General features: G+C 43.3%; 3 protein-coding genes across 6 annotated transcripts in view; 1 reads left to right on the top strand and 2 right to left on the bottom strand.

Annotated features, from left to right (window-relative positions):
* Positions 1-312: 312 nt before the first annotated feature.
* Positions 313-61,228, top strand: LOC129342423 (N-acetyllactosaminide alpha-1,3-galactosyltransferase-like). Of its 4 annotated transcripts, none has more exons than XM_054998184.1 (7): positions 313-383; positions 42,469-42,555; positions 46,339-46,374; positions 49,098-49,169; positions 49,710-49,769; positions 56,043-56,180; positions 57,262-61,228. In XM_054998184.1, the coding sequence occupies exons 2-7, from the start codon at positions 42,470-42,472 to the stop codon at positions 57,950-57,952; spliced, it is 1,083 nt and encodes a 360-aa protein (XP_054854159.1). In that variant the 5' UTR covers positions 313-383; position 42,469; the 3' UTR covers positions 57,953-61,228. The 4 variants fall into 4 exon arrangements, with proteins under 4 accessions (XP_054854159.1, XP_054854161.1, XP_054854158.1 ...); XM_054998186.1 differs by having other exon boundaries at positions 46,342-46,374; XM_054998183.1 differs by lacking the exon at positions 313-383 and adding an exon at positions 32,178-32,479.
* A 3,687-nt stretch (positions 61,229-64,915) lies between these two features.
* Positions 64,916-78,420, bottom strand: LOC129342303 (ficolin-2-like). The gene is made up of 9 exons (XM_054998000.1): positions 78,336-78,420; positions 76,323-76,436; positions 72,853-72,906; positions 71,767-71,802; positions 70,505-70,540; positions 69,922-70,049; positions 66,405-66,534; positions 65,963-66,097; positions 64,916-65,169 (listed from the first exon to the last, which is right to left on the bottom strand). The coding sequence occupies exons 1-9, from the start codon at positions 78,418-78,420 to the stop codon at positions 64,916-64,918; spliced, it is 972 nt and encodes a 323-aa protein (XP_054853975.1).
* A 13,119-nt stretch (positions 78,421-91,539) lies between these two features.
* Positions 91,540-105,170, bottom strand: part of LOC129342185 (ficolin-2-like) — a 16,953-nt gene continuing 3,322 nt past the window's right edge. Inside the window, exons 3-10 of the mRNA XM_054997816.1 lie at positions 103,329-103,382; positions 101,805-101,840; positions 100,948-100,983; positions 99,624-99,659; positions 99,143-99,270; positions 94,398-94,527; positions 93,632-93,766; positions 91,540-92,118 (exon numbers count right to left, since the gene is read on the bottom strand). Coding sequence (XP_054853791.1) covers positions 91,868-92,118; positions 93,632-93,766; positions 94,398-94,527; positions 99,143-99,270; positions 99,624-99,659; positions 100,948-100,983; positions 101,805-101,840; positions 103,329-103,382 — 806 coding nt within the window. The 3' untranslated portion in view covers positions 91,540-91,867. The remainder of the gene's footprint in view (positions 92,119-93,631; positions 93,767-94,397; positions 94,528-99,142; positions 99,271-99,623; positions 99,660-100,947; positions 100,984-101,804; positions 101,841-103,328; positions 103,383-105,170) is intronic.

Here is a 105,170-nt window from a genome sequence, read left to right on the forward strand (position 1 = left end):
TTATAGTACCTTCAAGTGCTTTGGGAGCTTCATGAGGGCTGCTCCTTATGATTATTTATTTACTCTGTTAACAAGTATAAGGACTGCCCCACCCCAAGTATTACGGTGTTCCCTTCCTCCCTCATCCCTGGTGCTCAAAGCCTACCTTCTCTGGACTGGCCGTTGTTGTGTGCCCCCCCCCCGCCCCCACCCATAATTGTTTTGCTTCTGAAAACAACATGTGTTTTGCACAGGAACGACACTTCCCTCAGCTATTGTGATTGCAGCTGCATCAGGAAGTGCACCTCCTCCTTCCTTTTTGCTCACAGTTTTCTTGCCTCTCTCAGATGCAGAAGTTAAATACTGAAGCTGGTCGAAGATCAGAAGGCACAAACCTCCAAAGGGTAGGTGGCTTTATATGTGCCTGTGCGGCATATCCATGAATGTAAGCATAGGTATTCGCGTTAATCAGATGTATTCTTATCTAGTTCAGGAAAGTATGGGACTACCTTTAAACTGGACAGTTCATTAGTGTAGTGGGGGGGGGGAGAGATTTATTCCGCAAGAACAAATGCAAACGTTAGCCTTATAAGTTTACTTTCAGAAATGGATGAGTGTTAATAAAGATGTATTGCTGTTGCTTATCTTTATAATCACTTTGGGGACCAATCATTTTATTTAAAGGCCAAACAGGGGTTAAAAGTTAGAAAGACTTATTTTGAATTCTCCCAGATGTTAGTCCTACACTCTAACTACTACACCACTCCGGCTCTCTATAGAAAGGAACTTTATTCCATGTTTCCGGAGGAGTTAGCCGTGTTAATCTGTAGTTGCAAAATAATAGAGTCCAGTAGCACCTTTAAGACAATTTTCAATTCAATTCAAATACCTTTAATGGCATACAACACCTTTAAGACTAACCAACTTTATTGTAGCATAAGCTTTCGAGAACCACAGCTCTCTTCAGAGCTGTGGCTCTCGAAAGCTTATGCTGTAATAAAGGTCTTAAAGGTACTACTGGACTCTTTACTATAGTCCATGTCTAGCTGTCTTTGGGTCTGCATGGGAGAAGAGACAACAGCCAGGCAACCTTGAAGGGCAGGGTTAGTTATTTGGCATCCCCCAACCAGCCCTGGTCTCTCCTGTAACTGGAATTTCAGCTTTACTTGTATAGCTATGCCCTCAGGGCCCACAGCAGCCTGCAAGAGACTGGAGGCTAGAAAAGACAGCACCATAGCAAGGTTAGTACATTTTTGTCCTCTGGCCATGATCCAAAGAGCTTCTTTAGCACAGTCAAAGTGTTAGGTATGTTTTGGGGAATGTTAGACTGCCCCCCCCCCACTTCAACCAGCAGGCTGTGATGACATTTCACAAATCTCTTTCAATTAGGGTTGGGCATTTTACCAGTCAAATATTTTCACATAAAGGCCAAGGATTTTTTCCCCCTCCCTGAAAGTATTAATGTTCATTTAGGGTGATGAAAGAGCCACATTTAACCCTCAAGAGGTTTGATTTTCATGCTAACAAAGGAGTCCATTGTTCATATGAAAGAACAAAAAAATCAACAAGCGCCCTTCTCTGAGTAGATGGGGCTGTTTTGAGAGGCAGTTGTGTTCTCTAGGCAGCAGAAAGGTTCTTCCTCCTGCTGCAGAGGTCTTCTCGGAGGCCAGTGGAAGATGCTTTTCCCCACTGCTGGTCTCCTCCCCCCCACTATTCCAGGGCTGGGGCGCAAGAAGTCCTCCCTCCTGGACTTGCTCTCCCAAAGGATGCCAGAGTAAATTTAAGAGTGGAAGCTGACACAGCGGCACTCAAATGAGAGTTGATCGATTGACCATATTTAACTGCCATTGACCCACAGTGCTTGCTTCATAACTGAGATTCCCTGCTGCTTCCAAAGAGATGGGTCACATTTGCAGAGCAGGTGCCATTTAAGAAATAGCAGCCCAAAGCCATCCTTGGGAATGGCAAACTTGTTTGGCTTTTTTTTTTTGGATCCTAGGCAGCCTCCATGTTTCCTGTAATGTGTTTTGCTGGGGTTGGGAGCGGTGATGGGGAAATGGCCCTAGCGAAATCAGCAGAGTCCATTTCCTGTCTTTCTAGAAGTTTGATGGAACAGGAGGCTGCAGAAGCACAAGGCCTTAGCTTAAGAAGTGCTTTGAGCAAAGGAAGTTTTCGTTGCTTAACGAGACCCACAGGGCAAGCTGGAAGCGCCCCGAGAAGACTAGCAAAGAAGCAAGGAAAGGGAGGTGGCTCAAAAGAGGGTCCATCAGCGAGGAAGTTTCAGGTTTAATCACAGTAGCCTTAAGGAGGGCAGCCTCAGCCTCAATCTCTCCATTGGCAATAGGTAAAAGGTAAAGGTAGTCCCCTCCCTGTGCAAGCAAGTGACCCGTGGGGAGACATCACATCATGACGTTTTCTTGGCAGACTTTTTACGGGGTGGTTTGCCATTGCCTACCCCAGTCATCTGGGCAATATGGCATGATAAGACTGCACTATCTTTCAGGGGTTGTAACAGAGTTATAATGGTTATGCAGCCTCCAAAATAAGCAACAGTTCTGGAGCTAAACCATGCCTGGATGACCGGGGGTTGGGGGAATGCACTCCATGAGGGAAAGTAAGGCAGGAGCTACACATTTAATCTATCAATCAGCATTATGGGTTGACAAAAACTAATAGCCATTAGTCTGATGAAGACAGAAATACGTGGGGGGAAATCTAGGTATGTCTGAACAGGAAAATGCCTGTGAAGTTAAAACTTTCCTCAATTCCAATTTAATTTAGGATGAAAATGCACATGGATCCCATGGTCTAAAGTTAAAAAGAATTTCTACCCTTAAATGACTATGCAAAATCAGGCATTTTGAAAATGTGCATCTAAAGAAGTAATTAAATGCTACTTTTTGAAATGCAAAGATTTGGGTCCTGCCTAGATGTTCTGTCATGGACATTTTAAATATGTTTTTCCTATTTTGCTCTGAGTGTGGGTATGTGCATAAGAAAACCCTTGCATGTTTGGAACAATATTTCACCCCTAGAGTTTCATTTTTAAACTGGCACGGTAGATTTTTCTGCTCTTAAAAAACACAACATATGCTGGGAGAAAGTTTCGTTGGTGGTGGATGGTGCAGTCGGGCATTTGTTAATGCTCGCAAACTGGCAAGCCACCCTCAATCTGAGACCATAGCCATTTCTTTGGAGAGATTCTGCTCTCCCAGAGTGCTTCAAACAAACAACAGTTCCGGGAATCTGCAATTAATAACAGTTCATTTTCCTTTATGGTGCAAAAGTGCAAATGTGCAAAGTGCAAAGATAATATACAATAAATATAGTAAATACAATAAGATCTTTTGTTTCTTATGTCCAAGTGGTCATAGAATAATAACAATGTCCAAAGGGGAATAGCATGAAAACCCAGAATAGCATAAATCCAGATTGCTGTTATTCCTTCCACTTCTCCTAACTGAGTAATAATAGCCCAACTTTGGGGTATATATAGTTAGTTTACATAGATATACGGAATGGCATAGTATGTCTATCTGCCCTTGGGTATTGTAAGTTTTATGTAAGTTTCACTATCTGATGGATGCATGATCTATGTAAGTTTTGCTGTCCTCTAGGATGTTATTTGATGGATGTAATTATGCTAATCAATCAATTTGTAACTATGTATTTAAGAGATCCCTTTTCATGTATGTTTCATGTCCACGTCATTATTTTTGTCCGTGATGTATTGAGGTTGGGAAGAATATTATGAGTAGTCACATTGGTGTATCTATTTAAATGGTGACCAGTAAGTATGTTGTTGGATTGTAAATATTTTAAAGATTTTTAAGAAATTTTGAATTTTTTTTAAAAAAAGAGTATATTCTTAAAAGATTATATTTTTGTTACAGTCCAGAATTAACTGTGCCCAGGAAGAAGTATGACCTATATGAAACGGGAATTGTATAAGATGCTCGCATAATCCCGTCGGCACATTTGGATTTTACTTCAATTTGGACTGGGGTCACCGCCCATCCAGTACTGTGACTCTCTGTTTAGTCCCCATTGTGGGTTTTCATGCTATTCCCCTTTGGACATTGTTATTATTCTATGACCACTTGGACATAAGAAACAAAAGATCTTATTGTATTTACTATATTTATTGTATATTATCTTTGCACTTTGCACATTTGCACTTTTGCACCATAAAGGAAAATGAACTGTTATTAATTGCAGATTCCCGGAACTGTTGTTTGTTTGTAGTCTTTACTATCCAGGCATTTCCCTTGTTCTGCTCATCACTCCCAGAGTGCTTAGCAATGCAGGAGGGGAAAGGACCAATTGTGCATGGGAAGGGAAGGGCAATGGGGCCTGCGTAAACTGACATGGGTCTGCCATTTGAATATCTCACTCTCCTTTGCCTCTGAGTCTCTCCACACAAGACGTCTGACACATGAAGAACACGTGTCGGGAGCTGCAATGTTAGCCAGGAAAGGTAGTTTAAAAAGACAGAACCAACAGCAGGGCAGAGACTTTGCTATACACTGCAGCTGTGTGAAGGGGCTGTGAAATGCCAGAAGGTAAACTTCAGCCTAATATAACCTCTCCTGGTCCAAGCCCAGCTCTGGAAGGCAGCTCCTGCCCATTTCCATTCTTCGTAGCCCACTGGTTGCAATCCCACACAGTTTGGGACTGGAGAGGTGAAATTGACAGAGCCTCAGGGGAGGCGAAGATGAAATTAACAAACCCTCTGAGGAGCAATCTCCACCAGCTCGGTCTTTTAAAACTACCCTTCCCAGCTAACATTGCATCTCCCTACACTTGATGAACACGCGCTGAGGCATCTCATATAGAGAGACTCACTTATGATCCCCAGAATCCTAGCACTGGCCAATCAAATGTTTTCCCTTGCAAAGGAATGAGAGCCATTCATGATTCAGGATGTGACCACTTGGATTTGCCAATATTGCAAGTGCAGTTGAATCAACTGCGGCAATGGAGTGGAAGTTTGCATCACCAAGTTAAACTTTGAAAAGTAGGCTGCAATCCCATGAGCAGTTCTGAGAGAATGAAGTCCAGTGGTATTTATTTAGCCTTCCTTTCGAGTAAATATATTTTGGATTATTCTGCATGTTTCTGAAAGCAACACTTCTTTACTAGGTTAAGGTGGTGGGGCTGAAGCTATCTTAGAAGCTAGGCCCCTCACCTGAGCTGTGTTTGGGGAGGTGGGATGAAAGAAATGAAAAGGGAACACTGTGCATGCTCAGAAGCTCCCTCTTCTTTTTAATTCCTTGAACCCTGCCATTTGAAACAGTTTCCAAGGTTGAGTTCAACATCAGATGACAAGAGTGAGTCAAACATCTGATCTGGCACCATAGTGGAGAACAGCACTAGAACAAAACTTAGTTTAAGCTGCTGGGAGCAGAAAGAGTGAGCACAAGGGAGAATTCTCAGCTCAGGCAGAAGAGAATGGAGAAAAGCCACCACTCCTGGCCAAAACAGGTCTCTAGAAGTAAAAATGCTTTTTGCCAGGATTCTCTTCACAATTCTTTGTTTTCCTTTGAAAAGAAGAGAGGTTTTCAACTGGGGTCAGTAAGATTATGTTTAAACATGTTCCAAGTTTTCTGGTTTCAGAAGATTCTCTTAAATCATAGGAGGAAAGTAAGGCCAGGCAAATTGGAATAAGTTTTTACCAGTTGTGATTGGATGGCAGACTTTGTTCTGGTTGTGTCTAGCCCAGTTGCAAAGCCAGCTCAAAGTATCACTTGCAGCAGTGTGAGTTCAAAAACTATAAAATCCTTTGTGGTGTTGTGAAGGTGCTAGAATGGAATTCCAGTTATGCCATTCAGTGAGAGCGCTGAGATAGTTTTGACCCCTTGCAATTCCTGATGTGTAATTCTGTCCTCTGTTTGAATCACAGTCTGATTAGAAATTGCTAGCAGCACTCTTGAACACTAAAAAAAAGTTCACTTTTGGTCAAACCCTCAAAGTTGAACTATATTACAAAGGTTTTGTGCATTTGAATGTATGTGAGCAATGCAAACAATTATATATATATAATCATTTGAAAAAAGGTGCTTTTCTTAGTGGTCTCAATTCTGCTGGGGTCTGTGTATGATTGACAGCAGCCATGGCGTTGGGGTGGAACTACATGGTTTCTCTCCCTAGTATTCCAGTCTTGTTCATTCTGCTTGTCTGATGACCCAAACAGAACACATTAATGTTAACCACACGGTCAAAGCTGGGTCACAAATACCTTTTATATTCTTGCATTGCCACCTGAGAACTGTAGTTCAGACCAGTTGTGTACCAACTTGATGAATACCACTAATTGTCAAAGAGCAAAAGCAATAGACACCCTCAAAATGTAGCTGATTTTAAGTTATGCTGCCTGTCCATGGGGCATACATCATCCAAGCAAACCAGTAAATTCTGAATATGCCCCAACGGTGGCTGCCTAACCAGCCTTTATGCTGAATGCTGCCAACTGCACAGATGTACAACACTTCAAAAACTGTTTGTTTTAAATTGAGAACAAATCACCAGTGCAACCAAGTAAGTCTCAGTCTTTCTCTGTAACCATCAAGATGTAGTTAGTTAGCTATTCTTTATTTTCTTACCAAATGTACCCTTTTCCCTGATACGCAGTAAAAAGTATTTTTCTAGAGCTAAAACCACAGAAGACTGTCTACTTATTTCTAATGTGCTAATATTAAACTCTGCAACTTCTTTCTTTTTAATTTCACACCAACACACTGGAGTGGTAGAATGTTGATAATGTAGAACTGGAATAGGTGCAACCAAAATGATTAAATGGTTGAAGCACCACCCTTATAAGGAAATGCTGCAGAGTTTGGGGTTTTTTAGTTTAAGATGACTTAGGAGGGACATGATGGAGATTTATAAAATTGTGGATGATGCAGAGAAAGTGGATGGAGAGAACTTTTTCTGCCTCTCCCAAAATATGTGGACTCAGGGCCATGCGTTGAAATTGACAGGCATGAGATTCAAGACAGAGGAAAAGGAAGACTTTGTCACTCAACGAATAATTAACTTGTAGAACTCACAGCCACAGGATGTCATGACAGCTGCTAACTTAGGTGGCTTTAAAAGGGAATTTGACAAATTCATGGAGGAAGGGCCTATCGACACATACTAGTAAAGATGACTAAAAGGAACCTCAATGATCAGAGGCAGTGTACCTCTGAATGTTAGTTGTTGGGTGGACAACAGCAGGGCAGGGCCCTTTACTCCTGCTTGTGGGTTACCCAGAGCATCTAGGTGGCCAATGTGTGAAACAGGAAGCTGGAGTAGAGGGACACATCTTTGATTGATCCAGTAGAGTCTTATGAGAAAGCCAGTACCTTTTCCTGCTTGCAGTATTAGAACTAGGCTTCCTAGCTCCAGGTAGGGAAATATCTGGAATTTGTGGGGGCGGGAAGCCTAGGGAGGGCAGGGTTTGGTGAGGAGCTAGAGCTCAATAGGTTATAATCCCATAGAATCCACTGCCTAAAGCAGCCCTTTTTTCTGGGGGAACTGATCATTTGTTGCCTGGAGATCAGTTGTAATTCCAGGAGCTTTCCTGCCACCACTTGCAGGTTCGCAACCCTAGAAGTTCTTGATAGAACAATTTAATGAAATAGGTTCAGACTTGACCAAGAAAGTATGTATTCACACAGTGCACAACTTAATTCATGGACCAAGACTACTAAAAATACTTTAAAAATTATCACATTTCAAGAACGTCAGCCATGGCATTTAAAGAACATCCATTATCCATTCCAAAGGTGACATATATATCTGAGCAACAGCAGGGGTTCAGACAGAGTTCAGCCAGTCCCTGCCTCCGGTTGCCAAGGGAATTGATTGCAGGTTCCAGATTGTCTGGCTTGACAAACAGCAACGAACAGCAATGAATGAGGCTTGCAACAACCACCTGTTTGTTTAGAATGGGGCCTCATGAACAGGTTGTTCGCGAACAGCTGATTGGGCTGTTGGTGACTTTTTTAAGTTCGTATTGCTGTTCGTGCCCATCTCTACTCAGAAGTCTACTGTCTCTGAATATGGAGGTTTAATTTAACTACCATTACTAATAGCCTTTGGTATCTTTACACAAGACAACTTACACAGATAGGATCAAGTGAAAGTTCTTACCCATGTTCTCTCATTGTGGATACACGTGCACTGCTAGGGAGACAGTACACCTGAATATAAGACCACACAGGAAGTAAGTCACTTGAGTGTATTGTGTAAGACGTCTTGTGTAGAGAACCTATGTCTAAACTTTTTCCAGTTTAGATGACCAGCTCTTCCATGCCAGCCTAGTGGAGTGGCTAGAGTATCCGAGCAGGATCAGGAAGGCTCAGGTTTGAATCCCCACTGTGTCATGAAAGCTCATTGGTTGACCTCAGCCACTCACACCTTCTTGGCCTAACCTACCTGTTGTGGGCTTAAAATGAAGGAGGGGAGGGAACAATGTTGCCAGCTACTTTAGATCCCCAGGGGAGAGAAACTAGGGGAGTAACTAACTAAAAATGAAATAAAGAAGTCCTCCACATGAGCAGCAAAGGAATCTGGCAGTTTTGGCATTATTTTCACTTTTACAAGGAGGAAGTAAAAGATTCAAGCAGGACCCCACACGCTGTGGCTTGGCCGCAACTCTGGCTTGCTGGCTTCTTGGAAACTGCGTATCTGAGCTCAAACTCATGTTCTAAATTGACTGGACATTTTTAGACTGACAGATCTGGAGTCAAAATCACAACTTAGGCAGATTTGGTTTTTTGGTTCTTCTGTGAGAGAAGCCTTTCAGACGTGGGGTCATTATGAGACAGAAAGGATTACTGAGAAGCTTCTCTCCTCCACTGGTTTTCTTTCTTGTAGGTTCCAATTCACTTCCAACCCACTGTGAAAAACAAACCCCTATCTCATACTTTGCAGCATTTCAGAACTGAAAATATGAGTGCCCTTGTGCACACCTCTTGTTTTCATAGCAAGGCTCACTGCAGAAAACCCCCTGTATGGGGTGGTGATGGCTCTTCTCTGCCTGTATTCTCTTTTCCGCCTTTTGTGGATTTTGAAGTAAGGGGATACCCGTCAATTGTCCACCACTGTTTCTGTCTTTTACAGCGGAGGGATATTTAATTTCAGAATAGATCTGCTTTTGCTTATTGCAGAACAGCTGTGATTCAGCACATCCAGAAGTGTTTCCTACCTGAGGAGTCATGGTCACAGGGTGGTGAATGCAGGAAAGCCAGAGGGCACTGAAGCCCAAACCATGCAACAAAAACAATTTCCAAGAAGGCAGGTCCAAAATCTTCTCTGAAGAGGGACAAAAAAGGGCAATGAGTACATTTATTAAAATATTTTTATCTCCTCTTCCTCAAGAAAGGGTCAGAACAGACATGAAGATCTGAACAGACCTACATCTCTAGGTGATATTAAAATCGCAAATTTGCAAATATGATCTGGAGATGGCAGTAATCTTTTCACCTGCACTCTGCTCACAGAATCACCCCATCCCATGGAGGCAATTTATATTTTAAAAAACAGCATAAGGCAGTTTTGGATTCCTTGCTACCTCTAGTCTGACCATGATTTTTCAGGAATCAGAAGCATCCCCCAATAAGGATAAGTGCTGTGGGTGATTGCTAGTCCAGTTTGTGGATTCACTTCCTGCTGGAAATGCAGGAAGGAAGGAAGCAAGATAACTCCTTGGGCTGTTACTCCCTCTAGGTTCCCCCCTCCTAGAGCAATGGTTCTCAGGCTGTGGGCCGGGACTGAAACAATGGGCTGCAGTTCTTTTGCAGGCAAGTCAGCAACTTTGTGTCTGCCTCTGCAGCTTGAGGGAAATGGAAATGTAATAGAGTCTGTTGCTCAGTAATACTGTATGCAGTATGCAGTAATGCAGGAAGCTCCCCAAAGAGCTCAATACAGCAAAATCCCTTTGTGGAAGTAACCAAAGTTGGTGCTATTTTAGCATCTATTAAACTTTTCTAGATTCCTGGAGGTTACTGGCTGCCAGCTTTACCCCAAAAGAAATAATGATTTAGCTGAGCTATATAACTCAAGCCTGAATCCCAAATAGGTTTTGTTGATCTCTTTTCACTTGGGGAAGGCAAATCATGACCAAATCATCTCCCGAGCTTGTGGGATTGTGAAGAGGTTCTAACCTACCAATCCCTTTTCCCTGGGTGTGTGCAACCACAGCCCCATGGTTATGCAGGGATTATTTTGAATTTCTCCTCCCTGCTGTTTCAACCTCTCAGTTCTGTTTCACTTCTCCCTTGTACAAAACAAAGCCATGATTCTATACATTCATGTGGTTTCCTCACACTGAATTTTCTGTGTAAACTACAAATGTTGCAATGTTATTCGCCTAGAAAAACAGCGCTATTACACAATGTACACCTGTTGCTCTTATTAACGTTGACTGACTTATTAAAATGTTTACATTTCACCTTTCAATAGAGATAGAAGCATACAAAGTGCCATTGTACATAATAAATTCCATCTAAATTGCATATAAAACCCAGACAACCTGCATACCATACCAATGAATCTATAAAATTAACAGCGAAAAATCAATATGAATTGAAACATGGTTAAAAAGACAAAGAAATAATGGGCCACAGTCACTCATTCCTTGTGTTCACGGTAATTAGAGGCAAGCTCTTCTAAGCATGTGCAGAATGCTTCTCCCCTCACAGCTTATAAAATGAGGAGAGAAGGGTTCTAGAGAAAAGAGTGTGGGTTCTGGCACTCCTCTCGTTCCAAATCAGGATACAGCAACGAGAGGGGTCAGTAGTGTATAAAAAGTGGTGGTGAGGCTCTTTGTTAAAAACGCATTTGCACTGACTGTTATTTGGATCATCGCTCTGCAATTTAAACAGGTAAAAAGCAGAGTGGAATCAGAGCTTTTTGCAGCTTTAAAATCTACATTTTAAAGGGTTTTTCTAAAATGCATTTGCTGCAAAATATTGCAGACTAAAAAAGTCGGCTGTGCTGAAACGGCCACTGTGCTGCTTTGTCCCATTCCTGCATAATGTACATGAGGTGCATGAAAAGCAAGTCTGAACTGGGTCTTCTGAACAAGAAAGAGAGAAAGACAGGTGAGGGAAAACAAACTTAAGATTTGGGCACCTCCACTCGGAAGCCCTTTAGATATGAAAAATTCAGGGCTTTGTTGAGTCATCAGATTAGGGTGAATGGACAAAACCTCTTTTGATTGAGGAAGAACAGGTTATTATTTCACCTATTCCTAACCGAATTACTAATAAAAATGCCCTTGGTTGGAATATTAAAGGTAGGGGCTCCCTTAGCCAACGGAGCTCCTGCTGTTGCTTCCACCTGCCCTATCTTGAGCTTGGGTAACTGGCTTCCTGTGGTGGCAGTGGTTCCTGCCCAAATAGCATGGGGTAAAGGTAGGAGGGGCACTGACTGTAAGGTAGGATTGCCAGGTCCCCTTACCTTTCCAGCAGGAGTGGGGGACCTGGCACTCAGTCATGGAATGCCCTCGTGCACTCGCACTCCTGGCACAGCACAACGATGTCACTTCCAGGACTGACATAACCGTGCAGGCTGCAGGAGAGCTCCCATGCTTCACACCAGGCCAGTTCTTAAAGAACTGGCTGCTTGGGGCCCAAATCAGCCTGGCACAAAGCGTAGGAGCACTCCCACGGCCTGTGTGATGAGATCCCTCCTGGGAGTGACCTTGTCATGCCGTGCTGGGAGCATGCCCCAGAAGGCCTGTTCCTGCCCCCCCTCCCCGTCGACCAGATGAGTGGGGAGCAGAGGCTGGGAGCAGGGGGTTCCCTGCCCCCACGGGGGACCGGCAACCTTGTTGTGAGGCCCCATCTGAACTTTTGCCAAGAGCCACAGAGTCACTAAGATTGCCCCTGATTGAAGGCCCAGTCTACGCATGAAGCACAGCGAGGTGATAAAGTGATGGTAAATGCAGATTTAACAGATGGATTATTTGACATCCTTTGTGGTTCTGGATTTTGCTACAGATCGACATGGCTTTTGGGAGGGGAGAGATACTAGTTGAGATCCTATAACCAGAGATGCTGCAGGTTTAATCTGGGAATATTTTAATATGATATCCAGGGAGGTTGCACCAGAATAAATTTATGATACTGCTTGCGGATAGAAATAAACGGGTAATGATACAAACGGTAAAGTTTATATCACCTCGGTTTTAAAGATTAAGTCAAAATCCTCAGTTATTAATTTGGCTGATGGATAGTCTGTTAGCTTATACTGGGTCTGATATGTTACTGTAGGAATAGCAAGTTATTGTTAATTTTGTACTTTTTGCTACTAAAGCTCCTGATTTTAAATATCTGTTATGTATTTTGTTTTAATGGATATTTTAAGGGTTCAGTTTGTTGAGTGATTATGTGGACTGTTTTCTTTTAATGTTGTTTGGTAAGGCTGTGAGCCAGCCAATGCAATAAAGTTTATGATGATATTGAAGATAATCTGGGCCTTCCGCTTTCAAAGCCTGCGCACGGCGGTGTCATGGTCCCTGTCCAAAGGCTGAGTGTGCATTTGTGTGCTCTTCTTAAATTCTTCTTAAATTCCTACAATCCATCTCCGGAATTCTGAATTGTGTAGCAGGGGTAGCCCGCCAAGCCAAATTTGGACAATTATCTCTTGAAGTTTGGATGAAAGCTTTCCCCCTAAAAGTTAAAATCATACAACTCCAACATCAAGGAGGACTACCTTGGCTTGATTAGAGAGGACTCTTTTATTTCCCAATGGGATAAACTTGTAGAGCAATGACTTCAGCTCCTTAATCTTTCCTTGAACTCCTTCCATTCAGTCATCACCAGATAGGAAGCTATGAGCATGATTGAAAAAATGAAAATGAAATCCTGCCCTCAAGTTATAGCTGACTTATGGCAACCCCTAGTGGGGTTTTCATGGCATGAAACTGAGGTAGTTTGCCATTGTCTGGCTCTGCAACTCTAGTGTTTGTTGGAGGTCTCCCATCCAATTACTAACCAAGGCCAACCCAGCTTAGTTTCTGAAATCTGACAAGATCAGGCTCTTCTGGGTGATCCAGGTCATAGCAAAGAACAGTTTATTTAGGTATGATTATAACAGTATGATTTGTAGAACATGATGTGTTTGTTCTATTCAGTTTCTTGGTATTCTGTTCCTGACTATTGCTCATATTTGACTGTTTCTTGATGTAAACACACCTAAATGCCTTATCATCTATAGTTCTGCAAGCTAGGTATTGTAGGGTACCATCTTCTGAGAGAGAATGCAACTGTAGTGTAGTGTGGACACTCTGTATCACCTGACTTTTGAATGCAGCTATTTTTCTGAGGTGAGGATCTTTTAATTTTACCTTTGCTCCAAAATATAGATCATATGGAGACATTACCTCTTTTATTAGAAGATAAAGTAGACCCATCACTTTCTCAGTTGTGAAATTTTATGCGCTTGTGATTGATTTTTGCAACCATTTGAATGTAGTCTAGTTTTTATATTTTAGTAGTCTGCTTAAAACTAGTAAGTTAAGAAGCCGTATGAGGTGGAGATAGAGACAGAGGACAATAGCTGGTGAGCTAACCTATTATTCTCCAGCCTAGATTCCTGTACCTTTCCAGTTCTGCTCTCTTTTAAAACTGTTGTATCCTAAGCATGGGATTAAAGACATATTGCTTTGGAGAAACCACCACTGAACTTTGTTGGACATACTTCTGAACAAACATAAGGTGTTGATCACTCACATGAGTTTTGGGACTCACCAAAATTACACAACACATTGCTCAAGTGTTTGAGTTCTCCAGACCACTTAATCAGGTAGGATGCTAAACACACACACACACACACACACACACACACACACACACACCACATGCCCTACTTTTAACATCCTGCCTCTTGAAGAGTTCTGGAGAAGAGCGTGCGCAATGCTTTCAGTTATTTTGGTTGGTCCAGACAAAAAAGTATTATGTAACATACAGTTTAGGGTTTCAGGAAGCAAAAGCTGAGAAAGATCTTCCTCTGCCTTAGAACTTGGAGAAGCACGGCCAATCACAGGGCTGACCTAGACAGGCCAAAGCTCTGACTTTACGGAAGGCAGTTTCGTGCATTCATGCAAGCACACTGACTTGCAAAAAACCCACATCGATTCTGGTGGATTCATTCATTCCCCTTCAAATACATTTAAGATTACTAAGAAACCAAAAGCAGTCAAAGCATCATCAAACAGGCTGGTAGAAAACTTGCAAAAAACCTGATCTTGCATGCTATAGAGTTCATCAGAAGACCTATGAAGCCATGGTGATATCAGCAAAGAAACATCATTTCTCAGCAACCATTGCATCAGCTAATTCACAACCATTAAAGTATCTTGACATCTTCTGACTTCTAAATCTGAACCTTTGCTGTCACAGGAACAGGCAATTAGCTGTGACACCTTTGTAGTTTTTAGTTGGTAAAATAGCACAAGTACTCTCTGATCTGGATGCTTGGTGTTAATATAGGTGAAACAGAATAAGTGCTTAATACATCACCCAGTCCACTTGTGGACCATTTTGACCCAGTTGCAGTGATGATGAATGAGCCCTTGATTTCTATTATCAATCGGTCCCTGACTCAAGGTCAAGGCACCTTCCCTCAGCTACTCAAAGAGGTGGTTTCCCCCCCGCTAATTAAAAAAACATCCCTGTACAAAATGATGTGGCCAATTATCCCCAAGTCAGCCCTTTTAGGGCAAAGTGATGAGACAGCAATAGCTGACCAACTCCAGGTCTTCTTGCATAACTCCAGACCTTTTTCAGTCTGCTTTCAGACTAGTCTATGGGGTGGAAACAGCTCTGGTGGCTTTAGCTGATTACCTCCATCTGAATGTAGATGAAGCTAATGTTTCTTTGTTCTCCTTCTGGCTCTATCTGCAGCCTTTGATATAGTAGATGATGCTATCCTGTTGAGGTATTTGTAGACAGAAGTAGGAATCAGGGAAATGTGCCTTGGACTAGTTTAAATTGTTTTTCATGGAACAGATGCAAATGGTGACTGTTGGAGACAAGCTATCTTCAATGTGAGAATTATCTTGTGGAGTTCCACAGACCGCAATTGTATCCTCCATGCTATTCAACCTCTATGTAACGCCTTTAGGAGAAATCATTCGTAGCTTTGGCCATCAGATTAAATTTTTGTTAAGCGTTATTTCTTTAGTACATTTTTACCCTGCCGCTCCTCTGAGAAGCTCAGGCCAGCATATATTAGTTTCCCCATCTCCATTCTTACCCTTACAACTCTGTAAAGTAGGTTACCACAAAGTTAGAACGACTGACCCAAAGTCACCCAGTAGGCTTCTCTCAAATTCATGGCAAGTCTAACAATACCAGCTAGATCAAGCTAGGTAGCCACGTTAGTCTGTCTATAGCAGGAGAAAAGAGCAAGAGTCCAGTAGCACCTATAAGACTAACAAAATTTGTGCTAGGGCATGAGCTTTCGTGAGCCATGGCTCACTTCTTCAGATATATACCTGCTAGCCATGACAGTCCAATGGATTCTCCCTGTTTTGAGGTTGAACACTTATAAACACTAGATAGGCAATCAAGACCTTGCTACAGTGTCCAGGGCCATTTGGCTGGCTAACTGAATAATGGACTTTAGTCCAATCCTGCCAAGCAAGTTGTATTTTTTTAAAGCTGCATACGGGAATGGGGATCTAGTGTTTGCTTGTGAAACATTTCTAGAGGCTGCCCGTCTCTTATCACCTTCCTTAGCTTAGCTCTCCTTTTTATCTATCCAACCCCGAAGCTCAGTTGCTTCACAGCTCCCCGCCCTCTTGCCACTGCCCCAGGAGAGTGGATTACTCTACACATTTATTTTGCAGCAAGAGACCAAGGCCAGGAGGTACCAGGCCCAACATTGAGAAGGGCACTTAACAAAAGTAAGGTTGGTGTGCTTGTGGGACAGGGCTTTCTCAGAGTCTCTCTACACAAGAAGACATCTTATACAGGGATGCTTAAGTGGAAGATCTTACACTTTTTCTCCCATTGTGGACACGCATGCACTGCTAAGGAGACAGAGTACACTTGAATATAAGACCACACAGAAAGTAAGTCACTTGAGCATCCCCGTGTGAGATGTCTTGTGTAGAGAGACTCTCAGTTGTTGCTGCCAGGTGGTGGAACTTCCAACCAGAGGAGGTTCTCCATGCCCTCTAGCACCTGAATTTTAAGTCTTTTGAGGGCGTTTTGTACTTTCTTTTATCCTGGCAATGTTTTAATCTAAACTATTGGCCTATTTTATAGCCACTTGGGGCTTCTACTGATTTTAAGACCCTGTCATTAAACAGTTATTTTCTGAATCTGCATTTTATTGCTGCTTTAAAGGTGCTGTTAGTTGCTGTTGCTGTTGTTTTAGATTGGCTGTCTATGCATTTTTGATGTGCCTGCCATTTTAAACTGTCAATCTTCTGCTCTAACATGGCCACTTTGTGTGCTTGTTCACAGGGGTAGAAAAATAGGATTTTAACATCCTAAACTAAATAAATAAAAGATACAGAGAATGAATGTGGAGGGTGGGGGGGCTGCTGGGCTGTCCTTTGTTTTTATGGGGTTTGTGCAGGAAGACTTCTAAGCACCCCAAACTTCAGGGCAGTGGGGTGGTGGCAACTGGACTCCTCTTTCCTAGGCACCAAAACTCTTGCATTTCCCAGAGTCCTCAGGGATTCAGGGTATAGAAGTGGACAAAAATGATGCAGCTGATGCTTTTTGTTCTTGCATGAGTTTTCAGCCTCACCTGTTACTTGCAACTGCCCCATGCTTTTGGAGCCATGGAGCTCATTTGCCACATGTGTTAAAACTTATATTGATAGTCAGTTCAGGATTTATTGCGTTGGGCCAAAGGCCATTGCAAACAATACAACAGTAGCAAAAATATACAAATAAAATATACAATACAAGCTGAATAAAACACTATAAAAGTTACACGATTGTGCTTGCAGCCTATTGACAGCCCTGTGCAGTCACACGACCTTCTCTCGAATTTTCCCTGCTGCAAGGGCAAAAAGAGCGACCTTGTACGAGGTCTCTGGGTCCACATCTGCTAATACTGCAATAATGTTTTCATTATCTTGTCTGGGTCCCAAACTGGCTAAGATTGGGCTTAGAAATTTCTTTCTAGCGGATGTGTAGAGTGGGCAGTGTAGCAGATAGTGACACAAGTCTTCTGGCTCGGAGCCTCCGCACAAGCAGAGGCGCTGAGCAACCGGGATCTTGGAATAATGAAACTTATATTGATATTACTTGGAACCTTAATTTGCAAAAACTGCTTATGAACAGACATGGGCCAGGATGCTTTTTCTCATCCCTGGATTTTTTTAACCCCATATATTAAAAATTCAGGATAAACTAACAGGTTAGGGTGAAAATTTGCTTTAAATTTTTTGTTTCAGGCAACTTTTCTATGTGAATGGCTGCTGTTTCACTTCTGGATATATCTTGAGGAAATTTTCATTATCTGCATTCTGGTTCCACTTCTGGACTTCAATGCTGTTCTTGTTTTATAGAACATTCTTGTGGCCACTTTATTTTTTAGTACACTTTAACTTGTCCTTCCTCCAAGAAAGTCCCATACATCGTCGTCGTCGTCGTCCCCCCCGCCCCCCGGTAACTTTAGCCTCTTAATAACCATGTGTTAAGATGAAGGAGACTAGCTGGCCCAGCAAGCTTCATTCATGGCAGAGTGGAGATTTGAACCATAACCTGACACTAACCACTGCACTACACCTTCAAGACTAATGAGCTCACTGCAGCAGAGGATTTTGCAAGCCAGCCCCTCCTTGGTCCAATCCGGGATTAGAAATAGACAGTTGTGGCTGGAGGTGGGAAGATGTTCTTACAAAGTAAGGCCAGAAGCCCCAGCTGCCCAAGAGATGGGTATGCTATATTATATTAAGGACCTATAAAGAGTGTCACACTTTGGGTTCAATGCACCTTAGGGGCAAGAAGACCTGTCATACCACATTCCCCTCTTTGCCCGTCCTCATAATTAGCTATTTTTTAAATTCCCTTTCATATACCACTAAAGGGTGCTGTCTCTTTAATTAGAGTCTGTAGTACCTTCCATAGGTTGGAAGCCTGCTTGTTGGCCCCACCTCACCTACAGAGCAGCTCTGCCTGGTGTTGCTCATGCTGCCTGGTCCTCTCTGTCTCCAGCCCCTTTCTTGAGAGCTGTCTCTTCCCTTGCCCTGCCTTTGACAGCCTTCTTTCTTTGCGGTCTGTCCTCCTCTCCCAGATGGGACTACCTTTTCATCAGGTTCCAGCCTAGGGAAGAGGAGGCTGCCCCACCTGCTGCAACCCTGCCTTGCCCTTGTCTGCTGTGAAACTCACCTGGGCTGCCAGCGGTCCAGAGCTTATGTGTGGTTCTCCTCACTCGCACAGAACCTTGCTGGATCAGAGCGGTGGTCCATCTAGTCCTTCATTCTGTCTCATGCTCAGCACCAACCAGTTATTCTTGAGGGCCAAAAACAGACCATAGAGGCTGAGGCACTTCCCCCAGTGTTGCTTCCTAGCCCTGGTAGTCAGAGGTTTACTGCCTTTGATTGTGGAAGCTCCTTTTAGTCACCATGGATGGTAGGCACTCATGTATCTGTCTTCCATGAATGTATCTAATCTCTATGCTTGTGGCCAACACTACATCTTCTAGCAGTGAGTTCCACATTTTAATCCCTTGTTGGATAAAAGAGGACCTCATTTTGTCTGTCCTGAATCTATTGTCCATCCACTTCACTGGATGAATGAGTATTTTAGGGGCAGGGGAGTCTCTCTAGCCACTCTTTCTACCTCACGCATAATTCTGTAAACCTTTACCATGTCTTCCCTCAGTCATCTTCTTCTTAAACTGAAAAGGCTAAAGTCTCTTAAGCCTTCACAGTGCATGGATAGGAAGATCCACTCAGAGTCAACCATTTCATCAGCATGGGAACAGACTCTGAGGAATCAGCAAAGTCAGATTTGTGGGAATGAGCTAGTCACTCCCAGCTTCTAACCAGCTGTAATTAGGGAGAGTCCATTTTGTATATCAATTTCAATTCAGCAGTTTCATGTTGATGAAGTAAATAGTGGCAATCTTCCTGCTGTCTGGAAGTTGCTGTGCATACCTCATACTGAGATGCAGAAAAGCAGCTAAAGAATAGGATACAAAGATAGCAGCAATCTGGCTTCTTCTCTGCCCCACTTCCCAACAGAAGGCTTTATCAAGGATTGGAAGGAAAGAGATGGTGGGGGCGGGGAATGAAAAACTTTTATTTATAGGCAAGCATCGTTAAATTCCTGTGGGTGAGCCTTAGGGTTCTGTAGCCAAAACAGGGTCCCAGAGGAGTGTGAATGGGGGGCATTTACCACATAAAGCACAGAGCCACCCTTATGTTGGAACTAGTGTTGTGGTTGAAAAGCAGGCGTAAGCTGCACTTTGGGGGTCAGGAAGTGCTCAGATCTAGGAAGTTCTTAGTTCAAATTTCACCTCTGCCAAAACTCCCCAGCTAGCTGTGGGGAAATCACCTCAAGCTTTGTAACTTGGGGACAATTTCTTGCTAAAATCAGAGAGGCCCTTGAAGTGGGTGGCAGCTAGGCTTGCCAGGTCCTCCAATGGGGAGGGAGATTCCCCACTCCCAGCCTTTGCCCCCTGCTGCCAGTCACTTGGCCGGTGGGGGAAAAATGTTCCAGGGAACAGGCCCAGGAGGCAAAAAAACTCCCAGGCCAGCACACAACAGAAATGCTCCCGCCGGCCATGTCATCACTTTTTTAAGTGCCACCACTGCACCTGGATAGCAGGTATGCTCCCATGCATCACAGGGACCCAAATTTCCCATGTGAAAAAAACTTCCAGGTAAGTGTCAAGTTCATCCCCCCTCCCATTGGGTGGGTAAGAGGGCCTGGCAACCCTAGTGGCAACTAGGTAAAAGGCCTTCTCTGTGGGGGCACCAAGGTTGCCAGCCTCCCAGTGGGAATACAAAACAAGCAAGAGAGTATCGCAATATCAGGAACTACAATACCAAAAACAATTCGCGAAATCTTACTAAATATAAGTCATAAACAAGAGTCAAAAAGGTAATTATTCATGTATATTCACAAAGCTTTTGGATGAACAAGCAAGTTGCTCTTTCACCAAATTAACAAGGCACTGCTCTTTTAAAGTGGCATGTGCAAATGAACCATCATTATTCAAATCTCAAATATACAATAAACTATTCTTACTAAAGTGCATGTGCTTTAGTCTTCATTAAACATGAAAGACTTCAAAAAGAGTTCATATTGCACCACCATAATAAAGTGCTGAGTTAATTCATCGTAAGTCCATAGAACTTGGTTTCATTATCCATGCACACTCAGTCCTTGTTGAATAAATTCAATTGCTTAGTTCAGAGGATGTCAGTAGGTCCTTCAGATACAGGGTGAGCCATGAATATAAACGAATAATTTCCCATTTGACTCTTGAGAAAATAATTATGTGAATTATATTTATTACTTGGTTATGGCTCATATTTAATAAGATTTTGTGAAGTGTTTTTCATCTTCCATTTCCCACCAGTGCTCTGAGAGATGATGGAAGAATTTTTTTAATTACTAGAGTGAACTGATATCACTTCCGTGTTTTGCCCAGAAATGATGTCATGCTATCCCCAATGGTCTCCCTCCATGTCCCTGACCCCCTGATTTCCTGCTGGTTGCACGGTCATAGCAAGACAATTCAGAGAGTCACGGCTGTATAGACAAAACAAAAAAAATAATGCTGTGACTTACTTACTAAAGCAAATCTTAAAGATACCATAAATCTAGATTAGACCAATTTCTACTGTTCTTTATACAATGTAATCATGAACAAAAGAAGGCATACAGGTCTATATCAACCGGCAATAACCATAACACATTTAAACCCAACATTCAAAGTGCAGTAGTGCTTGTAAACCCTTTTCTATACAAAGTGCATGTGCCAGCATTAAAGTGACCATGCCTTCTATATAATAGTAAAGTAACACACAAATGAATACAATTATATCGCACAATCCAGGGTTAGAATCCAAAGAACACTAAATAATCATTAGTATCTTCATAATTCATAATACATTTCATTTATAACTACATTCGTAGTAACCGCAATGGGACAGCTGGCGAGAAAATCTCCCATTACAGTCTCCCTTCCTCATGGCAGTTATATAGCTAAAATAAATATTAAATAATCACTAATAATCATTATCATGAATGGTGCCCATAACCAATGCTTCATCTATTGTAGCCTTAATAATAAAGGAAATAGGCCTGGTAGGATCATTTGATATAACTTTGTAATTATTTTCATCTGACAACTGGCGCTCAACCTCATGTACATAATCAGTTTTATTTAGGATCACAATCGCTCCCCCCTTATTGGCTTCTTTAATAACTATTGATGTATCAGTCGTGAGGGCTGAGAGAGACCTATGCTCGTCCCTCTTTAGATTGTGCCATCTAAGTGGATAATTATTTTTTAGAGCCTCCGTTTCCTTCAACAACAAAGATTAAAACATTAAGAACTTATGGTTAACTAGGTGGAACATAAGTAGAATGAGGAAGTAATACTAGTCAGTACATTTTGCACGGGAGGAGCTTCTCCAAAAAATTCTCTCAATTCTCCAAAAAATTCTTTAGAAGCTGTATCAGTTTAAAAATATCCACCCAGGTTTGAAACAAATTATATACTATGGTAGGCACAAAACCTAAACCCCAATCCAATACCCGACATTCCTGGGAAGACAGATTAACAACTAGGTTTTCCCCCTCATCCCTGGGAACATCCCTATAAAAAATTACTCTTCCCTCTGCTTTTTGTAAAACAGCCACTCCTATTGTAGGAGTGAGTTCCTTCCTCTACAGAAGTACGTTTCTTCACCCTCCATTGTTTCTAACTTGGAACTGACTTGTATTGGGTTGGACCAAGAGACTTTTTTCGTCCCATATTGGAATCTCCCCACCTGGAGTAAATGTTCCCTGTAGTGTAATCTCTGGCATCACGATGAATTTTTTTTTATCTTTTTCCTTCATTTTTTGTTCAAAGAGAGAGAGTCACAGTAGTATAGCCCAAACAAAAAAGATAACGCTGTGACTTGCTTACTAAAGCAAATCTTAAAGATACAATAAATCTGGATTAGACCAATTTCAACTGTTCTTTATATAATGTAATCATCAGGGCCGGCCCGCCCATTGAGGCCAGCCCAGCAGGCGCTTCGGGCACTAAGGCACTGGAGGGGGTGCTGGTCCAGGGGCGGGGGCATGCACCATGGAGCTCAGTTGCTCTGTGCAGCTGCCGCCACTGGCACACAGCCGTGGGCCAGGCGTGGCAGGTGGCCAGGGTGGCGCATGGAGCATCTGAGCCGGAGGGCTGGGAGGATGCATGCCACCACGCACTGCCCCAGACACCTGCCACACCTGGCCCGCAGCTGCTGCGCCTGGCCAGGAGCGTGTGCTGGCGGCAGCAGCATGAGGCAGCTGAGCAGGCAGCCTCCCGTTCAGTTGCTCTGTGGGCCAGGCACAGCCGGTGGCCAGGGCGGCCAGCTGTGCCTGGCCTGCAGAGCAACTGAACAGGAGGGCTGGAAGGCCCCCCATGCATGTGGCAACCCTGCGTGATGCGCCTTAAGCTGCCTCAGGCACCAGCGACACCGGAGCCGGCCCTGGTAATCATGAACAAAAGAAGGCGGCTAGCGAGACAGCTAGCGAGAAAATCTTCTGTTTCAGTCTCCCTTCTTGATGGCAGTTACATAGCTAAAATAAATATTAAATAATCTGTCACAATCTTCAATAAATATTTTAAATACAATCGTAACACTGGATACATACTTACATCAATGAATCATATACATATTTTACCCTTTTTTCCACTTTAAACCCTATTTTCTTCAATAGCTCGTCCTGTTCCTCTATATTCATATTTTTGTTAACATCTTTGTTTTTTGTTCATTAACTTTGAAACCTGCCAAATCACCGAATTCTTTCAGTTTTTGCATCAGTGTCTCAATTTATTTTAAGGGATCTTCCAGAGTTATGACTAACTCATCTGCAAAGGCTCTCAGTTTATATGTCTCTTTCTTAATTTATACCCCTGAAATCCTTTCATCATGTCTGCTGTCTCTATTCAAAATCTCCAACACCAAAATGAATAAAAGTGGCACTAGTGGACACCCCTGATGCATTCCTTTTTGAATCTCACAAGATTGAGTTAGTTGACCATTGACCATAATTCTAGCTGTTCACCCATTTCACGAATTTTTCTACAAAATGCATCTCTTCCAAAACTCTGAAGAAGAAAGTCCAGTTTAAATTGTCAAAGTACTATATGTTAGTAAATACAAAGAAGAAGAATTCATTAGAAGGGATTTGCTTAGAAAGGAAGTCTAAAGTGTGTAAGCTCCAATGGGCTTAATATTAACAATGATTTGTAATCTTTTTAATGAGGGCAATCTTCTTGGGATTGCTGGCCCTTTAATTTGTATTCGGCTCATATAGCCTATTTATAATTGATTCATGACGCATGCTATGCAGCTTATGCACCTGGAACCGAGCGCCATTGTGCCTTGTGATTTACATGTGATTCATTGATGAGAGTATGTATCCAGTGTTTAATATTTTATTTAAAATATTTATTGAAGATTGTGACAAATTATTTAGTATTTATTTTAGCTATGTAACTGCCATAAAGAAGGAAGACTGAAACGGGAGATTTTCTTGCTAGCTGTCCCGTCACAGTTACTACGAATGCAGTTATAAATGAAATGTATTATGAATTATAAAGATACTATTGATTAGTTAATGTTCTTTGGATTCTAACCCTGGATTGTATGATATAATTGTATTCATTTGTGTATTATTTTACTACTATTATAAAGAAGGCATGGTCACTTTAATGCTGGCACATGCACTTTGTATAGAAAAAGGTTTACAAGCACTACTGCACTTTGAATGTTGGGTTTAAATGTGTTATGGTTATTGCCGGCTGATATAGACCTGTATGCCTTCTTTTGTTCATGATTACATTGTATAAAGAGCAGTAGAAATTGGTATAATCTAGATTTATTGTATCTTTAAGATTTGCTTTAGTGAGTAAGTCACGGCATTATCGTTTTTGGTTGCCAGGTCATGCCTGGCAATCCTAGGTAACAGCACCACATTTATAAACCAGTCTTCCCCAAGAGATTAACTTGGTGCCATTTTTGCTGACATCTTGCCTCCAGGCAAAAACATTTTTATTTCCATCCTTGATCTTGGTTGATCCCAATTGCATTTTTGGATTATTTAAAAAAAGATTGTTTATACAAAAATACACAAAAACAAAAAGCATCTCTTTCATAGGAGTTGTAAATCTGCCAATATTTGTTAATTAAAATAAGGAAAGACAGTTATACACATATTACTTCATGTGACCAGTTTATTATAATGCATTTCTTTGTAACAAGTTCATTGTCCCATAAAATGCTTGTCACACACAACACCAGAGATTGCAAAACTCATGTTCTGTCTTAAACAAGAGATGCAGAGTTTCTAATCAAAGAGACAGTGTGGTTAGATAAAACCAGGAAGAGTGAACTTGCAGTTTTGATCTAAGCTCAAGAGATTAAGTAACCATGTAATTTATCACTGCCTTTATATCAGAATTCTTTTTCCTATAAAGGTATCTAATGTGTGTCAAAAAGGTATATATGGCACTAACACAACCCATCAGGTTCTTAGGCTGATGGAGTTGTTAGTTCACAGCTGAGAAACTTTGTGTATATGCGTATCTCTATGTCTCTCTTTGTCTATCTCTGCCTCTTTGATGTTTTTTGTTTATTCTCAGTGTGCTCCTGTTCTCAAAAGACTTTCATAGATCACTGTTTTCAGGTTCATGTGTTAAAACTGCAACTGCCAAATCAAAAAGTTTCTAATCATTTAGGAAAACTGGCATTTGCTGCCTGCCATTTCTCAGACAACCTCACTTCACTCTCGTAACTGCTAGGGTTGTCAACTCAGGGTTGGGAAATTCTTGGAGGTTTTAGGGGTGGAGGCTGGGGAGAGCTATTTTGGGGAGGGACCTTAGCTGGGTATAAATAATGCCACTCAGTCTACTCTCCGAAGCATCCATTTCCTGCAGGGGAACTGATCTCTGTAGTCTGGAGATCAGTTGTAATTCCAGGTGTTCCATAGGCACTGCCTGGAATCTAGCAACCGTAGCTACTTCTCAGATTTTATTTATCCATTTTTTAATGTTCAGGATTCCAACATTTCCCTCAGTTTTTGGCAATCAACATTTTGCTGCAGTATAGAGATCTGAAATCATTTTTTAAAAAAATTTCTTTATAAGACAATCTTGAAAAAGGACTAGATAAAATGATTTTAGGATTTCAGAATTTTAAGACCAGTTATTCAAATTATCTTGAAGGCAGCTTTACCCTTAGATTTTGTACAATCTCCACATGTGCACAAAGTATGTGGACACGTTCCACATCTCCAGCACATACAAGGCCCAAACATAATTTGAGGGGGGGCCAGTTTGAACATGTAAAACATCCCAGCTGCCACTAAGGTTGCCAGATCCTCCAGGCTTGAAACCGGGCAATGGTGGTTTGGGGGGGGGGCACCAGGAAGACGTAGCTAATGTGAGTGTATGCTCAGAAGTGTCTGGAAGTGACGTGGAAGTGACAGATCACGTGTGGGGCCGATTTGATAAAAATTGGCCCCCATTGGGCCTGTGCATGGGGCATTTCACTGGGAATGACATCGTCCACAACATGACAAGGAAGTGCTCCAGAGCACGCTGTAAGGCTCCCAGGCCTGTTCCTGTGCCTTTCCCCCCTGCTAGCCAGGTGAGAGATGGTAGGAGGGGTGAAGGCTGGGAGCGGGGGATCCCCTTTCCACGTTGATGGAAAGGGCTCCCTAGCCTCCACATCCTAATCTCTCATCCCATATACAATGTCATGAGCCATGACAAAAGTTTTAGTTACAAAATTACTGTTACATATTCAACGTTTCTGAAAAACATCAGCTTTTGCTACTTTTGTTTAATAATAACACCCAGCCTGAGAGTCCTACAAGTTTGGTAACTATTTTGTAACTTTTTGTTCACTAAAAAGGAATTATCCTGTCAACATCTTTTTAAAATAGTTCTAATGGACCAACATGGCAGAAAAGATGCAAACCAGTAAAGCTTTATTTTTCTGGCCTTTTCCATTGCAAAATCATGAACTAGTGCCCCCTCCAAGTCAATTTCTCTTGCAAGTTCACATTTAATAGGATGGCTAGATATAACCATTCTTGCCCCATTGTAGAATACTTGCAGTTTTTGATAAGTGCTAGCTTACAAAAACTTCATTCAGATTCTTCCAGTCACTGACAGTGTGCAAAGAACCTTTAGGACTATGCACACTTCATTGAAAATTAGTTGCCACAGAATCCATTTCTATATTGAAATCATTTTCATCTTGATTTTGTTCAACTGCTTCCCTAGCTACTGTTTTGTTGCCTGACTGCAGAAAGGCTTTGTCTGATTTGAAAAACTAGAGGATAGATTGGTGTCTTTAAGCTTCTTTTTGTTCCCTTTTTTTTTTTTACCAGTTTATATTTCTGGCTGCTCTTGTAGTTTTGGGGCAGATTTTTTAAAAAAATGGCCCTGGTGGCCTGATGCTTCCAGGTTGTGTCAGAAATGATGTAACAGCCAGAGGACACAAGCACATGCAGGGGACACAGGTGTGTGCATGCACATTTCAACCGCCTGCCTGCCTCCCCCTTTTCCTGACACCTCCCCACCCACCAGCAGTGGCAAAGGGCAGCAGCTGGGGTTGGGGATCACCCAGTGGGGGCCTGGCAACCCTGCCTCTAACTCATGAACATTTTAAGCTGCCATATACTAACCTATTCAGACAAACATATAAATCAGAGAGCCAGCATGGTATAGTGCTTAGACTGTCAGACTAGGATTTAGGATAATCGGTTCTGAATCTGCCATGGAAGCTCGCTGGGTGATCCTGGGTCAGTCGCACACTATCAGCCTAACCTGCCTCACCAAGTTGCTGTGAGAATAAAATGGAGGAGAGAAGAATGATGCAAGTCACTTTCGGTCCCTGAAGAGAAAGAGGGGGTGTAAATGAAGTAAATAAATAACTATGTTATCTTGATTTATTTATATGTGCTTCAAGCAGAGTTCCCAGGTGCCCGCCGGTGGCGAACAAACTCCAAGGGGTTTTTCGCCTTGCCTACAGACCCACCAGTGGTCAGCAGGAAATGGCAAGCTCCTGGAGGTTGGCGAGTTGTGCCCCTGGGGGCGCGGCACACTCCTGCACACCGCAGAGGCCAAATTCATGCCCAAATCAGGCCCAAATCAGACCACTGTGGAGTACAGTAGAGCTCCCACACTCTGCAGTGGCCCGATCCAGGCCAAATCGGCCTGAATTGGGGCCGAAACAGCCAGGATTAGGCCCAAATCAGGCCCAAATAGGCCCAAATAGGGCCACTGCAGAGTACAGCAGCACTCCTGCACTCTGCAGCGGCCCAATATGGGCTGAATTGGCCCGAACCAGGACTGAATCAGAGCCATATTGGCCCGAATAAGGCCTCTGCAGAGCACAGCAACACTCCCGTGCTCTGCAGCATCCTGAATCAGGGCTGAAACAGCCCAAATTGGGGCCAAATCATCCTGGATTGAGCCTGAATCAGGCTGCTGCAAGGTGGCCCAATCCATGGCAGAGTGGCCCAATCTGGGACAAATCAGCCCAATCTGGACTCAGATTGGGTCCAATTTGGCCTGGATTGGGCCCAGATCAGCCCACTGTGGAGTGTGCGAGTGCTCCCAGGGTGGAATATATCGTGCACAATGACATCACTTCCTGGAAGTGACATCATTATGCAGGCTGGGAGCATGTGAACTTTGCATGCACAAGGAGACCACAATGGTAAGTGCCAGGCCTCCCACCTCCCGCTTAGAGGGTAGGGGGACCTGGCAAACCTAGCATTAAGTGTGTTCAACATACTTCTCAATGCATGATTTAAACCCCACACATTTATCCAGGTACTGGGCCCTGGTTTCATTTGTAAAGTGAATTCGCATTGGCTCTTTCTTAAAACAGAGGTACACATGTACAAGCAGGATGTATGTGCATTCAATGAGTCAGTCCAGAGGCCTACCAAGGTGAGTCTTGTGCGCTCTGACTGTCAGTGGCTCTCCAGGGTCTCAGGTGGAGGCCTTTCACATCACCTGATCTTCCTAACCAGAGACTGATCCCATGACCCTCTGCATGCAAAGCAGAAGCGTTACCATTGAGCCATGCCCCCTCCAAACCGAAGGCATTTCTGTCTATTGAAAATCTAAAGCAGGAGGAGGGAAATTGGCAAAATTGCCCACACCTTTCTATTAGTGGAAAGTTACCACTGCACCCAGGCCATTATCAGCCCAAACAGATAAAGGGACTGAGATTTTTAATTCAAAATTATAAATAAATGATGATAATGGGGAAATAAATGGACTCAAATGTTGTCTGATTTTTTCCCACAGTTCCATTACAGCGCCAATTAAGGGATTAGAATATACTAGTTAGTCCTTGCACAGTAATGTATAATTTGTAGACTATCACGGAAGACATGGCAACGAGACCTTAATATTGTCCTGTTTCAAACAGAACTGCTATGCAACTATTTTGAGAATAGTTTCATTATTGTTCCCTGAAAGTATTTTGTAACATTTCTTGTCCAGAAATTCTGTAACAGCAATGTTCAAACAATAATGAACTAAGTTGCACTAATTTATTAAGAAAAAAATTGGGGGTGGGGGAGGAAAAAACAAAATAAGGGAGAGGGGATCATGTAGTGTACAAATATTCAGTATGAATAAATATTTTGATTTGGGGGTGTGATATTATATTTGAAGTTTTTTATACTTTTAAAACCTCCTTTGCTTTTTAAATTTTATTATTTTGATTACTGTAGAGAGCTGGCTAAAAATGTAGAGGAAATGGGCTGCAAATTATACACACGCACGCAGACACACACAAATAGATGGTAGTGACCTACCTTATGGGTCTGTTGTAAGAGTTCCTGATACAATGCAAACAAACTGCATGCTTTGAACTCTCTGCAGTGCTATGTAAATGCTTCAGTTTTATTTGAAAGAATCCATGGCATAGTCAGAGGTCCAAGAAAGAGAGATGGCTTTTATGCGGTCATGATTTCATTAAAAGCAAAGTCTTGCCAACAGAACTTTACATATATGAGTTAAGATTAGCTGAGCTTGAATACATTCAGGGCTCACTCACTGTAATATAAAGGAACGCATCTTCTTTGTTTGCTTCTTATTAACAGTAAGATCCTCCTTTACTTAAACCAAAAGATAGAACAAGAGATTAACATAAAAGGAAGCTAAACAACGATGTGGTCTCATGTGCTGCTGATGCTGTGTATTTTCTCAGTTCAGTGTTAGAGAAAAAAATGCTGTAACTGGGGAAAGCATGTTCCTCCCCTACCCACTGCTCATCTCCGAATGCGGGGGCGGGGGGGAGTTGCTAAAGAAGTTTCCTTATGAACCTCCTCCAGCCACCCCCGCTGATGCTGTTTTTGGTGGGGGGGGGGGAATTATGACATCTCAAGTTAAGAGCCTTTGTGTATGTGTAAATAATAATAATAACAACAACAATAATAATTTAAAAAGATCAGCCACACTAACTGGAAAATGCCACATACTAAGGCGATACTTCACTGACCCTAGATTCTTGGATAAAATCCAAGTTGGCAAAGGACCAAAAAACTCAGCCCAAACATTTGGTAGACTGTGATAACATCACATAATAATAGAACAGGCATTAAGACAGATGAAATGCATGACCCTCTCGTTGTCACTGGCTGCAGTAAGATCACACAAACTGACTTGGGGATTTCAAAATCCAAATGGATAAGAGGCTAGAACATAATACTCCAGATGTTACTGTGGTTGAAAGTAAGAAGGTCAAACTGATTGATACAGCAATCAGATTGAGGGGAAAGAGACTGAAAAGTTAACAAAATATCAAGATCTAACATTTGAAGTTCAGTGTCTCTGGGAGAAACAGACAGTGGTTATTCCAGTAGTGATAGGAGAGCTAGGTGAAATTCCAAAAGGACGACTAAACATCTAGGTGATATTGGCATAGACAGCATAACAGCTGGCCAGCTACAAACAGCCACACTACTTAAAATGTGCCACATACGATAAAATTTGAATCCGCGAAGGACCCAAAAATTCCAGCCCAAACATCTAGTGGGCTCTGATAACATAACAACCACAGTAATATTGCTTATGCATATGAATTAGCTTCACAGACATTTTCTTGTTGCAATCCTTACGAACCAGTAAAGTAGGCCAATGTTGCAGATATAGAGGGGATGAGAGTCACTTACTAAACGCCACCAAGTGAATTTATGGCTGAGGGAAAATTTCATCCTAGGGTCTCTCAGTTCACAGATCACAAATATATTAACCAGCACTTTCCATTTGCACTATATGCCATAGAGCATGCCTGTGCATGGTGCTTGATATTCATCTCCTTCAAAACTGGAGAGCTTTATAGACATGTTTTACAGTGGCCTATCTTTTGCACTCATCCTTTGAGGAAGGGTCTGTTATTGGGGTTGGAGTAGTGTGCACCATGGTCTGACCGTAGGGACTCCATTCCCTGGTAGAGCGGGGGATCCCCTGCTCCCAGCTTCTGCCCCCCCTCCACCTCTCATCTTGCCAGCAGGGGAAAAGGTACAGGAATGGGTCAAGAACCCCTGGATGCCAGAATACTACCACGTCACACCAGGAATGACAATATTCCTGGCATGACATGGAAGTGTGGGGTTGTGCCAGGTGCCGGTTGGGTAAAAATTGGCCCCAAATGCTAGATTGTGTGTAATCCCGTTGTGCCCCCTCACTACCACCCCCTAGTCCCCGAGGGACTGGGCAACCTATCTGACCACTATCTACTCAAGGCAAGGGTGAATATGGCTCCCACAATCCACAGGATGGGTGGGGAGGAAGGTTAAAATGGTTCACCCGTGTCGATTCACAGATCCGTTTAGATGTCAGAATGCTGCAGACAATTTTACAATTCCAAACAAATGCTCTGTTGAGCCTATGGAAGGAACCTGGAATGGGAACCCAAAACTGCTTACAACCTTCTCTTCTCCTCCATTTAGGACTGCCAACTCTGGGGTTGGGACATTCCTGGAGATCTGGGGAAGAAGTTTAGGGAACGGGGGAAGCTCAGCAGGAATGTGATGCCATACAGCCTACACTCTGAAGCGGCCATTTTCTCTAGAGGAAGTGATCTCTGCAGGATGGAGATCATTAATTCTGGAAGAATTCCAGGTCCCACCTATAGGTGGCCAATCCTACTTCCATTTTATCCTCACAACAACCCTGTGAGGTAGGTAAGGCTGAAAACGTGAGACTGGCCCAAAGTCACCCAGCAAGGGGGTAGGGATTCAAACCTGGGTCTCTCATATCTTAGCCCAACACTCTAACCACTACACCACACTTATTAGATGTCTCATTCTATTGACTGCATTCTTACACCATGCAATCTGCCTTGTCTCAGTGAGAAACAGACAATAAAGGGGCTATAGGTTTGCTTTGTGTGTTTTGTCCCATTTGAATTTATACATTTTTAGGTTGCGCTCTGGTTTAACTACTAAAAGGGAAAAAACCCTCAATATTTTACTAGACCCAACCTCTGATTCTATTTAAAACTGAGTTTTCTTTTTTAAAGAGTAGCAGGTTCTCCTGTGCAATTCTTGTCAGAAAGTTTTGGATCTCAAGGCTTTGATCCCAACCATGTTTAGATTATTAAACAGAGCAGAGTTGCTTAATTTTTTTTCTTACGAATGGCTTGTCAATATTTCCTAAATGTTTCCCGTTCGCGCTGCCGGTTGGAGTCCTGCCTCTCCTTAAACCTGCTCAGGAATCTGCAGGAAAAAAACATTTTAAAAAGCAAACATTTTAGAAACAGTGAACAATTTAGGAGAAGGGGGAAAAAACGACTCACCCCACCATTTCTCCTCCAAACATGTGCACATGACTCTTTTTCAGTCACCAAAACCTCACCAGTCAAAACAGTACTTTTGGGCAGCTCCACCTTCTTACTATTTTTCCCTTGCACTACAAGCCACTGTATCAACACCAGCATGATTTGCCAGATTTCCTCCAGCAAAACAAGGAAACGTGGCAAGCAGAACAGAAAAATAAAGAGGCGTTCTAGCCGGGGAGATGGCTTTTTGCTGCATCCTGCCTTGCACACTGTCCGTTTTAAAAACTCTCCTTTCTCCCTGCTTCAATAGGCTTCTGTGGGAATAGTTCAACATGCTGGGTCCAAAGGAATCCCCCTCAGAAACAAGAGAAAAGGGCTTAATTTTGACAGAAAGCACTGGAACGGTTTGCTTTCATTACTGTCCTGCCTAGTTCAGCAGAACACCAAGCTCCGCAGGTTAACACATTTTCTGTTTTTCTGCTCAGAGAAGTCGAGTCTGGCCACACGGTATGTATCAACTCCAGCTCCTGAATTCTTTTGCCTTGTCGGAAAAGTATTTCTCTCTCCTTTTTCTAAAGCAAGCTGTTTGATTTGGAAGCAGCTTTACTTTTACTTTCCTCCCGCTTATTTTCCTTTCTTAATTCTTCTCTGCTTCACGTAAATTTCAAGGTCTCGATCTCGATTATTAGCAGCCCAATTGGGCTCTTTAAAAACAAATTGGACTCTGATTGTTGTCACAGTTCAGTTTTTCTTAATTCATTTTCCCCTTTGGGTTGAAAGACTTTGCTTGTTTTATCTGTTGACTTGCAAGGAGAACCGTTACTTTGTTTGGATAAAATAGTCTGTGGCAGCCAAGATAAACCACTGCCAAAACCCTAGAGAAAATGAACAAGAATGAATATGTTTACCTTCTCAGGGACATTGAGAGATGCAGTCTGGCTGAGGTAGTAGTTTTGGAGGGGGCAAGTCAGTATATTACAAGAGGTGCAAGCTTCTGCATTCACAGAACTGTTGGTCAGAAAAAAAATTAGGATGTCGACTCAGGACATACATATTTGTTTCAGTTTTTAAATTTGATCAAATTAAACTCTTGCTTGATGCTGTGGAAGTGAAACATGACCCCAAATTGAAAGGATGGCACATATGGTAGCCCCAGACTCAATCTGACCCACAGCAGCTTTCCTGATTTAAGTCAAAGTATGGTAACTATATTGCACACAGCCTTGCTAGTGCTGAAAAGAAAAATATTCCTTTTTTAAGAGAGGCAGGACATGTATTCCACACAATGCAGAATATATTTCCTCCAATTAAGAAAAATATCACTTTTTTGGATTTTGTATGTGATAGGTTTAATACATAAATGCTTGTTTATTTGATGTTGGGGTGGGAGAGTGGTTAAAGTATTGGACTGAGGAGACTGTAGTTCAAATCTCTGTTCTGCCATGAAGATCACTGAGTGACCCTGGCCTGGTCATTCTCTCAGCTTAACCTAACTGCTACAGGGCTGTTGAGATCATAAAATGAAGGAAGCTCATGTACACCACCCTGAGCTCCTTGGAAATAAGGAGGTGGGGTAAAAATTAACAGACTATACTTGAGCCTGAGCAGGACTTTAACCAGAAGGGTCTTACAGCTACAGGGCTGAAACTTTATATTGGCTCTGAACCCCACCCATCCTGGATTCTGTTTTCAAGGCAAAATGCATTTCCTGCCGCTACTACTGCCTCAAGAAAGAGAAGTTGCCTATCTAAACTATCATACCAGTTTGGTGTAAAGAGTGTGGGACTCTAATCTGGAGAACTGGGTTTGATTCCCTACTCCTCCTCTTGAAGCCAGCTGGGTAACTTTGGCTGGGTGACTTTGGGTCAGTCACGGCTTCTAGGAGCTCTCTCAGCCCCACCCACCTCATAGGGTGTTTGCTGTTGTGGGGATAATAATGACATATGTTGTAAACCACTCTGAGTGGATGCTAAGTCATCCTGAAGGGCGGTATATAAATCAAATGTTGTTGTTGTTATACTGATTACCACTTTTCTTCATTTAGCCTCATAACAACCTTGTGAGGTAGGACAGCTAGACCAATACAGTGGTTTATTGTGACAGACCAGGACTGGCGAGGTCCTGGCTTAAATCCTTACTCAGATCTGGACATGTTTTTGGATCCTCCCTGGGCCCTGTCAAACCAAGGAATCCTCTATTTGCTGAGCTACCTTGGGCTAATCACTCTCTCTGAGCCTGAACCACCCCATGGAGTTGTTCCAAGTATAAAATAAAGGAGAACAATGTGTACCATCCTTAGAGGAAAGGCAAGATAAAAATGTAATAGCTAGACCTGCTGTCAGCTCCCCCAACTGAGGTTCATAGCCAAATAAGGAACAAACCATGTTTCCTGCCATGTTATCGACTCCAAGCAGTTAGCTTTGCATTTAAAGAACGTGGGTGGATGGCTCTCAGCAGCACTTGGTGTATCTCATGGGAAGACAAGCGGCCTGAGGCGGCATGTATCTCAAAGAGTCAACCTGGGGCAGGCTAAACAGTTGCCTCCCTGCCTGCAGGACTTCAAGTGAACTGGGTGCTTTGCTAACTTCTCTTCCTGCTACCAGATACCATTGGTCTTCCTTCTACTGAAGGCCGAATCCAAAAATGATTTTTTTTGGTACTTCTTGCAAACAGCTATGCTGTTTTAACTGGCCTGTCACGTCTCACTTTCCAAATGGCAAATGCCAGCCATGTAACACACCAGCACTCAGTCAGTAACTCTGTACAGTGTACAAAGCAATTGGTATACACTGTCCTACTAATCCTTCTAATATCCCTGCCAGGTAGGCTAGTATGTTGGTTGCAGATGAGGAGCTGAGAGAAAGTGGCTTCACTGGGATACCTATGATGAAAAAGCATCACCATTATAGATAAAATAACAGATAACTTATCTGTTAACTCCTCTACATCTAACTATTACAAAAAATGGTGGTCTTTCTTAGATTTTATCGATAAAACCGAAACACTTCCTCCTAATCATCTTTATCAGGATATATTGAAAGTCTAGCACTACGAACTGAACTATCTATACCTACATATTGTAAATTTTTCTCTGTGTCATCCAAATATGCTACAGTAAACAAATGTTTTAAATGTTTCTCATTATACTTGAAATCTGGTACAACTATTACATCACCTCATGTATGTGCTATTTAATGTTTATTGTTATTGTTACTTTTATATAACTAATAAAATCTTGTTATTAAAAAAAAGCATCACCATCATAAAACCTTACAAGATATGGGACCAATGTATGTGATGCTCCAGCTCTGGGTGTCTCCACCTTTGATGAGGGGAGGGGAGGCCACCTGGGAAAGTGCCTTCACAGTAGAGGCACCCTGTTCTCGGAAGCCCCACCCCATCTCCATTTGATTGACTACTTTAGGCATCAAAACCCAACCTATTTACACAGCCAGCTTGGGGCGGGGCCATAACTCAGTGGAAGAGTACTTGCTTTGCATGCAGAAGGTTCTGGGTTCACTCTTTGGCATCTCCATCTACAAGGGCAGCAGAAACCTGAAGAAGTTGTCTGAAACCCTGGAGAGCTGCTGCTTGTCAAAGTGGACAATATGAGTTGGGAGGAACAAGGGTCTGACTCAGTGGAAGGCAACATTTGCTGAGGCTCAAATGGCACTGGAGTTACCAGCCATTTTATCTGTCTCTCCCCCTGTGTCGTAAGCATGCAGAGATTCAGGAAGCAAAGGAACACACACCCATCACCACCAGCAGCTTGGTTCAGCAGCAGGGCCCAATGGAGCCGCTCTTTTTCAAACGGCTCTATTTCAAACAGATCGCTCTTTTTGGCCATGTCTGTGATTCTAGATTAAATTATTGAAATAAATGCAATACAACAACAATGAAATACTAGTAACAGCATACTTTCCATATTCTTTGAGCCAGTGTGGTGTAGTGGTTAAAGACTCAAACTAGGATCTAGGAGACCAGGTTTGAATTCCCGCTCTGCCTTGGATGACTTTAGGCCGTTCACACACACCTCAGCCTACCCTAGCTCACAGGGCTGTTGTGAAGATAAAATGGAGAAGAGGAGAAAGTTAGCCACTTTGGATCCCCATTGAGGAGAAATATAAATGAGCTAAATAAATTTCTAGGGCCTAATTCTGGCTCCCTGTGTGTATCCATAGGCTTGGTACCTTGTTCACAAAGAGAGGTACCATGCAGTTAACAGCTGTGTATGAGGCAGAAATTCAAGAGCCCAGAAAGGTAGGGAATAGCTGTTCCTTCCAAGTTTCTGTCTGGCATGTAACTGCTGCCATCCATTAAAAAGGCTCCAAGGAGCTGCAGCCTCCCTGAACTTTCTCCCAGAGGTCACCTGCCAAGCCCTTCTGCTCCTCTGCTCCTGGGGGTGGGGGGGAATGCAGCTCTTCATGCTACAGCTGTTCTCTTCTCCCCCTCCCCAAATCTCCCTCTGCCTAGACACTTCCAGAGAGCACGACAAACAGCATGACAACTCAAGGTTCCTTTTGGAAACCGCAAATAGCCTTTGCCCAGTTAGGGAACAGATTTTAATTAAACAGTCGTGAGAAATGCCTCCCCCAGCTGCAGCTCTCAAATTCCCAAATTGCCCCATCTATGAGCAAAAAAGGCGGCCCGTATTTATTTATTGGCTCTACTCCTGTGCCTTAAACTACCTAAAATGGAGCCAAGAATGTTCCACTTGGCATGGGAAACAGTTAAGAAAATGGAGAGTCAGTATGGAACGTCAGATTGGGAGACTGGGCTCAGGGAACCCAGATATCTCTTGCTTGCCCAAAGTTCTCTCCTGCCTGTTCCAATACAAGTGGTTTTATGCCACTGTGATCCAGGAAACACATTCAGGGCCAAGCTACAAGTGACAAATGACACTTGAACGGCAAGTGAACAGACTCACGTCACGTGTATTCCTCCCTGTTCACTTGCGCGCCACTTGATCACATGACTTGTAGCTTGGCTCTCAGTGTTTCCTCTGTTGTTCTGATCAGGGTTTCGGGGAACCACCAGCAGGCTGTGGGCTATGTGTTAGATGCCAAAGGTGATGTAAACCAATGGTACAATAGGCCACCATAAGGTCAGCAGAACAGGGCCTGGCTGTATTCTGAGGGCCAAGCTACACATGACGAATGACACTTGAACGGCAAGTGGATTGAGTGGAGGGCAAGTGAACAGGGAGAAATACACTTGCCGTTCAAGTGTCATTCGTCATGTGAAGCTTGGCCCACAGTCGAACAGGAAACAGGCCTCTGGTGGGAAAACTCTCCACAGGCAATAGTTTCTTTTTACCCAGACTATTAGCTGAGGGGCTTGATTTTTTTAAAATAGTTTTTACTGTTTGTGTTTCTACCCTTCTTTATGAAGATCATTTCATGCTGTTTTTATAAGTTGGTGGAATTTTAAATAATTTGTTAATTTAACCATTCTTACACAGTTTTATGATGTTATCATGTTTCCTTTGTTCACAACCTCGAGCAGCCTCTCTGAAGACACAGCATACAAATCTTCTAAATAAATCAATAAGGGGGCAGCCCTAACTATTATTTCCACCAGCACACAACTGAACTGTTTATCCTGAGGGTGCGGACTGCTTGCTGGCCTAGAGATTGCTTCCCAGTGTGAAATCTCTCTTGTAAACAAGGAAAACAGTTCAAAAGGGCTGCAGGCATTGATGCCCATCCCTCAGTCCCCACCCAGCTGCTACTTTAGCTATAAAAACAGAGGCACAGCCAGCCAGTGTTGCTGGTTGCCTGCAAAAAGTGCTCATACCAGTATCTTAGCCAGCAAGGGAGATCTTCCTAAAACCCTCTCCTGATATCACTAATTCACATGTGCTCATGGCTCTCCATTTGTCAGGTTGACAGGTGTGGTCTGGGAGTTTCCTGCTTAGAAGTTAAATTTGGATCAGGACCACAAGGAAAGAGAAGCAAGCCCCTCCAAGTTCAATGGGATTTATGGCCTAGGAAGAGGGGTTGCATATTGCAGCTCAGAGGATGTGGGGAGGGATTCCAGAAGGGACAAGCACAGAGGGATGGATGGCAGCCGTTGAAAGATGCTGGTGTCCAATGCAAAACATACCAGCACTGCTATCACAGAAAGACTAGTCAAAGTAATGTAATATCTGGTTTGCTCCAGTGCAAAGGGAAAGATGGCAGGGGAGTGGGCTCCCAGGGGCAGCATGTGGCCTGTGCAATGATGTCACTTCCCAGAAGTGATGTCATTGCACAGGCACAGGCTGGGAGTGTGACCACTCAGGTAAATGCCAGGTCTCCAACCTCCCGCCCAGAGGGAAAGGGGACCTGGCAACCCTAGGACAGGTGGCCAGAGGTAATTTGCAAGAGGGGGAAATTCGGGCAACCTCTCTGACTTCACAGGCAGACAAGCCTTAAGTGCAATGAGCAGCATGTCAGACTAAGACAAATTTCAGCTCATGAGCTAATTACACACTCTCCACCCAACCTGTCTTCACAGGGTGAGGACAAGGGCATAGGTGAAATTCACATGCTCTGCTCTAAGCCTTTTGGTGGAAGGACCGGGTAGCTGAAAGTCCTGTCTCGCTAACAGACCTTTAGGTACCAGCTGCTTCAGGCCTTTTGTCTCCTCCTTCCAACTGCACAGGAAGTGGGACAGTTTGTTTGGCTACCAGGTGACTCAATCTTCTCATTGTGAAGACTGATAGGCTAGGATGGTGAACTCATGTCCTGGATTTAGACCTTCTCTCCTTGTTTTTTTAAGAGGAGGGAATCAAGGCATCCTTGTTTGAGCATACCAGTCAAATGACTAATATTGGTCTCTCCAATGACAAGATCAATATACCAAACAGAGACATGTGCTTACTGGTAACAAATAGCATTTTGTGAAGGCTACCACTTGCAAACTAGATTGTTGACCATCACGGCTAGAGATATAAAATTTCTGGAAATTGAGGCTACGGGGGGATAAAAGTCCTGCTTAAAAAACGTACCAGACATTTGGCAGGAAATAAGAATATATGCCTCAGATAGGACTGCAGATCCCCTGTCACAGCGGGCGATCCCCCCTCCCAGCCTTCACCAAGCTCTGCCCTCTGCCGCCACTCGCCTGGCCAGTGGGGAGAAAGAGGCACCTGGAAAGACCTGAGGGTGGCCTGAGGCATGCATGCAAAGCACGCATGCCCACCTATTGCTCTGGAAAATGTCATTTCTGGCACAAGCAGAAATGATGGATCATGCGATTCTTTAAGAATTAGCACCAAACACTTAGGTTTGGGGCAATTTTTAGAGAATCAGCACCCAGCATGACCTGTTGTTTCCATGTCACACTGGAAGTGATGCCATTTTCCAGCATACACATTGGGAATAAATATCTGCTGCCCCATCTTCCCCACATCCCCTAGTTTGGCCTCAAAGACCAACAAAATTTGCCACAGTATAAACGTTTGTGAGTCAAAGCTCACTTCATCAGAGACACAGAATATAAGAATATACGCAATACAAAAATGGTTTTCCCCAGCAGTTTTCCTGGGCCTTCACATCCCTAATCATGACTGATTAAATCTTGCCAGAAGTTGAGGAAACCTCTATCTAAGATAATAAACCCCTCTTTACTAGTAGATAGCTTCCTTCACACATTTGAAGAGGCAAAGGTTGGTCTAATCTTAAAGAAAAATTCTCAGATAAAAATGACCTGGCTAATCATTGATCTTATCTGCAGTCCTTCATTTTGGGGGATGGTGATTGAATGTGTAGTGGCAAAGCTACTCCTGACACTACTGAATATTTCTTCCCTGGCCCTTTTAAAATCTGAAATAGAAATTATGCTAGTTGCACTAGTGGATGACCTGTATCTATGGACTGGCAAGGGTAGTTCCTCCCTGTTAATTCTATATGGTCAGTGATGCTATCTTACAGGACCATTTGGCAAGCATTTTCATAGATGGCTCTCAAAGATCTTGATTTTTCTTGTTCAACTCGGCACACAGTTTCCATCGGCAATGCCAAATCACCTCCCTTTGGATTTATTATGTTAGATTTATTATGTAGGGTGCCACAAGGTACTCTTGGCAGTCCTATTGAACATCTAGGCAAGTCCACCAAATGAGATCATTGGGAGCTTTGGATTTTGGCATCATCAGTACACTGATGACACCAAACTATTTCATCAAAGTACGCACCTGGACTAGCCATTTGCGCCGATTAGTATCTGGATGTGGTGGCAAGGCTGATAAGGGAGAACAATTAGAAATGAATCCTGACTAAAGGAGGTGGTGCTGATAGGAAATGTCTAGGTTCTGAAAGGATTAGGTCTAGATGATCCTCTCTGACCACATAAAGAGCCTTGGGACCCAGCCTTGCTCTTAGAGAAGCAGACAGTCAACAGTGCCAGAAGCATCTTTTTCTTCCTTCCAGGTGCTGACTGGACCACGCTTCTGAAACTTCCAGTTTAGATATCATTGCTGGGAAGAATTGTGGTGATAAAAATGAGTGTTCTACCAAGAGTTCTATTCTTGTTCCAAAGCATACCAGTAGGGGTACCCCAAGCTTTTTTCAAGGAACTTAACCAGGCTGTACAGTCTTTTATTTGGCAAAATAAAAGACCACGAATTAAACTGAAAGTGTTACAAGACACAAAGGAAAAAGCAGGTTTTGCTCTACCAGATTGGGGGTTATACTATAAGGCCTGTGCATTGACTTGGTTGAGAGAATGGATTACCCTGGAAAACGAAAGACTTTTAAATCTGGAAGGACATGACTTATTTATGGGCTGGCATGCATTTCTCTGGTATAAAAAATGGGAATACCATAAATACTTTAAAAATCATTGGATAAGGAAGGCATTAGTGATGGTTTGGGAAAGAATAAGACTTGTCTTTTATGAGAAAATCCCTTTGTGGGTCTCCCCAATCGAAGCATTTACACAACCTAACTTGAAAAAAGAGGGGAAAGCCCCTACATACAAGGTACTGTTGAAACCAGGTGGTCTATTAAAAAACCCAAAAGAAATGACAGATCTAGATATTGAGTTGGGATGGTGGGGCCAGGCACAATTGGAATCTAGATATAAAAAAGACAAGGTAATGGGCTTCTATGAAAAGGATGAGAATATTGATATGATAATGTGTGGTGCCAATGTTAAAACAATAAAGAAACTATATAGTATGTTTTTAAATGCAAAATTACAGGGGGAGGAAGTTAAAGATACCATGATAAAATGGGCAGAGAACGTGGGACATACAATTGACTTAAAGCAATGTTCGCAAATGTGGAAGGGCAATTTAAGGATGAAAAAAGCAGCCTCTTTGAAAGAAAATATTTACAAAATGTTTTATAGATGGCATCTAACTCCTATTAGGATAGCCAAAATGTCTTTAAATATGTGAAATAAATGTTGGAAATGTGAAAGTAACCCGGGCTCATATTATCATATGTGGTGGACATGTAAAAAAGCAGCAGAGTTCTGGAAGATGGTCCACAAAACGACTCAACAGATACTTAAGCTTTCATTGCCTTTGAAACCAGAACTCTTTTTATTAAATCACATGGTGGTTCCAGTTAATAAAAACCAAAAACATTTGATTTTGAATATAATCACAACAGCCAGGATATTATATGCGAAAGTTTGAAAACGACAGCCGTCCCAACGCAAGAAAATCTGATTGAAAGGATTCTTGAGACAGCCGAAATGGATAAACTGTCGAGTTTATTGAATCACATGGACACTACAATATATAATGACATTTGGGATTCATTTTATAGCTGGATACAGAGGAAGTCTGAAGAAACCTAGCTCTCAGTTAGGATGAAGACTTTTATGGACATTATTTAAAATGAATGGAAAAACTTGCAAATAAGTGGCTGAGCTGCAGAACAGATTGATGTGACAAGAAATAGATTGTGCAGTGCAATGTATTAGAGCGATATAACATGGACTTCTTTTCCCCATCCCTCTTTACTCTGTATTCCCCTTTTCTAAAAAAACCTATTCATAAAAAAAATGAAACTTCCAGTTTAGACTAATGTAATATGTTGTCCATGGCACTGCCCTTGAAGGCCACTTGGAAACTTCAGCAGGTCAATAATGCACCCACCTAATTTTTGCACTGCAAGGCTATTTTAAAACCATTATGCTGGCTTCCAGTTTGCTTCTACGTTTAACTCAGGGTGCCAGTTCTCTTACCCTGAAAGCCCTTCACATCAGCCTGGCAGCCACATACCTCACTGTTATTCTTCTACAAGGCTGTAGGACCATTTCATTTCACAGGGTTTAGGATTAACTGTTGGCTTTTAGGGTCCAGTGGGGCATTCTGTATGGTGCTTTAATCAGTTATGGTTCTTCATCTGTTTTTGTTTGGTTTTACCTTACAAACAATTTTTTATAGCATGTTATTTTAATCCATTGTGTACCACCTTAAATTACAGAAAGGCAGGATATACTTAAAAAAAAACCTCTTGTTTTTAAAATTATTCTTCTGCTTATTTCCTTCTGTTAAGGATGATGCACTCCAGAGGAAAGACTGTACTGTTATGGATCTTCTGTCTCGCTCTCTTCTCAGTAATAGTCGTTGTTTACTTGGACTGGTAAGAAATCAAGACCAATGCATTCAAGATACCTTCTAATGAAACAGTTTCCCTTTGCGAGGATTCAGCCATATCTCTTATTTGCAAGCCTTTTTAGATAAAACCCTTTTCTTTTCTCCACTTTGGCTTTCAAGGCCCCTTCAGTGATCACAACTTCCCTGGGAATATCTATGCAAACTCTTCTCATAATGCAATAGAATAAATAAAAGCCTGAGCAGTGAGCCAGGAAGCACGCAAAGTTCAAACCTTCCTTCAGCTAAGGAGTCCGCTGTTTCAACTCCAAAATTACTAATTTAATTTTGCTTTTCATCTTGTGCAAGCTGAATCCAGGGTTCTGTTGAGTGTCATTTCTGATTGCTTGCACCAACCCCCCTCCCCCCAAGTATGCATTTCTCAGTTTTGTAAACCAGCACTGATCATCATTTATACATATAACACATATTTGTATGTATAAATACCATATAAAACCATATAACATATATCCACAATACAAATGAATCCAAGAATCTAAAAGCAAAAAGGTAAAAAGCAAAAATACAGGTAAGTATAAACACAGAAAACAGGGAATTTGTCACTATGCACCAAGTAGCCTTTGGCCAGCTGCTTTCTCAGCCTCATTGCCCTCCATCTGCAACAGGGAGGGGGGAATAATAGACCATCCCTGTTGATCGCGAGATACGCCACAAGGTAATGTGGAGCGGCATTTTGAACTCTCAAAATGTGCTACAGAAATTCTTATTGCCACTGCTTAGGAACTTCCAGGACTCCCGGTACAAACTATAGTGAGGTTTAAATCATTCCTCTTGGAACATTCTCAAAGGGTTACTATTGGAGACCAGCTTTCTTTAGTGTGGGAATTAACTTGCAGGGTTTCATAAGGTGCAATCTAATCCCCCATGTTATCCAACCTCTACATGAAGCCTGCAGGAGGAGTCATTCATAGCTGTGGAATTGGATGCCATCAATAGGTAGAAGATACTCAGTTCTATATCTCACTATCCAAATCCCCTGATGATGCAGTAGATTACTGAGTCACTGCTTGCCAGCTGATGTCAAATAGCTGAAAAGCAAACAAATTCAAATTGAACCCAGACAAAACAGAAGTGGTGCTGGTTGGAAAAGCAGAGATCTTGAAAGATGTTGTGCTTCCAACCTTGTATGAAGTTCAGTTGACCAGGGCTGAATCTACGGTTGCCAGCGCCCAGGACTTCCATGATGTCATCACGCAGGGCAGCGCATGCCTCCCTGCAACAAGCTGGCTGTCCCAGCGTGCCGCGGAACTGGCAGCGGCAGTGTGAGTGGCTGGGAGGCCACCTGCACTGCCTTTCGCCTGCCCCTGTCCTGCTGCCCGTGCGCTTCTGGGGCTGGCAGCTGTGCCCAGCACCCCCTCTTTGGCGGCGTCAGGGGCAGACTACCCCCCCTGCCCCCCCATCAATCCGGCCCTGCAGTTGACCCCTGAAGACTCGATTAAGAGTCTAGGAGTTATACCTTATCCAGCATGGCTGCTAGAGAAGCAAGTAAATACAGCCACAAAAAAGGCCTTCTCCCAACTCAGACCAGCCTGGAAAATGTTCTCCTACTTTGATATGAGTGATTTGGCCACCTGGATTCATGCCATGGTTACATTAAGACTAGAGTACTGTAATGTACTCAATTCGGGGTCATGACTATCATATTCAAAGCCCTTCAATGGCCTTGGACCTTCATATCTGTGCAACCACCTCTCTCCTATGTTCCATCACAGCAGATTCTCTCATCTGAACAGGGCCTTTTGCAGATACCACCCTGCAACTGGGCAAAATAAACAGCTACCTGTACACATGCTTTCTCTGCCCATACAAATGCTTTCTCTGTGGTAGCCCACATCTTATGGAATGGCCTGCTTGAGAAGGTCAGGAAAACTCCCACTCTCCTAGCTTTCTGCAAACTATGCAAAACTGAATAATTCAGGATGGCTTTCTACTCAGATTATAGGGCTGTGTCATAAGAAATAGTTCAAACAGATACTTTGATAAGGACAGGGACTGTAAACTATGCTCTTAGGTACTGTCTGCTAAAGTAGATATGCTCCTACTGGGTAGTTTCCATGTTCCTAAAGAGGACATGTTAACTAGTTACACTTGGTTCAGCTTTATGCTTGTTCTCATATTTTTTGCTACCATGGCCTATTGTATCTGTTCATTGAATATCCTAACTGTTGTTCATCATTATACTTTGCTCAGTGAATGCCCTAGCTGTTGATTATATTGTATTTTCACTTGCACTTGTGCAATCCACCTTGCATCTGAGTGAGAAAGGTAAACAATCAATCAGATAAACAAACAAACAAATACAGGCCCTGAACAGCACTGCAAACAAGTGGGATTATGCATGGCACAAAAATTAATTCTCCCCTCCCCCTCCATTCACAATTAGAGCCAAAATGAATTCCCCCACACTTTGAATTAGCAATCTGAATTTTAATTGTTATTCCTAAAGATCTAACTCAGGATTCAAGGATTTTCTTGGCACCTCCATTTTGATTTTGGCAAGAACCTAAGGTGAAGCTTCATAAAACATTTAATACCATTGTAGATTATCTACCAAATGCTTTAATTCATAATGTAACCAGGCATCAAAAATAAATAGACCTGGGTGTAAATACCACTGCATGCATACTGGCTGTGGGTTATAAAATTGCATTACATGTTGATGATCAAATATTGTTAACTGCCAATACTCAGAAGTTTATTTGTATTATTTATAGTCCACCTTTCTCACTGAGACTCAAAGCGGATTACACAGTATGCGTTAGTAAGTCAACATCAAGGGCATTTCAATAAACAATGTAACAGGGGCTATCAATGCCATTTTGCAAGGATTTAAAACCAGCAGAAACCTAATACAGAGATGCAGAAATGCAGAGGCATCATTCACAAGTGAACAACTGATACCACATATTCTAGCACTCAGAGAATATTTGATGTCTAAATGTACAAGAAAGAATTTGCAGAATATCTAGGAGAACCCAAATTCATTTCAGCTCTAATTAGGATATGACTCGCCAGTCTGTAGAGAAACACAGATGATCCACTCTGGTTCACCTTACGGTGGGTCTACTTGTCTTCTGTATCTACATGAGATGTTGGTGATCTCTGATCAGATCCTCAGATGAGTACTCTAGCTGTAAAAAGCAGCTGTAGCACTGGTAAAGGGGAGGGTATATTTGTTGTGATGTGCCTGTCTTTTTTCCTTCCTGAGCCACTTACAGGAGGTTAGTTTCTGATTGGAGAAATAGTCAGGGGAGGAGGAAAGAATTACAACTCCCTTTCCATTCCCCATGGCCCCAATCCATAATTGGGGCCCTTGCGGCTGATTTTTTTACAACTGTTTTGCACATCTGGGGATCCAGTCACAGGACCATCCAGACCAGGGCTTTTTTTTCTGGGAAAAGAGGTGGTGGAACTCAGTGGGTTGCCCTCGGTGAAAATGGTCACATGGCTGGTGGCCCTGCCCCCTGATCTCCAGACAGAGGGGAGTTTAGACTGCCGGCGCGGAGGGCAATCTAAACTCCCCTCTGTCTGGAGATCAGGGGGTGGGGCCACCACCCATGTGACCATTTTCAAGAGGTTCCGGAACTCCGTTCCCCCACATTCCCCCTGAAAAAAAGCCCTGATCCAGACACTCCACTGAGGATGGGGAGGGTGTTGTACTCTCAAGAGGGCTGCTGTTGTTTCTGTTTAGTGTGGATGCAACATGAAAAGTGCAAGCACTGTGTGTAACATTGAATTGTTTCTGTTTCAGCAGGGATGGAACATTGGTGTGGATGTACAACAACAAGTAAGTGACCGATAGAGTTGATGGGGAAAGCTTTCATTGTGATGGATAGGGGAGGGCTTGGGCTGCTCAATCAAGCTGGAGTTTATTCTGTTTGGTGCTGGATCTCCAAAGTCTCCCTGGCAGGGGCCTTTCCCAATCTGTTGCCAGAGATCCTTTAACTGGAGACATGTGTGGGGGGAGTTCACCTGAGACTGTCATGTACCTTATCACTGAGCTGTGGCCCTTCAACTCAGAAGTGATGGGGTCAACAGCAGCACATATGGAACAAAGGAGGGGTACATTATTTTTATGCATGAAGTCAGTCCTGGATTCTCTGCATGGAAGGTTGTTTTTCACTTGGTATCAGGCAGTGAATTTTCACCCACTTTTGACTCACTCCATTTTCTCTATCATCAACTCATGTCCACAGCATGAGGATCTGGTTGAATATAATTTTTTCATGTTGTTTCAATAAACCTCGAGGATAGCATAACTAACTGGGTGTAATGAGACTGAAGGTTCCAGCAAGCTGGGCCCCTATGAATCATTCAGAAAAAATTGGCTGTTGCAGCTGCTCCGTTTCAGAGCAGGACAAAAATTCAGCTAATGTTACAAATGATTAACTGATGATTTTGCACTATTTTACGTTGAATGAGCTGGTGGTGTTCTGGGCCATGTTTCTGTTGTATGGAAGAGGCACAAGGCACAATCAAATGTGACAGATCGCTGCCTCTCGTTCTCCCAACAGCTTCCTTTTAAAATAAAAAAACTGCCTTGGAAGGCTGTGATCAGAAATAGAAGAACAGCAGACGAGAGTTGCTTCAAGTGCAGTCTCAAATAGTAGAACCCTTCTCAATCTACTGAAGTCAATGGGTTTAAAAATCTATAAATTGGTCTACAATTTTACTTTTAATCCCTTTCCCCTCCTGCCATTTGTCCTCCAAAAATCCACCTTACCTACCAGTGGGGGCAAAGATGCAGCATCCTTTCCTCTGCAGAAAGAAAAGCACCGTATAGGTGGTATGTGTGTTTATTTTTAAGAGGTCAATGGCAGGTTTAAACAGCCGCCTCCTTCCAAGTCTGCTTTTCATTGAAAAAAATGGGGGGTTGACATGGAATTGTGCAGGGCTTTTTTCTGGGAAAAGAGGTGGTGGAACTCAGTGGGTTGCCCTTGAAGAAAATGGTCACATGGGTGGTGGCCCTGCCCCCTGATCTCCAGACAGAGGGGAGTTGAGATTGCCCTCCGCGCTGCTCAGCGGTGTGGAGGGCAATCTCAACTCCCCTCTGTCTGGAGATCAGGGGGCGGGGCCACCACCCATGTGACCATTTTCAAGAGGTTCCGGAACTCCGTTCCCCGCGTTCCCCCTGAAAAAAAGCCCTGGAATTGTGTATCCTATCTCAGCAGAAAGAAATGCCCAGTGAGGTTGGACTACTTGCGCACACATACCACAGAGATTAAAGTAGCAACAAAAATGAAGTCCTGATTCTCTGCCAAGATATAAATATGCTCAGCTGGGAACTATAATTTGCCTCTTTCAGTTCCTCCACAGAGTGTGCCAGATGCCTTCTATAAACATTCTCTTCTGATAAACAATGCACCTTCCAACCTATCTGGAATTTATGCTTGTCTATCATCAAAAAATATATGTCTCATTTTAAAGCACAGGGAAAGGGAAATGAGATGTCAGCCTTCTCACACAGCCAATCACTTCAGAAATCTGATATTTGCCCATTTCGAATGGCCTTTATCGTCTCACAGCAAGAGAGTGTCTAAAAAGTGATTGAAATAGCACCTGTCAAATCGGCTTGTGTATGTGTCTGCTTCCATACTAGGACACTTTTGTGTTACTGAGTCATTCTTTCCCTGTAATTATGTGCAGGTGCAATTGAAAGGGAGGGGGGAGCAAATAGCATTTAATATGGGATAATATTTCTCATGCACACTGATCTTATCACAAATTTACTTAGAATTAAGATCCATGCTTGCTTAGAATTAAGATCCATTCTCCTTCTTTATTATTTTCTCTTTGTAGCTGCAGCATTCATGAACCATTTGTTAAATATCAGTTTTTATTCCATCATCATATTCATTCTACGGTCAATAGGCCTCTCAGTAAACCAAATTATAGTACCTGTACACAAGTCTGCTTAACAGAGCTCTTTCAGCATCCACGATCTAGTCTCAGTGGCTACATTTTTTAAAAGCCACTTTTTCAGCAATATGTACCCGTTCTTGTGCAGCTGAAGTCACTGCTCACTGGTTTTGTTTTTTATGGTAGTAGCAGTGCAATTAGGAAACTAGGAATGAAGATAGACTGACAGACAGGTATAAAATCAGCATTGGCTTTGGATGCAAATTGAAAAGCAGTACTTGATTCCTTTGTACAATAACTGATTATTAACAACTGGTTCATGAAGAGCACACAAAGAGCACGCCTTGAGTCAGGAGTTTCTGTCGTTGCACACTTTAGAACGAAGCAATATCAATATATGAAAGTGTTCTATCCTGCGTCAGGCCATTGCCCCTCCCCTTTTGCTGCCCAATTGGTGGCAGCTCACCAAGTCTCAGGACTTTCCCAGCCCAACTACCCAAGATCCTTTTAATTAGAGAATGTGCTGATCTGAACCTGGATTCAGTTTCTGCACGCTAAAGCACATATGCTACCACCAAACTAGTTCCAGCAAGAATAATGTATCATTTCCAAGTTCTTTGAATATATGCTCTTTTTCTCTCATATATACAGAAGCCTAAAAATCATCCAGCTGAAAAATGAAACCGAGCACTGGCTGACCATGCCGGACTGGTTCAAACCCAGGTAAGAACATGATGTAAACCAGAACTGAAATACACAGGCCTGAAATGTGCATCTGTGGCTCTGCAGTAGGGCACGTGCTTTGTAAATAGGTTAAATCCCAGCATCTCTAGTTCCCCAGGCTGAGACCCTGGACCGCCACTGCCAAGCAGGGTAGACTATCCTGAGCAAGATACATCAGTGCTCTGATTCAGTTTAAGCCAGCCTCAAGGAACAAAGAGCAGTGGAGCCATCTAATACAATACAGTAGAGTTTATCGACTGGACTAGAGCACATATTATTGGCTGTATCATTCTGTTAAGCCACTCTGCACATGCTCAGAGGACCTATTTTTCTTCCTGCTTCACAGATCCCAGCACTCAACCCCAATACTGAAAATAGATTATAGAGAGGAGCACAAATTATGTTTGTAGTGCTAATAAGGATGCTGCGGGGTGGGGTGGGGATGTAAAGACCCCTCACAGGGGGGAGATCCCTTCTTCACTGACCATGGGAAGGGCAGCTTCACATAGAGTCCTTTCTAACTTGTCTGTTTGCTTGCAGGAACGGATATATCAGTCAAGAACCAAAGGGAATATCCTTGCCCAAGTGGTTCAATCCAAGGTAAGAAATACAAATTTAGAACCAAGGTATTGGCCAGGGGGAATGGGGTGCAGTAAGGAAAGAATTACACAGTTAAAGTCTTGACTCAGCACCTGAGGGAAGCGCATAACCCTCAAAGAGGAAGTGCCACAGTCGCAGCACCACAACAGATATGCTTATATTTACCTCAGTGGGGCAAGTAGCTATCAAGGGCCATTTCAGGTCAGGAAATTAGTGTGAGTTGAAGATTTAAGCCCCTTCTTCAAAGTGGAACTAGGACCCCCCCACCACTCAACTGATAATTGCACTTTTAAAAAATAAGCTGGAAATTCAGACTGTGAAACATCTTTGGCACCAGGAAGCCATGTCAGCAGGGCTTTTTTTCTGGGAAAAGAATTGGTGGAACTCAGTGGGTTGCCCTCGGAGAAAATGGTCACATGGCTGGTGGCCCCACCCCATGATCTCCAGACACAGGGGAGTTTAGATTGCCTTCTGCGCCATGCAATCTAAACTCCCCTCTGTCTGGAGATCAGGGGGCGGGGCCACCAGACATGTGACCATTTTCGAGAGGTGCCGGAACTCCGTTCCACCATGTTCCAGCTGAAAAAAAGCCCTGCATGTCAGTAACATAATTATAGCAACAGAGCTTCTTGTGGCCATTTCAGGACTAAAAAATGGTGCAGGCATGGGGAATGCTGATGCCCCCCAATGTCACAGTCAGATGTGGGCCTATCTACAGCAGGGAGGCACTAAATTCCCATGGCATAGCTGTCATTGTCTCAATGCCAGGGGTACCATGATTGCACACCCTCCCAACATGTCAGAAATGAAAACAGGGAAATGCTTGTAATACTCAACCCTCAGGACCACTGCCAAGCCCCTTCCCCACTGGCTGAGCACTAAAGGCCTCTTCAGTCCACTGTATGTCTGACAATCTGTTATCTGTCCATCAGCACATACCTCAGCTGCTACAGAGGTAAAAGGGCAGGCTGTGTAAATAGCATAAGCCTTAGTGTCCATGTGCATGAGTTTATACACATGTAAGCTGGAGAGGAAATGCATCCATTTTCCACTCAGAGACAGAACTTGCAAAAGACACTTATCAAGGAGCTGAATCCCGAAGGAAGAGAATTCCAGCAATTCTTGCAAACAAAATTGAAAACAGCTTTCCCTGCAGGCAAAAACAAGGAGAAAAACAGGGCAGTGATTTAGCAGGACTAGAAAAACAGGGGCAGGCAGAGTTTATGACCGTATCAACATGTCTCTGTTGACATCGTCACTCTAGTGTTCAGGGACCAGGAAATAAATGAACAGTTTCATATGCTTGGTTGCATCTAAGCTTGCTTACCAGGAAGAGCACACCTGGCACATCCATTTAATTTGACAAAGTGTGCATCAATGCTACTCAGGACTCTCAGAGCTCAGTTTTCATCACCCCACCCCAAATATATATCTCCAAAGAAAGAGCTCTCTGGCTTTAGTGTATGTTGAGTTACAGTTCCATTTCAGCTCCACCCATTGCTACGTTAGGACAAAATAAAGACCCTCCACCACCTCTCACTCACTGGCCTGCACAAGCAGCACTACAGAGATAAGGCATGCGTTCCTGGAACCTAGCAACTCAGGAATACAATTTCCCCTGGAGAGGGCAACAGATTGAAATGTCAAAACTTGCCTCAAGCCGCATTGCATGAGACTAACTTCCCCAGAAATGGTGCAGGGGGATTTCAGATTGCATCATGTGTCCAAGAGGAAGTACTGATCTTACGAAAGACCAGTCTTTCCAATAATGTAATTTTCATGCATCAGCTTATTAAGCACATAAGAGCAACTCTGTTGGCCCATCATCCCCTTTCAGGAGAGAGTTCAGGAAGTTTATGCTGTAACAACTGGAATGGTACTGATAAATGTAGGGTTCACTGAGCACATGAAACTACCTGCCAGCCTTTACTGAATCAGACCACTGGTCCATCAAGGTTAGTATTGTCTACTTTGACTGGCAGCTCCCCTCCAGAGGCTCAAGCAGAGGTCTTCTATATCACCTACTATGCAATCTTTTTAACTAGATACACCAGAAGTTCGGGACTTCTGTGTGCAAATCAGATGCCCTAGTGACTCACAGCCCCGTGGCTTCACTGCCATGTTTTTCTCCACCAAACCCTGGTGAAGGAAAACACATAGAGAGCAGAATTTTATTCTAATAGACATAATCATATGAGAAAAAGCAGTCCTTTAAATACTTTGGCCCCAGACTATTGATGCCCAGCACTTTGAACTAGAAGCAAATTGGCAGGTAATAAAGATATTTAAAAAATTGTGAGATACGCTACATACATATTTATACCAGCAAAGAACATTGATGCTGCAGTTTGCACCAACTGGAGTATCCAAACAGTCTTCAAAGACGCCTCCATGTTGGGCACATTGCAATAATGGGATAAAACCGTGGGCTGCTGTGGCCAGATGACATATAAAACATTTGCTCTAGTTCTGAGCATGGAGAGGAGGGTAGGGATAACAGCCAGAATGAGAGTGCAAAACTCTTTTCCTTACAAAGAAATGCAACTTTGTAGGAAGGTTAGTACTTGCCTTTGGAGGAACTAACTTTAATACCAATAAACAATTAAATGAGATAGGATGAGATACAGACTGCACAGCTAGAGCTGTGTTTTTTGAGGTACACATTATGTGCATGATTCTACCAGTGTTGTACTACCCTAGGAGTATGTGTTCCAAAATGAACTCTCGTGGTCTTACAGGCTGTGCTCAGAAAAGCTGGCGGGGAGCCCAACTTTAAAGCATTTTTGTTTAGGGATTGTCAAGGGTGTTTCTGCTTTGACTGAAAAACAAGCTGCCTGAAAATAGGCTGCTAAATTAAATACAGACAAGAGTAGCGGGGAAATGGTGTTGTTTAAAAAAGAAATTAAAACGGAGATGCTTTCAGAACATCTGGGCAGTCTTAGTGTTCTGTAAGGCAAAGCAGTTCATCTTCACATGTCCCACTGTCGTCTGGCAAATGTTTCACATGATTTTGGACATCTGTGCCAAAGGCTTCAATTCAGCAAAGAATTTTTATATTTGCCTATGGAAAGCTCATGAAGCTGCCTTATACCGAGTTGGACCACCTGTCCTTCAAGGTCAGCATTGTCTACTCTGATTACTGGCAGTGGGTCTCCAGGGTGAGGGTCTTTCACATCGTCTACTCCCTGATGCTTTTGAACTGGAGATGCCCAGGACTAAACCTGAAATCTTTTGCATGCAAAGCAGATGGATCATGCAGAATGCTTTCCAGACCAAACTCCTGCCTTCTCAAGCTTTCCCTGATCCAGACAATGGTCCAAAAGCCTTTCTGAAGAGTTGTAAACTGCCACTAGCAATTCCTTTTTCCGCAACCCAAGCACCTTATTGTAATCTTCCTACATAAAGAACAAAAGAAATCCTAGCGTTCACAGGGCAACACCCTGGAATTGAATAGCCAGACTAGAGAAAATATGTAAGCAGAATGTAATAGGCATGGAATTTTTTAGAACAGAAAACAGTTATTTAATATAAAAGTCACCACATTATATAGGATAGATACTTAGAAATCAGATTGGCAAAAGGTCACAAAATAGAACAAAAATGCAAATATTCACACAAAGCCTAGTACCAGATTTATTTTCTCACAACAGATTCAGCCATTTGGGAATCTTTCCATGGAAGAAGCAATAGCAAATTCCACCATGGCCGTTTCTACACGTCTTACCTGCCTGCGGAACATCGGGTGAAAGACCCGGAAGACAGCGTCTTCTCGCACGAAATCATGCCAGGAAGACGCTGTTTTCCGGAAGTTTTGCACGAAATTGTACAAAACTCCCGGATAACAGCGTCTTCCTGGCGCGATTTCACGCTTTCGCCCAATGTTCCACAGGCAAGTAAGACGTGTGGAAACAGCCCATGGCGACTGGATGCATTAAAAATTCAAAGAACAGTTCCAGGTTCTTTTTAATAACTACTTTTAAGTTCCTGCTCAAAAGTGCACCCTCTTCAACTTTGGGTGGGAATGAAAGGATCTTTACTCAGTAAGAAAACTAACCAAATAATCAAGCTGATGTAGAATATGCAAACAAAAGGCTGACATCTGATGTCCAAGAGGAGTAATTTGTGGGTTAAGCTGCTGAAAACAGTTCAGTCAGTATTTTAATACAGACAGGCTACTTCACACACTCCTCTGGGCCGGAAAGGGAGAGACTTCCTCCAGACCTTTCTAACAATTATCAAACGTCACTGTGCTTCACAGTAAACAGGCTCGTGCTGGTGAAAGCGGCAAAACCAGGCCACCCACAGATGATGCAGATATGCAGAAAAAAAGGACTTTCCATATGAACAAAAAGCAAAACAACAAAGCCCCCCAGATGGCCCCGTGTCCTAGGGAACATAGAATACTGGCAGTGATCGGGTCTACTAAAAGAAAAAAAGTAGGAAGAAGTAGTCCTACTTATACCCTTCAGAATTTCGAAAATCTCAAGGAGGGATACTAGGAATGGGGATTTCCAAACTGTCCCCCCCTCCACACACTTTAAGAATCTTTTCAGGGGGCCTATAAGAGAGAAATGTTCCACCAGGGATATGGTTGAGGCCAGTCTTAAACTATTGGAAGCCTCTCTACTGGTCTCCTACCAGGGGGACTATGAAACCATCTGCCCCCTTACATGCAAAGTCACTGAAATGATATCAGTGGTAGCCTCCACCCCTTTGTGCTTATGCTATGATTGGGGAAAATGGAGGGGGCAACCATCTGAGATGTGATTGTGTGTGTGTGCTTTGTGCTATCCTTGGTTCTAAATGTACTTAAATGTTTTATTTTGTTTCAATCATATTATTGTACCCCGCCCTGAGCGTGCTTGTGGGGAGGGCAGGTTAAAAATCAAATAAATAAATAGGCTTCCCTGACTTCTAGGTAGGGTTGCCAACCTCCAGGTGGGGTCTGGAGATCTCCTGGAATTACAATTGATCACCAGACTACAGAGATCAGCTCCCTAGGAGCAAATGATAGCTTTGGCATTATAACCTGCTGAGGTCCCTCCCTCCCCAAACTCTGCCCCCCAGACTCCGTCCCCAAATCTTCAGGAATTTCCTGAACCCAGGCTTGGCAATACTACTTCTAGGAGCTCAGAATGGCATATGTAGTTCTAATTTCTCTAGGGTTTGAACACACAGGAAACCCCTCATTCATCTCCTAATAAACAGATTGATAAGTTAAGAAAAAGTAGGTGGGGGTGGCCTTGGCATGGATCCAAAATGTGGCTATCAAAACCCTGACATTTAAAATGGCAGCCAAAAGAGGACAAGAGAATTCTTCCATTACAACTCCTACTTAGAGGCCAAGATAAACCCCATTCCCTCAATAGGGGAAAACAAAGACCTATGTTTGTAGGGGTCAGTTTCTAAACATGCATTTGGCTCACCAAGACAGGCTCTTCACCTGAAAAATTCTAATGGATCTGTTGCTACTTTTACAATCGCAGACAGCCCTGAGGGCACAAAGTAAGGCCTCAAACAGATTGACCTTGGCCAGGAGTTATCAAGAAACCAGTTCAAAATGAAGTCAAACTGTTACCCCAACACTCCCCAAAGCCCAACATAAATATCCAACCAGGAGTTGTTGATTTATGGCCAAACTGCTGGGAATTTAAAGGGGCCACACGCAAGCTCTGCACTTCTGGTGCCTCTGAGGGATTGCTAATTGGATGAGTCCCCTGTGCTGCTGGCTAGGAAAATGAAAATGTTTGTTATACACACAACAACTCATGTGGGAATGCGGTGTCAAAAGTGACAAAAAATGTTCTGAGTTGTATGTATATTAATGTTGCCTTGAATTGCAAGTTGTGGAGATGTTAGGAACCCTTTAAGGAGCTTTGTACCAGATCTGAGCAGTTACTGCTATATTTGGAACTTGGCAATGCCAACTCCATCTATACCTTCCTCCAGGCCTTGTGTGATCTCCCCCTAACCATGCAGACTAGCATACCGAGGGCTGTAAGACTTTCTGCATGGATTATTCTGGTCATTACTGGGGGGATCAGTATTAACAGGTCTGACTCATAATACCCTTAAGCTGCCTGAGAAATGGATTTCAGGATTAAGCCCCAGGAGGTGGCTGGACTGTGGAATCCACCTGCATCAGCTGCTGGGGTGGGTGGGTGGGTGGGTTATGCATGCTTGGGGAAGTTGTGTCTCTGATACAGCTGCTAAAAGTGACCAAAGGTATCTGTTGGGTCTTAGTAATCTTCCCCTTCCCCTTTTATTTGCCAGCGCTCGCGAAGATGTGCATACACTGACCACTTGGTCAGCCCCCATCATCTGGGAGGGAACATTTGAGAGATCAGTCTTGGAGGATTATTACAAGGAGCAGAAAGTCACCGTTGGTTTGACAGTTTTTGCCATTGGGAAGTAAGTGCTGCTTAATCACTAACTAATGTTGTTATTTATAGTAAATATTTATTTCTAGAGCAAAACATTAAAACAGAGTTTCGTATAATTTTTATCATAGGTGTTTCCAAACTGTGTGTGTTGGGAGATCTGCTCATGTGTCATGTAAAGTAATTATATAAATTAAGGCACAAGATGTGACTTCACACAGAACATCCGTTGCGTCTCTGTGACTTTTCATTCTGATCTAACCTCCAGCCAATCAGCCTCTTCTGAAGGAAACACAAATAATTCTGCTGCATCTCAGCATCAAGAGTGATTGGATGAGTCAGTCACTCCTGGTGCTGATATGGCAGCAGAGGAAGAGGCTGCCGGCTGTTCTCTGCCTGAATACTGCTCTAGGCTTACTCTTTTCATACCAGCAAGCATGTTCAGAACAATTATTCATGAAGGCAAGAGGTGGGATCTTCCAAGGTTTGGCTTATTCTCTCACTCAAAAAGTAAATGGGGGTGCATAAAAGTGAAAACAAGTGTTGAGGGGGTGCTCAGTTCATTTATTTTTACCAATATGAACATATAATATGAAAACATAAAATGCAATCTTATATTGTCTTCTGTTGCAATGCACAGTCATAAAAACTAATTTCCTTGCTGCAAACTTTGTTGCTGCAAACTTTGAAAATTCTGTGGTTAATTATGCAAGCTATATGCAACTGAAATTGTGTAAGAGAGGGAAGCAATGCTTAGCCACAGGATGTGTGCCTATAGACCCAAATGTCAATGATAGGGAAGCAGCATGGTCAGGTTAGAAGGGAGTATACGCATTCAATGCATGTATTGCAGACTGAAGTTTTCATGGGGAAGAGATAAACCTTAGATATATTTTAGTGGTTAGAATATGGGGGAAACATTTGCTTTATTGCAAAAACAGCCAAGTGGCGTCTTAAAGACAATCTTGTCTTCATCTGTCCAAACAGTCACTCCCTTATGGGGTAAAATCAAACCCAGGAGCCTGCCTGAAGCAGACCTTCAGATCTAAGTTCTAGACTGGGCCTTAATTTTGGAAAAAGCTTGTGACTTTTCTTCTGGTCTAACTCCCCAGGTACCTAGACAAATATTTGAAGACCTTTTTGACCTCAGCGAACACCTTCTTCATGCCTGGTCACAATGTTATCTTCTATATTGTGGTGGACAACCTCTCAAGAGTCCCTTTAATCGAGCTGGGTCCCTTACGGACGCTGAAGTTCTTTCAGGTGGAAAAGGAGAGCCGGTGGCAAGACATCAGTATGATGCGAATGAAAACCATTGGAAATCTCATTGAGAGCCACATCCGCCATGAAGTGGATTTCCTCTTCTGTATGGATGTCGACCAGGTCTTTGAGAGCACCTACGGGGTGGAAACTCTTGATGAGTCAGTGGCCCAACTCCAAGCTTGGTTTTATAAGGCAAACAGGGAATCATTCACTTATGAGAGGAACCCAGAGTCAGCTGCATACATCCCTTATGCAGAGGGGGACTTCTATTACCATGCAGCAGTGTTTGGTGGCACCCCACAGCGTGTCTACAACCTCACCAGGGAATGCTATGAAGGTATCAGACATGACAAAGAACATAACTTGGAAGCCATTTGGCATGACGAAAGCCACTTAAACAAGTACTACCTCCAGAACAAGCCCAGCAAGGTGTTATCTCCAGAATACTGCTGGGATTATAAAATTGGATGGTCCTTTGACATTAAGAATATAAAGTTATCCTGGATGCCCAAAGCATATGAAGAAGTCAGAAATAACTAACTTGTCAGCATTCCTGAAAGCAAAGCGTGTCGAATGGTCACCCTGGTCACAGAATATGTTTCTTTGGCAGTTTGAAGAAAAGAGAAAAACATTAGCCGAAGTATTTTAATTCAATAAACTGGGAAGTTCTCCATCCTTCTTCCAACAATTATAATATTTGCTCTCAAAAACTGGCAGACACAGAAACAAGAGTTATGAATCAAATAACATACTGAAAGATTCTACGAGTTCTTCAAATATGGTCTTGGACTTTGTGAGATATTTTGGGCATCCAAAAATATTAGCGACCGCTTACTATTATAATTATGACATTCAGGTGATCAGTTCAGGACACAGCGATGAACTTTTCTGCTCAGTGTGAAGATAGCAGAAAAGACAGCAAAACCATAGGCTGTGGACAGCCGTGAGTGAGCCAGGGTGAACATGGTGAAATTTTGTAGCTGATGATACAGGGACTTTCAATGCACTCAAACTATCCAGATATTCACTAGAAATAAAAACTGAGCGCAACATCCAGAAAACCTGAAAGTATCCAGAAAACCTGAAAACCTGAAAGAGAAGATTTGGATTATGGGCCAGGGCCAGAAGCAAATCTGGACCAATTGTCTAAGCTAGGATGCCCAAGGTCTACTACTGCAACTGAAGGCTGCAGCTCAGAGGACTGTAGACAAAAAAAAACTCTACCACTAGCAGTCTGCCAAGAGCAGATGGATAAGGCAGATGGATGGATAGCAGGCTACTTTGCATTTATATCAGGCCAGACCAGTCCAAAGATGCCCTACTGCCTGCCATTTACTGGACTAAGGCTGTATGCACCCTATTTCCTTCCATGCCAAAAGAGGTCTGAGCAACAATCGCAAATTCTAAAAGCCAACTGTGTAACGTTGCCAGCCTCCAGGTGGGAATTCAAGTTCCCCTGGAATTACATCTGATTTCCAGAATACGGAGATCAGGGCCCCTGGAGAAAATGGCAGCTTTGTAGGGTGAACTCTGTGGCATCCGATCTCTGCTGAGCTCCCTCCTCTTCCCAAACTCCACTCTCCTCAGGTTCCATCCCCAAATCCTCAGGATTTTCCCAGCCCAGAGTGGCAACCCAACAACTGTGTCAGTCCACCATGGCGAAAACGAAAAGAGTCTTGTGGAGCCTTAAAGACTAACAGATTTACTGTGGCAGAAAAACCGGACCTCATTTTGTCAGAGATACAAAGTAGTATCCTCAGATGGCAGATACATATTCACACATGGATGCAAACAGAAGAGAGTGGGAGTCAGAAAGTCCAGAATTCCAAGAGATGGGTGTGTCACACTACATTACCAAGCACCGATGAAAACAGGAGTTGAAGATCCAAACAGAGTGGGAGTGGATCATTTCCAGGGACAGTTACTTTCTGTAGTGAGCCAGGATCCAAACTTGCATATGAACTTTTCCCTCTTTTGAGTGTGAAGAGGACTCTCTAAATGACCTACTGCAAGGGGGAGGGGGACTAGCTGTCATCTCTTTATGGCCTCAGAGAAGAAGGAAAACAGACTCCGGTGACCTCAAGGGAGAAACCGCTTCGGCTCTGATGTTCTGTTTGAGACTGAGGGAGGAAAAGGCCTTTTGATGCTTTAAAACAGACCTGGAGGCAGGAGAGAAGGAACCAGGGCTGTTCCAAACCCACCAAGCCTGCAGCCATTCACTATCTGCTTACAGTAAATGTTTGGCTGTTTCCTGGGTGTTCCAACTGCAGGCATTTCCTTGGGGGTTTATGTATTTCAGAATCCTACGACACACACGCAAAGTCTGCTACTGGATGCTGATTTCAACATGCTGTCCTGTTTTCTAAAGCAAATTTCTAGCTCTGAAGGGCATTTATTGCATGGCTTTGTGAGCACCTGGTGGAATCTCAGAAGCCAGAGGGGTATTGAGCAAAGTAGAAGCTGAAATATGCACAGGCCAGAGCAGTCAACCCACCCCCACCCCCCTTGCTTCAGAATTGGGTTCCTTGCGAAGCTGCCTTATACTGATTCAGTGCTGTCTACCTTGGTCAACATTGGTTTTTTGCAGCCTTCTAGGCAAATTCCTTTAATTGGAAATGCCAAGAAATTGGACCTGGGACCTTCTGTATGCAAAAGGCATGCCTTGTCATGGAACTACGGTCCCTCTCCCTGTGGGACACTTTTTCTTGTAAAGAAAAATCCCTGAATTATTAAACATTGTAGAGGGACAGCTAAATAGAACACCCATGTTCGGAGGCAGCCTGAATTGCAACTGCTAGGTACAGCTAATAGGGCACGACCATTTCCATTGTAGCTTACCCATGAAGTCCTAACATCATCCCACCAGTAGCTGCTGGGAGCTAAATTCTGGACTAGGTGACTTGTAGGGGATACGGCAAGTACTGCTTTTATATTCTCAGAGCACAGGGGTTTTGAATTCATGTTTTGTATGTGGAATACTAGAGGTAAGGCAGTCCCAGTGGTTCCCCTAGTCATGCTGATTTGGGACCAGCCAATATTAGATGGTTTTACATCCTCTACTGTGATCTGCCTCCCACATATATGGTTCCTACTCAATACACTTGAAGGTAGCGGTCTGCACAGTATTGGTGCTGTGAAGATTTAGAGGCCACGGAGCAACCTGTGTCTTGATCTCCCCCCTGCAATCTGGTTAATGTTGCTGTTCTGCATCGCACCCAGCTCCTGGACAACTTGACCACTGCCATTTCCCTTGTGGTAGAATTCTACAACTCCCCATGGTGTTGGTCAAAACTTCCAGTTCCTCCACCTAGACATCCTGTCCATTGCCTCTTTATACGTTTGAAAACAGCATACTCCATGGACTGCTGAACAATCCAGTAGTAACCTTTCTCTGCACTTTTTCCCTTTTTGGACTTACATTCCACAACTCAGGCCAGCCCATTGTATGATTTGCTGAACCAAAGAAAGCCCACCAGTCCATTTTTGGTGGGATGCATTCAGGTTGGTGGGCCCCAACGTACTGGACTACCCTCTTGGAGGTTCTGCTCCAGCAGCAAGTTATTCCTCGTCTCCCTTGTGCAAAATCCTCTTGATGCCGGGCAGTTCCTGACACAAGGATACCTCCTCCCCAAGGATGCCAGCAAATGCAATCTGTCCTTGTCTTGACAGGAAGACAGATTTGTAAAAAATAAAGTGAAATGAGACTTTGAAAGTTCTAAAATGGACACACAATTCCTCTTGGAAGAGATAATTTTTGTTAATTTATTATTTTTTGTAAATATCAATAAGATAATAAACCAATCCTTATTTTGGCAAGATTTTTTTGCATTTTGTTTGGATAGCATTCTAGAACTGTATTTCTGTATTAACTCTTGCATGAGAGTGCTGGTTGGTTTGGGGTTCTGCATAGCTCAAGGCATTTTGATGCCCAAGCAGAAAATCCAAAAGGCACATCCTCCTCTCACTGGGATCAGCACGGGTGTCTTGCTGCTGGAGAGCACAAAGTAATCTGCTTCTGGGCAGGGAAGGCATAGACCGCTAATCCAGCCAGATTTCTCGAAGCACCTGCAGCCCAAGGTGGTGGTTCCGTGCCAGGACTAATGGCATAGCAGGTTTGGCACTTATTTGGTACCGTACCTCTTTGGAGTGGGTGCTTAATCCTGCTAGCTCTCTGCCCTTCTTTTTGAGTTTGTTTTAGAAGCACTGCTGATCTTGCTGAAGACCAAGTGTTACACCAGGGCCAGCATCAGCAAATGGCAAAGTGGGGCAACTGTCAGGGCCCACGGTAATAGTAGCTGTTTTGCTCCAGCCTTCATACTAGGCTTGCCAAGTGCCCACCAAGCAGACCAGGCAAACATCCATGTGCACCCTCCCACACCCTGCATGATGACATTGCTTCAGTTGTAACCACATGCATTTCATACCAGGGTGCAAAGTTGCCACAGGGTGAATGCCTTCACTCCTCCACCTGCCTGACCTCCCTGCCAGGGTAGACCTGGCAACCCTACTCGCACGCCTGCACTCACGTCCTTCCACATGCTTTGTCACCTCTGCTCCCAGCTGTGTATGCTGCCTAGTGCTGCTGGAGAAGGGCATGTGAGTGGTGCACTAAGTATCAGCATTCCTGGTGGCCATAGGAGTGGCAGTCCTTGCTGCACCCCTTGGGGAAAGGGCATGCAGGCAGTGGAGGCAGCTGTGACTGCGGGTGGTGGGGAAGCCTGTGAGTGGGTGAAGGAAGGGTGCACAGGCATGTAGGAGGACAATAAGGGGAGCCAGGTAGTGGGCATAGGGGGCCCTGAGCACTCTCTCCACCTTCCCCCCCCAAAAAACTTTGAACTGGCCCAGGGTTGCACAGCTGGTTCCACCCACGGGAGGAGAGTCCATTCATCCCCCACCTTGGACTGGCAAATTTTCCATCACCAAGCCCCCCCTTCTCTGTTGTACTAATTGTGCCAATAGGAAGCGAACATACAATCTCATTCTTGTAGCAATTTCTGTTTCCCATAGGACAAGTGAGTTTTAGCACCATCACAACAGCTTTGACCATTGCAGCAGCTGTAGAGAGGATCAGCCCAAAGCAAAGGACTTCACTTATCTGTGATGCCCATTTTAGCTCCACTTATGGTTATTATGAGATTTACCTTCTGCATTTTTTTTGGTCTTTATTGCTATACTAAGTTTAGGCCTGTGGTGAGTTTGCCTCATATAGGAAAAGACATTTGCAGGGTTTATGTCTATAGCTAAAAGAACATAGTTGGTCAGGTGTCCCAGCCAAACCTGTCTAGAGTAAAATCTGTTTTGAACAGAAAACCTGTTGATTGCAGAAGTCTCTTAATATTTATTCTAGGGGGCAGAACAGGTTAGCAGGCCTTGGGTATGCAGACTGATAGAATACCACACAGACACTTGCATATTGGATGCAGAAAAGGATTCTGTTCTAACTGGCATTTTATCTACGCTTGGCCATAGTGGGAAAATATTGAGAATCTGAACATCTTTGGCTGAATAATCTGAAAAATAAAGTGGTGATCTCAGCAGGCACATCTGTATCAAAGAGCATAAGGTAAAATTAAGCTCAAGTCTTCTTTGTTACTTAGCGGTGCTGTTTTCTGCATATGGTTCTGATGGAAAGAAAGATCACGCACAAGCTGCAAAACTCAGGACTGCATCCAACGTTTAACTTGATCCTGGAAACACTTCTATTTTAAAGATTTTCAATGGCAAAATGTGCCCTCCAGAGTTCTGTCTTGCAGACATTAGTCGACGTAGTGCCTCTGTTAATTTTTGGATACAGAACAAGATGTAATTCTGAGAATTGTTTTAGGCACTCCCAAACACTGTTCCTTTGGGAGCTAAAAATAGCTTCTGGCCTATCCGAATGAGAATATGGCTTTTTTTCATTATTGGTTTAAAGTTCAAGGCATCAAGAAAGAGACACTCTTAAAATGTTGTTCGTAGGATCAAACATTTTTCACCTTGCAGAAAGGGAAAGTTGGTTGAAGAAGACAACTTTCTTGGTAAGTATTTTTAGCTTCTCCCTGAGGTACCTTCCGAATCTAAAACCAGCAAAGCTAGCTTCCTTTTTTTGTACTTTCTTTCAAACTTGGGGGCGGGGAGAGAAATTGCTGCCTGGTTCGGCTGCCAAAATGCTCGTGTGAAGGGGTTCAAAGGATACATACTTATTTGGTCTATTGACCAAATGTTGAAACAATAAATAACCATTCCAAGTATTGAAACAATAATAACTATTCCAAGCACTGAAACAGTATTAACCATTGTATTGTCGAAGGCTTTCACGGCCGGAGAACGATGGTTGTTGGGGGTTTTCCGGGCTGGATTGCCGTGGTCTTGGCTTTGTAGTTCCTGACGTTTCGCCAGCAGCTGTGGCTGGCATCTTCAGAGGTGTAGCACCAAAAGACAGAGATCTCTCAGTGTCACAGTGTGGAAAAGATGTAGGTCATTTGTATCTACTCAGGAGGGGTGGGGTTGAGCTGAGTCATTCTGTAAGAGTTTCCCAGGGTGTGGAATGCTAATGGCGGGAGGCTTCACTGTGTCCTGAGGCGGTTCTTTTGCATATGGATTGGTGCTTGATGTGCTAATCTTCTCTGCAGGGCTATTGTCGGGTGTGGAGTGTTTTGTTGGCCTGGTGTTTTTCAGAACTGGAGCCCATGCTCTGTTCATTCTTAAGGTTTCTTCTTTCCTGTTGAAGTTTTGCTTATGCTTGTGAATTTCAATGGCTTCCCTGTGCAGTCTGACAAAGTAGTTGGAAGTGTTGTCCAGTATGTATGAACATAGCCTAACTCAAACAGGGCACAGTATCTTATTCCAGGACACCAAAATACTGGACAACACTTCCAACTACTTTGTCAGACTGCACAGGGAAGCCATTGAAATTCACAAGCATAAGCAAAACTTCAACAGGAAAGAAGAAACCTTAAGAATGAACAGAGCATGGGCTCCAGTTCTGAAAAACACCAGGCCAACAAAACACTCCACACCCGACAATAGCCCTGCAGAGAAGATTAGCACATCAAGCACCAATCCATATGCAAAAGAACCGCCTCAGGACACAGTGAAGCCTCCCGCCATTAGCATTCCACACCCTGGGAAACTCTTACAGAATGACTCAGCTCAACCCCACCCCTCCTGAGTAGATACAAATGACCTACATCTTTTCCACACTGTGACACTGAGAGATCTCTGTCTTTTGGTGCTACACCTCTGAAGATGCCAGCCACAGCTGCTGGCGAAACGTCAGGAACTACAATGCCAAGACCACGGCAATACAGCCCGGAAAACCCCCAACAACCAAGTATTAACCATTCTTCTGCTATTACTAGCGTGATCTACCAGCAAATTCTTCTCCTTAAAGGGATTCTGCATTCCCTTATCTTGGCAGCCAAGCTGGAAACCATCCTTTACTGAAGTGTTAGCAATGAGCAATACATGCTCCATTGAGCCTCCAGCAAGAGATGGCTTCTGTATCCCTCCCTCTCTTTTCAACTAAGTCCGGGGCCTGAATTTCATTTCTGATCGCTTATAGGAATAGTAATATCCTTTGCCAGATCTCCAATTCACACCGTCAGCAAAGGAGCTATGTGTTCCAAGCCAGTACAGCCCATTGAGGTTGGAAGAGTGGCAGGGGGCACCATACCACCAGGCTCCCTTGTATTTGCTTGTGCATTTGTTATTGCCAGGATCCTGCTGCTTGTCTTTGGTGGAGAAAGGCATGCTGTTGTGGCCAGAGAATGAATCACCTGTGAAGAAGATATTCAGTTTTAAATTAAGGCAGACTACAGGCTGGGCCACAGACAGGACCATCACTTGACCACTGCAGAATCAAGCAAAGACGTGCATGCGTTTGTGAGCCTTTATGTGAGGCAGCACTAGGGTTGGATCCAACCAGCTTTTCTGCTGGCAAAAAAGGAAGGAAGGAAAGAGTTTTTCCCCTCTCCTGCCTTTGACCATCCGAGAAGCCTATGCTGGAGATCACGGGATGTGCATGGACAAAGAGCATGTAGATTGTGGGCTGTAGTATGGAGGGGATTTGGGTAAAATTCAGTGACAAAATAGGTTGGATCCAACACAGAGTACTCCCATACTGCTTCAGATGTAATGTTTTGCAATGCAGTCTGTTCATACATTGGGTTATGGAAGGTTGGTTTAGGTATACATGCTCTTCAATCAATGAATGCAACACCGAAGCATATACAGTGATATGTATAAAATCTGCTTATTCTAAATGGGAAATCTATTGCATCTATGGTGGTGGAATCAGGTCCAGCCCTAGACAAAGAGGTCTTGTCCAGGGCCCTTTAGAGATCATGTCTGTAAAACAAGACATACATTAAGAGAGGGAAACCAAGTTGTGCTGGAAGGTGGAATTGTTCATTATGGTATAAAGTGTGACAAGAGGGGATTAAAATGGCCTTTAACATACTTTATGGACAGCCCTACCCCTGCTCCTATTCTCCCAACATACCAATGCATTTTGTGTTTTTCTTCACTGGTCTCTGAAAAAGCCAAGACTACTACCTCCTGGCCACATACCTGCAGTGCCTCCAATGAACCTTCCAAGTGTAAGCCTGTACTGATCCAACTCTCCTGATACTTGGAAAGACTGGTATTTGGCGAAGGTGTGGTTGTTATCAAAATCAGCAAGATCAATGCGCAATTCATTTTCTCCTGTCCAAAACAGGGGGGAAATCTACTTTATGAGGCTGCAATATTAATCCGGTCAATTCTAGAGGCAGGCTGAGAATGGAATATGCTACCAGATACAATTCACCAGGAATAGACATGCATGGGATTTCAAAGAAGCACAGTTTGAGTATGTGCAGCTGTCTGTACTTTTTAACAGAGCTTGCTCAAGAGAGATTTCCAGTGAATTTTGCATGCAAGTTGTTGGGGGGGGGAAGACCCTTGGAGACTGTGGTGAAAAAGAAAACTGGTACCAGGATGGGAAGGAAATGGGGGAAGGTGTGCATTTTACCTAATGAGGTCAACAGGTGAATGTTGTCATTCCCTAGCCAGAATTCAGTGAGTTGGCTCCCAAATCCCTTCTTGTAAGAGTTCCAGTCCCGGAAAAAATCCACAGATCCATCAGTCCGTCTCTGGAAGACCTGCAAGGAAAAGGCAGCCCAGCTTCTCTGTTGGTTCTTTCCCTAGCCACAACATGAAATAATGTTTGCCTACAGAAAGAGTTTTGAGAATCCATCAGAACGTTCTCCTGCTAAAGTATGAACAGTAAATTCCATGGACACAATCCAGGAAAAACTGAAGCATTCCTAATCACTAAAGCATTCACTAATGAACAGAAGAGACAAGGGATGTACTTAACTCTCCCCATGAAATCAACAGGGCTCAAATCCTTTGCCAAAATCATGCCCAGTATGTTTATATGTTTTTTCCTCTTGAAATCTCTGATTCCAACATCATCCATAATTGTGGCTGGTTAGAAAGATCTCTAAAAGTTCACATTTTATAAGCAAAAGAAAGATTACTGAGGAGAAAAGATGGTCAAATAGCAGTGCGTATGTTTTGTGAGCAAAGCCCCCCTACATTCAAACCCTGCCAGCACTTAAAAAGAAGTTGGGAAGCAGGCAGCAGTTGCAAAAGACTTTTCTCTGCCTGAGGGACAAGCTAGAAATGACGAGTTACACTTGAATGGCAAGTGAACAGACTCACGTGTATTCCTCCCTGTTCACTTGCACTCCACTTGCACTCCACACAGGGAGGAATACATGTGAGTCTGTTCACTTGCCATTCAAGCGTAACTCGTCACTTCTAACTTGGCCCAGAGATCCAGGAGAGCTGCTCCCCTTAAAAGCAGATAACACTGAACAAGAGGAGGCAGTGGGCTGGCTCTGTATAAGGCAGCTGTTCAATGTTTTAAATTTTTTTATGGGAAGTATTTCCTTCATTGTAGTTTTGAAACTGTTGTTAAGAGTGACAGATACAAGGCAAATGGTAGAATCCAATGGAGTAAAGGAAAGCCCTTTTATATTCATTAATTCAAATATTATCCATTCAGCCTCATAAAAGTCCTCAGAGACTTTTCACAGAGTGATTAACTCCCAATAGTATCTCCAGCATATAAATGAAAGGATATAAATATATAGTGTTATATAGTTTTAAAGCAATTCACATGCATTATCTCAGCAAGCCTTTTAAGGTAGGCCAGTATTATTTTAACTAATCTATATATATAAAGACAAGTGTCCTGGCTGACTCATCAACGCCCATCCCAAACTCCTGGACCTAGAAACATGAAATTTAGGGAGAACATTCCTTTCATGATGTAAACACCCACTAAGAAGGGATTTTAAGAAATTCTCCCCCTAAGGGGGTGAAAAGAGGGAAAATGTGTTTTCCCAAAGGGATACGGCTTCCCTGCATGGCTGGCAAGCTACTGCCTGCTTCTGCCCCCGCCCACTACCAGTCTGGCCACTCTTCTCTGATTGGGCCAGCCTTTCAAGGTTATTTGCATATGCGGCTTGATTGATCCTCAACCCCCCCCCCCACATTCTGAATAGTATGCAGTTGCTGTTGGGAGTCATTGAATGTGTCCTCCTGAGGTAAAATACACCTCCCAGTCTAATCCTAAAAGTTCACTAGGGTTGCCAATCTCCCTGTGGATCCTGACTTTCCTGTGTGGCTGGCAGGCTCCTGCCTGTTTGCACCCTTCTCTCTCTGATTAGTCGGCTGTGGAACTCTGTGTTCTGAGATAAAAATAAGGTCAAGGAAACTGCAGAAAGTTGAAGAAAGGCAGTAACTGGATTTAAAGTAGTTAAATACCATAGCGAAGCATGGGTATCAAGCTAGTGCAGGTATAAGGGCTGAAAAACAGCAGCTTTCATAAGGTGCCATTCAGGGTAAATGAAATTTGAATGAGTAACTTTCAGCTCAAGGTTCACACTCTCAACCTCTATGATACATCATAATGTTACACGATAGAAACAACTGTAGGCAGTGCCTTCGGTTTCTCCCTAAGCCTCTTGCTTTTTTAATTTTTAAGTTAATTAAAAAAATAAAATACTGAAATACCTGGAGGCACTGTAGTGGGAAACGTAAACCATATTTGCATTAATTTCTTGTTAAATATATTTTACAGAAGCCTATTCCTGCTTACAGTTTGAGGTGTGTGAGGCTTTAATTTTATTTACTTTACTGGTGTCCCCAACCTTTCGAAGCCTGCAGACACCTTTGGAATTTTGAGAAGGGGTGGTAAGCTTCACCCCCAAAATGGCTTCCACAGGAAGTAGAGCCAATGGAATATCTTTCTTCTCGCACTTCCTGAGAAGAAGAAAAGACTGAATGGAACCACATACTGACTAAGGCAGAAGTCCCCAACTTTTTTGAGTGTGCAGGCACATTTGGAATTCTGACACTGTGGTGGGCACAGTCACAAAATGGCTGCCACAAAATAGCTCCTGTAGGAGGCGGAGCCAGGTACATAATTGCTGCTACATAATAAATGCCCAGTTCCCCAGGCTTGAAACTGGGGGATTGGGTAGTTGGGGAATGTGCACCGAGAGAACTCATCTTACACATCTGCACAGTGTACATGCACTCCTTATCACGCCAGGAATGACGTAATTCCCAGCACAATTCAAAAGCGACAGGTCCTGCATCGGACCAATTTTTTCAAAACTGGCCCCAGGTGCTAGACTGGGAGCTAATTTTTATCAAATTTGACCCATGCAGGACCTATCACTTCCACATCATGTTGAAGAAGTGCTCTGAAGTGGGAGAGAGCATGCTAAGGGGTTCCTGGGCCCGTTCCTATAATTCCCCCCACACACACACACACTAGCAGAGTGAGAAGTGGCAGAGGTCAACAGCTGGGAGCGGGGGATCCCAAGGTCCCAGGAGAGGAATAAGATCCTGAGCTATAGCTTATCTTGGGTTATGCAGTGAAGGTTCTTGTGCTGTGGAAACAGCTTCTGCCAAAGCAATGTTTTTAAAAATCTTCCCAGCCAATCAAAACTCCAACGGCCAATCAGAAGCCATGTTTGGCAAAAGCCCCAGCTGACCCTCATTCACTTTCTAAAAACACTTGGAGGTCGCCAGAAAAGGTGTCAGCGGGTACAATGGTGCCCACGGGCACCACGTTGGGGACCCCTAGACTAGGGAAAGCCCAGGTGCTTAACAGTCCTCCTGATCCTCCAGTGGAAAATCCTTCCATTTGAATGAGAATAGGTTGCCCACCTTCTGAAAAGCTTGGTGAGCACCAAGGGAAGTATTGGTGAGTTCCATGGCACTCTGATTTATACCCTGCCTTTCTCCTTAGTGGGGACCTAAATTGGCTTGCATTGTTCTACCCTCCTCCATCATATCCTCACAACAATCCTGTGAGGTAGGTTAGGCTGAGAATATGTGAATAGCCCAAGATCACTGAGCGAGTTTCCATGGCTAAGTGGGGATTTGAACCTCAGTCTCTCAATTTCAACACTCTAACTACTAAAAACTGAGGATATCTTTATTCCCCACTATCCAAGTAGACTTACAATCCAGCCACCTCCCTCCGTGTCCATGTCACACAGCACAGTCAGCGGCACACAGTCCCGGGGGTAGATGGTGTACCAGCCACTCAGGATCATCCCCTTGGCCAAGAGCTCTTTGCAGTTCTTTGCCCCTAGAGGGAAGACAAAGGCGATGTCTCAACAGTGATATCTTTGTATCTTGCAATCATATTGCATGTTACAGAATTTTACGCTATGGAACAGCCAGCAGAGTATAGGAACTACAGAAGCCCAGTTTTAGGAGCAGACATTTCACACACCATCTACTACTAATGAGCTTAGGGTCACATCAGATGTAACAGCTATGCCTTGTTCCCTGGGGAATCCCAGAAACTTTAATTCGATTAAATAGTTTAGGGATGTCTCAGGACCCTCATCAAACCACAATCTCCATGGTTCTTTGGGAGAAGCAATGCTACGAGCAAAGTTTATTTATGTTTGCGATGCAGATGTTTTTAAGAATATCAGTAAAACCTTATGGGAGTTCTGGAATCACCATACAATCCGCTTTCGTCACTGTACAAGATGTGGCTTCCTGAGTACAAGGATGGTCTGGAAAAACGCTTACCCTGTTTACAATGGAGGTCATTCAGCTCTTTCTCTCCTGCATGAAAGACACAACAGGAACAGGAGAGCAAGTCAGATTAGCAGTAAATAACTCATCTCCATGACAGTTTCCCAGCCTCTGATTCTCAGCCATTTGGCCCATTTAAGTCATAAAAGCACCTTGTGCACTTCAGAGCTTATGCAGGAGAATTTCCCAGCAGACTGAGCCCAATTGATTTTACTATACAGGCTGATGACCCACGCTTTTCCTTTCGACTAGAGCTGGTGTCTCGCCAAGTGGAACGCATTGTGATAGGCAACTCAGCATACCTTGGGCATTGGCTGGGGGTAGTGCTGCCTGTCTCAGTGTGTATTACTCTCTTGATAGTAAGTTGCTTCTCTATGGTGGGAACACCTGCTGATGACTCCGCCTCTTTGTTTTGTTTGGGAGATTCTTCTCTCGCCTCAGTGTATTTTTCAGGGCTCCAACCATGAAGGTCTCATCCACACATCCACTTGCAGCCTCAATGCTGTATTAGTCAGCTGTAGTTTAGAGCTAGTAATGCTTTAGACTAGGACTCTTTCTTTCTTCTGCAAGGGACTGCTTTGATCGGAATCTACCTCAATAAACTGTATCTCGTCTACAATTTGATTGTCTGAAGGATTAATTACTGCACGTTGGGAAAACACTTCTGACTGGGTAACTCTGCTACCAAATGAAATATAACTATTTCTAATAGAGAGAAGGCCACTCGGAATTTATGGCAGCCCAACAGGGACTCAACAAACTTCTACAGGTAACTACCAAAAGAGAAGGTATCACAGGTGGGTTTGTGGGCATTGATCTCCTGGCAAACCAAAAATACAAAGCTGATGGCTGTGCTCAGCTCATGGGTCACATGCTGTGCACGTCAGCCTCAGGTTAGTTAGCAAATTTATATCATAAAACAAAAAATAGTTGGGATCCATATTTTTAATATTCTACATGGCATTTTTATTTTTCTAAGTTCCTTTGTGAACTTTTAGACAAGAGCTTTGGAAAGAGTAGCCTTAAATGCATACATAATGTTGAATTTTAAACAGTGCCATCAACTCTTCCCTTAGAAATTTGATTAAAACCTACCAATAACATTCTTAGAACTTTTCCCCCCTGCATTTGCTGATACTTTCGAAAAAGATGTTTGCTAATATTACTGGTATTTGAAAGTTTCTGGGTTAAGTCACTTAATGTGTGTTTCAACTGGAAACCCTCATGAAAACAAAGAGGATCTATTTGCTACTTACCAATTTTTCCTGGTGGTCCTGCATCTCCTTTATTTCCTTAAAAAATGAAAGCAGGAACTCAGAACTGCAAACCTCTAGCAATCCAGATTCTTCCAACAGATGGAGCTCTCCTGCTAGGAAAGCTTCCATAGCTCCATTTCTCTAACATAACGGGAACCATGGTCTTACCTTTCATTCCACCACTGCCACGTGGACCTGTGTCACCCTTTTCTCCTGGTTAAAGGGAAGGAAAAAGAGGAAAAAAATAGCAATACTCTCCCAGGAGAATCAGATCAAGGGGCTCTGAGAAGGGCAACTATCCGAGGAGGGAAATGGGCTACTGAGTGATTTGTAGAAATCCATTCTGAGATACAAAGCCCTTTTTAAGAGTATATTATGAGTGGAATTAGCGTGCAATTTTGGATGCGTGGAACAGATTTTGGAACGAATTCTACAGATGCATAAAAGTGAACATTTTTTCAGAACATTAGAGGCTCACGAAAAGCACAAAAAATTGAGATTTCAAATGTATTTCAGGTGCCACTTGAATAATGAATTTACTAAAAAGGAATCTACTAAAAAGAAAAAAAATCAAGACTCTCCATCTCCTTCTCTCTGAAAGAGTTTTTCTTTGATGGCACTTTTCTCCTAGCCATCTACATGGCTCTTCTTTCAAATCCCTCCAAAGAATCCACTTTTCCCAAGATGCCTTTGGACCAACATTTTATCCACGTACCTAAATTATAATTGAGTCTAAGCCTGTGTAATCTAACTTGTTCACTTTTGCTGAGCAAGTTCATTCAATTTACTCTAGTTGGTTAACTCCTTGGGGAAGGGATCTATATTTTATTTATTTTGCTTATGATTCTCCTTACATACATTGATGGCACTGTACAATTTTGTTTTTTTGTTTTTTTCAAAGAAAACTCTGCTAATTGAATCATGGCTACATTCAAATAAACAGCTAAAACTTTAACTTGCATTTGTAGCATTTCTATTTCCACTATTTTCCTATGCATAGGAGAAGTAGAAGTATGCACCATCTCCTACCCTGTTTCCTCTTTATCTGTCCCTGTTTCCTCTTTATCCATATTGTTAGCATGTTACCTTTTGACCCAGCTGGTCCCATTTTTCCTGGGATTCCCCGAAGTCCCGTATTGCCTATAAAGAAGCAACATTTAAACATTACAGAGAGAAGGCAACGGAGGTAGAAATGGAAGCAGTGAAAGTCTTTAATGTAGAATTTAGGGGGTTGCCATACGACCAATTTAGGACAATTCTGATTCCCTTCTGCTTCTCTCAATCTCCAAATTTCCACATGAGGAAAGGAGGTGTAAGATGCAGAATCAACCTTTCCTGGCTTTTCCCTGATGTTTTCCCATGCGTACATAAGGAGACTTTTTTTTTGAAGCTGCTGTTGAGTCACTGCTGATGCGTTCTATGTGTGTGCAGAATTCTTAGTCCCTAACAGCATTCCCCTCGCCCTCTTCCTTTCCTTGGATGCTGATTGGTTGGCCACTGGTGGAAACCACTCTCTCTCTCTTTCCAGCACTGCACACACTCCCTATTTATTTTTTTTCTTAAGTGAGGGAAGGATTCTAATGCTGCGACATCCCTCAAAGGGTTGTGGAAACTACTCCCTCCCCAGCTCTGCACACACATCTTAATTTTTCCCCTCTCTTTGGTGTTAGGAGAAGCCTGAATCAAGCCCCAAGCAACTGAACATCCATTCCTCTCCTTTTTAATTAAGGGAGAGTATTGCAGTGCTGTGACATTCGTGCATTCTACCCGTTTAAGCACAACATCCATCCCATTCCCTGATGGCAATCCACATTCACCATTGATCAGTTTGTGGTCACCTCTCTGTCAGATCAAAATGTTCAAATGCTGCTGCCCAAAAAGCAGCATTCTCACTGGCCTCCTCACTTCACATGACTGTGTTCTGGGATGGGGAAAGCAGATTCTTGAGATGAGTCACTTCAGTTTCCAAAGCCTCTCCAGAATTTAAAAAAAAAAATGGTGGATACAAGATTGCCCAGGGATAGGGAGAAGGAGGGGAATGGTGGACATGTTGCAACATTGCGACGTGTGTGCTGAAATTAAAAAAAAATGACATTGGCTCCAGCCCCCACAAAAGGCAGCTTCAAACAGACACATCTCACCTCATCAGGAATAAGGAAGCAGACGCTAAATCGCCTCAAGGTTGTGCAGTACAGAATGACATGAGCCCAAGCTGATTCAGCGTCAATCGACATGAGTAGTCAGAAGAAGTGCCAGCTTAAAGTGAGCCATGCGGAAAATGCTTAGATACCTTGAAGAATTCAGAACTGATCTACGCAAATCTCACTTTTCAACTCCTCAAATTTTGACCAGTTTACCAAACTCTAGAGGAATAATGGCAACCAGGAGTTCTAACTTCTAACCAATTGTCTGGGCCTCTTCTTGCCCTGGGCCAAAGCTCACCTTCCTTGCTATTTCCAGGGGCTGTCCTGTTTCCAGGTGGAAATTTAAAAACCTGAACGTAAAATAAGCAATTCCCTCAAACCATTAGATCTTTTCTCCAAGCAGAAGTGTCTGCATATATTTTAGTACCTATGCTTTGTTAGTGTTAAACATCAGAACCAACAAGCAATGTCACCACAGCATTGTGTACCAATTGCAATCTTGGAACTACCTTCAAAAGCAAGCAGCCCCATGAAGAGAGCATTGCAGAAATATAATTTGCATGAGATGAGTGCATGAATAACCAGGGTCAAATCCTCTCTCTCCAAGAAGGGACACAAGTGGCAACATCAGTTAAAGGCAGGGCTTTTTTTCAGCTTGAACGTGGTGGAACAGAGTTCTGGAACCTCTTGAAAATGGTCACATGGCTGGTGGCCCCACCCCCTGATCTCCAGACAGAGGAAAGTTTAGATTGCCCTCCGCGCCACAGCGCAGAGGGCAATCTAAACTCCCCTCTGTCTGGAGATCAGGAGGCGGAGCACCAGCCATGTGACCATTTTCTCCAAGGGCAACCCACTGAGTTCCACTACCTCTTTTCCCAGAAAAAAGGCCTCGTTAAAGGTACTGCTCACAAGAGTAATCTCCCTCCACCCCTTCAGCACCCCTTCAGCTCAGTCACAGTAGTTAAATTGGGGGGCTTAAGTACGGTAAGGCCAGCCAAAAGCTTGAAAAATCCACCAATCGGAATCTTAGAAGGACAGAGCTGGGTGGGTCATATGGGTGAAGCTTGGAGAGCTACCATTTTGTGGGACAGCATCTTGCACTGTTTTGGGGTTTTATTGGTTTTTTTAATTAGATATTTTCCTAAGCTCTCATGCTTTAGTGGAAGCTTTTGTAGCACACAATTGAAACAGCTGTTTCCTGGGAAATTCTTAAGTGGGGCAAGCAACTGCCTCAAATGGGGCAGTGCATACATACTCTGGCAATAGCTCTGGGTAGGGTTCCCAACTCAAGGGAGACTTGGGGGGCAGTGCCTGAGGAAGGTAAAGTTTAGCGAAGATGTGACGTCACTTCCAAGTGATGCTCTAGGGTTGCCAGGTCCCCTTACCCTCCAGACAGGAGGTGGGGGGACCAGCACTTACCGTCTCTATCTTCCCACGCGTATGTGATGATGTCACTTGCAGGAATGACATCATCATTCAGGCCCCGGAAGGTCTCCTGCAATTGCCAGGGAGTGACTTCATCACACTGGGAGCTCAATGAGGAGGCCTGTTCCCCCACCTTTCCCCTCCTCTGGCCAGGTGAGTGGTGGCAGGAGGTGGAAGCTGAGAGCGAGGGATTCCCCGCCCCCACCAGGGACTGGCAACCCTATATCTAGGCTGCCTCCCCTAGTCTTAGGCCATAGAGCCTAAGGGAAATTGCTAGAGTGTCACTATGTGGAGGCCACTTTTTCTCCTGTTTCTCAGTTTCTGGGGGACAGAAAATTGGGGCTGCGACTGCGAGGCTGGTAATTTCCCACCCCAGCTGCGTAAAGTCACATCACCTTTGCTCTGGCTGCATGAAAGTGAAGGCAAGTGTTCTTTCATACTGCACCAGTGCTTGAAAGAGGGAGAGGCCTTGTAGACAATATTTTTTAAAAGTACATTTCAGCTTATGTATAATGCAGAAAAATCTTTTCTCCACTACATTGTTTGCTTCGCACACAATTTGCTGGTGATAAAATACCATTCACAAAACAAAACTTGTATTTCCAGTGAAGAGCAAATGTCTCCCTTCCTGCCCACCCCACAATTTCAGACATATAGTTATGTTATACAAAGCATGAATTCAGCAAGGATTATTTCCTTTGAGAAAGTGAAACTCCCTGTATAATGAAATAAAGTATTGGTTGTGAAGCCTATTAAATACACTCACATGCACAATATAGCTCACTGGTGATTTTCTCAAGTTTCTAGCTCTTGTGACACCATTGAAAATCCAGGTGTACTCATAATTTCCAAGTTGGTTTTGATCACTATGTTTCTAAACACAGCACCTGCATTCCATAGGAGCTGGCAATGATAGCATGGCTTTGGGATCAGAATCAGTCCTGGAACTGTACTTCTTTCAAATTTGGCATCTATGTAATTACATACCTCTTGCACCATCAGTGCCTGGGTCTCCTTTGGGCCCTGTTGCACCAGGAATCCCTGGACATCCTCGGAGGATGGCCAGCTTCTCATTACCATTCAGGCCCACAATATTCACATCTGCAGATAAATGGTGATATTAATGATATTGACTTTGTATGGTCCCAATATGGCTTGGGACTATGGTTGCCAGGTCCCTATACCCTCCCACCAGGGGGGCCTGGCACTTGTGCTGGTGGCAAGGTCTTCTTTGCACACACGCAAAGTGTGCGCGCAGTCTGGTGCTTGTGTGATGACATCACTTCCGGAAATGACATCATCGCATTGTGAGTGCTCTGCATGGGGCCAACCTGGCCTGTTTGGGGCCCAAACTGGCCCCAAACAAAGCGTAGTAACATTCTCACGGCTGGCACAATGACATCACTTCCAGAAGTAATGTCACTGCGCCTGTTGGGAGCACATGCTCCTGAGGTACCTGCCGGTGGCGGGCAACCTCCAGGAGCTTGCTACCTCCCGCTGACCACTGGCAGGTTGATGGGCAAGGTGGCAAACCCCCGGGAGTTTTCCGCCACTAGTGAGCACTTAGGAACCCTACTTGGGACCAGCATACCTTAAAGACCACGTTTTCCCATGTGAACCTATCCATTCACTCCGGTCATCATCGGAGGCCCTGCTTCAGCTGCTCCTGCCATCTCAGGCTGGACAGGTGGCAGTCCGAGAAAGGGCCTTCTCAATCATGGCAACAAAACTTTGCAACTCCCTCCCAGAGAGAATTGTCTGCCTCCCTGTATGACTGTCTCTCTATACAAGATACACATGCACTGCTATGAAGACAGAGAACACTTGAATGTCACACAGAAAGTAAGAGCCAAGCTACAAGTGGCGCCTAACACAGGTTGGACACTTGTCAGCTTCCCTCAAGTTTTGATGGGAAATGTAGGCATCCTGGTCTTACAGCTTGGCTCTCCATTTAATTGAAGTTTACAGAAACCCACACACACACACCCAGTGGAGGGGAAGGGGGGCGCCCGGCGAGAGCCTGACGCCTGCAGTCCCCTTCCTACTGCATGTTCTCCCTCCCATAGACTGCCGCTCTATAAAGTTCAATTAAATGGAGAGCCAAACTGCAAGACTAGGATGCCTACATTTCCCATCAAAACTTGAGGGAAGCTGACAAGTGTCCAACCTGTCAGGTGTCACTTGTAGCTTCGCTCTCAGTCACTTGAGCTTCTGCATGTAAGATGTCTTGTGTAGAGAGACTTACACTGTCTTCCACCATTGAGTGAAAACTTTTTTTGTTTTGTCTGGCATCCTCTCAATAACTGTTATTGTCCTCCTTCCTGTTTTTTGTGTCTTTTGTGCTGTCTGTGTGTGTTTATTTAATTGTTTTTATACTATTATACTATTTTGAATGTAAATTGTTTTAAATTGTCGGTTTAAATTGGTTTTAATGTTTTTTTGCTTGTTGCCTTGGGGATTCTATTTTGGGTAGAAACGTTTGCCATGAAAAACAACCGCCTGACAAGCAGCATATTCAAGAGCAAAACATGGATTTCTCACCAGGTCGAGATGTCATAAAGCAAGACTATTGAATGGGATTTTCGTTCCTTACATAACACAAGGTTCCGCTCTTATAGGAAAAATAAGTTGAACAACCTTCCTTGTATATGTAAAAACAAAAGTTATTCAAGAAGTGCCTAGAAGGCTATAATAAAGCTGGTGGCATGGTGAACTACCAAGGGAGGGGCACGTAGCCCCCTCTATCATTCCTTGGAGGCGTAGACTCTGGGTTTACAGCTGGCATTCTTGCAGCTTAATTTTGCATGCAAAACTGTCAGTTGATATTCTTTTTCACACAAACTTTCTTAAAACTGTCCAGATGTGGATTCAAAGATGTTGTACATCTGATCCTCTTTTGAACAGGTGCCAAATTTCCTTTTGGTCTCAGCCAAACATCAGATCACATCTCCAAAGCTGCAGAGGCAGACATGGCCTCACATGACCCTGTTTGCCACTCACCTGGGCAGGTGTCAGCTACTGTTCCAGAAGAGATCGTCACCAGACACAGTAGAGAAATTAGGATTTGTTCAGCATCCTTCTGCATCGCTGCAGCTCAAATGACTCAACGGTTTCTTCTTTTCTTGAGTTTTTAAAATGCTGAGAACAAGAATTACAACACCTTGGATGTCTGCTTCTCCTTATATACATACACACCTCTTTTGGTCAAACAACATGTGACAGATAGTTGTGTAATTTTTCTCCTGATTTTTTTAAACAAAAAATATTTTGGGTGGAGGGGTGAGATTAGGGAACTCCTGTAAATTTCCCCCCACTGGGCAAAAAGAAAAGAGAGGGGGGATTTAGTATAGACAAATGACAGAAAAGAAAAGAATTGAGCAGTTCTATGCACGCCCCACCAACTCCCGTTTCTGCTTTTCATTTAAAGTTCATTTATTTTTAAAATTCTACATCTACAGCATTCTCCTGATCTAATAATACACAGCATACAACAGCTGGAGTCCACTTTGCCAGACAATACCTCGAACAAAACTTTAAATGCTTATTTCAATTTCAGAATTATAGTAGGGGTTCTCTCTTCTCTTCATCGTTTCCTCCAAAGAGTGCTCAGAAGTCAGAACTGTATTATGGCCAAGCCTAGCCCTGTTCCTAAAACTACACTTCCCAGGATTCCCTGGAGATAGGCATAAATATTAAAACTGCTTTTGTCTTTAATGTAGAATATATGTTCATAGTCCAGTTGCTGGCATTTCCACATCACACTCATGTAATATAATTAGAGTGGATGGATGTGTTTCTAGCAGATAACTTTGAGGAACAAAATCATATGGAGCATGTGGAGCAGAAAAAATAGGAGAAAAACCTTCCTCCTGTGCTATTTTGACATGGGGAAATGGCTTGAGGGGGGAGGGAGATGCCCTCCCCCATGAGGCATTCTGAGGCCATTGGAGTCCAGTAGCACCTTTAAGACTAACCAATTTTATTTTATTGTAGCATAAGCTTTCGAGAATCAAGTTCTCTTCATCAGATGCCTGATCCGAACTGGTCAAATACAGAAGAGGAGGGGAGGGGAAAGAAGGGGACATATATCACAAGAGGACAGGATGCAATTAGTGTGAAGGCAATCAAAACATTCCTTTGCTTGTAAATGTAAACATCTCCTTTTGGTGTGGAGTCAGTTTGCCGTGTTAGTTAGCCGCAGTGAAGGTATCCAATTCCTATGCAGTATAAGCTTATGCTACAATAAAATAAAATTGGATAGTCTTAAAGGTGCTACTGGACTCTTTTTGATTTTGCTACTACAGACTAACACGGCTAACTCCTCTGGATCTGAGGCCATTGGGTTCTCCTTTATTTTTTTAACAGCCATTCCCCAAAGCTGTTATGTGGCTGCAGAGAACCTGAGCTGGGGCTGGGAAACCCAGACCCAACTCTTTAAAAACCTGCATGTCTAGCTTGACCCTCACTCAGGCTTCAGAGGGTGACAAAACAAACAGAGAGACAGAGAGGTCAAGGACCTGTTTACCCTTTGCTCTCAACCAACCTGGCACTATCCTTTGATGAGCAGAATGCTATTATCAGGGACTTCTGCTTTGTGCCACTTCATTTTCCTCTTGTTGTCACACTCTCCATATTTCCTCTCCATCATGCAGCAGGGATATAGGACCTTCCATCACACCATCCATTGGCATTTAGACCAGATAGCTTGATAGGGATCTCTCTGTCACCTTTCTTATCATGTATGGAGTTCACACAATAAAGAACTCTTCAGCCTTTTCTAAAACTTAACCAAGGTTTGTTTCTCCCTCCCATGCACACTCTGCAACGCAAACTCCTCCACCCCACGTTTCTCTTCTTGCTATTCACTCTGCTAACATTCACCTCCTTCCTTTGTCTGTTCTAAATGGTGGTGTGTTCATCACCTGCTGGCAGCTATAATGACTTTTCATTTGAAGAATAATAAATTGTTGGCTAAACTAGCTCTTACAACCACCCTTCCCTCTTTAAAAACAACTCAATATTCAGCCAGTGCCACAAAATGTTCTACTTCTGTTGCCGTCCAAAAAATGAAGCAAAATCTAACCACAACTTCTTTATTCTTTCCCCCAACTTATTTCGACATGTGCTGAATCCCAGTCCCCCACCTCTTTGATTAAGCAATGACCACTGCAAATCCCCAGAGCTCAGTCTATAGAACACAGAGACCACAATGGCTCTGATAGCCTTGAGAGTTAAATACACTTCAATATCTTCTGAAATATCACTCCTAAAGCTAAAAACAAAACAAAAAACCCTTTCTAACTTTGTTGTAACCCTGCCCCCACCAGGCCAGACTTGGGAGCAGATTCCTCAAAAGATGACTGGGATGGGCTGGAGGTCATTCTGGGGGAAGGCCAGAAAGCTCAGGGGGGCACCCAGCACTACAGGGTCCCTCCAGACACAGAGACTCTTTGAGACCCAGAGCCACTGGATTTATTTATTTCATTTATATTCCACCTTTCTCATTGAGACTCAAGGCAGATTACATAGTGTGGGATTAGTACAATCAGTGGCAAGGACAAGGGCAGGCATTTCCTTACAGTGGTCGAGAGACTTGCTCCTGACGGCTTAGCTGCAGGCAGTGCTGCCAACATGCCAGAACCCAGGGCTGCCAGTCCCCTGACCTGTAGGGCCAGTCCTGGTACTGTCAGTCCTCCAACTTCTGCCCTGCCCAGCAGGAGCAACAGAGAAGGCAGTCCCATGAGGAGGCAACTTATTGATGATGTGCCAGGCTGGTAGTCTGCATTCCAGGTACTGAGCCAGATCACTGCCTAAGTGCATATAGTGCTTTGCAGATCAGGGCTCAATCAAGCCCTGGCCAGGTAAAACCCAGGAACGGGAAGGGCCGCTTGCTCTCTAGGATATTTAAGCCCTGAGCTAACCAGAAAGCCTTGCTGGTTCAAACCAGTTCATATGGCTAGTTTGTTTCTATGCTGCCTGCAAGCCTGGAGCAAGTTACCCAAGTCCACATCCCTGACTTCAGTGTGCTTTAGAAGACTGCACGTGGTCTCCACCTACTGGGTGATCCCCTTGTTCCTGAGGAATCTTTTGACGGCATCAGATCCTTACTATTGGAGCCAGAGCAGCCTTTTACTCACAAGCCCCTACTTGCTAGCAGTTAGCTGCTGTTTTGCACATGAACGTTAATAAATATTTCAATAAAGAATGGTTAGCTATGGAAGTGGACAACCTGAGCTATTGCTTTAAGGAAGCAAGACTGGGAAATCAGTTTAGGAGGTGGGTGTCTTATACAAGATTGGAAGGTAGGGCCATATGGAGGAAGGAAAGATGATGGGGAAGAAAAGGATAAGAAGGGGAAGGTAGGGAGAAACAGATATCCTTGCTGTGCCAACTGATGAATCAAACTTGCTTTAAATTCAGAATGCTCAGGTCTGCGTTATATCTGATAGCTGAGTGCAAATAATGCAGTGAAGTTACGCTGTGCTGATTAAAGAGGCAAAAAGTTTATTTGAGGAAATACATACTTGAGAGTAAAGAGGAGAGCAAGATTCCTTGCTATCTGACTACATCTTGCAGAGAGAGAGGAAGAAGTGTGGCAAGAGAGAGAAGCAGGATATTGCCCTGTTTAGCCCAATAGGAGACAAGGAAACGACCCCCAGGAGTCAAGACAGATGCTGCTCTCACTGTCATAACTAAGTGATCCTTGCTGCCCCCTGCATAGAAGGCTCTTCTTCCTTCTTGCTGCTGTAGTACACCAGACATTGCTATTTCCAACAATATCATACTCTTAGTTGTTGTTTTTATCACCTATTTCTGGCAGCTATACTATATGCTACCTTATTATAGAAGCAAGCGTGTGGGTATTGCTCTGGGTCTCAGAAGCCAAAGATCCTCTAAGCAGAATCTCCGGGTCCAAAAGGGATGTGTGACAGGGCAGTGCACAGCTAATCTTTTTGTCCTTCTTTATGCTTCAATGAAGCAAAATGGGTTTCAGAAAATAATCATATACATTTATTTATACAACTTATCTCTGTACAAAAGCCAGCTTTGCTTGCTTCAGAAACTGGGTTCTATATGAAGCTGCCCTAAGCTGGGTCAGATCACTGGTGCACGTATCCCAGTACTTTGTGTGGTCAGAATACATGTGTTAGACCCAGGTCTCTGTGAATGGACCTACTTTAAAATTTGGTCCCAACTTAATACTCAAGTTTACTTGAGCATGAAGGAAGAAAATCAGTGCATCTCGTACTAAGATTAGCTGTCTTAGGTTCTTTATGTAGCTGAAGGGAACAGCCCAATCTGGGCAAAGACCAGAAGAGGCGGCAATCAAGGAATTGTTGACAGTGTGATTAAACTTCTTATGCAAGTGTGCAAGAAGCACTGAGCCCCTGAGTATGGTGAAATCAGAGACAGCATTACTGAAAGAAATAATAAGCACACTCTAGCAGTTGTGATAACATCAGATGCACAACAATAGTGCCATATGCCCACATTAAGAGGTCAACATTTCAAATGCCCATACACACTCAAGAAGGGTAAGGCAAGAGCAAAAAGCAATAAGCAAGAGGGAGCATCATGGGCTTATAGCTACCTTTCAGAGCAGGTTTCCAGCACTGGTCCAAGCATCTGGGTAGCCAATAATTTAAAAAATAACCTGGAAGGGGGGAGTGGTCAACCAGGATTCTGGTTTTGTTCTGCACCTGAGAATACATGGCAAAACTGGGCACGAGTATAGAGGCCAAGGTCTTCCCCTGACGTTGCCTCCCAGCACTGGCATTCAGAGGTTTTGTTGGATAAGTATTGTTGCAGAGTAGAAAATTTGCACAGCAGATAAAGAATCACAGACACACGTATGTTCAGCTTCTAAAATAAATGTTTACTACATGTAGGAAAAAAAAATAATAATAAAGGGTACATTGGAGATAAAATAAAGAAGAGCTAACTTAGTTCCTACATCCTTACATCCTGAAGATAATGGTCTAACTAGCTGGAGAGCAACGGCGTCCTGAGTAAAGGAAAGAATGTCAATTGCCCCCCAATAAACCTGGTCAGCCAATAATCAATCCTAGATCTGTTCATTAAGCATGCAACTCCCCTTTTACCCGGGCAGGAAGAACAACTCAACATCTAACTGGTCTTGACTTCCGGTTTGGGATTCATGGAGGTCTAACGCAGCTCCATTTGCGGAGCTGACTGGACTGCCGTTTTAAGCGGCCGGCGGGGTGAAAATAGCCCGCGGCCGACTGCTCTCAGGCGGAGAGCAGGCAAAGAACGCTCAAGACCCTAGGGTGAGTTAGATCTCGGACGAGGGGGGGCTCTACATAACGGGTCCCCTCCCGATCCTTGAGGTCCCACCTTGCGACAGGTCGGCTACAATCTCTGCGGCAGTTTTGGGGCCAATTCGGCTGGCATAAGACCTACATACCCAAGCTTCGATTGGGGGAAGAAGTGGAAAGGAGAATTTGAAATCGAAACAGCGATTACAACCCGAGGAAAGTGAAGGGAAGGTAAAGATCACTATCTTCCGATACGGGACAGATTGATAAAAACAGAGAGGAAAAAAAGTAGACTTTTAAACTGCAACAGACTAGCGAAAAGGAGGGGAAGCTTCAGCAGGAGTTGTATTAGAAAAGAGACTAAGTTTAAAGAAGTTGTTAAAGAAATCGGATTATTGTTTTGAATACCTGTGGCTTTGGAGCTGTGAGAAAAAGACACCATCGCGAGACCTGCTGTGGGAAGACGGGAGACAGGAAGTGCGTAACAACAATAGAGTGGCTGGAGAGAAGCGGCCCTTGCTGGAGGGCAGGAAGAAGGGAATCGCCATCTTTGAGAGGGGAAGGGTCGCGGCTTCAGCGGAAAAGGAAGTAGGCCATATTGGATTATAAAATCATAGAGAGACCATAGAGAAAAGACGCCCGACATTTTGGACCCTTCAAAATTAATTTATGCAAGAAGACCGGGACATTTGAAATAAAAAAGGTACTAAATTTAACGCCACGGAGCTAAGGAAGAGAGCAGACTCGTGGGAGCGAGCCAAAGCAAGCCCCACGATGTCGAAGAAAGAGTGGCAATCGGCAATAGAAAATCTGGATAAAAAACTTTTGGAGGTGATTAAAGAATTCAAAGACATGAAATTGGAGCTGATCAAAGAGGTCAAACAGACAGTAAAATCGGAGCTGTCAGAAGTAAAATCGGAGCTGTCAGAAGTGAAGAAAGGTATGGAAACAATACAAAATGAATTACAAGGGACGCAGCAGAGAGTTAAAACAGTAGAAGACGCGATGGAGAACTTAGCAGATACGCAACAAATAGAGATGAGACTGATGAGGGGGAGAATGTCAGTTGCAGAAACTAAACACATGGAGAAGCAGCTACGTTTTCGTGGTTTGCCAGAAGTGGAAGGAAAGTCAGCGCAAGAACAGATGACCGAGGTGTTAGCTGAATACCTGGGGAAGGAGGAGGAGGAAGTTGTGGCTATCCTAGATGTGGCATATCGTGTGAACTCGAGAATTGCAACCCAGAGAAAAGTACCAAGAGACGTGATTGTACAATTTACAACAAGAAACATGAAAGAGAAGATTGTGACTAAACAGTTTCAAGATCCATTGGAGATCGATGGCAAGACAATTATTATAATGAAGGAACTACCCAGATCAGTGTTACTAGATCGGAAAAAATATAAAGCGCTAATCCAGATGCTGAAGGACATGAAAATCAGGTACAGATGGGAGCTCCCAGAGGGTTTGTCCTTCGAATTTGGAGGTGCCAAAAAGCGTATCAGATCTGAGCGGGAGATGGAGCGATTTATAAGGGACAATGAAAAAGACTTACCAACAAGATTATGAACATGGAGTGTAAGGTATTATCTTGGAATGTAAATGGACTAAATTCACCGAACAAGAGAAAAAATATTTTTCACTGGCTACTAAAACAAAAATGTGATATTGTTTGTTTGCAAGAGACTCATATTCGAAAACAGGATGTAAAATATTTAAAACTGGGAAAATTGGGCAAGGATTTTGTAGCGGCCTCAAGTAAGAAAAAAAGAGGAGTGGTGTTGTATGTAAAAGAGGAGCTACAACCAAAATTCATAATGAAAGATGTGGAAGCCAGATTTGTAGCAGTGGAATGTACTTGGAATTTAAAGAGAGTGTTGGTAGTCGGAATCTATGCACCTAATGGTGCAAAAGAGAGCTTCTTTGAGGATTTGAGGAAGCATTTAGACGATCTTTCATATGACCAGATAATTCTTGCTGGAGACTTCAATGGAGTGACAGACTTGGAACTGGATAAAAAGACTACAATGGCACAAAAGAAAAGAGGACTATTACCAAAGCTCTTTTTTGAGTTGATTCAACAAGAGACTCTTGAAGATGTATGGAGGAGAGAATATCCTAAAAGTAGACAGTTTACTTTTTATTCTGCAAGGCATTCCACATTATCAAGAATTGACATGATCTGGGCCTCAAAAGACTTGGCGTTATGGACTAAAGATGTAGAAATAATGCCGATGGTAGGCTCAGATCACAATCCAATTATGTGGAAGCTAGGGAAAAGGAGAAAAAGGAAAGCATGGAGAATAAATGAGGATTTGTTACAGGAAAAAGAGAATATGGAAATATTGAGAAGAGAGACAAAGTTTTTCATACAATACAACGTGAATAAAGAAGTACCAACTGATAAAGTTTGGGATGCTTATAAGGCGGTTATAAGGGGCATACTAATGGACTTAAATGGTAGAGCAAGAAAGAAGAAAGAGGAGAAGAGACAAGAGATTGAGGAGAAAATAAAAACCAAAGAAATACAGTTAAAAAAGAGACCAGGGAAAAAGAAATTATACCAGGAAATTAAAATACTGCAAGAACAGCTAACAGCAATGAGTAATAAAGAATTGGAGTGGAGCCTTAAAAGACTGAATCAGAAAGTGTTTGAGGGTGCAAATAAACCTGGGAAGTACCTGGCATGGCAACTGAAGAAGAGAAGGGAAAAGAAAACAATAAATAAAATTTGTGAAGATGACAAAATGTATTTGGAACAGAATACCATTAGTAGAGCCTTTTATAAATTCTACGCTAAATTGTATAATAAGAAAGAAGTAAATAAAGATTCAATAGCGTCATATCTGGAGAAAATGACACTTCCAGAAATCTCGGACGCTTGGAGAAATAAACTGAACAGTGAAGTAACGGATGAGGAAATAAGTAAGGCAGTACAATCTGCAAATCTAGGAAAGGCGCCAGGGCCAGATGGACTTACAGCTAAATTTTATAAGACTATGGCCAATGAGCTGGCACCATTCCTAAAGGAGGTGATCAATGGAGTTCTAAGGGATCAAAGGATTCCAGACACTTGGTCTGAAGCGAACATATCATTGATCCCAAAAGAGGGCCAAGACTCGACTAATGTGAAAAATTACAGACCTATATCGTTACTCAACAATGACTATAAAATTTTTGCGAAGATACTGGCGGAGAGACTGAAGGGGTGGCTTTCGGAAGTTATAGAGGAGGAACAAGCAGGTTTTCTGCCAGACAGACAAATAAGAGACAATTTAAGGACAGTGATTGATGCTATTGAATATTATGATAAGCGTTGTGATAAAGAGGTTGGTTTCTTCTTTGTTGACGCTGAAAAGGCATTTGACAATTTAAACTGGGACTTTATGTTTGCCACTATAGAAAAGCTACAATTAGGAGAAAGATTCATCAGAGCAATTAAGGAAATTTACAGAGACCAGACTGCAGCAATTGTGGTGAATGATGAATTGACTAAGAAATTGACTATAAGCAAAGGAACAAGACAAGGTTGCCCGTTGTCTCCACTGTTGTTCATTTTAGTATTGGAGATTCTGATGATACAAATACGACAAGACGAGGAAATCCGAGGAATAAAAATAAAGGACTATTCATACAAGGTCAGAGCATTTGCGGATGACATAATGTTAATTGTAGAGGACCCACTGGAGAACATGCCAAAAGTGATAGATAAGATCAATGAGTTTGGAGATTTGGCAGGTTTCTTTATTAATAAAAAGAAGTCAAAGATACTATGCAAAAATATGACTAAGCAGAAACAACAATTGTTAATGGAAACAACGGACTGTGAAGTAACAAGTAAGGTGAAATATTTGGGAATTGAACTGACTGCAAAGAATATAGATTTGTTCAAGAATAATTATGAAAAACTATGGACTCAGATTGAGAGAGACTTGATCAAATGGAATAGGCTCAATCTGTCATGGTTGGGTAGGATTGCAGCAGTTAAAATGAATGTGTTACCAAGAGTGATGTTTTTGCTACAGACAATACCAATCATCAGAGACTCTAAACAATTTGAAAAATGGCAGAGGAAAATATCAGATTTTGTATGGGCAGACAAGAAGCCTCGAGTGAAAATGAAAGTTTTACAAGATGCAAAGGAAAGAGGCGGAATGCAACTGCCCAACCTGAGACTTTACCACGATGCAATCTGCCTAGTTTGGCTGAAGGAGTGGATGACATTAAAGAACAAGAAACTATTAGCCCTAGAGGGATATAAAAAAATATTTGGATGGCATGCATACCTATGGCATGACAAAGTAAAGGTCAACTCGATGTTCCTGCACCATTTTGTACGGAGAAGTTTATACACAATCTGGAAGAAGTACAGAATTTACCTACAAGAAGGAACTCCTTGGTGGGTGGTTCCATATGAGGTGATAGACCCGAGAGCTGTTGATAACGAACGACAATGTTTAACTTACAAAGAAATAACTAAAATAGAAGCATCTAAACTTAGAATAAAGACGCAAGAGGAACTATCACCGAACTATGATTGGTTCCAGTATAGACAGATCAGAGATTTGTATAACTCGGACTCTGTAAAGGGAGGTATACGAATAGAGAATTCGGAACTAGAGCAGACCCTTCTTAAGGAGGACAAGAAAAGAATATCCAAGGTATACCAAGTACTGTTGAAATGGTATACTGAGGATGAGACGGTTAAAACACAAATGGTGAAATGGGCTATAAATTTTAACAAAGAGATAACAATGGAGGCATGGGAATACTTGTGGAAGACTACAATGAAGACAACGACATGTACAAATATTAAAGAGAATATCTACAAAATGATCTATCGTTGGTACATGACACCTAAGAAGATTGCGCTAGGGAATTTGAACACGTCTAATAAATGCTGGAAATGTAGGAAGCATGAGGGCTCCCTCTATCATATGTGGTGGTCGTGTGAGGTAGCTAGGCAGTACTGGGGGGAAATAATAAGAGAAATGAGTGAAATTTTACAATTTCAAATAAATAAGAACCCAGAACTCCTGCTACTAAACTTGGGAATGGAGGGAATTCCAGCCCATCATAGGACGTTGATATTTTATATGACAGCAGCAGCCAGACTTTTATATGCGCAAAAATGGAAAGTACAAGAAGTGCCAACTATTGAAGATTGGATCTACAAATTGCTGTACATGGCAGAAATGGACAAGATGACAAGAAAACTGAGAAATCTGGACTCAGGGCAGTTTAACACAGACTGGGAGAAGCTGAAACAATATTTGGAGAAGAAATGGGAGGTGGGAGGAAAACTGTGGCAGTTTGAGAACTACTGAAGTACAATAAAATGTAGAGGGGGGTGACTTTACCGGGGGGGGAAGAGATAAATGTGAATTTATAAGCAGTTAGATTAACAGATTGATATATATATAGATATATATAGGTTAATAAATAGAATATTGATAGAAAATAATTAATGATAAGGATTAAATATAAGGATTGAGTAACCAACAATATTTTCTTTCTTTGATAAGATTTGTATAATGCACCAAACTGAATGCACAGACGAGTCAAATTGATTGACTATGTGACGAGAGTTATATAGAATTACCACAAAAAGATACAATGAGTAATATATAGAGAATAAGTCAAATTGTTTGATTTAAAATGTGTAAGATTTTTATGGTTTATGATATATAGAAATATTTAAAATTGGAAAATGGGATAAATTGTTTATCCAAGATGGAAATAAAGACTTACAGTTTGGGTATACTCTAAGAAAAGTAGTTAAGGATGTACTGCTTAGTATAATGGAGAATATATATTTGTTTTAGATAGAGGAATTTAATAGAAGTAAGGGAAAAGGGACAAAGGGTTGGAAAGCTGTTGGAAGTCAATAAAAGGGGGGGAAAGGGAGGGGGTTAGAAATGTAAAATTTGGGGAAAATTGAATGTAAATGTAAAAATAACGGACTCTAACCCAATAAAAATTTTTTCAAAAAAAAAAAACATCTAACTGGTCTTATGCAAACTAGTTGTCTCTAACTAAACACAAATTAACTCTTTCATGACTGAAGAGAATGACACTTGTAAAAATCCCAACAGGTTTGCTGCTGTTGGATATGGAGGTGCTAGTAGCTGTTGATGGAGCTATCCTCCTTGAATTTGCCTAATCATCTTTTAATGCCATTAGTCTAAAGATATCCCATTAACTGCTTTTGGAAACTGAATGCTGGACTAGGTTGTTCATTGGACTGGTCCTGCAAGGCTGTTTTATACTGTTGAAGGGCTCAGGGCTTCTGGGTCAGGTTTTGCAATGGAATAATCAAAATGGTACAGGCCCTGATGTTCACCCATCTGCTCAGGCAGCCCTAAAGAAAACATGCTTCCTAGTCACCACATTTGAAGGATGCTGCATTAGAGAACATGTTCACACTCCTGTTCAAACTGGTAAAGAACTAAGGTTGTAATGTAGGGGGGCTGCACAACAACTTGTGCCGTGATCTCCCACTGCTCCACCCAGTTTGGAAATTGGCCAACATTGTCGAAGGCTTTCACGGCCGGAGAACGATGGCTGTTGTGGGTTTTCCGGGCTGTATTGCCGTGGTCTTGGCATTGTAGTTCCTGACATTTCACCAGCAGCTGTGGCTGGCATCTTCAGAGGTGTAGCACCAAAAGACAGGGAGAGACAGGTGTAGCACCAGGTGTAGCACCAAAAGACAGACACCGAGAGATCTCTGTCTTTTGGTGCTACACCTCTGAAGATGCCAGCCACAGCTGCTGGCGAAATGTCAGGAACTACAATGCCAAGACCACGGCAATACAGCCCGGAAAACCCACAACAGCCATTGACCAACATTGTTTCTCAGATCCAACAATCCTTACTGGTACAGTCCTTCCATATCTTACTATATAAAAGGTGAGCCATATTGGCGACGACTCACCTTTTATGTTGGCACAGGCACTGTCCTCCCTAGCCTCTGCAGCCTCAGAAGGGCCAGCAGCAGGCTGGCTCCGCCCTCCTCAGCCCTGATGGGGATGGGAACGGGGTAGGAAGAATAAGCCCGCTGCCTCTGCCCTCCCCAGCCTCGCTCAGGATGGGGATGGGACAGGGAGGACTGGCCCGCCTGCGCAGCCCTCCCCAGCACCAATCAGGCTGGGCCCTGGAGTACTCCTGCACTCTGCACTGGCCTGATTTCCACCCACTGAAGAGCATGGGAGCTCCGCTGCAGTGGCACCACAAGCCCTGGAGTGCTCCTGTGCTCCACAGTGGGCCATTTTCTAGAGCCCATTTTAAAAAACGGGCTAGTATAACATAAGACATCACAGTGCTAGCTAGCCAGAACTTCCATTTTTCATTTAGACAACCAGCCTTTTGGTGTATTGGCTAGTTTTAAGCCACTGTATGCTAGAAATATCATGTTAATTGAGCCAGAGAACAATTAGCTAAGCTTCTTCTGGACCATTGTCACTTTCTGTTCCTGCCTTGCATAGCTCATGCCTATAGAATGCATAGCCTATAAGGGCAAACACAGCCCATCACCCTTTTAGGGACTTGGTAACCACTTCCTGTTATTTCAGCTTGTGAGTAGCAATGGAAACAGGATTATCAAGCAGTTATTATATGGCTGGAGGCTGCGTTCATACATATAGCCCTCCTGTACATTCTGTTCCAACAATGAGACTTAAGATATTCCCGATTCCTCAAGTGTATTACCTGGGCACCAATGCTGCTCTCCATGTCTTTCCTACTCAACCTCCCACCCCCACCAGGATGCCACCTCTTCTTGCAAACATCTCCCATTCCTCGTGATTGTGACGGACAGAAAAATGGCACAGGATGTCAAAGTTCTTGAGGCGCACATGACAATGTAATGTTTTTTTAACTTTATTGTAAATGTTGCCAGAAGAATAAACCAAAATTTTTATATCACCAAAGTGCGGTTTATTTGTGTTCAGCGGGCTTGCTTGAGATACATGCCTGTATAAATTACCATTTGAAGATGTTGATTTGTTTGGGATTCCAGCTGGCTCAAGATGTTTGCATGCCAGAGGCAGAAAATCCAGATTTGTCCTTCTATTCATTAACATGGGACATAAGCCACCAGGATGCTTTCCTATGGTGGAGCACTATTAAAGTGGAGGATTTGCAAAATGTTTACTTTACATTCCCTCATTTTGTGAGCAAACAGGGAAACTGTCATCTACTGAGTGCAACTGAAGAGAAAGTCATCCATCAAGTATCTTCTGTCTTCACAGCTTTTGACTATTCCCGTGGCCTGAATTTTATTTCTGAGCGTTTGTAGGAATAGTTGTACCCTCTGCCAGAATTCCAGTTCACACCATCAGCAAAAGTACTGTGAGACCCAAGCCAGTACATCCCATTGAGGTTGCTGTGGTGGCAGGAGTTGTACCACCAGGCTCCTTTGTAAGTTACTGCACATTTACTGTTGCCAGGATCCTGCTGTCTGTCTTTGGTGGAGAATGGCATGCTGTTGTGGTAAGTGAGTGAATCACCTGCAAATGACAGTTTAAATTCTAGTTTGCGGTAGACTGCAGACTAGTATGTCCAGTGAAAGAATCTAGTGGTTATTTGCATAGATCAGCCCCCCGAGAACTTCTGCATTGCCTCTGGTTCAAGGCCTTTCATTGGAATTAGTTTGTACATTTAGATCCTAGTCATCTAGAGTCTGTGCACATGTGCTTGAACTTCGGACCTCTGAACTGATTCCACACAGAAAAGCATAATGTCCAGAGCAATCTGAAAGTGCTGCATGTATGGACACAATGATCAAATACAGAAAACTCTGAACTAGACCTAAATATCTTTTCTAAAAGCAAAATGTATCACCTCTGGCATGGTGGTATTTGGGTCCTGCCTTGACCTAAGAGGTCTTGGTCAGGGCCCCATAGGGGAGTGCAAATAGAAGCTGATCAACTTATGATAGAGGAGTTATTGATCAGAATGAGAAGACAGATTTCAAAAGTTTGACATTCTTTATGGACTGTCCATTCCTTACTGCAAATTCAAGTCAGATGTCACAAACAAATCTGGCATGTATTTCATCATACGTCAGGCTCAAGTGCACCTTCCTTCACTTCACAAAGCACGCCAAGACTGAAGATGGAAATCCAATCAATTCCAAATAGCAGTGATGTCCAAAGGAAGGCAAAAGAGGGCACTTGGCCCTTAACTGAAGTTAGAGTCATACCCCGGATATTATGACATGGTAAAGATGGCCCATGTTGCCTTCATAGCTGCTGCAAATGCAGAGGAATTTGCCTTGGTAACGGAGCCTCCATGTGAGATTTTCTATGCATTTTTGTGCCATCAGCACCTCATAGCCACCATTTTCCCCATTGCTTTTTTTAAAAAAATGTAATTTCTATAGCATTAGAGTCCCAGCACTATAGCACTTGTAACAGTTATCACTTTTTTTCAAAAGTCTTCCAGTGACATGGGAAGGAAAATGGCGCCTGCGAGAGGCTGATTGCATGAAAATGGGGTGGGGGTGGGGAGTAAGAGAATACCAAGAACAGGGAAAACCTAAAAAGAGGACAATTAAAGGACAATGTCACATGGATGCTCTACCCATAAGGATTTTTAAGCACCATCGAATCCTGGTTAAGAATCCCACTGTGAAGGAAAGTAAACCAAAACAGTCCAAGCAGTCACATGCCAAGATCACAACTCATTGAAGTTAGCTGAAGACTGCCATCTTCAACTACCACAGTGTATGAGGACTCAGTGGAAAAGAAGTAATTTTTGGTGACATCTGAAAACACTACCTAAGCCTACAGGGATCTCTTCCTCATTGTCAATGAAACCAGGGTGGAGAAAGCCATATGTAACTCTCATATGACTATCTCCACCCTGGTTTTATTGACAGTTTGACATATTTGGTAGAAATTAGTTGCGGTTGATAAGACATTTGCAACTTTCCTTTCCCTATTCTCTTTCCACATCTCTATGTTTTTCAGTTCTCTCTACTGACTATCGAAGCAGTCGAAAAAGTCTCCAGCCACATACCTGCAGTGCCCTCAAGGAAAGCTCCAACTGCCAGCCTGTACTGATCCACCTCCCCTGAAATATTGAAGGAGTGATATTTGGCCACAGTGTGGGTATTGTCAAAATCGGTGAGATCAATGCGCAGCTCATTTTCTCCTGTCCAAAACAGAAACATATCCTGTTGTTACATTCTGAAACTGCAGTTAAAAAAACCTCCAGCAAATCCAGAGGCAGATCAAGAAACTGATTTTTAAATATGCCTCCAATCACAATCCATCAAGAATCTTTTGTACAAGGTTTGCTGAAATATGCAGGGGATTGCTCTCAAGTGCATAATTCTGTTTGTACACCACACTCTGTTTTCAAAAGTGCTTGTGCTCTATGCGACAGCTTAGAGAGGGGATTGGGTTAGAGTGATGTCTGCCTCATGAAACACATCCCCCAAACCTCATTTCAACCCCACTTTGGTTGCTATAAGCAACTAGGGGCTTGATCAGACCAATTTTCCCTGTCACTGTTTGTTTCCCCCCTTTTTCTCTTTAGCTGATGCTCAGCTGTGGGTCCTAGAGGGTAATGATTATGCTTCATATTAATTGGTCCATTTGCGATTTTTCTTTAATTTATAAATGAATACTCAGAAATCTTTAGCTAGTCTGTGACTGGCCTTGTTTCAGTGCCCTACTGATAGGCATGGGACCATCATGTCTGCCACAACTGAGTGATGACTGGAGCAAAGGAGAAAATTCCAGGTAGAATGAGGGTGAAATAGAGGTGGTAAGCACTTTACCGAGTGAGGTCAAGAGGTGAATGTTGTCATTCCCCAGCCAGAATTCTGTGAGTTGGCTTCCAAATCCTCTCTTGTAAGCGTTCCAATCCCGGTAAAAATCCACAGAGCCATCACTCCGTCTCTGGAACACCTACAAAGAAGAGAGAGGACTTCTGTTGGCTCTCTTCCTAACCATAGCATGAAATATAATTGGGGGGGGGGGGCGGGATGAATCAGAAGAGGACATGAATTTTAATTATGCTCCCCTTGCCAACATCGTTCCATGTGATCACAGTGGTCTCTACTGCTCTCTCAGGGCTGTAGAGAACGAAGAGAAGCCCAAAGTACCATTTCTGTCCAGACCTCAGTGACTGAGGAAACAGCGTCATTATAACGGTTCAAAGGAGAATCACAATGCAATCCTAAAGAGATTACACCTTCTAAACCCATTGACATCAATGAATTTACAAGGGCATAACTCTGTTTAGGATTGCATTATTTGTTCCTAAACTTAAAAAAAAAATTATAATGGAACAATATTAGCTGTATTCTTCCACTTGGAGATATCTTAAGACAAAAATTACAGCTGGTTTATTGAACAATTAAATACAGCTATTCCCTTGAGAGACTGGATAATTTGGAAAAAGATAGAGTAAAACATGAGAGCACTGCAGTGTGATCATTTAATATACAAGAATGTTGATGCAGAAGGTTGTGTCAATTTCTTCAGTAATCTATTGTCCAGTGGCAAGGACAGTGAGCAATTTTGTTTTGCTTGGGAAAAGGCAAATCTATATAGGTACTGTGATTTGACTGACAGATGTTTCTGAACAATAAGGCAAAACAGAATCCAAGAAAGTATAATGTAAACTGAAATCTCACAGATGTTGAAAACTGGCTGGTTAATTTGACATGACATGAAAACCTTCCCTCTAAGATCTACACTACGATAATGAAGACAGTACGGGATATTGATAAGTTGATGTAGAAAACAGAAATTGATTATATCAAAAATGGAACTATACATGTAAATTAGATCCTAATAAACTTAAATAGTGTGGTTGGGCAAAACTATATCTGTGATATATTCCTTAAAGGCTTTTTAAAATTAAGGGACAGTAGATAATTGACACTGGCAATCAAATTAAGCAGGCTTTTTTACATATGCTGTTGAGATGCAAAAAATAGTTATTTTTAGAAAGAAGTAATGTTAGGACCAAAATTAGCATTTCAGCATATGGTACAAAGCCAAATAATAACAATAAAACACTTAATGTCTATACAGCTTATTTCTTTTTTTTTTTATATAATTTTTTATTTTCAATATCTAACATACAACTACTACATACATACATACCCTACAAAACAGTAACTACAAAAGACTACAATAACACAAGGGATAGGAAAGAGGAAAGACAAAAGGAAGAGGGAGGGAGGGGTGGAAAAAAGGGGAAGGTACCCTACAAACACTAAACACTAAACACTACATTTCTGTTTTCCCTTCATACTGCCATTATTCAAAAGTTAAAGCTTTATATTATATTGATGGAGTGGTTGACCTTACTAAATGCAAATTACAATTTAATTTCAAGTTAAATTTTTCTTCCCCTCCTGGGTCCCGGACGGAGTTCTCTCTGCGCAACTGCAGCCGCATTGCTCGTTTCCTCCCCCTCCCCCTCAGACTTCTCCTTTTCGTCTTGCTTGGTGCACTGGAATTCTGGGTTCCTGTCCTCAAAATCCCTTAGTTGATCTTCTGATAATATCTTAAAGGCTTGATCTTTATGGGTGAACCAGATTCCTTCCGGAAATAACCATTTGTACTTTATTCCACGTTCTCTCAGAAGAGCTGCGAACTTTTTATACTTAAAACGTCTTTTCCGGACTAGAAATGGGACGTCTTTCAATATCTTAATTTTGTTGCCCAAGAAGTCCAAATCCGCATTGTATGAATTGTATAGGATAGTGTCCCGGATCCTCTTAGATGAAAAATCGATGATGATCTCGCGCGGCAACTGACGCTTCATTGCATACTTTGAAGTAGCCCGACGGGCTTCCAAAATGGCGCTTTTAACTTCTTCTTTAGTTGCCCTCGCGGGTGTCGCCAATAGTTCCGAGACAAGACCCCGTAAGTCCTCGTTTTCCTCCTCTTTCACATTCTGGAGGCGCAAAATTGTCTGTGTTCGTTCCACTTGTAGCCCGATCAACTGATTCTCCACCAGTTTAAGCTCTTTATTCGTAGCCTTCACGAGTGACGCACTTTCCCGAGCAGACTTCTCTGCCCCCCCCGCTGCTTCCTTGATGGTTTTCACTTCGCTCTCAATTAAGCCCACCCTTTGATCTGTTTCATTCAGCTTGTCAACAAAGGGTTTTATAGCTTCACCAACCGCCCTCCGTACAATTTCCTCCAACGATTCTCCCTTTAAGGCAGCCGAAACTGACTTGCCAAGGGCAGGACTTTGTTTCTTTGTTGCCATTTTGGGGGGGGGGGGCGCCAACCAAATTTTGAGACTCAGCAAAGGGGAAGAGTGAGCCTTCTTGGCTTCAGATCTCACCTCTCCTTCACGTACGCTTGTAATAACAGAAGGAATTCGCTTACTTGTAGGCTCTCGCCTAATTCTGCTCTTTGCCGTTTCTCATGGCCCGGCAGCACTCGAGGCGCCGCGCACGTCCGCCGGCCTCCGTAGGGACAAACGGGCAATTAACCCCCCGCATTGATTCCAGGGGGCTCTTCCCGCAGCGTCCCGGACCCAGCCTCCCTCACTGGGAGTTTTGGGGGCTAATCTTCGCAGATCAGCCGCCCGGACAGGGTGCTCGGCCGCTTCCTCTCGAGCCAGCGAAGAGGAGCGTCCGACATGGCGGAGAAAACGAAACCGAATCGTCTATACAGCTTATTTCAAGGGATTCACATACATTAGCTCAACAATCTTCTCAGCAATCATTTATGGTAGGCTAATCTTTTTATCATACTGTAGATAGGGTCTGAAAAACGGATAAGGAATGTGGCTTTCTTAAGGCAATCTAGGAAATCCATGCCAACAACAGATTCATACCAGAGCCTCCTTTAGGCTACTATTTAGCAATAAACAAAGATCCAGTCATGGATATTTCAGTATCATTGAGGTTTAATACATAAGCTCATTACTGCAATGGTCTACTTCACATTCTCACTGCCCCACTAATTTTGCTGTTGGGGTACATCCCACTGTGTTTTGCATGTATTAATTTAAAAAGTAGAAATGAATGGAGACTGTACACAAGCAGTAAAAAAGATTGATTCTGGTTGCATTATTCGTTCATTATTTGTTTACTTAAAATTGTACAGCCCAGATACTAAATCTTTCCAGGTTCATAAAGTAGCTCAGAAACATACAAAAGAAAAAGAAAAACAATAAATAGACTTTAAAAACACAAATAGAAAAACCGCAACAGTAAAAACCCCTTATTTAAAAAAAAATCAGGTATTATATAGCCAGTGAAAAGGACCGTTTTAGCCTAGTGCCTAAAACTATAGCAAGGTTAGGATCCAGGCGAGCCTTTAGTAGAAGAGAGCTCCATAACTTGGAGCCACCATGAAGAAGTCCCTCTCCTTTGTGGCAACCCACCTTACTTCCACAGGAGAGAGGCACAGGGAGAAGGCCTGTCCGGGAAAAAATACCTGGCAGGCAAAAATCTATGGGAAAAGTTTCTCCATTAAGTATCCTGGCTCCAAACAGCTTAAAAGTAATGATGACTCAATCTTGAATTGGGTATGGAAGCAAACAGGCGGCCTCATGAAGTTCTTTAACAACTATTGGTGTGGTCTGGAATTAGCCCCAGGCAGTAATCTGGCTGCATCATTATGTACCAACTGAAGCCTCCATGCAATAATCCAATCTGGATGTGAATGGAGCATGGGTAGCTGCAGCCAAATTGTGCCTGTTCAGGAATGGCTGGAGCAAAGCCACAAAGGAGATCTATGCCTCCATCTGTAACACAGGATCCAAAAGTACCTGTCCATGGTTGGCATCACCAGTCCCAAACTTATTGGCTCCTGGGACACCACTGAGGCAGGAAGCAGTGGCTCTGAAGGCGAGTGGGGATGCCTGGGGCCACTGGGATCCCAGCCCAGGCTGGTAAACAGGGAGAACAGGCAAAGCAGCCACAGAGGGAGCCACGGCAGGGCCATCCTCAGAGCCAGGCAGGACCACTGCACAGCTCCGTGGAGAGGAGGGTCTCCAGGCACAGGTTGCACCAGTGGGAAGCCCATTAGGAAAGGCTAGCAACAGCAGCAGCCTCTTTAGGCCTGTGCAGGCCAAAGAGGTGGCCATTTTAAGGCTGGCATGAGGGCAGGGTGGAAGGAACGGAGGTGCAGCAGTGGGTTCCAATGGAGCTGGTTCCTGCTGCTTTCCAGATCCCAAAGGGATTGGGGTAACCAGGGGCTACCCCACCCCTGGATGGCCCGTTAATTGTCCAGCCTGGGGAGGGATGGGAGGAAGAACCAGATCTCTCCTATGCAGTTTGGAGGAAAGTGGGAGGATTGGGGGGGGCAGGGTGAGCCAGAACCCCCCTCTCCATAAACTGAAGCTTAACTGCAGAATGGTGCAGAAGGATGCTAGAGGGCACACCAGCCCCAGGCTCCAACCCACAGCAGGGGTAGCCCGACAGTACCCCCACCTTACAACCCTTCAAGTGAGATTTCTTTTTCAGCTTTAGCAGTTTTTGTAAGGTGCGTCACTTATAGCAAGAAAAGGAGATAGTCTCTTCTTTGCCTCCCAGTTTGGACTTACAATCCAGCCACCTCCCTCCGTGTCCATGTCACACAGCACAGTCAGCGGCACACAGTCCCGGGGGTAGATGGTGTACCAGCCACTCAGAATCACCCCCTTGGCTAAGAGCTCTTTGCAGTTCTTTGCCCCTAGACAGAAGAGAAAACCAGTATTTGTGAATGGCAAGTCACAGGTTTCTGTTTTGTGGCGCACCCAGCAGACAATAAAAAATCCCAGTTTGGGGAGAAGAGCTGAGTTCTCGCAGCCATGGAAGAAACAAAAGTCACAGGCAAGTGCACTCTCTGATCTGTCATTACCTGAACCAATATGGGCTGGGGGAAGGCTGGTGGAAAGAAATGATTTGTGCTAGAGGGGAGCAAAGGCTGGCCAACAAGGGAAAAAAACAAAGGTCATGGATCAAGACATTTCTGCTGCCACAAGCTTTCATCGCTGTACAGGATGTGACTTATTAACTATGAAGAGGTTCTGGGAAAGCACTTACCCTTCTTACAGTGGAGAACATTCAGTTCTTTCTCTCCTGCATAAAAGACACAGGAAGAAAAGGAAAGCAAATCAAGCTAGAAAAAATATAACTCCTCTGTACGACCATTTTCCTTCCCATGAATCTCAGGCATTTTGTCTTTGAGAATCAAAAGCACACACATTTTAATAAGGCTTATGCAGAAGAACTTCCTAGTGGATTGTGCTCATTGCGTTTATTTTTCAGCTACATGATTCACTTTTTCCCTTTAGGGCTGCTGCTCACCCACCATGCCAGCTAGCAGTAGAGGGAAGCCCAACAGGACTAAACCAACCTGTAGTTGCGCACTTGCCTGGAAATGCCAAAACTGGAAGGGGGTATTCAGCCCCTAGTAAGCCACTGCATAGAGCTGATGGACTGAAAGGACTGCGCCTGCACATTTGTAGCTCAAACATTTCAAGTATGGACGGGGACAGTGGAATTTTACTTCCTCCATGTGCCCAGGGTGCTTTGAAGTTTAGATTCTCAAACGGTAGATCCTTGCGCTGTATCATAAGCTTCTCTTGAAGTGGTTTTAAAAGCAGTTTTGCCTTGCAACAATCTGTGTGTGGAAGAGTCTGCCATTTCGGAAACACACATTCAAAGCCCTGTCGGGGCTCAAAACTTCTGATCCATTTAGAATACAAACACTGAATTTTAAAGTATCTCATGTATCTCCAGGGACTAAATTCTTGTTTAGTCTAACAGAAATGACATTTCTCCTACTATTTCTTCACATTTACTAATACTTTTTTGCAGGGCTTTTTTCTGGGAAAAGAGGTGGAGGAACTCAGAGCTGGAACTCAGGACTGCACTTTGGGTCAGCTGGAACAAGGGGGAGTTTTTTAAAGTTTAAATCACCCTCGGCAAAAATGGTCACACGACCAGTGGCCCCGCCCCCTGATCTCCAGGCAGAGGGGAGTTTAGATTGCGCTCCACGCCGCTGAGCGAAGGGCAATCTAAACTCCCCTCTGTCTGGAGATCAGGGGGCGGGGCCACTGGCCATGTGACCATTTTCAAGAGTTGCCGGAACTCCATTCTACTGCATTCCAGGGCCGATTCCTGACGGCCCTCTGCATTCCGAAACGTCGCGCGTCATTGCGCGGAAAATGCGCGTTTTCCGTGCGACGACGCGCGACGTTTTGGAATGCAGAGGGCCGTCTGGAATCGGCCCAGCTGAAAAAAAGCCCTGCTTTTTTGTTGATTCCACACCCCATTCCCCCCCATTCTATTTGAGTCACTCCACAAGTACTCTAAGCCCAATCCTAAGGAATACAAAAGCAAGACAGAGATGTTTACCACTCACCTAATGTTGCTGGGGTCCCTGGGTCGCCTTTGTCCCCTAGTAATGAAAGCAGAAACACTTACTTAATCTTCATATCTCCAAATGGCTAGAAGTCCCATAGGCAGCACTACCTGAGTGGGGTTCCTTCAGAAGAGAGTCTCATTTATTTATTTAAAACATTTTTAGGCTGGCTTTCCACATAACTTAGGGTCTCCAAGGCAGCAAACAAAAATACATATAGATGCATACAAAACAATTAAAAACAATTAAAACAAACAGACGCATGAAGGGAAGGAAGGTCAGTAAGAATCAATGAGGCAACACCGGACCAAAAAAAAAAAAGAAACATCTTATGGTGTCTTTCTAATATTGAATTTATTCACAGCCATACATGTGCAGACAGATAATGACCAAGAGGCATCTACAGGAAAGCTGATATCTCCACCATAGCTAAAGTGGGAGAGATCCTGCACCCTAAAACACCTCATGTAACTCATGGATTCATCTGTCTGCTTATCTCTTTTTTTCCAAATACCTGTGTGCTTGTTCACTCTCTCGCACACTCACACTTTCTCTCACACTCACACTCTCTCGCACACTTACACTCACCCTCTCCCCTCAGGTGGCATGGGTTACCACCATGGATATTTAACAGAGAAGCCAGAGGACTCTCACTCAACAACAAGCACCCACTGTGGAAACATCCACCAACAATTTGGAATTATCAAATTAATAAAGGAATGGACAGCATCCTCAGGTTTTCCTCAACAGAAGCTCCCAGACCATTAGGCAAGGTTTAGCTCCAAAATATAATAAAATCAGCATCATTGGAGGCCTTGCCATGTAACCCAAAAACTACATAACAGTTTTCTATTTACCTTTTGTGCCAGTAGGACCCACGTCACCTCTCTCTCCTAGTTAAAGTGGAGGGAAAAGAGGAAAGAATCAGCAATACTCTTGTAGGTCATAGATCCAGAGGAGTTAGCCGTGTTAGTCTGTAGTAGCAAAATCAAAAAGAGTCCAGTAGCACCTTTAAGACTAACCAATTTTATTGTAGCATAAGCTTTCGAGAATCAAGTTCTCTTCATCAGATGCCTGATCAAAACTGGGCCGATACAGAAGAGGAGGGGGGAAGAGAGAGAGAGAGGAAAGAAGGGGACATAAATCACAAGGGGACAGAATGCAATTAGCATGGAGGCAATCAAAACATTCCTTTGCTTGGAAATGTAAACATCTCCTACACATTGGGGTATGCCTTCTGGTAATACCTGGCTGAAAATATAACCCCTAAATTGCTATTTTGGATCAGATCAGGTATACCCAAAGTGACCCAAAAATTCTGGGAGTAACAGAAATCAATCTCCTGAAATTTTAGAAGTGGTTTGGAGGCCAGGGAAACCATTGGCCTTGGGGAAACAGCAGTTAGTTGGCATCTCTCTTTCCTTTAAATTTTAAAGGGCCATTCCTCTTTAAGACATGCCAACTAAAGGCTGAGGGGCTCAGGTAGACCTGGCCTCCCCCCACCCCGCCCAGGTCTCTACACTTTAAAAGGTAAGGAAGGACAAAATCAGCATGCCCTTACCATTCTGACATTGTTCGTACTGAAGGCTTCTTCCCACTGTCAGCATAAGAGGCAGCAGAACTCATCCCCCCCCCCACAGCTGGAAAATGGTGGGTGGGACAGCTGAGGGGTTCCTGGAGTAGTTTGACTGGTGGGCTCCTGCACGCATGCAAGGCAGAGCTGCCTCATGCAAATCCCCTACAGACAGTAGACTAGGATGTAGTGGTCCCATTATTACCCGGTCACTATACCTGGTCTACCACCCATAGGAGATTCCTGCAAGGCATCTAAACCTCACTAGTGTGCAGGATTCCACTGACCAGCTGTTTTTCAGCTGTGAAGGCACGGCCTGCCATCTTTGATACTGGGAGGGATGCTGCTGGCATGGTAATTCCAGGCCAGTTCAGTCCTTCCTTCCATTTTAAAAGTTAAATACATTTGGGGGGAGGCCAGATCTATCAGACCCTCTCAACTCTTGGTTGGCATCTCTTAAAGGGGAATGGCCCTGTGTTTCAAAATCAAGAGTCTCCCACTCTCTGAAAGAAGTTCTCTCTCCTTGCCCCTTATGCCTAGCGTTGTTTCCTAGGCTGCCTTCATGTGCTTTCTTTCCTCTTCCTCTCAAATCCCTCCACAGAACTCTCCTTTCCAGGCCACCTTGGCTTAAGCTCTTTAATCCACATGCCTAGCTGTAATCAAACCCAAGTCCATCTGAATAAACTCACATTTCCCTTTTTCTATTCCAAGCCTGACTGTTAAGCATTCTAAGACCAAAGGTACCCCCCTCTTCCTAGCCTGTTTTCCTATTATCTTTATCAGCAAAACTCAGCATTCTGCACATTACCTTTCTCTCCAGCTGGGCCAGTTTTCCCTGGACTTCCCCGAGGTCCTGTGTCTCCTGAGTGGGGGAGGAAGCAAACAAGAGTAGGCAGTTAAGCTACAACTTGAATCAGTTACAGTCTTGAAGGAAGAATTCAGCTGCCTGGTGGAATTTATTTGCACTTACTATTCACTCACCATAAAGGGCTAGTATGAAAATAGCAACAACAACAACCCCATGTTCTAGAGTTGCCAGCTTCCAGGTGGTGGCTGGAGATCTCCCAGAATTACAACTTATCTTCAGTCGACAGAGATCAGTTTCCCTGGAGAAAATGCTTGCTTTGGAGAGTAGCCTCAATGGCATTATACCCTGCCTAGGTCCCTCCCCTCCCCAAACCCCACCCTCTTTTGGCTGCACTGCTCGAAATCTCCAGAAATTTCCCAACCTGGAGATGGCAACCCAGAGAGAGCTGGGGAGAACTGGGGAGAAGCATGAAAAGAAGGGAACCAAAGGCCAGACTCTGAAAGAACTTTGGTACCCTCTGGTGGCCTTGGTGGATAAAATTGCATCATCATCTATCTAATAGCCAAGTGTGGGCTGTGGGGGGAGCCACCCCCATAGTGGAAGTGAGGCTGGGGTTGGGCAGGCTGGAGAGAGCAGCCACCTCCGCTGCCACTGAGGCAGCAAAGCAGAGTCAGATGGGCAGGTGGGAAGCCACTGCAGTGGCAAAGCTGGAATCAGCAGGGTTGGTGTGAGGGGGGGATGGACACCCCACGATTCTCATGGGTTCCCGTTGTGTATACTGTAATGGGCTAATCATTAAAGATGTGTCTATAGCTGCAATTGCTCCTGGTGTTTCTTCGGGGTCATGGTGCCGTGCCACTGTCCCCTTGGGAGGCCTATGAGGAACCATAGGGCCAAGCTAGAAGTGACGAATTACACTTGAATGGCAAGTGAAGAGACTCATGTGTATTCCTCCCTGTTCATTTGCGCTCCACTTGCGCTTCACTCAATTGAGTGGAGCACAAGTGAACAGGGACGAATACATGTGAGTCTGTTCACTTGCCATTCAAGTGTAATTCATCACTTATAGCTTGGCCTATAGTATAGAGGAGTAATGGAAGTCCTTAGATCAGCTATGAAGAATGGATGACCTACGGCTTCCATTTCCCCTGTGGTACACCATAGCGACCGAGGGAAACTGTTTGATAGTTGCCTGTAAAGACACTAAAGGCTAGAGGCTGGTTGGGGAATTGAGAGAGGGTGGTGGTACTGTTGGCCATGTCCTCCTTTGTGTCTTCAGACTGGATTGGTATCCTTCGCACTGAAAAAAACGTGAAGACAATTTTGAGAGTTTTTTAGGCTGAGTGATATGAGACAGGAAATTTAAAATCTGAATTGTGGTGGGAGGAAATGATCTCACAGGAAGGAGAGAAGTTGGAGGAGCTGACCTTTGACCTAGATGTAACATCAAAAGATATGGCACTACATCCTTGCTGAGCACCTTTCTCAAACTGCAGCCTCTTCAGGCACTGCTCCCAAATATCCAAGTATTTTTCAAGCCAGAGATGATGACCCTAGCTGTAATTCTGAGAGAACTCCAGGCCCAACTTTGAGGTTGGTAATCCTAATTTAAAATGTTAAATCACATATAAAGGTTTCTTTGTCAGGCTTGTTCATTAGTCACAACAATTGGGAAACTACTCGACTGTGGCTGGTCCTTGCTAGCTATGACCTGCTTTCTCCCAATCCCTTCACATTTGCCTCACCTCATCTAGTATAACCAGGGGTCATTTCATAGAAAAAGAGCTGGAGGAACTCATTAGCATAACTCATTAGCATATGCCACACCCCTTGACATCACCA

This window comes from Eublepharis macularius, chromosome 14 (assembly GCF_028583425.1).
Source record: "Eublepharis macularius isolate TG4126 chromosome 14, MPM_Emac_v1.0, whole genome shotgun sequence".
NCBI lineage: Eukaryota > Metazoa > Chordata > Lepidosauria > Squamata > Eublepharidae > Eublepharis > Eublepharis macularius.

Excerpts from the sequence above, each read along its gene's own strand:
- LOC129342303 (XM_054998000.1), bottom strand. The coding sequence starts at position 78,420 with ATGCAGAAGGATGCTGAACAAATCCTAATTTCTCTACTGTGTCTGGTG. Across the intron at positions 72,907-76,322 it reads AGGCACTGATGGTGCAAGAG|GCAATACGGGACTTCGGGGA; the intron begins GTATGTAATTAC and ends GCTTCTTTATAG. Across the intron at positions 66,535-69,921 it reads CGGAGGGAGGTGGCTGGATT|GTCTTCCAGAGACGGACTGA; the intron begins GTAAGTCTACTT and ends TTTTCCTTGCAG.
- LOC129342423 (XM_054998184.1), top strand. The coding sequence starts at position 42,470 with ATGATGCACTCCAGAGGAAAGACTGTACTGTTATGGATCTTCTGTCTC. Across the intron at positions 46,375-49,097 it reads GTGTGGATGTACAACAACAA|AAGCCTAAAAATCATCCAGC; the intron begins GTAAGTGACCGA and ends TCATATATACAG. Across the intron at positions 49,170-49,709 it reads CCGGACTGGTTCAAACCCAG|GAACGGATATATCAGTCAAG; the intron begins GTAAGAACATGA and ends GTTTGCTTGCAG.